The sequence below is a fragment of the Crassostrea angulata genome, chromosome 6 (assembly GCF_025612915.1).
Source record: "Crassostrea angulata isolate pt1a10 chromosome 6, ASM2561291v2, whole genome shotgun sequence".
NCBI classification, from domain to species: domain Eukaryota; kingdom Metazoa; phylum Mollusca; class Bivalvia; order Ostreida; family Ostreidae; genus Magallana; species Magallana angulata.
Window position 1 is genome coordinate 46576090 of NC_069116.1, and position 130000 is coordinate 46706089.

The 130000-nt window shown below is 34.7% G+C and overlaps 5 protein-coding genes, 1 long non-coding RNA gene and 1 other non-coding gene across 18 annotated transcripts in view; 6 read left to right on the forward strand and 1 right to left on the reverse strand.

Annotated features, from left to right (window-relative positions):
* The window catches only part of LOC128187851 (T-box transcription factor TBX2-B-like), a 16341-nt gene extending 5647 nt beyond the window's left edge, over positions 1 to 10694 (forward strand). For 2 of the 3 annotated variants that reach the window (XM_052858484.1, XM_052858482.1), the window contains exons 3-6: positions 2320 to 2466; positions 2786 to 2862; positions 5191 to 5351; positions 8785 to 10694. In XM_052858484.1, the coding sequence (XP_052714444.1) occupies positions 2320 to 2466; positions 2786 to 2862; positions 5191 to 5351; positions 8785 to 9704 (1305 nt within the window). In that variant the 3' untranslated portion in view covers positions 9705 to 10694. The remainder of the gene's footprint in view (positions 1 to 2319; positions 2467 to 2785; positions 2863 to 5190; positions 5352 to 8784) is intronic. The other variant, XM_052858485.1, reaches the window with a different exon arrangement.
* A 31786-nt stretch (positions 10695 to 42480) lies between these two features.
* On the forward strand, positions 42481 to 74368 carry LOC128187071 (Fanconi anemia group J protein homolog). Of its 3 annotated transcripts, none has more exons than XM_052857160.1 (30): positions 42481 to 42608; positions 42993 to 43089; positions 44079 to 44190; positions 44361 to 44399; positions 44492 to 44578; positions 46638 to 46741; positions 47630 to 47760; positions 52806 to 52895; positions 53177 to 53270; positions 53967 to 54092; positions 54498 to 54593; positions 54763 to 54898; positions 55051 to 55097; positions 55301 to 55450; positions 56928 to 57143; positions 57312 to 57348; positions 57457 to 57518; positions 57742 to 57999; positions 58261 to 58332; positions 58578 to 58707; positions 59120 to 59220; positions 59402 to 59437; positions 59532 to 59659; positions 59971 to 60035; positions 60175 to 60286; positions 60610 to 61972; positions 62283 to 62346; positions 62468 to 62596; positions 62968 to 63122; positions 74225 to 74368. In XM_052857160.1, the coding sequence occupies exons 2-30, from the start codon at positions 43000 to 43002 to the stop codon at positions 74264 to 74266; spliced, it is 4272 nt and encodes a 1423-aa protein (XP_052713120.1). In that variant the 5' UTR covers positions 42481 to 42608; positions 42993 to 42999; the 3' UTR covers positions 74267 to 74368. The 3 variants fall into 3 exon arrangements, with proteins under 3 accessions (XP_052713120.1, XP_052713119.1, XP_052713121.1); XM_052857159.1 differs by lacking the exon at positions 74225 to 74368 and adding an exon at positions 72924 to 73809; XM_052857161.1 differs by lacking the exon at positions 74225 to 74368 and adding an exon at positions 72924 to 73809 and having other exon boundaries at positions 44495 to 44578.
* Positions 74369 to 74919: 551 nt separating this feature from the next.
* Positions 74920 to 90622, reverse strand: LOC128187072 (acyl-CoA dehydrogenase family member 10-like). 2 transcript variants are annotated; one of them, XM_052857162.1, is made up of 23 exons: positions 90525 to 90622; positions 89828 to 90013; positions 89282 to 89430; positions 88898 to 89073; positions 88308 to 88482; positions 86646 to 86808; positions 86219 to 86313; positions 85977 to 86092; positions 85297 to 85478; positions 84421 to 84571; positions 84175 to 84320; positions 83878 to 84051; positions 80554 to 80736; positions 80074 to 80243; positions 79521 to 79661; positions 79184 to 79321; positions 78968 to 79058; positions 78549 to 78707; positions 78085 to 78257; positions 77763 to 77906; positions 77594 to 77671; positions 76249 to 76404; positions 75164 to 75300 (listed from the first exon to the last, which is right to left on the reverse strand). In XM_052857162.1, the coding sequence occupies exons 2-22, from the start codon at positions 90003 to 90005 to the stop codon at positions 76252 to 76254; spliced, it is 3135 nt and encodes a 1044-aa protein (XP_052713122.1). In that variant the 5' UTR covers positions 90006 to 90013; positions 90525 to 90622; the 3' UTR covers positions 75164 to 75300; positions 76249 to 76251. The 2 variants fall into 2 exon arrangements, with proteins under 2 accessions (XP_052713124.1, XP_052713122.1); XM_052857164.1 differs by lacking the exon at positions 76249 to 76404 and having other exon boundaries at positions 74920 to 75300.
* A 44-nt stretch (positions 90623 to 90666) lies between these two features.
* LOC128189219 (uncharacterized) lies at positions 90667 to 98268 on the forward strand. Of its 3 annotated transcripts, none has more exons than XM_052860743.1 (5): positions 90667 to 90869; positions 91917 to 91983; positions 92371 to 92934; positions 93715 to 93988; positions 94292 to 98268. In XM_052860743.1, the coding sequence occupies exons 1-5, from the start codon at positions 90845 to 90847 to the stop codon at positions 94466 to 94468; spliced, it is 1107 nt and encodes a 368-aa protein (XP_052716703.1). In that variant the 5' UTR covers positions 90667 to 90844; the 3' UTR covers positions 94469 to 98268. The 3 variants fall into 3 exon arrangements, with proteins under 3 accessions (XP_052716703.1, XP_052716706.1, XP_052716705.1); XM_052860745.1 differs by lacking the exon at positions 90667 to 90869 and adding an exon at positions 90909 to 91646; XM_052860746.1 differs by lacking the exon at positions 91917 to 91983.
* Positions 98269 to 108055: 9787 nt separating this feature from the next.
* On the forward strand, positions 108056 to 111009 carry LOC128186565 (uncharacterized). The gene is made up of 3 exons (XR_008243962.1): positions 108056 to 108343; positions 110631 to 110719; positions 110873 to 111009. It is a non-coding gene; the product is annotated as an uncharacterized LOC128186565 (long non-coding RNA).
* A 13855-nt stretch (positions 111010 to 124864) lies between these two features.
* On the forward strand, positions 124865 to 124937 carry Trnaf-gaa (transfer RNA phenylalanine (anticodon GAA)). The gene has a single exon. It is a non-coding gene; the product is annotated as a tRNA-Phe (tRNA).
* A 4557-nt stretch (positions 124938 to 129494) lies between these two features.
* LOC128189341 (RNA-binding protein Musashi homolog Rbp6-like) overlaps positions 129495 to 130000 on the forward strand; it is a 51309-nt gene continuing 50803 nt past the window's right edge. For 4 of the 5 annotated variants that reach the window (XM_052860909.1, XM_052860911.1, XM_052860912.1 and 1 more), the window contains exons 1-2: positions 129496 to 129668; positions 129819 to 129859. In XM_052860909.1, the coding sequence (XP_052716869.1) occupies positions 129595 to 129668; positions 129819 to 129859 (115 nt within the window). In that variant the 5' untranslated portion in view covers positions 129496 to 129594. Of the gene's footprint in view, positions 129669 to 129818; positions 129860 to 130000 lie in introns of all 5 variants that reach the window. The other variant, XM_052860913.1, reaches the window with a different exon arrangement.

Here is a 130000-nt window from a genome sequence, read left to right on the forward strand (position 1 = left end):
GCATTACGACACAATCGGAGTACAAGCTGGTTTGGTCGAGTATTTTCACACAAAATGTCAAATATTGTACAGGATTTTGAAAGGTTCCTGACACCGATCATCTATAGGTGATCACTTTTTACTAAACCAAATATTCTACCCATTAATTAAAGGATGCAGTTCTTAGCACAATTAAGATTAAACACTGTGCATACAAAGTTTGTCGAAATTAATCATCAAACCCGATATTTCCGTTTTTAAACAAAATAGCGTCATCATTAGAATAATTGTCTATTTTACACCTTTCGTTCTCAGGTTTCAACTCAATTAGGAAACAAAACGGATTATTTTTTTTCTTTACATAAAGAAATCGTTTTGATTAAAATCAATCGTATTTTTAAATCCATTTTTCACTTATTTACTCCATTGATAAATCTGCTTTTTACACCTGTTACATGTACAATGTTTTCGATTTACTGATGTTTCTTTGATATTATTTTTGATGACAGACAAATAATGTTGCATTGAAAGAGAGAAAGCATATTGAAAGCATTCATACGGGAAAATCAATACCAGCCCCCTTCTTTTCATTGGGCTGAGAGAATAGAAAAAAATATGGCTGTACTACATGTGTTCGTCTCATGTGGTTATTTTTTATCTTTCTATTTTACATTAACGCCTTCAGATTTACATGTATGAAGATAATTTGCTAATGTGCATGAAGATTTGAAAACCAAATATCTTTCAGATGGAAAGACTTAATTAATGTCAAAATTTAAATTCACACCTTCGATCGTACAAAATCTAGCAAAATTGAGGTAGGTATATATTTTTTCCCTAGCACGTAGGTGGCCCAAGTTAGCAGTATGATGACTGCTGTCAATTTTTGATATGGTAAATCATCAGGCTTTTAAATCGTTGCGCATTACCCCGGGCACAACTACATAGACCTTGTATTTTTAGTCAAATAAAGTCCTCACTTAACAAATAATGATCGAGGAAGGCGCTGGGTTTTTTTTTTATTTTAAAGATATTTTTTATCATAATAGATTTTTATGGAGGTTGAAGTATAGATAGAGATTCGCGCAATTTCACGTCGACCACGGGGTGATGATTTTAAGAGAGTTTGTATTCATCATAATGTGCCCTGCCTGATCTAAAAACACTTAATCCTTAGTCATACATAATGGAGCTGTTTCAATTTTAATGACGGAAATATTTCGATTGAGAGCTTGATAAATATTGAATATTAATGAAAGTAAACTGGCGCGATAAAATACATGTTTATCAGGACTTCTTCCCTTCCGTTAAAGAAAAAACCGTAGTGTAAATAAAAATAAAATTAAGAAAACTCAAAGTACATGAACTGTTTGCCATTTGGAGTTCAATTATCTTACAAAAAGGTTTTGTTATTTCATTAAACTTTAACATGAAATAAACATTTTTTTAAATGATATATAAAATTGTTACTTTGACAGAAAAGTATAAAGTATAGTTTATATAATTATTCATGTAAAGAAATACGATTGTGGGAATGTTTATATTGAAAAAAAAAATCATTTGATAACAGATTAAGATGAGAATGGTAAATTCAACAGACTTTTCTGCGCAAAATAGCGATTTAATCAATACATGTGTAAAAACACCGTTGTTGTTTCAAATCGAACAAAAGACAATAGATGGCGCTGCCGAGTCTATCTTACTCTCATAATTCCATCTTACGGGCGGCTCTTCACAGAAATTTGTTGTTTTATATGCAGATTTTTAAGCCTATAAACGTGGGTGGCTTATGGATATGACGGGAGCTTTATGTTTCGACAGTTATTACTTGTATTCATACAGTGTTAAGGTGTTGACATCAACGCTATCGTTTTTCTAGAGTTAAATTGTAAACGAATAATAATCAGCCGGTAGATGCGTATGAGGAAAATACATATGAAATTTTGGCGGGAGATTTAAAGTGACGTAACGTCAAAATGACGCTTAAAAAAATCACAAGTTAAACGTGAAACAAAAGAGGGCATGTGTACTTTTCGTTCCAAGATCAGCTTTCATATCTACTAGTAATTGTTAAATTTTATTTCTATGAATTTATTGGTTGGTGCAAATACAAAATTTGATTTTTGTATTATAAACAACAAGTAAATAAATAGATTTACAATTTGATATATTGACATCATTATTTTCGTTTTTTAAAGGGTATCTCTCGTTTCACCTTACAATCACTCAATACAATACAAAAATATACCTTCAAATATTTTTTTTCCAATTTGACATTTACAATTTTCTTAATTTTGAATTTGTTAAAATATTTATAAATCGATTTTATATTTTTTGCAGACGATTCTCAATTCCATGCACAAGTACCAGCCACGTTTTCATCTCGTTCGAGCTAACGACATTCTCAAGCTTCCATATTCAGCGTTCCGGACGTACGTCTTTAAAGAAACGGAATTCATCGCAGTCACTGCTTACCAGAACGAGAAGGTGTGTGTTTGTATGTAGAATCATACATTATCTACTTACGCCAGGCGCCGGGCCATCACGCCTCAGCCAAAATAAAAAGCTCACTTCATAGCCACAGAACTATGGGTGCTCGAAAAATCGTATAATAATACAACTGCTAATAACACCTTTCCCGCAAAATGTTTTATGTTCAGTAATGATATTTTTACTAACAGTGTACATCACTTTTCTCTTTACTTCAAAGAAAACGATTCCGTGAGAGTGGAGTAACAACGTTGTATACACAAATTCTTATTTTTTCCCATCCAATTTTTCATTAATTATTCCTTTTTAATTTTAGATTACACAGCTGAAGATTGACAACAATCCTTTCGCAAAAGGATTTAGAGATTCTGGGAGTGGAAAAAGGGAAAAAAAGTAAGTCAGTTTTTTTCACTGATGTCTCTATCAACCTCTCATCATTGGTCATTAAAGGGCATTTACAGGAGAAATATGAACCCTCTAATCTCAGAATGGCATCAAATCGAGGCCGGATGAACAATGACAATAGATGTCACGTGACCGCAAATGACCAATGATCTGTGCAATACGGACATGGCGCTGAGCGGCTGCTGGTAGACATCGAATTTTTTCTGCCTTGTCGGTCAAATCATCATTATCATTTCGCCTTTGGTCGGAAAGCATCTGAATATTCATTTATCACTAGGGTTCATTTATTGAAACCCCATGATTATAATATTTGTCTTGGTTGGTTGATGGAAGCTGCTGGTCTCGGCTACGTTTAAATCCGATATCAGGACACGCTTTGAATCACTGCGAATACTACACACTGTGATGAATGATATACAAGTCATAATGCAGCGTTAGCTTTATCGTCACCACATCAACTATATTTGTTAATTAATATTGATAATAACGACATATTGTAACCGTGTATTGAAGCAAAATAATAGTAGTAGTTTGAAATATAAACAACGGTATTTAATTTCGATTTTTTAATAACGTATTTACTTATAGGAATTATAAGTCAGTGATTACACTGTAAATTATTTAAAAAAAACAACACCCAATGATTCTTGTAATCACAATTTTTTGAAAAAGAGAAATATGTCTTTTAAAAAATTAAGAAGCTATTTTAAAATAGAAATTTCCGAGGTTGAATGAAATTTTTTTGTGAATATTAGTTTTTAACTAAAATATGAATTATTTTATCGAGTTTTTCCTACTGCTATTGATTATTTATGTACATGTACTTCGTAGGTGTAATTTTTTTTGCAAAAGAAAAAAAAATAGTTTTAATAAATAGAATTGACTCTTCAGAATTCAGTAACAATTAGCAAAGGGTTCTATGACAATGTTTGAGTTGCTTATATATGTATAATTTTTTTAAGAAGAAGGGGGAGGTAAATTTTCTATATTCCATCATTTCCAAGTCGGGTTATCTATAAAACGTGACACCCGAACTTTGCGTGTGAAATTACGGAAACTCGGTTTGTAAGCAATAGGAACGCCTCTTTAACCAAGTTATCACTTTGTTCGTTTGAAGATCTGTCAATACAATCGGAAGGGGATATTAGGTGGAAACATGTAGACTTCTCGCCTTCACACCAAACTCTCTTTGATATCCTCACTGGACGTGTCGCGCCGAGAGACACGGCCACAAACAGTCCGAGACCTTCCGAGTAGATCCAGCCATATACATCACCAAAAGAGACGAGTTCATTTTTATCACCAAGCTCGCGAGACAACCAGCCAGTAATCAAACAATTTCAAACGGGTGAAACTCAAAAGAAAGTTTCAAAATTCTTCCGTACCTAGACGAACTACATGGGTGCTATCTTATCATTTTTTTCAAACAAAACTTTTGACGCCCGGCATCGATATTCGGATATTAAAATTCCCTTTAACAGTCTCATCTATCTGTCAGGTCTCCACTATAATGTCCGCCATGGAGGGAAAATTCCTCCGCATATGTGCTAGCAGAGACAGTTGCCCGGATGACAGCTAGGCGCTCTCCAGGATGAAAATGTTAGGTTTATCTAGACGGATTATTTGGAGCAATTGAAATCTGTGGTCACACTCCTCTCAAGATTTAGCGCCAGTCCGCTTGTGTTTATGAAATTTCCTCCCTCATTTTGATTTTCAAACGTCCCATTCGGTAGCTAGCTGGGTTGCCATCCGCTACAAATGATTTCTCACTCGTTCATCACTCGTCGCGTCAAATGTCTCGGAGAAATTAAATTGCACTTTAAAAACATTAGATTCTTAAGTATCAAGTATGAACTGTTTAACAAAAATGTTTACGGATTTGTTTATCTTTCGGGAATGCATGCCCACCGGAAGTAGTGACTAGGCATGGATTGAACAATTTCTAAAATAATCTGTCAATGTCTGGAGTCGAGACTACTCATTGAACTTCTTTAATTATATTTTAATTTAATTAAGTTTAATCAATCATGACAATTAAGATTTGAAACAGATTGATTGTTAGTTTTTTAATCATGATATGAAATTTCAAATATAAAACATGGCATGACTTAAATTATTTTTATATGAAATCATTTTCATATTTTTCATTCATAATTTTCATATTTGATAATGGGAAAAATATTTTTCAAGCTAAAGAAAATTTAAAAGTTATATTACTTAAATATTGCAATTTTTAATTTCTGAGAAGACAAAATTTTGGGTTTTTTTTTTAGAAAAATATAATTATCAAAGTTATTTATATATTCTACTTAATAGAAGACTTCTAATGAGCTCAATTCACCAATCCAGTACAGCCTATACAGACGAGGGGTCCCGAGTGGACGATCCCCAAAGTGACGAAGATGACGAAATCTGTGTGGACGAAACTGATGACGTCACAGAGGACACAGTCTCCATTCTTTCTCGATTGCATTCAGGTAAAAAACAGTTAATATTTATTAAAAAATAGTAATTAGAAAAACAAAATTCATGGGGTTTTTTTTTTGGGGGGGGGGGGGGTTGTTGTTGGTTTTTTTTTTTTTTTGCAAGTTTGGTCAGGATTAAAATGTTTAGATGGTAAATAGATTCATGCATCCCGCCGTTGTTGTAGTATGGGACTTGCGGGGAAATAAAAACAATAATTGGATAGGAGAATCTCCATGATTAGAGCACGGGACCCAGACATCCTTACTGGCTTTGTCTGTGTGTGTAAAACCTCTCTATGTTGTCTATTCCAGCAGTAAGTGGATAAGCTTTTTCTGTAGACTTTAGGTAAACATTTCTTAGTTTTGTCGTCTTACGATCGGCGCCTACATATTTACAAACTATATCTTCTAAATAAACACACAGACTGTTAAAAGAACTAAGTTTGATCCGGTTTTAAAATCAAATCTAGGTCCATGCGATCTTGTGTTTTAATTTTTTCAAAGTAAGTCCAATTAATTCCACATCAAAGGTATTGTTTTATGCATATTTAAACTTTGAATTTTTTTTTTTTAAAAAACGAAGAGCATTATGATTTTGTGACAACTTTGATGTGGGAAACACTCTTAAAGTGAGCGCAATAAATAAAAATATTTTTAGGAAATTTCCCGTGACAGACCGTTCAGCGGTGTTTACACGTATAAAATGTGAATGGCATAGAGCTCTTCATACAAGAAATGCAGGCGCCGACGTTATATAAAAGTTATGAGGTTTTAAGCCTCTTTATATAACTATCACACTTCAAGCCCAGCTACTTAAAGACTCACGGGGAATACATACGCCTTCCTCTAATACAGAAAATGACATTTGGATTATTTTGTTTTATGGGTTGCCGACTGATGTCAAGAAGTGAGTGTTTATGAAGTGGGGGAATATTTTTTAAGTATGTGTATTGCTTAGAGAAAACACTGAAACATTTGTTATTTCAAAAAATAAGTACAAGAATAAATTGTATGGGGAGAGAATGCCCCCTTGTTTCATCACTTGTATTTTTCTCTTAGAAGTTTTTACTATTAGGTATTAACAACTCACAAAACGAAACTTATTTTTAGGGAAATAAAGATATCCGTTTCATGATTTCGAGATTAATATACTTTTAAAAATTAACAAATCTGTTGCTGAAGCTGGAAAAATGCAAAATGTGATTTTTCGCACACATACTTAACCAAGTAAAAACACAGGTCTCCGACTTCGTTGAAAATGTTAGAAATTCTAGGTTTTTCTTCGTTTCCACCCTGTTGTCACACCTGTGTCACAGGTATTTTATGATTTTATATGACTTTTCACATCCTTTATCGCCAACAGTTGTTGCACAGTGCCTCTAGCAATCTAGGCGGTGCCCCATTATACATATCAGCTGCATATTTTGTAACATCTTGAAAAATCTTTCAAACATATATGCGTAAGTTGTTGTGAAAATCTGCTAAATATTAAAAGTCTAAAATTCATATCGAAATGACTTTTGGTGACAGACATGGGGTCTTTCACCTCTTTGATTGCGAGGAATATAGATAGGTTATCTAACACATCTCGCCCATTTATTTTGTCTTTTCACTTCTTTATAAACAGGGGTCGCATGATAAGAGAAATGTTTCTTCTTGATTTCTTCGCGTCTCCTGATATAAATAAAAATATCTCTAGTTGTTGATACACCATTTGACTGTTATCTTGTATTCCCTTCTGTGTGGCATTGGTTTTTTGCTTGGATCCGGACTTTATCAACAAGATATCGCGCGTTTCATGTCGAGAAATCCACACGTTCTTGTAGGATAGCATCTCGTCTCTCCCCCAATCTTATACGTGTGGTGCCACGGCGAGAATAAGAAACCCTTACGCGTCTGTTTGCCCGGGGTAGAACATCGCCTTAGTGTGCAAAGGAATGTTATTGGCGGAAAAAACACATATATTTTTTGTGATTTTGCGCTGGGGAAATGTGTTTATGCACTTTGGGACACTGGCTATGAGCAAACGAAGTCCTACTGCGCGAAAACGATGGGAAAACGTCCAAAGGAATGAATGACTAAAAGTGTCAGGGGGTTAAGAACGAAATCAGCAGGAATATTTATAGCAAAACAGTGGGTATTTGTAATAATATATCTGATATTCAGCACCGAATTAGAAAAAGACATGACAAGAGACAAGTATTACTTGCGTAATTGCAAATTCCTGGTTTCAAGGGTGACCAAAATAAGCCAGAAGTAAACTGCTATAACGCTGAGCACTAGAATCTCTGAATTCATGATAAGGATGAGGAGAGAAAGTGCAAAATATTACAAAAAAAAACTGTCATGTGGCTATTTTTGTATATCAAGAATGGGGGTTGAGATGTCACAGAAGTCCATTACTTGTGAAAGCCTGTGCTTTTGTCAGTTTGTGCTTAACACTTTGGCACGGTAATAATGTGTGTATGCGATACAGTACTTAGAATTTTATCGGGTTCGCAAGTAAGATAGAGAGAAACATACTCTTTACAATGGTGTACACTGGCTTCTTATCTCGTATTTACACGTTGTATCAAACTACTAATTTGGAGCTTACAACGACAAACTCGCACGTTAAGATAAAATAAGGAGCCTACACAAAAACCGAAATCCGTTAATCGCCGATAATCATTATTCAATCTTTCCGATGTATACATTTGGTGGTTTCAATGACCGGGGTCCGAGTGATTATTAAATTTAATCAACGTACACACAACGACCCAACAAAGCGACTGAAATGTCCCAAACCAACAACAAAGGTGGTACTTTTCACGGTATCTGGCGAGTTTGGTTTGGAATTACGCAAGGTGACTTACACATTCCCATTCCAAAAGACGCACTGTCTGCAGGACCGCGCGAGTTTTACCAAATTCTAGCGTTGTCATAAATAACATTGCTTCCGACATAATTTGCCACCTTTTGAATAGCTTCTGATGAAAGCATTCCAATAGCAGCAAATTTAACACTTGCGCACCCTCACCTCCCTCTTATTCATTTCTCTTTTGTGTGAATCCGCTGTCCTCTACCACTCCCCACTGTTAATCCATAATATGGGCGGGGGAGGTTTTAATGAAATTTAAATGAACAGGCGAATCGTAGCGAAAAATACTTGGACATTCTGTCAATTTGTTCATTTACAGTTGGGCTTTCTTTTTCTGTACTTCAAATTTACAATTAAGAGTTTGCTTTCGTGGAACATTTTCGGGGGCGGAGAATGCGGATTTCTTATTCGTCTCATGTGAAGTGTTTGATCTCACATAGAGCTTTAATGAAAAAAAATTTATTAGTTATGATGTTCCAAGCTTAGAGTTATTCAATGTGAACAAATTTCAAGTCTTTCCAAATACATTTATATGTGATGAAGAGATTTATCCAATTATAATTTTCGGTTTTATCTTTCTTTCAGATTTTAAAGCTTCAAACGCAGAAAAATCTCTTAAAGACGTTTCGGATCAGGAAAGTCCCGCTAAATCTGATACACAGACCAACTCCCAACCCCGCAGTGCTAGTTCCTCGCCGGAACCTCCGCCAAAATCTCCGGAGGTACCTTTTAATGTCGAAGAGAAAAACAAGGAATCAAAACAGCGAGAAACCGGAAGTGATTCTCCAAGATCGAGTGAAAGAAGTTCACCGGAGCGAGAACGATCGCCCGGATGTAGTAGACTTTTTTCAAAAGAACACTCTAGTCCCCCAAATGTGACAGTTGTTCAACCATCTGTGACACATCCTATGTTTCCATATCTGTATCCGTATACGTCATCAGCATCTAGCTTTCCGTATCCCATGAGTCACATGTTGTTTTCCGGAAGTTCCTCTTTGCCACAAGGTTTGCAAATGCCATTTTTGACTACCTCAGGACACTCCGATTTAAGTCATATACCCGCTCACGCTCTATCGTCGTTAAACCAATTCTCACTGCAGAGTCATCTGATGCAGTCAAACTATTCTAGTCTGTCTTCGTCGCTCGGCGGAAGGAACCCGACCTCACCTTCAGCCTCCATTCCAAACTCACCTTTAGGACCCATTTTCCCAAGCAGGTCGAATCAAAGATTTTCACCTTATTCGTATTCTCTTTCTAAATCCCATAGTGACATTTCCCCAAGTTCTAGTGACAGTGGCATCAAATCTTCGTCTCCCCCGAGTTATGGCGGAATTACCCGACCGTCTCCGATTAGACCCCGAAGTCCCCTATCCCATCATATGACACCGATGGCTGCTCACTCCAAACCTCATAGCGAACTCCGAAGCATGGAGCAGATGCTTAATGGACTGGACCGTAAGAAAGCACTACATCATGAATCACCCAGTGTAGCTATGGAGAAATGAAGACTTTATTGTTCATAATTGCTAGGGAAACATATTCGTTTTCATGGTAGCACGGGTTCATGATGACGCTTTAGTTCAATTAAGTGCAACATGCTCCTCAACAATGCCAGAATATGAGGCCTGTCATTAGTAATTGTCATAATGATCTGGGCAGTGCCATAGAACAAAGACAAGGGTTGGTCAGATTTCAGAAATTTGTCACCGCTGCTTGATATTTTCTGAAGAACGTTGTGCAGTCAATAAGGCATTAGGCCTAAAAGGCCTATCCCTAGTGCTCACTGTCTACTGACTAATCAAGCGGCAGGAAACAGACGAACTTTCTGAGTAAGAAGTTCTGTGATTGGTCGGTTTGATTTTATTGGAAAACGTTTCTGAATTTGAAAAATACTTTTCTTAAAACTAAGGTGTATTATATGGGGATTTTTTTCTCTTGTATAATTTGAGCAATGCGGGGAGTGTGCAAAATGACTTTATCTATTGTCTATATGTTTTTGTGTGTGTCAACAATGTCATATGTTCTCAGGTCGAACTGTCTTTCTTTTTTCACGCGTATAACCATTTTAATTATTTTACTACAGACACTATGTTTTACGGTTTGACAGATGTACTGTTATCAAGTGGAAGACTTGCTTCATTAGTTAAGTTATTTTGGCGTGGAGTCATTTTATCTGTAGACACAATCTAAGTTCCGTGCTTCTGTTTATGGTGCTATTTAAACTATTTTCCTTTTGTTATGAATTTGTTTTATTTTAGCAGCAATTAATAAAACAAAATATATTAAAAATTGAAATTTTTTATTTATTATTTTTTTTATTGTTAATTTGTTGATATAAGTTTGCTGTAGGTGTACACAGTTGTCAATGTGGCAGTATTTCTTAGTATTTACAAACTATAAAAGTCAAAGAAATACATGGAACTTTTGTGTTGTAATTCTTGTTTTGGCCATGACAGCTTTTGATTTTGAAAATAAATAGTCAACATTGAAGCTCAGTCACTGGTCTTCTTTTAAAGAACAACTACCAATGAATTAATATGATATTGAAAGACAAATAAATAAATCCGATTAAATCGTAAAGTGAGAAATAATTTTCATGATCCAGTACTAAGTTAAGTATTTCGGTAATGCAGACCCGAAATTAAATGCACATCAATATGAAACGTGTAAAGAATTTTTCATATCAAAAGATTTAAAGTGTTCTACCGCCTTGTGTATTTTTCAAAATTTAAATTTTATATGAATTTTCAAAACGTTAAATGACAACGATTTGTCATGCATAAATTTGAATTACAAATTTCCAAACGAAGATTTCAAACAAATGAATTAAAGGAAAAAGATACGGCAGCATGTATGCAATACAGGTATATTGATTAATAGATAATTTTTAAATTTCGGAAATTTGGGTCGTGTGTTATTATAATTGAAAAGTATGAATTAATTAAAAACACCGGTTAAATATAGTAGAAAAAAAACACCATCCATGTTGCAATAAAAAGATAACCAGTAGCCGTGTCGGATACGGAGGATTTCTCAAATCCGGATACACATCTGTTGTTTTTAAATCGGGTTCGGTCTTTCGGTGACAGTTGTCGCTGGCAGTGTTGACTGTTCGTCACGATTGAGGGGATGACAACCATAAAACGGATTTATTTCAATCACAGATAATCGTGAATGTTTTTCCCGTAATGGAAAATAGAAACAGCGTCACATGTTGTGTGGTGATATGATATTCATATTTACTCTTTAAACGTCCTAACACCAAGTTCATAGCACATTTGTAATCGGAAATCCCTTTTTTAAGCCACTAATTATATTTTCACTACAGCATGTTGCTTTTATTGCGCAAAAATTCAGCAATCTGAGCACGGACGTAACTGCAGAAATAATTTTGAAAATCTAAATTCATTTGAAATCAGATTAAAACTTTTTGTATAAAAGAGAACCCAGTGATGTGTCTTTTATAGCGTCAATATGAAATAAAAGGCCTGGATGAGTTATGAAGAAAACCGTTTACCATTTCGCCGCCATAACGATTTAGGGAGAGATAAAACGCTTTGAAACTCCTCGGGAGGTGCGCGCATAAGATAGCGAAATATCCAGGGACAAAATTTGCCAGGAAATGTATTCTGCAAAGACGATATTGTGCAATAATTCCGTAATCTGAATTTGGGGAAAAGCAAACCCAACACATTATTGGATATTTTGAAAGTAAGGATCCGATTAGTTGCGTCTCTTGGTGTTATATTTTCCCAATTTGACTGATTCTTCAAAGGTCAGCTTTTTACAGCAGACGAGATCTTACCGAAGCTCGCGCGCGGCGCGTTCCCGCTGCGCAGCAGACGATTAACTGATTGTATCAGATTATACTTAATTTCAATCAAATCAAAAAGGTTTATTTTTCATATTACCGTCTTGTTTAAAGGCAAATTGATGCGATGAAATGACAATTGAATTCCTACCCTGCTGGGAACAAGAATCTCTGTATAATTTGGTAAAGACAAACGCATTTTAAGGTAATGGGATAAACTAAAACAACGTTCTGACAGTTATTCTTGTTTAGCCACTGAAATTTACTCACCGAGTGCGCATTTATTTAATCTTTTTTAATTTTTTTCTCATAACTTGAATTTTTCATTCACAAACTTAGTCTTCGGTGGTTTTAATTATACTCACTGACTTTAAACATTATGTATTAAGCCTGGAACCTTTCCAGACGTTGTGAATGCACTCATAATGCAAATTGAGATTGCACATTTACCTCGCGTGTGAGTCCATTGATAGCAATGCACTCCGTACTACCGTTGGATTCAACGGTGTTCTGAAATGATTAATGTTCCTATAATATTATTTGAATCCTTTGAATAGTTTGTAAAAATGTTTGAAATTGTATTGGATTAAAATTAATTCTTAAAAAAAATGTCAAAAAAGAACCTCACAGTAACACAAAAGATGTAAGGCCAACTGCATGACATGTTTTACACATGAAATTGTTCCTTTTGCATTTAATAATGTATAAACATGTACTTGTATATCAACAGACTTCGATTAATTTGAAAGCCTCAATATCAAAAATGTCACTTTTATTTAGGAACAGAGCAATCTCTCTGAAACGTGTTAAAAATTTCACAATGGTTGGACATCTGTGTATAAAAAAAATGATTGCTGGAAATTTCGGGGTTGCGCTTATAAATGTTATGTTATTTAATCATGAGAAACTTTAGTAATCTCGTGGAAGATAATTAGGTTATAATGAAGGCTAATTATCGATGGAGAGAGGGGTCTCTCGTCTTCGTACCAACATCTGTTTTGGAGAAAGGCTTAGGACATCACATAGCTGTAATTGTCAATATCTGTCGAAGCTACTGGTCGATAGCATTGCTAGAGATAATCCGGCCTTAACACTCACATCGTAAACGATTTGGGAGTTTTTTGTCAGATGACATCATCAAAAAGCCCAACACGCTCCTAAAACAATACACGAGTTGAAGCTATCTCGAATTGCAAATATTGATATTTTTTGTAGAAATGGTATCAAATTCAACGCCTTTTCAGGGCTTTACATATTAACAAAATTGCTTTACATGATTGTTGATCTGGCGATATATAAATGTTAATTGTGTCGATAATTCGATAAAAGTTGTGATATTTTGTAAAGCACAATGCAGCAGTTTCGTGACTACCCACAATTATTTCAGGCAGCTTGTAGCTGGAGCAGGCAGGGTTTGTTCTACGCCTGATGATGCATTGATACCTTAATGTGTGAATAACGCGTTATTGGAAACTGGATATACATTCAAACTACCCAGCTATTTTTTAAAACATTTTTTGGGGGGCCACTGATGTTTGTTCCGAATGTTAAGATGCATGCAAGCAACAGCTTTGAAGGGGGAAAGGTCGTCATTTGGAAACAGGAATTCTGGGACAAGAAAAATAGAAGATACTGAAGAATTGTATTGGTATTGCGTCAAGTCAAAATGTTGCATAAACCTTGCAATTATGTACACTTGCATTCATGTTCATGACAAGAAATTAAAATGAATTGGAAGATATATTTTTGGCAAAGCATGATAAGAATTCAATCCACGATTTAAGGGTTCAATTGTACTTCCGTCAGATCCTGTTCAATAATTTTTGTTAATTTCTAAAACCTGTGGCAGGGAAATTGATTTTTCGTATGTCAAATTTCAGTTGTATGAGATGTAATTTAAAAATAACCAATTATTTCAGAAGATACATATTTTTTTTAAAACTTTGTAAGTAAGAATTATTTGAGCCTTTGTGTGTGATATACAATAAATAATACCATGAATAATCATGGTTTATAGACGATAAAAAGCAAAAAACGATCCAAAGAATTTCTTTTTTGAATCATAATTCATCTCAGATCATTAACAAAAATTATGATCAAAATAAAACCAATATTCTGATCAATGTGTAAGAGTTTTTGGATTTAAAACTGGATCTTTGATACGTTTGATGTAACGTTGACACAATGTGCGTGTAATAAATACTCAGAGTGTTAGCTTGTAATTGTGGAAAAATTGTTGGCGATGGCGACTGGGATTCTAAGTCGTGTGTGAGTCCTTGCTCCAGTAATCGAACTTTAAAAATAAGTCAGGGAGCGCAAATTCATTAGCTCATTTCAGTTAAACCAAGTGTGAAATATACTTAATGTGTCTAAGTCTGTAAAAACTCCTATCTGTAATTGAAATCAAAGGAGTGGATGCGACGACACCTTGCCTCGTTCTGACATGTTGATGACCTAGATATTATTTGACCGCTGTCTCATAATTAATTTTATCATTACTGTTTGATGACCACTGACCAAAATCTGATATTAAAAAAAATAGACTGAGGGGTTATTGCAGTCCTCCATATTTGAAGCACATTGGTTTTGTGTGTAATAATTAAAACCGTATTTCAAAATAGGGCACTTGGCGTATTTCGTGATCAAATCGATATTAGTGGAGGGTGGGTGTATAAAGTAATGTTGATATGTTTGAAGTTCTGCCATCCCATCAAAATAGTAATGCATACACTAAATCATAATGGTTTTTGGTGTACAGTGTAAATGTGTGTACTCTTTGGGAGATAAAGGGGCATTGGACCCCTACTAAAACGAAATATGCTGGTTAAAGACTTTTAAACAAATAGGAAAAGGAGGAAATAAGCAATAACATATGATAAATTTGAAAAATGAATTCTTGAAATATCTTAATTTTCAATGTATCATTTTGATTTAAATGTGTTAAATAATTATGTATATACATTAGATATTTATTCAGAAATTAATTTTTCAATAAACATCATACTTGTATACCAGTAAATGAATTGAAAACAAAAACAAACTCTTTTTTTTTGGAGGAAGAACATTTACTAGAACCCCATAGCCCCCTTAAATAAGTAATTCATATACCAGTTTTATCTACTTTAAAATTCCCGACAAATAGGATTTTTTTTAAAAAAATATTTACGTAAAAAAAATTACAATAAAATAATTATATCAGCGTTTTTCATGATACTTTTATTTCCAATGCTTAAAAAATATCTATTTATTCCCTCATTATTTATTATATTCAATTATTTATATTATTGAATTCAAATGCAGGTGGTAAATCTAAAATCTAATCCATGTATCTAAAACGCCTATTTAAAAAAAAAAATTGCAAATACTATCAACGGTGTAATCAGATAAATATGTTATATTGATTTGATACAGGAACAAAATATTAGCTTGTTCAAATTTTATTATGGACATTAAAAAATAATGATAATGATAAAAGGTCACACAATTTTTTTCCCTTGTTAAAGATTAAGAAAACCTCTAATTGATAGCAAGAAAGGGTAATTCGGGCTAATGTGGTTAACGTATTAACACAAATTGAATATACTAAACATATATAAAGCGATATAAGTACATGTACCCGCGTCGAGGCCTGCAGGTGAGGTGTTGTTTGCACACACTGTCGACAATGATCATTTGAAGTTCTTGTGCAAAAAAAAAAAATGTACAATCATCTCACAAAATATAAAGCCGTTAAAATAGAAGTTGTTTTCACGCGTGAAATTGCATTATAACGCCCATTTCACTGATCTCATCATAATATTGAAAAACTTTCACCGGAATATTCCGATCGACGCCACGCGGAATCCTTTATTTTGATAAGAGAGAGACTTGTGTCCGATTTGGTTACAATTCACGCTAAATGCCCGGATCTTGGCGCTTCAAGCGCAGTCTGGTGGCGGCGAATGGCGACACGATGTGTGAAATCTCTTCATTGTTTTCCATGCAAAATATGTAGTAGAACAGACACGGCGCGGATTTATGCAACAGACTTTTCTCACTTAATCTGAAAGGCGTCAAAATTTTCTTAAATCCTTAAAGCACTTTGTAAACGGTCAGTGGGAATTTCTCAGTTTAAAGGGTCTGGTCATTCTCAATTTGTGCTAACTGGTATGAAATGGTGCAAGGCGCGTCTCTGAATGTTATACAAGTTGGTAGAAAATATTATTTTTACAAAGTATTTTCATCTTGGATCACGAAAATAAATTAAATCAGCAGGTCCAAGCATAATTAAATTTCTTCTCGTGGGTTTCCGCGCTTTTCATGCGAAATAATTTTTAATCGTGAGAAAACACAGCGCTCAACATTTTAAGAAATCTTTGACGCCATGTGTATTAATTATTTGTTCAGCAGCTTTCAAGATCCAGGGAATATTCGTCATCATGAAAGTTATAGAATGTCTTGAAACCAAGATTCTGGAATTATTATTAGTAAAAGACACTTGATGATTTGTGTGATGTTTAAATGAAACTTGAACTGTCTGCTACCAAGTCATAAGTCAACTATGCTCTTTTACCAAGTCTTTTGATTTAAATAAGTTTGCCTTTATCTTAGCAACTGCTTACCGCCATTTTGTATCATTACGCGGATCATAATCAGAACTCATCAATTTTCAGGCGTCGGCACCTCCTGGAAGTGTTAGAACCTGAAGTATGATAATTGAAGCGCAGACACTTGATAAATAAGATACATTTGAGCTAAATACATACCAAAAAATAATTCACTTTGAACTGGAGAAAGGTTTGTCTACGCACTTGATTATAATCGAACAAGAAAGATGGCGGGAAAATATCTAGTTCTTGTTAGCGCTGCAGGGGGACAGACTCGAACCGCCAGACCGGGTCTGTGGCGTAATTCCAAAGTTTGATAATTCAATTAAATCACGCAAAATAAAGCCGGAATTGCCTAGATTTAGCGTTAGATAAAAGCGTACAAAAACTCAATAAAAATGTCATTTCTTATTTTGATAGCTATAGCATAGAGTTCACGATTTAAAAGAAATGAGTGAGGGAGAAAAAACAAATAAATGGTATCATTGTTCTCTTAAAACTTTGAATATAGAGAACTTGTTTTTAAAAAAGGTATGACAGCAATTTAAAACTTTTAATTGAAGTGAAAAGAATATAAAATACATGTAGTTTACATCTGTTTTTCTTTCCTTTTTTTAAAGAGGGAAAACATATAGAATGCAAATTTAAACTATTACATCGCGTATTAAATTAAATTTCGTAACAAAATTTAACAATTTGGGACTATAAGTTCTGCAACGCTTTCTAAATAAGAGTTGTAGCCATGTTTTATTCATAGTGTTCTTAAATGTCTTTTTTTAAATTGTGTCATTATTTTATTGTGTAATTTTCTTATATCATCATTCAGTTACTACGATTAGCAAAATGTAGATAAACGAAGATCAAAAAATTAAAGTTCCGACATCGATCGTGTTTTTATATAATTTTATTCCCTTTATAGGGGGTAGGGGATGCGCGGACCTGTTTGTGAAACAAACTTGTGGTTATCTTGTGAAACGTTTCCATTTTTGGTCAATTATTCAAGTTATACTTTCGTTTAATAAACATTGACCCATAAACATTTCGAACTTTGAAAAAGACTTGTATAAATTCTATATATTGATAGTTCTTTTTGATCTGATGTTGGAAAGATAGAATTTCTACAAACATGTACTTCAGTCTTCCGCCGATCTGCGCGGCAGTCATTCTGATATAGAGGACGCTTATGACTGGGGTTTGGCATGTTATAGTCTAGATATGAAAGCGCAAATAAAAAACCTCTTCAATTTGTCTGTTTAAAATTATAAATTCAACATCGTGAAAGGAATTTTAAGTGACAAGTAAGGTTTTAGGACAGGGCAGCCTCGGACGACCGTCGCGGGCTCTCCACTGATGAATCTTTTGTTTGCTCTTGAGTGTAAACCTAATGTAAAAGGCGGCATCACATGTTTGAAATTAACACTTTCAAAAGTTTGTTTTTTCACCTTTAAAGAGGTGTCTGTCTTTTCATCTAAGGTTGGTATTGGTTTGCTTAGACGATAAACTTAGCTATATATCCCAAGTTCGTCACTGCACAAACAGACAGTTCGCCTCTTTCCTAAATAACACTTAAAGATGAATGTAGTCAAGTTTCACGACATGTATATTCTTATATACCCTCTTTGAGGTTCAATTTTCTAAGAGGTTAGTTATATTTCAAATAAATATTTTGAAAAACCATTACATCACAGGCATTTTTATAGCTTTGGAGAATGGCATCTATCAACCTGTAGGCCGATCCCGACATTTCGGAGCTTTCTCATCCGGGGATCAAAGTCGGAGCCTCAGTGATACTTGAAGATAAAACAGCACCCCTTATAACCTGTCTCCTGCATGTCTCCAGCAAAAAACGTACAACAGGTGACTTTTAGTAACCTATTTCATTCATTAGAAAGGCCATTAGTCCAAGCCCTTGTAGGATCCCTTTGGCAGGGGCGTTTGTTTCTACACATACGGTGTTGGACAACCTCAAGCTTTTTGCTGATGTTTAAATAATATTACTCGTGTTTATTTGCCTGATGTTTTTCTGGCTATCGCACAAGAAGCAATAATTCAGAAATAAGGTTTGAAATAGGTCTCAAATTACAGTTTAGTTTCACGCTTTTATCGACTTCTTTTCTAATTCTCGTGTCAAATTCGTTCAAAATTAAGATTTACATTTTTCATCCTCCTCATTTAAATTATCCAGTTTGTTCAAATGAAAATGAGAAGTTTGTTTAAAATTATGTCTCTCTCCCAGGTCCTTCTGTCGAGAGATTGAAATCTAACGCGCCGTTGCACAATACCATGAACGCATTGGAACATTTATATTTCACACTTCTAAAGGATTTATCAAATCTATCACCCAAATCAATCTTAAAGCCAGTCATTTTCGATAACAAAGAAGTTTCTGTGTATACCACCGACGTGACATTGCTATTTTGTCAGAGAAATTTGCCCAATGCGATGCCAAAGTGTTCATCTACCCTCGGAGCCCAAAGAGTCGGCGGCCACATGTTTTGTAAGTATGTTCTTCGAATTCATGCACCCGTCACCCCCAGACGAATGCAACCTTATACAGTTCCAGCCATTCAGAGACCAATGAACCGGTCCCAAAAAGGTGGGAGACAATTACAGCTCGCATCAACGGCACGACAGATGAGCTATTGATACACTTGTAATATCTCAATTAGAGGAAAGTATACCCGGTGTAATGGTTCCATGGCGTCAAAGATGGGGATACATTTATGATATTGTGTTACAAGACAAACTGGAACAAACTGTCTTAATACTGGTACATTACACTAAATAACTATTCGAAATAACACTGTCTGTATGTCAAGACATAATTGCAACTGAGGGGGCTTTGCGAAAGGAAAAGACCCTGTATTCGTATTTCAGTATCAATTAAAAACTGCATATTGCATAAATTTATTAAATCTTATCTGATGGCACCGCGTGATATTAAGAACAACTTTGACTTAGAATGACGGATTGGGGAGACATATTAAATGGGAACGCTAATTAACGCATTTTCCCTTGTAAGAAGCGATACGTTTTCATTTCAATTTTACCTATGATTAAAAGCCAAGGCTAATTTAATACTGTGTTAAAGAAAATATTTTGAAAAGAAATGTGCAGCTAAGTATAAAAGTCCCTTGAACGCGTGTCAAATTTCAGAAACGTAATTCTGTGGAATTAAAAAGAACTTCTCATTTATAGAAATCAAATAAAATTAAAAAAGAAAAAACCACCACGGGAAAGTTGTCTGACAGATATTCTGGAGGTTTTCTTTGTGGATCTGTCACAAAAAATTTTGACCAGTGTTATTGACATCTGAATCTCTCTCTCACATAAGCTGCAACGCCACACGTCGTCACCTATTTAGCCGCACGTCTATCGCTGTATGAAATAAAGATTTTATAGGTATAATAACTGTTGATTAAAGAGGCGTTAAAGTGAGCGCCGATTGTCGGGTCTCCATGCAGGTATCAAACGAGTCTCTCCCGATTGACACCGCTATCTGATGGCCGTCACTCCAAGCTGATCGTTATCATTTACCCCTCCCGGCCCAATCAAACCAAGGTCTTGCCAGAAAAAGACTACTGCACTCACATCACCCTCTTCTATATCAAAGGCGAAAAACGAAATTATAGACTAGAGTTTCCATTTCTTTTTCAGAAAAAGTGCAAATTAATAACACGCGAAAAACTTCTGTTCCAGATAGTACTCAAGGTATACATGTAGACCCCATGCATGTATAAGGATATCAATAGTTGCTGGGTTGAAAACAGGTATAATCAAATTTAGTTGAAAGAAGTTGAACCTGTTTAGAAATGTAAGAAAACATTAAGAAAAAGATGATGCGGCTTAACGACAACATAGAAAACACAACCCACAAACAATAACTTCGAGAAAACGACTATTTTGCAGCAACTTGACAAAAAACACATGGACAGCAACACTTCGAAACACCAATACGGAGAAAACCACATATACATCGCAACACGGAAAAAATAACGCATTATCAGCAACACCGAGAAAAACCCTTAAAGAGCACGGGGAAAAGTATCATGAAGAAAAGACAAAAACAAACTACACAGGTACTTTGAGGAAACAACATATGCAATGACATAGAGAGAAATAACCCGGTAACAGCAGCATGGAGAAACAAACATATACACAGTTACATAGAGAAAACAACCATTACGCAGCAACATTGACCAACAACCCGGGGAAAATAAAACATACATGCATCTACAGAGCAAAACAGTGAAAACAACTAAGAAAGAACAACGGAAAGCGGAAAACAATTCACAGACAGAAACCGAAGAAACAAATTAAAGAGCGACTGCTGAGAAGAAAATCAATTTTAATCATTGCATTTTGTTTTAAGATCAGTTTAAAAATTTTGTTTAATCAACGAGTTTCCATTCTTAAATCTATATGTCCTTCTCAAGTTCTCCGTCTCTCGTCACGGAGTAGTCATTTGACAATTATTACGTTAACTATATCGATTCATCGTCACTTTCAGATATTGAAAAATGAAAGTCGATATGCAATTTCACGACTTCTCAATCAAAAACAATCATCGCGGAGGAAACTGGTGAGAGTTATTATGAAAAATTAAACTCCCAAGCGTAACAAAATCCAACTTTTACAATTAAACTCATATATTGTGCATGAAATATGAATCTCTTATTGCTAAGGTTCTACAACTCATCACCAGTAATCTACCATGACTCGAAGTGACAGCCTTTTTGAAGTAACCCTCTGAGGTTGAATCACGTGACACGTCTACATCGTAGACCTACCGGCAACAAATGTCTTTCTTTGTAGAAGTTCCTTTGAAATCAGAGTCTAGGGGCAGAACCTGCCAAGGCGCCGGCGTTAATATTAACACCCCTGATGACAAAATACGGAGCAAATTATGACTGATTATTGTTGATGACAACACAAGTCACCAGTGGCGCCCCCATCGACCCGGAAGCGAGACATCCATCTATGCGCATAATGGCTGTCACCGAAGAAATCCGAACTCCGTTCGCAAGAGCGATCCTTTGAAGTATTTCCTATTTATTACCCTACGATTTCTGACCTGTACTTTATAGAACTTGCATTGCTTGATCCATAGAATGATATAAGAGGGTTATTTTTAACCTTCGTTATGCTAGACCTTTTATTATATTCATACGTTCAAAAAAGTAGCACAGTAACTTTATATTCACACTATTACAGATAATGCATCGTTTTGAATTCTATGAATTGATGTTAGATTTCATGGATTCTATTGCAATCAATATATTTCGCATATTGTAAAAACAAAAATAAATACAAATCGTTTCAGTTTAACGAGAACATACAACGTGGCGCGTTAGATTTAAAAATCTATCATGTTTCCAAAATTGTCAAAGAACATCTAGCGTCTGTCGTTTAACGAGACTACAGTTCGAGGGATACAAGTTCATCGTTTCAACACCATAGTGTTTTATTTTGATACAGTGTTTGAAGATTATTTTGAGCTTCATCTACTTCACGATGTCTTCACGGCCACTCAGACATATCACTATTTATTGAGTTTGAACGTGATGTTGCTCGCAAGATCTTACACTTGTGAAATGCATCGGGAGTATGAGACATTGTCTGCTCAAAGTATCCGACAAGTACGATATTTTAAAATATTCTAAAAATTTGGACAGGAGTGATATTTTACATCTTCGAGGGCAAGACGAACTTTCATTAACAGCTATGTTACAAGTAGACTCTCGAAAATGTCAACCCGGGGTGTCTCTGGAGCGCTTTACTCTACGTAATTAACAAGCATATGATACAAGCATCAATCTTAACACTGACACCTTTGTCTCTTTTATCTTGAGCTATTGCATTTTCCTTAACACCTTTTCCTATCGTTATCAGTTTTGCATACAGTACTGAATACATAAAAATAAGTCATCGGACGGTATGTTGTGTATTGGGCTTTTTGCATACTCGACCAAATTTATCTCGACGCCAGATTTCTAATCTAAAGACAATTCAACCATTTCCCTTTGATGGTCGCTTTATCGCACCTTTATAGCGGTTTAAAGTCGATACCAAGACGCATCATTATGTGTACATAAATTATATTTTAAGATGTCCTTAAGTCGAGGACAAACTCGCGCTAATCACCCGGGGCTTTGAGCCGTAAATCTCAGACCGCGAGGACCAGAATAGGGTACTTCTCTCTGTCTCTTGTAGCATATTGATGAAAATTAATGTGCGAGGCCGGTCAAACTGACCATAAATCTCACGGGAAAATTGATCAGTCTTTTAATATCCGCTTATTCGCCTATTTTATGACCGAAATATCAGAGATCTGTTTGTTTTTGCTTAACAATTTCAATTCCTTTCAGTGTAAGGTGTTAGGACGGCATTTTGCCGAGTGTTCTGCAAAAAGTACTTGTTCAGATAACGGGTGAAAAGCACAGTTCACAGCCCTAAACTTTCTCTCATTATTCCCGTTTTATGGTCCAGTTACTGAAACAAAATTATAGCAACAACATTAACATGTACTTGTGTATTCTTTCTATTAGTATTTAATTTAGTGCGATACGTCCTTGTAACAGTAATTTTAGCAAGTATTTTAAAAGTGTATAAAAATTTCAAACTATATATGTATTTATGAAAGCCCTCATAAAGAGGACTGGATAATCGTGGCCATTTTTATACATTATTAATCTCCTTGGAATGAAGAGCTTAATGTAATAATATAGGAATATATTTAAATTTATATTTCAAGAGTTTTGGAATGTTTATTTACTAAATGACTGAATATTGCAGGTAGATCTGATGGGAAATTTGTTGACGATCCAGCCTCCTCAAAAACAAGTACATGTTTGAAATTATTTTTTCATGCAAAAAAAAATCAAATAAGCAGTTTTATCAAGAGATATAACGCGAATGTGCCCTTTTGGATTGCCTCTGTCATAAATTGTCCTGATACAGACACGTTTTAACTTTCCCTTTCTTATTATAGATGTGTCAATTACATTCTATAGCAGCAATTATCACGGAAATCATTTCCACAAACAGGTGCTAAAACCAAATCGACAAATATTAAACGCATAAATACTTCACACGTTGCTATTATTTGATTCCGTCTGTGCATGGTCCTCTACAGGTTAATCCAATATTTCAACTTCAGCGTTTCATGAAATGATTATGAAAAAAAATTGGAATTTAATTTCTAGACTAAATACATAAACTTATACATTAAATTGTCTACTATCAAATTGACAGGTTGGATTTCACAGAAGCTACACTAAGTCTTGGATAAGAACAGTTCCGGTGAAAATTAGCTGCGAATTCATAGACGAAAAGCGTTAGTTTTAAGGGAAACAATCTGTGTTAAGACGTGGTCTTGTCGCTCCCATGGCGCTAAAAGCTTGTGTGATAAATGACCCTACCATCGATTATCATTTTTAAAAAAGGGATTATCGATAAAGCTTATATTTTGAAGTTAGATAGGACAGATACACTTAGTGGGATTACGTTTTAGCTAGAAGAGATTAGTCCGCAGTTATACTGGAGTCGGTCGGCTTACTCCAAGGACTCCTTCCCTCCGCCGTGGTGAGAGAATTTAGACTACAAACAGCACTCGTCATTTAGTCCCTATACTTTCCTCTTAAATGTTTATCACGAAAAACCTTTTATCGAAAAAACGTTAAATAGATGTGAAAGTTCACCGACGACGAAAAAAGAATACACGAGCGGCGCTACAGAGATTGGAAACAACTAGGGTATCATGAATAGCGGGTGTACACAAGTTGTTCAGCAATATATCATGTTTGATGAAGGCAAGAAGCGCCAGTAGGCCGGCGGTTAGTGATACGTCTGGCGCTATCAAGTAGTCCGGCACTTCACCATCGCGTAGTAATACCTCCCCATCGCCACGTGTAATAGCCGGTAAATGTTTGACTTGAGTAAGTAAATGTGTGTATAATTATGGGAACAAAACATTAGTCATGTCTAATTTGCGTCTTTGTAAATATCACTTAAATCTACTCCATTTGGGCTGTCAACCTTCCCAAGTATCAATGCGTTTACTTTCCTTTGATAAACTGCGAGGAAGGCGCCTCAGACGGTTGTGAAATGAATGCATTACAAATAACACAAGAATTATCGCACCTTCAATATAATCCAATCTCCCGGTATTAATTATTTATCAACTACTTTATTGACAGGTATACACTGAATCCGGGCCTGTCCGTGATTTAGAGAACCTTGTGTTTTAGTCCCCGCTTGAAAGGGTCACCTTTCCCTATACAGGGAGCAATTTGTCACTGAAGTTAACAACTTTGCAAACAAACTTGCAACATTTGCAATTGTATCTTAATAAGTACATATATACATTTCTTTTACTTTTTATACTCAACCCACAATCGTGGTAAAACTCCACAGCTCATTTTAAAATGTTTTAGACTTGAACAGCATGATACTGGAAAATGTTCAAAATGACAGGGGTTCTTGAAAAGCCTGGAGCTGGGTTGTACTGCAATGTGATGGAATTTGAAACTGTCTTTAAGATTCGCTTGGTTTATAGCTAAGGTAGTTTTAGCATTTCATCTATTGTCAAATTATGAACGTGTATAAAAGAATAGTGAGATACAATTATATTTTGTTTGGGGCAAAATTATGCAACATTTTATGATAATTCTGCAATTGATGAAATCCATCAAGTGGATTGTTTAAGTACATTGTACTTGTTTCTTACAACTTTCGCCACAAATATTTAATTGCTAGAAACTAAAGCGAGGTATTTCTGTCACCTATGTCACTGTCTTGCTATCAAAGCTCTATACAATGGGTAACCTGAAATTTAAACCTATTTATGACAGGCTTGCTGCGCTTTTTTAACTACGATAACAAGATTGAAATGTCTGAGAAAGGTATATCTTGTTTCATTCATATTTTCAAATATCTATTGTGAGTTTTGAGAGTAATTGTCAAAAATTTGTTTGATTGGTATTGCTTTTGAAATATCAATAAACGATTGTGTCACCTTAAAAATTCCTTTGATTTTAGAATTTCAATTCATTCTTTAAAAGGTGATAAATGTCTTCCTAATGATACACAATAGGCTCAAAAATTTTATTTGTCATTTTATATTGTTTTGTGTATGAGTGTGTTTCCTCTAACAATCTGTGTCTAATTATGTTTACAAAACCGTTACTCTTATCTCCGACGGGTCTGAAAACTGAAAACGGCCCAAAACCAAGATGAAGACAAATTAGGGGAAAGAGGGAGACATTTAGATTAACTTTGATGGTAGACAAAACCTTTTGAAAAACATGAAGATTACAACGATTACAGCACTTTCTATCCATCATCAGCAAACAATAGAGACAAGAAAAATAAAACAAATGTTTACTCGTAATCACCGCTTAGATTACTGCGTAAACAAGAAGAACAAGCCCGATCCGTCAACTTGTCACCGAGCCCGACTTTGTTACTAGTACCGCATTGATTAGGGGGAAGCCCAATGCCACCTTCTTTGTTTAATACACCGATAATTACCTAGTAATCGATGAGTTCTTCATCATATTGTTGACCAGTCCTCGCCAATTTGTGTCATTAGGCGCCGTTTTCCTAAAATACCTGTCGATGTTCACAAGATTTTTTTTTCTTCTTTCGCAACACCAAAGCTCACGGCAATCAAATACATATGCATGGATTAGATTTTTTTTTTTCGATAATCAATGAAATCATTTCACACATATCTAACTCTAAAGGTGAAAATTGTAAGACATAGATACATATTCAAATTAAAATTTGATTTAAACGACGTAAATAGGTAGAGAAATGGCAACATTTTGAAGAATCCTATACATAGAAAAATAACAATGATGGTATTGCAATAGGTCTTCTTTTGGGATTTGGAGCTTACCAACCCATGATGTCAAAGACGCTAAAGTTGGTATAGAAATAAATGAGCGAAATCACTATAATTGGGTCGAGGTTCACAATTTAATACAGATTTCATGTTCAGATTGACCACATTACGTAATTTGGAAGGTTTGCCATCAGCGACTTAGATCGTGAAGATGATCTTTGCTTAGCATAGCATGTCAATCTTTATATCAAAATGGCATATGTCCCCATGAAATGAAATTTTACAAAATCTCATATCCGAGGTCCGTAATATCATAACCGATTATGGGACCAAGTCGTAGAAAATCAGGAGCTATTGTCACGAAAAGGTCCGAGTAATCTTTTGTTATCTGGAAAACGAACGGAAATTTTGTTTTGAGTTCTGGTGATAGGAAGATGTTCCCGGGCTAATTCGATTGTCCCTTGTCGTGTTAAGGCCCTCCGTATATGTGAGATTAACCTGTTATTGAATCAGCATGTTGATCAGTCAGCGCGGGAAATCTTAACATGCTTTGTAACGCCAATATCTGGCTGTGATGATAGTTGGCTCCTCTTGAGAAGCAATTTTCCAATACGATAACAGTAACTTCATTGTATATGGTTTTGCAGCACCATCTGCTCGTTCCAGACAGTGCAGTGCCCGTTGCGATACATGCAACTGTAGGATTTAACCATTATATCTTCTGTTTATGTCGCGCTATGGTAGTTTTGACAGTGAAAAGGTTGTGTAAGCATTGTTTTAGACCTAACGGTTTGCACTTCTTCTAACTATAAACGAAGAATAATTGAAAGCTTCAAAGACTTGTAGGAAATTACTAAATGATTATGGAGGAGCCACCAGAGTTGAAATGTTCTGAATTTACAAAGATGCTGCCACTGTTGTTTGCGAACATCAAGTTCGTCAAAAAAATGTGTTTGGTACACACGTAAAGTGAGAGGAAGTGATAAGAGCAGGATCTTGAAATCTGCTTCGGTGAAACTCTTTTTTTGAATTTTTCACTTCTTGTGTTCTAACAAATGAATGCACATATTTTTACGTTTCTAGAGGATTGTGTAAATCTAAGATTCAAATTTGTTGTAGGATTTTTTGTATTTACAACACAGTAATAATTGGTTTTTATTAGTATTTATAACTACATGTACACTAAGCTGGCATCTTAAAGCTTTATCTACATTTGAGCAACATTTTATTTTAACTATATATCAAATATTATTATGTTCTATATTCAGACGTTCCCAATTCCCATAATTATGGTGGAATGAAATATATACATGTATCTAAATTCATAGATAATTCTTAAAATTAACTACATATTTCTTTTAATATTTACTGAGCAACATTAACGTATTTTTTTCTATTCCTTCATACTAGTATATACTGTTTCACCTAGTCTAAAACATGGGTATCAGGGCTAATACACAGTAAGTGAATAATATCGAGTAGAAGATGATACACCTTACAATGTTTTGTAAGAGATTTCAATCATTCAAGGTATCACTTACACGCAACGGACAATGTACTCTCTCAGTCTGTATGATTCGAAAACCTCTTGATCTGCCGAACATTTTAATTACTAATGTACATGTTGTATCAGTTCATTTACTAGTATTAAAACATTTGTAAGTAAAAAAAATTACATGTACATCAATAGAATGTAAACTTTAATAATTAAATAAATAAGAAATAAACGAAAGTCTTTTTAATATATTGCGCAATTTTCCTTTTTCCAGTCATGCAACTTAAGTCTTAATTTCATTTTGATTAAGCGCTTAGATTAAAAATAAATGGTAATCTTTTCACTACTTAAAAGCACGATCACATTTTTTCAAATAGCGATAACGAACTTCTAAGGGACGACAATATTTTCAATTCTTTTGTCTCCGCTGCATGCGTTTACAATCCCGTTCTATATCTGTCAAATGAAGTCCGTTCTATGGGGAGGAAGGTTTTGAGCATATGTTACATTAAAGTTTTAAAATTCAGAGAATTTAAAACTATCTATAACAGTCTATAGATAGTTTTAAATTCTCTGAATTTTAAAACTTTAATGTAACATTAAAGTTTTAAAATTCAGAGAATTTAAAACTATCTATAACAGTCTATAGATAGTTTTAAATTCTCTGAATTTTAAAACTTTAATGTAACACATATCCAAAACTTGAAACGGAACCCACCGTGGGCTAAGATGTCCGCTACACGTACGATAGCAATCCGTTAACAAACGTTTTGTACAGAACGCATGCGCTGCTTTTCCTGTGCTAGACCGGACATCCCTTGGGCTTGAGTCTTCTTGGTCCTTTCCGTCGGACAGAAAACAACATACTACCGGTATATGTGCGTCCTTTTTACTCTTTCTTCGTACACATACAATAATAGTTTTCTGTTATCTGTTGAGCTTAGAGTAAAACTCAAAGTTAAATGCTTCACCGAATGGGCTTAATTAATATTACTTTATAGATTTTCATTTGATCACCAGAAAAAAACCAAATTTTGAGACTTTCCTGTTTTCAGAAACACACTTTATCCGAACTAAAAATCAGAGAAGATTTTTTTTCATGAAGGCCGTAAATTTTTATATCCATATAGAGCATTTTATTAGTAAAGAAAACACCGTCTCTGTACTTTATCGAAAATTGATCAATCTTATTTATTACCTACGATGCAAATAAGAAGTCTGCGGTTAAGATCATTGGTGGCCAATCAATACTGCAATATCAAGCACACTGAAAATTGATCAAACAAAGTATATGAAATTTACATTGCTTCCTAAAAATGAATGAAATTAGTTCAGGAAACGCGTGGCTTCTTGCAGACAATGGCCATTTCGCGATTTGTCTGATGGGTCACTTGCATATCTGATGAAATAGTTGTCGAATTTGTTCCATTTTTCTTAGCAGACAACAAATTTGGTGAGACAGATGAAAGCCGTCGTGAAGATAGCAGCAAATTAAACGTCAAAGACACGTCACATCCTTGAAGCGTTTAATCGACGGGATACTGGTTGTCTGGGTCCGTCAGGCGTTTTAGTGACATCCGTATTACTGTTGCTAAAAATACCACAGTTGTCAATGATCTGCTAAACGCAAACTACTTTTTCTGTAACAATTTGAGCAATCTTGTCATAGCTTATGCCATGTTTGAATAATAACCACTAAATTTGCTTTATGATGCGAATATCTCAGTGTTACCTTTATCTTTTATCATTTCGTCGGAACGAAAGCTCCAACTTGTCCAAACTCGTTTTCTTGACCTTAAGACAGAAAACAGAGAGGATTAAATGTGATAAAGAGTTGAACAGCATACTAAAATACAGAAATATAGATAATACTTGTGACAGAATTATGAAATTATTAAAAATTGTTTTTCTTTTACCTTATTGAAATTTTAGAATGTAGCTGTTATCATTCATATAATAGTGTTGTGTTGTGCATGTACTATGCATAAATAGTAGTCAGGGTTTGATACATGGTGCAGTGAGTGCTTCAGAAATATTAAAGATTAGATATAATTGTAAACCGATTATGCAGAACGAACATTCGTTTTCTGTGAATGTTAATTGATAATATCAACAAAAAACAAATGTTACGTTAAATATCAGTATTCATGTACGTGTCGCTTCGATTTGATGAGAGTCTGCTGTTTCCAATTTCGAAATAAAAATAAAAACCAATATGTCACAACTGCTATAGAATAATTAAAAATTGGGTTACCTTTTACTGAGACTAGAAAACTCGATGTTTTTTTTAAAGTTATACTTTTTCCTATTCGATTATCAATTGATATATTAATTCATATTTATATATTATTTGGTTATAAATATTTTTATGTGATTTTCATGTGACACTGAGTGCCATGCTCTCTATTACAGTAACAGCAAACTTTATCATTTTTAAGCATAAAATATACCAACATATTTCAACGGAACTCTTACTACAAAAAAGGTGACACAAGTTATTTAACAATACTATCATCGTTATTTGTCAGTCAGCTTGATATTCAACCATGACCTAGATCCGGTCCGGCGCACTTCCTCACTGACCACAAGCTACCGCGATGCTGATGCGCGGCGACAGGAAGACATTCAAATTTGGTTTACGAGGATTCTGGGTAATAATTAAAGTAGTCCCGACTTAGCGTCGTCCGTATGGACGGGATACATTCGTATGTCTGTCCAGATGCCATCACGCGCGGATTTGTCAAAACATAAGAAATAATCCCCTGGAAGGTTAATCCATGTTCTTCAATAATTAAGGATCGGTGTTTATTATTGTTTCACGATTGAGAATTGAACTGAATTCTGTTTTAGCATCAACGAAGTTAACCCAATGAGTGATTATGATATCATCTGGATTTTTTAAAAATTTTGGAGAGAGAGAGAGAGAGAGAGATGAATGTAGGGTTAGATGCAAAATATAGATTTAATTTTAATGTTATCATAACGACAATAAACAAGAAAAACAAAATCATAAGCCTTCGAAAAAAAAAATCTCAAGCATTCGACATAAAATTGTCGAAATAATCTCACAGGAAAACCCTTGAAGATTGAACTTGCTAAATGACGGTAGACATTTTTATGTGCTTGAGAAGCATCATTCAATTGTCTTCTACGCTGTTTTAAAAAAGAAAAGTAGATATGACACATTGATGGCATTCAAAACAGACGATTTTAGCAGTAAACAAGTGTGTTGTTTCAGTAACAATAGCAATTTTAACACATCAGTTAAACAAAACATATACCCCGACTAAATGAAATTTTTATGGCTTCATCGTGTGTTTACAATCGAGTCTCTGTATACGACTTGGCGCTCTCTGTTTTATATTCGGCGGTGATAATTCGCGCATCATCTGATAGCATCTTCACTTTGTCACCATATAAGTACGCCATTTAATAAGATCTGTCTGGCCAAGATTGATTGTTGAAGGGCGACACGTGGTCCCCGGACCCTCATCGAAGACGCTTCATACTGATGCCAGGGCTGGGTCCTCGATAACTGTTAAGTGTCGGCCTCTCATTACCTGTGTCACAAAAATCACACCTCGCCATCTTCAGACCTAAATCATTCACGGTTTGCGTTGGATTGCATTATGGGACGGTTTTGATGATGGCGCTTGACTCTCAGTGACATTACTTCAATGATCCATGAGCAACATTGACTATAAGTGGCCAGTTACTGGAATCATTATGGTTAATAAACAACTTACATCGCTTCTGTGAGCATTCAGTATGCAGACGTTTTTAGAACGGTTATAAAGCTTAGAAGATACGTAACAAAACACAAGATACGGAAAACCTACCCTTTATATCTTATTTGTGTATTTTCTGATCAATGCAATAAACTTGTAATGATATATGTACATTTAAGTGTATATATGTAAGGTTGCTTTGGTATGAATATTATGCACCTGTCAGAAACATAAAAAAGTTTCATTTATATAATTAAAATTTTAGAAAATTATTTTCATCTTTTGCATCGTATCAAACAGGAATTTGTCCAGCGACAAAAGTGAGTAAGACATGCGATTGACGTTTAGGGTATAGCTGACGCTGGTTTTATATGGTCAAGCAGACAAACAAAGAGGCGGGAATCAAGAGATGTTATTTTTAACAGCTTAAAGGAATTTCCGACGAGACTTCCGCTAGCGCCGGACAGGGATAGAGCCTAGTACTGTTTGGTCAATAAACAAGAAACCAGGCAGTCTGGACGGTCAGTGGAGATCTGCTAACTCACCGAGGACAGAAAGTCTGCGGTGGGCTTGGCTGCTGTAGGTCGTTCACTCGTCCAGAAGAACAATTCACCGTGACTAATATGGGTTCCGAATGTCTGCCTGACGTCTCGCAGGACTGACGAGACTTAAATACGGAGACCCTCGGGGCTTACCCTTTCAAAATATCATAAATATATAATTTAATAAATTGAGCAATGTGTTTATTTGTTTTAAATTTCTATAAGCTAAATCGGGGGGGGGGGGGGGGGGGGGGGGTGGGGGGGTTATATTTTGTATGAGAATCAGAGAGAACCCTGTTGTTGGCACCCGCGATTTTTAGACGTGGTCAGATCTAAGAGGGAATGATATGTTGCCTTGACATTGCAGATAAGTGTCACCAATAATTAATTAGTATATATAAGTGTCATGTCGGCTCGCCACACTAGCGTTTTACAATCTAAAAGTGTTGGTCGGCAATAAAAACACGATCTGGTGGGAGTTGGTATGGTCAATACATACCGGAGGCGCGAATCGACGGTGAACCGGTGCATGTTGGCTCGCCTGTGTCTCTGGGAGAGCTATAAATGTTGGTTTGAGTGGAACAATCGCTCTAGCTTTATAGAGAAAAGGCACCGCTTGGACTATATACCTTTCTTATACAGTTATAAATGATGATTTTCGTGACATTCGGGATAGTTATGATGGGCAGTAGCGGGACAGCCGACTATAGCACATATTTCATGAATTTACATTTAGAAAATATATATTCAGACCTATACAAATACATAGTTAAAGTACATGAAATATAACAAAGAATTTGCATGGCATCTCTATGATACAATGAGTTCATGGTCAAAATGGGGCGTAAAAATCCCCTAGCTGTCGTGTTAGCTTTATTAAATCCGTCAAGCATGTATCTTGTCGTGTTACAGACATGTTGACAAAAATTTTCAAGAAATTCACAACCATTCTAACACGTAGGAACACTTTGTGCGCTCTGGACTGTCCTCGCTGACCCTAGTTATCCCCCTTGTTCTCGCGAGACTTACAGGCGTGTTTGGCTCCTGAAACGACATGTAAATGCAAAAATGAAACGTCAAATTTAACAATTCCTCAAGAAATGTTTACACACAGACCAGCATGACAAAAATGTGTTCCTCGGGTAAGGTGGCGAAGACTCTATAAAGTCGAGGTTCTCCAGAACTGTTTTAATGGAAGAAATGGCGCCTAGACAGCGGTTTTTGGATTTCTCATTCTTGTAAACGTCTTGCTTTTGGAGAAATGATTAATGGTTCAATGCGTATAATGAGACGGCTAACTTATGAAATGTTATTTCTCTGTAATGTTCAATCTATCATGACATATTACTGCACTGACTTTGTTCACTCACAGACAGATGTGAACTCGTTTCGAAGTTTTAGAATTCTGAAGTGATGGGTAGGAAAATAAAAACAACAGATTTTTTTTTTGGAGGATTTTTTTTAACAATAAATGAAAAAAACATGAACTTGGGAAATAAAAACTGGAAATATTTTTGATTTTGCAATGGCATAACAATAATTTAACTTATTTTATTACAACCAAAAGTGCTAAACCCGATATTTGTACAAATGTTACCGTACTTAATATTAGTTTTTTTTTATTTGCTTTGGGGTTTTTGGGGAGGGGATGTGACATGGTTTTGTTTCGTGGTAGCTTTCCATGTTTATTTATTGATTTAATTTCAGTTTTATTATAATTTTTTATTATTTATTTATTTATTTACTTATTTTTTCATCTATTTATTTATTTTATCTATTTATTTATTTATTGGTAAGCATTTTTTAAGTTCATATTTGCATTCACAGATCTATGTATGCTACACGTGTATCTTTGTTTTTAGTAGGAAAATAAATTTGAAAGATCAGTTTCTTAATTGCAAAAGGCATACGTTTTATAGCAGGATACAAGATTATAACTGAACAAAACAAACAAAAATATTGGGACAGTCCTTAAAAATCTATATCATATACATAAATATAAATCATAAAATATATAATTTTATTATATTTGGTCTCAACAATATCGTTCGTTGTTTTAGTTATTTTCTTGGGTCAATTCTTACATTTGATATCAGTCAATAATGTTCTCGTCTGGATTATTCATATCATATTTCCTTACGTACAAATATTCAAGGACCTTTTAAAAGTTCAAAATTAATTTACGAATAAGTTAGATTTGAAGGTTAATTGTAACTTTATATATTTCATACGTTGGTTTCTACAAAATGTGCGTTTTACCGAGAAAATATCAACAATGTTAAAGGATATAAAGTTTTTCAGAAAATTAATTTCTTTTTAAGAACATTCTCTTCACGCCTTTCTCCATTGTTCGGTAAAAGGAAGAAACGCATCTGAATAATTAATCGAATTTTAATAGTGTATTCACAATCTAGATGGTATGTGTACTTTTTTTTTTTTTACCAGATTTGTTTATTGTTTATATGTCAAACGCAAAATAAATTTGTAGGTTATGCTAATTAATTACTAAATAGCTTAGATAAATAAAATTAAATATTTATATTACATATCAATTACAAGCGTTTTCTCTTATTTCAAAAAAATTTTAATATGCTCGCTAAAGAAGTCTGTAATCGTATTCGAAGAAAAATTCCATCAATCAAATGTTGTGTTACCGGATTAATGAGCATGACCTGTGTGTTTTATTCTTGCAGAAGTTGTACGGAATTAGTTCTTGTGTGGTCGACCAAGCGACATCTTCTTCTTCGGAGTGTACGTAATTCTGACTTCAGTGGTAAACACATCGTCTGATTTACATAGTAACCACAAAATCGGTTTTGACACTTTAAATGTGTCATCACTATGTGTAATGTGTTCAGTTCAACACGAGGCTTGCTGCACACGAATTAAGACGATGTTTTCAATAAATTAACACCTTTCCTAGTTTAAAGAGTGCGTTTAATTGCGCAATTTTTTAACATAGGGCAAAAATTAAACACGCTTTTTTATCTCAACATTGTGAAAATGAGGAGGTACAGAAAAAAATGTAAACATGTGACGGTTTAAGGCCAAGATGTCCCCCTTGCCAACAGTTTTTTACAACTGTGCACTTGGAATTGGTGTGAGAACAGCAATTCTGGTTAGTGGACGCATAGTATACAGGGCGGACATCTTCTAGTGTCCGACATTATTACCAAGAAACTATCCTAGTAGTTAGGACAGATAAATAAACGAGATCTATTTTATTGAACAGGAGGCGACAATAATACCACAAACGATGTCTGGGACTTAATTTTAGCACTTCGATGCAGTTAATCTGACGCCGTCGCCATATTCGACGGTCATTAATGTCCGTTTGTCTTCGTCACCATGCCTACCGCAAAATGACGAAAACTCTCTTATTGAGAAAAAAAAACATTAGACGTAACAAAACATGGAAGTGTATTTTTTCTTTCTCTTAGTTTCAGAAAATAGATATCATATCATTTTAATATGATAAATGATTCTGGATTTATTGTAAGGTTAGATCGCAATACTTTGACGGTTCGTTTCTAGACTGACATTTGAAACCATTTAATTTAAAGATGATTATCAAATTATTTCATTAGAGCGACAAATGTCTATGGTCTGTGGTCTATGTCTGCAAGCTAATCAATGGTGAATGTAGAACACTCTGGGTGATCATGATAGGTTTTCTTCATGGCTAAGGAATATATAGAGAGGACATAACTTTTATGAGTCAACGTCAAAACAAGAGTTCTTTCAAATAACAGATAGATATGATAGATATTTAAAAGCAAACTTCTGATGATCAGACGCAGAGATATGCTTCGAAATTTGATTATCGCAGGCTCGTCACTTATATATTGATGTTAATTTGACAAAAAACACCGCATACGGGAAATAAAGTGTATACCATAACCTAACCCTATATGTATCATTTATCATTGGTGCAATTAATGTGACTTCCTGTTTGACCTCTGCATTGACAACGCATGCGCATAAAACAGTGTAGATACATTGAAATATAGTTCTGTCAAAAATAGATGAAAATGATACAATATATAAAAGATATTTACAGGGTAAAAGTTTATACAAAGCTATGTGTATTTCTTAACAGTGTCCTTGCAATGTTAATTAATCTATTTAAGAATTGTCAAAATTTGGACCAATTAATAAAGGTGTGTCTTTTTTCTAGGAAGAAACGTTGGAATGGCTTTATTTCGTATGCATGAAAAATACTTTTTTCACTCATCATTTATTTTCTTATAAAACTCTTTTTGATAATTTCCCCCACATTACGCAAAAAGTATATAAATTCCATAAAAGACAAATCTATCCTTTTATTCTTCGTACGATTGGCTGACATTAAGAGCTTCCTTGCATTACGGCCGCGCGGTCTGTAGTCTCAAAACTGTAAAGTGTATTATTTATCTGAGTACAGCAACATATTTATATGACAGTCCCTGTTGATGAACATGATAATAATTAACAAGCCATTACGTTAATTAGTACGATTGGCGTTGAGACCGTCACCCAACACGGTTCGTCGATGGTAAACATGGATGTGTTGTGTGTAGTTTCCGTGTAGGGAGAGGAATTGTAGGGCCTAACCCGTCGCCGTGGTTGTTTCTGTCCAAATCTCTGTGTAAAAGGGCGACCCGAATGCGCTCGTAAATAAGAACGCAAAAAGGAACTCTCTCTCTCTCTCTCTCTCTCTCTCTCTCTCTCTCTGAGAGAGTGAAACATAATTATATCATTGATAGATTTAAAAAAAAAACCTCAGTAATGATATACATGGGCATCATGCATATATTTTATCATAACATATCAATGTATCAAAGATTGTTGGTTGCATGCTTACACTTATTGTTCATTTTATTCTGCATGTATGTATCTTATCAGAATAAAAAACTTGCCATCTACCTATGTTGAATTTTTCATTTTAAATTATTACATCTCTTGACAAAATACATTAGGTTGGTTTAAATAATGAATAGAGAATTAAGCGTTATTGCATGAGTGACATATTAAGGTAACAGTTGTGTTGTGGTGTTGGCCGGTTCGAGCTCTTGTAAGACTGGGTGACATCAACCATTTGTCAATTATCTAAAACTTTGCTCCATGCTTTGTTTCAATAAATCTGGCTTCCTTTTACAGGAAAACAGAACTAGAACATTGTGTTCTACAGCAAGTAGCAGCAAGACACTTCAGGGTCGCGCACTAGTTGACAAATGAGCTTGATTAATATAACACGCACGGGCTTTGTTCCATGTTGGCCAATTCCGGAACTGAAGGTTATCTGGATCCAAAGGTCGAGTAGCATCATAGAGGTGTTCTTAAGATAATTCTATATTTATCTGTGGAGTTTGTTTTGAATTAGGCCTCGTCACATTTGCGTTTGACTTCATCAAAAGAGTGAAAGCATTATATCGAAATCAAAATTAAAAAAAACGAAACTATGCGTTAATTTAGATATGCAACTTATATGCACATACAGAACAACTGATTTTACATCTGTATATACCATTCATATAGGTTAATTTGGATGTAATTTGGCACGTAGCATCGTTTTTGAAAGTGGGGGGGGGGGGGGGGGGGGGCCAGACTCATCCAAAAAATCTTGACAAGCAAAAAAAATCACTTTATTCATTATTTCTTAAGAATTTTAAAGAAAGAAGGAAAGAAAAAAAGAAAAACAAAAATATTCTTTTTAAAAAAGACAAATATACACCGGATTAGTTATGCCAATAATCCGATATAAAAATTAAAAGGGCGGATGGTAAAATCTGCAACAGCTACACCTGTTGTATATTGAATAGGACAGTCTCAATATTGGATAAAAATTGGGTGCTAGATATAAATCTTATACAAATATTCATAGAGGGACAATTTACATCCTGTTTTTCGGATTGCAGTGATAAGGAATTGATAAAATGATTTAATTACACGATTGAGAAATCTCTAAGACGTCTGACATACGGACGACCACTGATTTGACAAAAACCCAACTCTGTGGCTAGATATGACATACAGCTGAAAAAAATGAAGACAAAAAATTGAATGTCATACATGAGATTACGATCGCCAATTGTAATATTCACTTCATCTTATGTCAGGTTTGGCAAGGTGTTTTGGTGGCATGAAAACTAACAGTCTGCTAGGGCTAATAGGCCTAATGTATGAGTATCATGTTATGTGATCCCCCAGTTTTTTGAAATCAACCACAAATATCTGGCAATCAAATAACTGCTGGCACATGCCCTATCTCTCTCTCTCTCTCCTCCTTTTCTCTCTCTCCTCCTTTTCTCTCTCTCCTTCTCTCTCTCCTTCTTTCTCTCTCTCCTTCTTTCTCTCTCTCTCCTTCTTTCTCTCCTTCTCTCTCTCTCTCTCTCTCTCTCTCTCTCTCTCTCTCTCTCTCTCTCTCTCTCTCTGACAACTTCTGACAGTTTCCTTAACGAAAGGTGTGAAGATAGTTCCTGATTTATACTCTCTATTGACACAGTACTTTAAAGAACTGTGATATTTCCTTGTGAAATACATCGAGTGAAAAATAATGAAAGTGTAAGATTATGAAGGGTTTCCTTCTTCACATGCATTCTTGATTTTATCGTTTTACCTTCTTTTTTTTTTATTAAAGATAAGCTAAATAGCACTATATAGCTAATGTAGCTAAGTGTTTTATCTTATGTTGCATTTCTTGCAAATACTACATTTTGCATGTATCTATTTATTTTTCAGATACATGGTGTTTATTTTACCTTATGATTACAGATAAGTTTGACTGAAATAAAAAAAAAATACATTGGAATAAATAAAGGAATGAAAAATTGTCGTTCAAATAGAGTCAGTCTGAAAGAGTTTGCAACATTATCGCAAAAACTCGTATAATATAGTTGAAAATATGTGCCGGAATCTTATAACGTGCGCTGTTCTGTTTGCAATAGGAACAATATGGTGGAGGCTTAAAAAACTGAGCAATTCGACCTTCAAGCAACACTTTTTTGAATGAAACTGCTTAGATAATGGGTCTCTTTACTTAACAACTAATGAAACAGCGACAAAAAACCAACACAAGCACTGAAAGCGGCATTCCCGACCTTTGGTACCATTGCCGCAAATCATCACATCTTGAAGTCAACGTGTTAAATCAATGAGAAAAAATCAGCTCCATCTCAAGAAGACTGTGGGTTTTAGCACCCTGGAACTAATGGAGATTTTAAAAGCAGAATTAAAGTCAAGTATTTTTAAGAAATATTACTGTTCCCCCATTGAGCGCCATTATAAAAATTTCAACACTTAAGAATTAGGAGTACGCCATAAGACTGAGTTGGCACTTAGGCTTCAAGATGTCACACGAGAGAGAGAGAGAGAGAGAGAGAGAGAGAGAGAGAGAGAGAGAGAGAGAGAGAGAGAGAGAGAGAGAGAGAGAGAGCAAAAACAAATAGGCCTCTTTGCTTACATCACATTTTGCATGGATTCGTCTACTCGTTACTGGGCCATCAATCATATATTACAAATATATTGTTTTCCTTCCTGCAATCGATACTTTATGAATTGTAAAAAAATTAAGATTGATTTTATTTTTCAATCTGATTGTGGGGGTGGAGCGATCAGGTAAAAACCTGGTTAATCCTTTAATAAGACTCCCAAATTTCATGACTGAAATAGATGCGCCATTTGCGTTCTGTTTTTAATTTATACATATCTCTTTTTTTTCTTATCTCTTCCTCTGTGTAGGGTTCCTTCTTGTACAAGAATCAGAAATAACTACATCTACGCCTAATTTCGTACCAAAGACTGACAATTCTAAACTACTAAATGATTTGAATTTAAACAGAAAACCACATATTTTAATGAAGGACAATAGAACTTGTGTTTTGTGTTTACTGAAAAGCAAGTTCTATTTTATGAACAAACCTACTCACACCTTGCGATAGTGAAAAATCTGTTTGAATGAATGAAAAACGTTGTTCTAAACGTGAAATAGAAACTGTTGATTGATAAGGCGTCCCTTCCTTGTTTACTATTAAATTTCACAGGTACCTGCTTGTCTAAGTCAATCTAACGGGGATAAAATAAACATTTCCATTTGTATCTTAAAACTTCATGTGTGATTATTACATTTTATTATAAACATCAAGGTTGATTAAACTTCATAAGGTACTGACTTAAAAGTAGTTTACATTTTACAATAAAGGATTTCAAAACCCTTGAATTTTGCACAATGATAGTTAAATTATGTTTATATGATGATTTTGTATACGACTCTTTTATTTTTTTTTCTTCTTAAGTCTTGGAATTGACTTTTAAGTAATGAAAGTAATTCAGCTGTTATTTAGGGGGTGATTTTAAATATTAAAATACGAGCATAAGACCCCCAAAATCGATTTCCAAAGTTATATATACAAAGTATATATAGTCAGTATGTCTAAAACATTAATATTTGTTAGATTTACTCTTAATCCTCGAGATGGAATGCGGCATTTATAATACCAATTAATAGCATATTGCATAAAAATCTGAAATATGCATGAGTAATTTTTCTTAATTACGGCAAAAAATTTGTGTAATAATAATTAATAATAATTCTGTAATAATTCTGTAACAATTAAGAAACTTGACCCTTGACTCTCGCTGATGGTGCATGTGTATAAAATGCATGACTCGATGACTATTCAAACTTCCAAGTTAATCATGAACCATCATTACTCCAGAAAATTGTCTCTAGAGTCGAGAGATTTTTTCAAGGAACCTATACTTGAACGTATTTGATATGTTTATCGACTTGAAGAAGATGATTGTGATTTGTAAGAGGCGGTAAGAGGAAACGGGGGAAGTGGTGCGTTCGAGACGCTGGAACGCACAGATTCTAATTAGTCTGAGCATAGAATGCATAGATTTAACAAGCCGTCCAACTGTGGTATTTGGATTATTAATTTTGAAGAAAAATTCACAGTCGAACTCTTATGCTAGATAGATTTGATAGCTTTGATGATTTGAACAAGATATATTGCATGTCTTAAATAGGCTTCATTTTAAGCTAAAATTAATGTACATTTCCTTCCCCAATGAAGACTTGTTGACTGTGTTGTGCATGTTCTTGAAATAAATCGATACTACAATTTACATGTACTGTCTCATGTAATATAGGTCTATATTTATAACACAACACATCTTAAGTATTCACCCTTGTAAACAGTGCATGGAACTTCAAGTATGTTAATAAATTACAATGAAATTAAAAACTAGACTCCTCCTATGTCTTCAATACTCATCACAAACGTTGTATAGGATGTGGAATTCTATAAACGTATTAAGGAAGTCTTCCCCAGTGTTTGTATAGAATCATTCTATTCCGTTTTCCATCGACCAATGCCAGTAAACTGTCTGGCAGTTAGAAGACGACAAACAGAGAACTGGTCCCTCGATCGCGTACAAACGGGTGCGTTCGATTGGCGTTCTCAAGAACTTGGTATGTTTCTGAGAATGAAGTGTTTTCTTTCAACACTTCAGACCAATGAGATAACATTGTGTGGCATTTTCTCTCGTCACTCCGCAGACACCCACCCTCGTGTCCTCGTGGGGAGAATATCGAGCCAGGAATCCCTCTGTCTCCTGCACGCATTCTGCTCTCCATCCTCAGACGACCTGGGTTTAATTTGAGATTTTTATGAGGACTGGAGAGCTTTATGGAAGGCGAAAGTTGACAAAAGTTTACAAACACTACGCCCAATTCTCGCATACAAGGCTCTCGTCTGTGGCCAGAAGAGCCGGTAAACAGCTCGCTAAGTGTCTCGCGAGACGACGGCCCCTAGTCTCGAGAGCTGGGTAAATAGTCCTGACGCGTGCTGCTTCGGCCTGTATCTAAAATGATGTTTTATCTCTTATTTTGTGTGAAAATTAACTTTCTTCACGTTCACAAGGCGTCTATATAAAGACCAGACATGACAAAGTTATTTAAAAATGATTTATTTCTCCCGCATGATAGTGTCGTGAAAGCAGGATCAGGAGCACAATTTTGTGGGGATATACATTACATGCTTCTGCATTTGGGAGGGGAGGGAGTCCAAGTTATTTCAATGATATAAAATTGTACATACTACATGTAATTTTATTTGTACATGTACCATTATTTAAAAAAAAAAACATTACTGGGAAACCAAGGTCCTACATTACATCCCTTTGGGTCCTTTGCTGTTTACTAGGTCGGGACAATTCAGAAAGAAAACTCTTGTTGGATTTTATACAAAAAGTAGTTCTATGAGCGACAACTCAATCTATGAAAGATTTGGCATCGGGCTCGACAATCCAACTTGAACTGACCGGAAATGAAAATAATGGAGGGAAATATAAGAAATGAAACTTCATAAGAAATATTGTTTATATTTTGAGCAGTTAGACTACAATATATGAATAAGGTAAGGTATACACTTACCTTTTTCATTATAGAATGTACTAATAGCATGGTTATTGCACAGTTCACCATACAAATTCCTTCTCATACTTTGCAAGACCTCTTCCATGTCTTTTGGAGTATTGTTGCATTTCTTTGCATGTAAACTCGCCATATATAGTAGCTAAATAAGATTAATTCGGGTATAATGATTATATTGTGAACAAAGCTATTGGTAGGCAATCCATGCTACGCAGCTTTATGTAGTGATTATAACCAGAGACATGTTATTTATGTCGCTGTTATAACAACAGACATGTTCATCTGCAATACTGTACTACAATAGTGTATTTAAATGATAAATAACATTCCGTTTTATTGATTTTTTCCTCTCTTAATTTAATTGCAGAACTGCCATGGCCACAGAAAAGAGGCAAATGATCCATGGGGTGGAGGTAGTGTTCCCCTGTAAGCCGTACCCTTCACAGTTCAGTATGATGGAAAAGGTATATTGGTGTCTCACGTTATCGGAGTACTCAGTGATTCATTTCAAAATCAAAATTAACCATTTTCAAGAACAAAACAATAACAAGCCAGTGATTTTTCTACACTAAATTTAGGTCTGAATATCGGCCCTTTCCCCTAGCAAAAATTATCGAATTTTTCCCAAATTTATCAACATTTTTTCCTAATTCAATCAATAGAATTTTTTTTTCAAATTTTGCACATCGATACTGACGACCTAAATTTTTTTCGTACGACTTGGCAAGCCTCCATTTATTCTTCGTCGGTCAAGCGCTCTAATATATGCCATTATATATATAGACCTTTTAAGCGCTTTTTAAACAATGATGTAAACGTGATTTGTGAGTGGCGTAATGTCGCATAATTCGAAGAAAAAAGGGGCTACCCTTGGAAAAAAAGAAAGCATCATATTTGTATTTGCTTCTGTTCATTTTATTTTAATTTGCATATGATTTTCATCTTGGCTACAATATTTATACTGATACTGTTTTTCCCAATTTGATCAAAATGTCAATGATTTTTCCCAAATCAATAGCCACAGGACCCTTTTAAAAAATGTAGAAAAATCACTGCAAGCCCAAATTTTGTTTCACTGAAAACATTACACAATTTTTAATGTGTTGGTGTAAAAAGGGAACGAAAACAATGCGTAAAACTTTATGAAATTTTTGTATCCATTTGAATGCACATTTCGTCATATCCTGGAGAAGAAAAATAGCCAAAAGTATCCACTATTTCTTGGTTATGCTTAAAGCCATTGCCTTTAAGTTTTGTTTAGCTGATGCATTAGTCACCTTGCAGTTGCACAGAAAGTTCGGTATACTGTGGTTGGCCTATCAGTTTGAAAATCCTTCTTGATAATGATTCCTTGCTTCCACCATTATTGATTTTATTACGTGCAGTGTGATATTTTCTTGACCAGTATTATATTTATTATGCTGATTTTTTATTTTGAGATTTGATTTTGAAGGTGATTAAAGGAATAGAGAGAAGAGAAAACTGCTTACTGGAAAGCCCTACAGGCAGTGGCAAAAGTTTGGCTCTATTGTGCTCTGCTCTAGCATGGCAGACTGCAGAATACAGTCAGTATTCCCTTTTGAATTAATAAGTTTTCAAATTGCCTATGATTATATGTTTTACATGTAATTATAATGAATAGTTTTTTCATCTGCTTAAAACATACATGTACCAGTGGAGATTTTTGTGATTTTTAAAATTGAAGTGATCAAGTACATGTTCGTTTTAATTGTAGACAAAAGGGAAAAAGAACTCTCAGAATCGAGCGAAAAAGGTACGGTACTGGTGTATTTAACCTCAAGGTATGAAAATCTGTCTTTAATATTTTCTCATAAATTAGATGTAAAATTTACAGCTTTGTTTCAGCAGACAGTAAAAAGAATTGTACATGTATGTGTAGTGAAGATGGCAAGGAAACTGCCAGCAAAGCTGCTGAAAAGAAGGCAATATCAAGTATGTACTTTAAAATGTATTGATATTGTAAATGGGTGATAGTGTGGATTAGTGTGTACGATATTTGGCGGAAAATGATTTTTCAACATGTTAGCATGGATTTGAATTAGCATATTTCAGAATGTGCCTATATTGTATATGAATAGTATTACTATTTGAAGATGTACTTGATTTAGCAGAAGTGGTTTACCACCAAAAAAGCAAAACAGAGTGCACAGCCAAATGTAATACATGGTTTTCATTTCAAGGATATTCACTTCCTCATTGGAATAACTGTAGATTGGCAAATAATCACAATGGTTTTAATTTGACTATGTTTGCGATTTATCATTTTTTCTGAAAAATTAAACCCATCAGGAATTCTAAAATTAGTTTTCAAAAACATTCCAATGTTTATACTTTGATCAATTGATTTTCTTGCAAAGTGAAATTTAAACCATTACAATAGGTACATTTAGTGAAATCATGAAATTATAACATTGTGGCATTGAAACGAATTACGGTATTCTATTCAATACTTCTGTATTTGATGAATGTTCAGGTTTCAGCATGAATTTAAATATTCACTTGTCTTTTGGACAGGTTGTTTTTTTTAACTTGTCAAAAAAAACTTGCTTGAAAATCATATGATATGATTTTACCCCCCCCCCCCCCCCCCCCCCCCCCCCCCCCACACACACACACACAGACACACAAAGTTTAGGGGGGATTTTTGGAATCGCCTAGTCTGTCTGTCTGTCCTTCTGCCTGTAGACGCAATGTTTTATCCCGTATAGACTTTTGTACAGATTTAATGATTGTATGACAGTTTTTATTTTCCATATCCTATATATTGTACACTGATGTTGAAAAGTTAAGGAGGTAATCCTTACAAATTTTATCAACTAATTAATAGTAAACACTCCAAAATATATTTATATAAATACATCCAGATGGAGATTTTTTGTCCTTATTTCATAACATATGTTTTATAAGTATTCTAATTTCTATCAATTCACAATGCAGAAGTTTTGCTTGTCAATGATAAATTCTTAGGAGCTGAAAAGAACATCAAAAACAAGTGTGACTGATTCAGTTGTCCCAAGGGGGGCATTTTCTGAGCCATGGTTTAGATGGAGCATGTGTTTAGGGAAAAAAATAATATGAAAAATGGGCAGTGGTTTGTGGGTTATTTCGATACTCTTTCATATAAACCAAAAAACTCTATCATTATTACGAAATAAATTATATCATTAATAATAAAGAAATGAATTATTTTGAGTAATGATACTTTAGTTAGAAGCTGTCTACATTTGGTAGTTAAAAAAAAATGAGGAAATGACCCCCATAGGGCATTCATGTAGATAAAATTCAAAATCATTGATAAGATTGTAGTGTTTTGGAAATTTAAAAATTGTTAGTAATATTAAATTCTCCTTTTTACATTTAAATAATGAAAGTATGCAAATATTGATAATGTTTTGCGAGTTTGTCATAGAAAATCATAGGTCTTATGGGATCAATTTTCCGAGATATGGAGTTGCATTGTACTATAGGAGAAAGTGAGGAAATTTTGAAAAGACTAATTGCATCTGTCAAGACACAGAATAGAAACATCCAAGGTGTTAACCACAGGAGAGTTTTGCATTACTATTTTTATTTACTGCAAAGGAAGGGCTTTTTGTCACTGTGTTTTTACTCTCTATATCAAATGAACAAATATTTGACATTGCATGGATACAGAAATTTTTAAATGCATGTATTACATATATATTCACAGGGAAGTTCTGACAATTTTGATTTTTTCTTTGTTAATTGAATTTTTTTTTTACAACTCTAAAATATTTTTTTAATTTATATATCACAAACCTTTATGACTTTCATTTTATATTTTAGTTACTTTATGAAATACTTTCATTTTTTATTTTAGTTACTTTATGAAATTCATATTTGTCCCATTTGAAATTAGCATTGCTGGGGGTATTAGTCCCATTAGGACAGTTGTATTGGTACATTGTAGTTATGGACAGGATTGCTTTTAAGATCAATTATTGTAAATCAATTTTACATTATTTTGAAGGTGTCTTGAATGCTGTCTCTGCCAGTCCTTCAGCGTTTGATGATGAGGATGATGATGACTTCAAACAGCCAGGGAGCTTTAGAACACCTGGAAACACAAAACAGGTAGATGTCTAGTTAATTAATTAGTGTAATGATGTACACTGTTGAAAACATGGTTGGTGGGTCAACTTTCTTGTCTGTTGTTTAAAATTTGTGTTACTGTGAAAGACATATCAAGCTCTCTATTTGTGATGAATCGGAGTGGTATTGAAAATATTTGAAAGAATTGGACATAATTTGTATCTGATAGTTAAATACAAAGTAGACTTTTGCTGAGACAATAAAGGCAAAATAATGTTATATGAATGATGTTGACATTATTTGTTTATATGTTTAAAAGAAATGCTGAGAAATATTGAGAGACTAGAATTACCTGTAATTGATTGATAGTAGATAGAAGACTTTTTAAATGAAAACTAGTGATGATCCTTTCATTTATGTTGCAGTAAAATTCTGGGAAATTGAACCCATCTGTTGACGGACATTTGTTTTTGAATTGCCAATCATAAATCTTTACTCGTGATTAAAGCAATATGAGCTGTATTTTTTAGAATTTTATTTTGCTGCAAAAACCTGATAGTATGATAAGTCTGCACATAACTGAAACTATTATGATAAATAAGATTTGAAAAAATCATTTATTTTTGTCAAAGGAAATATTTCTCTTCTATTAAAGGAATATATAGCAAATCAATTTTTGTACAGGACGACAATAACTCAATTTTGCTCCAAATAAGGCTTCTTAACGACCTTTTCCACAAAAATGTGGCTAACAGAAATTTAAAAACCATGATATTTTTGTTATTTTAGTAGGAAAAAACATTTTAGTTAAAAAAAATGCAGCTTATATTGCTTTAAGTTCTTCAGTACTGTATAAATGCCATCAGATGTCTTTTAATGTACATGTTATTTCAGGATGAATTGTATACAGATTTGAATTTTTTTTTGTAGAATGCTAGGCCTTACGTGTCTATTTCCTATGAGACTTCCCCACCGGAATGTGAGCAGTCCACCAATAGTGGCTCCCCAGACACTAGCAAACCTTGTACGTGTGGAGCAGACTCAGCACCCAAGGCACGGAAGTAAGTTATTATTTTATTTTAAAATTAAAGCAATATTTTAATAAGAAAGAAACAAAAGAATGGGAGAAGAGGCACTACCTACTGGTGTATATTAAAGTTCTCTCTATAGTTCAAGGTCAAATTCATACATGTACAAGTTATTTAGTTAATATACAAAATTGAAGTACTTTTATTTATAACTAAGTTATTACAGACCAGGCTAGCGAACTGAATATTCGAACCATGGGAAAAAAGATTATTTCTTTGAAGACTGATGTCAAAAATGTTTGGTCATTGCGCATAAGCCTATGTACATAAAAATCATAATTCAGATGCTATCTTGAAATCTTTTACTACATTTTTTATCATAGTAAAAAAAACAACTCTGGACGTTTTTTATGCACCACCATGTATGTGTGGGGCATAAAGTCTTTGACATGTCTGTCTTCCATCTATTCTTCTGTCTATCTGTCCATCACACTAGTTTTAGCTCAGTTTCAAAGGTACCGTATATTCGAGATATTTTTTTTATCAAACATCATACAAAAACATGCATTGGCAAGAACAATTCAACTGTGTTATAATTTTATGACCTTAAGGAGAAAAATATAAAAATAAATGGCTTTAATGTTCTTGTAAATATATAAATTGTATTAATAAATCTACTATGTATTGATATTTGCTTTTTTTTTTTAAATTCCATCTATCATAGATAAATATTGTGAATTATTTGTATTGAATGTGCTATAGCCATCCTCATTTTTAAAGAATTTCTGTATAGATTTTTTAGTCTGATGGGAAATGATTTGGTTTTAAACGCTGCATTTATATGTAAGATGTCTATGTTTGATAAAATCAAAGATGCCAAAATTGATGTTGAGATAGTTTATTAGTTCCATAGGAAAATATATTCATCGAAAAATAAAATTTTTTTCATCAAATTTTCAACGGCCTGTTAATATACCAAATGAAATTACAACGCACTATTTTTTATTATCATCTTTCAAGTGTATTTTCAAAAAGATTGTATAGGAAATTGCATACTCTAGTACATGTATCTTGCACAAATGCCTCGTATTCAAGGTACCCTAGTTTTTTGCAAAGAAGCTTAATTGTCAAAGTACATGTACATGTAGTAGTAAATCAATAAAAAAAATTCCTGGGAAAATTTACTTAATTAATTTAAAAAAAAATAAAACAAATTTGAGTAAAGATGAAAAGTTTACTTTTTCTCTAAAATAAACTTTATGTTCTCTAAAATCTTTAGAACAATGCATTCAATTGTTGATTGTTTTGATGCAATAGAGCTTTGTCAACTGAATCTAATTTCTGAAAAAAATATGAATTACAACTCTATGCATTTTATGAGCAGTCATTTTTTGTATCTGATTAATTGTAATTATTCTAATCCCTTTCAAGATTCATTGGTCATTTATGCAATTTAAATAAGATGGATAAGTGCTGAATGAAATAAAAGTAATGAAATATTTAATTGACTAGCTGGTATGTTGTATATATAATATTATTGCTAGGCAAAAATACTGATCATTTTTAGCATTGAAAACAAACTTGTAAAAGTTAGGATGCAGTTTATTGACAAATTTCTTTCCATGGTTAAGGAAATGCTATTACCAAGATTTATACATGTATGTAATAATAATTATAACCCAAGAAATTGAAAGAATACATTCTGCATTCAAAACAGTCACTGTGGAAAAAGAGGTTTTGACTATTATATTCTTGTTTTTAACATAAATTATGGAGACTATGGACCAATTCACTGCCAGCAGCATAATATTCGGTAAACAATGCTCCCACTAAACTCAGTCAGAGAACAAGTGAGGCATGGTGAAGGTATCTCCGTACCTGTTTTATGAAAAGAATTATCTAATTCGAAACGTCGTCCACAGCTGTAACTTTGACAAAATTTCTGTTTGACTTGCATCCTGAATAATTTGCTCATTAGTAGAACATCCTCTTGTTGCAGATTTGGATATAATTGTCAGAGTACTGTTTATAGCATGACCAATTTGTTGTAAAACAATTGCATATAATACCGTAAGATTTACGACGCAGTGCCACAAAGGGGAAAAGAGCGAGAAATCATCACATGTAAATAAACGCGCGTTGAATTAATTTGATCATGATGAAATAAGTCTGGCGGACCACCCAGCGGTGAGAATTATTTCATTTGTAAACAATCTCTCACACAAAGCCTGAGACACTGGTGACAGATCTAGCAATAAATGTGCTATGATGAATATATGATCACACCTTGCCTGTCAGGTATCAGAGGGATTTTGTCCTCCGAGGTGCCAGGGTCCTGACTGATTGATTGGCCCACCTAGGTGTGATTTCTGGATGGTACATAACGAGACTTACCTGCCTCTCCACAGGGCCCCAGTGTCTTGTCTTTACGGTGGATGATGGTCTACCTGTTACATTATTCATGAACTCTTCTTGGGCTTGATCTGCTTCTTGACAATGTCACCTAACTGTTACGCTGCATGCCTCCCAATTATATATTGATTAACTTCGTTTGGTAGGAATATCTTTCCCGTTCGCCTGTCTGTTGTGGAAATCTTTTATGGGTTGGTGATGCAAAGTTGCCTTTACATGACTTTTAATAGAACCTGTTCGTGTGTGATATTTCTATAAATAAAATATATAGATATTTTGTCCTTTTCCTTTATTTTTGTATTAAAATTTTTTTAATTTAAATTTCAAATTTTTGTTTGTAAAATACCGTAGTACTGTAACAGTACATTTTGTGGTCCAAAAATCTGGTTTTGTCGTCTGTGGTCAAAATTGGATAATTGTTTATTTAGATAATCATGAAGTCCATCTGCATCATGTAATCAATAGCATTAATTTGTGCTCTCTTCTTTGCTAATTTTGTTTATTAGGGAGAAAAACTTTTAGTGATGTGAATTTGGAACAACAAGTAATTTCATTAAGCTAGAATAATAGAAGAAAGTATTTTGGAAAACCAAAGAAAAAAGCCGTTTTTATAGGGATGATTTGATTTTGGGGCCGTAATCTTGAAAATCAGTGTTTGGCCAACCAAATAATCACACAGATTGCTAGACATCGAGAATGAAATTGACAACATTATAGGTTTCAAATCCAATTGCTTTTTGCACAAGGCAGGGCAAGATTGGCTAGATGGGGAAATAGAATTAGGCCAATTGGGGAGTTTAGCGTGGTCATTTTCGCCAATTGTGTAAGAATCTTTGAAGATGCTCTTGTCAGGAAACGGCCAATGGATGTTTAGTGAGGCTTGTTACAAGAATAGTCCGATAAATTGCGGCAAGATCGCTCTCATCGTGGCATAAAGGAAATCACTATGACATTATTTAATTGAGTTGGTGACTCTGAATGGTAGTTTTTTCTTCTGGATAGTTTTGATGGATGCTGATGCGGTATTTAACTTGATCACTGTTGTCAGATGTATGGATAATGAACCTAGAAGAGAGAGTCAGAGAAAATAAAGAAGCCAATGGAAGTGACATCTTCATCTTCCTATCTGATTATATTTATGCGTAGAGCGGAATCGATGGGTAGATAAAATACATTTAAATCTGACAATGTGTCTGCTTTTAAACAGTGTATATCGTTCGCTGTGGGACACGGTGCTACGTAATTTTAAAGTTTTCTCATAAAACTCCATTTTGAACAATGTTGGTGGTTTTAAGTATCTGTTACTTCTCTTCACAAATGATGATTTTGATCAGAATTTATTTCGGAGAGGAGGGGCTATCCTAACACCAAATTCTGCTTGAATGGAGATTTAAAGATTATTCACATTTTAATCCATTTTAGAAAATTGAAAGTTATTAAGCAGATTATATGAATTTATTGTCTGTTTGCCCCACTCAACAAAATTAAAAGGAGGCAATTAAGGAGATGTAACTCACATCATGAAATAACAAGTTCATTAAAAATAGCGAATCAAGCTGCAAATCCAAGCAGATGGTGTGTTATGCAAACAATATATGTACATCTATTTACGATTTTATTTATATGTTTATTCTTGTATAGAATGTGTTGAAATTTTTATTTTTTTTGGGGGGGGGTGCCTTTTAAAAAAATTAATTGATGCTTATTTGTTAAGAAATAAAAAAAATATAAAGAAGAAAAGAATGCTACAGTTAAATTTTATGTTATGTAGCTTTAAATTATTTCTTTTGAATCAGTGTTTTATTTGCAACTCATATGAAAATGTTGATAGTGATGAAATCATATTTTAAAGGGAGATGTTTTAAAGACAATTTAGGCAATGAGATATTAATCTGAAAGAAAGTACATAATATACAAAATCCAATTAAAATTTTTTTCCTTCAAAATTTTAGATATTTGACTGTAAAGTGCATTTTTAAAATGTTTTGAAGGGTAAGAATTGTAAAACACACAGCTAGTCTTGAATGGGTGCAACTTCTGTCATGTGTATACATATATCACCAACTGATTCTTCAACCAAAATAGAATGTTTTGGTTTTTTTTTCAAAATGTGAGATTTTGAACGATAAATTCTGTATATCTGAGATGAATTTCATCATGTATTTTGAAATAATCTGAAAAATGGTCTTTTCCCATTCCTCAAAAATCAGTTACCTAAAAAATTTCAGTTAAGCATTCCTTTTTCAGTAGGCTTGGACAGCAGACATAGTCTGCCCCATCCCTCTTAGGATGTGAAGTACATATTAAATTCATGTACAATACTTAAAATCAAAACAAAAATTAGCTGCCTTCTACATTGATTTTTAATCTGATTTCTGTGAAGTCAGTGGGAGTAATGCATGTAGTTAGTGTACACTACAACAAAAGCTGATGATGATAAATGCAAGGAATTTTATGTATCCCTCTCTCTTATTAACTCCTTTTGAGGTAAATTACAAAAAGTCTATATATATTTCAGAAAGGCATAAATGGTTACCAGTGAGTAAATGAATTGACTTGAGGCTTGTCTGTCCGTCACATATGTTGCTAAACTGTTCTGAGTATGAAACTGAACATTGTATGTAATCTGTAATAATAAGTAATTATTTGTTAATGTTTATTTTCAGGGTCCCCAAGATTTACTTTGGAACAAGAACACACAAACAGATTGCCCAGATCATCCGTGAGCTGAAGAAAACGGCCTACAGGGAAGTCAAGTAAGCTCTGCTGGGGAAAGGGATGCAACTGCTGTAGACTGCTTTTTTGATCTGTTCAATGTTTTGAATTAACTTTTTTTAAAAATTAAATATAAATGTATTTTAATGTGCTTTATTTTCATGTAAAATATTGGTACCAATAATGTACAGTCATGTGAATTTTTGTACTTTATTCAAAGACCTTTCCTCACAATATGAAAACGATTTCAAGTTTTATGTTAAGGGACTAGATACATTGCCATGTTTTGTCATAATTATATGATATATATTTGACTTGACAGAATGACAATTTTAGCCGCCAGGGAACATACCTGTATCCATCCTGCTGTCAGTCAGATGAAGGGCAAGAACGAAGGATGTAAGGAGTTACTTGACGTAAGTATCACAATGTGTACAGGGATGTCCTGGTAAACATCACAGATGTGTACAGGGAGGTAGATGTCACAGATGTGTACAGGTGTAGATATCACATGTGTATAGGGATGTAGATATCACAGATGTGTACAGGAATATAGATGTCACAGATGTGTACAGGGATGTAGATATCACAGATGTACACAGGGAAGTAGATGTCACAGATGTGTACAGGAATATAGATGTCACAGATATGTACAGGGATGTATATGTCACAAATGTGTACAGGGAGGTAGATATCACAGATGTGTAAAGGGAAATAGATGTCACAGATGTGTACAGGGATGTAGATATCACACATGTGTACAGGGATGTGGATGTCACATGTGTACAGAGATATAGGTACCACAGATATATACAGGGATGTAGATATTACAAATTTGTACAGAAATGTAGGTATCACAGATGTGTACAGGGATGTGTATTTCATGATGTAGAACATCTTTATAAATTATTCTGTCTCAAGGTTTGATTTGTCTGCCTGAGAAGTTGGCAAAGCTAGAGGATTATCTATTTACAAGGAACATCCCAGTCTACAGTAGATTTCTAAATGGCATAGATGAAAGTTAATTTTTCTCTGAATCAGATTTAGCCTCAGTATGAATATATTCCCTTGATTAGATTTTATACTATTCTATACATGTACTATGTTCTAAGGGGCCAGGCTGCAAGTTCAATGATCGCCTGAAGAGGATGCCTGCCACACAGGACTACGTGAAGAAGCAAGGACTGACCGAGGCCTGGGACATCGAGGACTTTGTGGGACTCTCCAAGAACATCAAAGTAGCTACAGGGTTTGGTAATAGGGTCTGGAGCTGGCAGGTTGGGGGATAAAAATTGAATGAGACGGACTGACTGAAGACTTGGTCAGTGGGCGAATGACAATGGCCTGTACAATTTAGAGGCCAATTTACATTTGAATAAGTACTGTATCAATGATCAGTATTAAGCATCAGCTGCAAACACATTTATGGCAACATGTTTTATCCTTTCAGGTATTTACATGTACTAGTGTGAGTGACAGGCATTGTAATACTTGTACTTTTAAATTCAAGTAAAAACTATGAAGATGTTACAGTAGTATTGTCAATGAAATATTTGGATTTTGACTAATCTTTTCATTTTAATAAAATGTTTACAGTACTTGCCTTAGTGCTTAACTTATTGTGAAGTATTTTTCACATGCAGGTTTGTCCGTACTTTGCCACCAGGGGGTTGAGGAGTGGAGCAGACATTGTATTTTGTCCCTACAACTACCTCATAGACCCAGTCATCAGGAAATCAGTAAGATCTTTGTACACAGTGGATATTATTCACTCCAATATAGTATGAACTGTGTATTTTATCCATCAATGCGTGAATTATTTTTTACAGAACTTTCCAAAAAAACTTTCCACAAACATTTAACCAAGTTATTTGTGATTGTTCATGTATGTTCCATTTTTTTTTCCAGATGGAGATTAGTCTCAAAGACCAGGTGGTGATCCTGGACGAAGCTCACAACATGGAGGACACATCTCGAGACTCAGCAGGCGAGAAAATCGGGGACGATGCCTTGGAGAAAGCCGTCAATGAACTGGACGAGATGAGTTAGTGATTTCTGTTTTTTCAGAACCATTTTATATCTGTTAATTGCTGTTTGTTGCAGTATCATTACTATCCTTTAGCAGTTAAGTTTTTCTTTGTCAGAAGCAGGCCTTATGTAATCTTGACTTAATATTTTTGATAATATTTTCTACAGTTAAGTACGAGATCCTAACAGCAGAACATCTAAGAGTCAGGCAGTTGGTGAGTGATTAAAATGTAGACAATTATTCAACAAGGCATAAATCCAAAATGACAATAAACTACTGGTTATTTCTCAAGTGTATTCAAGAGATTACTTCTACTTGTTATATGAAGAGGTACTAAGAGAGTATTTTACTAGTTTCATCCTATTATTTTACATTGTATTTTCATTTTATATAATTAATTGTTGGAACTCTCTATAGTGTGCGGGACTCCTAGGTTTGATCAGAGACAACCAGGACAATCTACAGAACATGGACTTTGACCACGAGTACAAGTGCTGGTCCAGCTACGACATTGTGGTCAGACTGGAGAAGATTGGGGCTGGCCCCAAACACTTCCAGGACATGCAGGTATTTTTGGTGTGCTACCTGGCACCGCCATCACAAACATATAGAATTTACTCAAATCAGATTCTGAGAAGAAAAGTGCAGGAAAAAACTTCAGATTTGCGGCTGAGAATTAAGATGAAGAAATTTGGTGATGACTGGACCTGTACTCATGTCATACTACCTATATTCACATTCTAACTACAATCAAACACTTTTGTCTTATGCATAGAAAGTGTTTACAGTCTTCTTTATTGCACATTATTTTAGGAGTCATCATTGTGGCTTAAATTCACTTAAGGTACCTCACTACACCCAGACTTATACTTTTTAAGACACAACATCACAAGATGGCGATTTTAATGTTTTGTTGTCCCCCGCCGCAACGCGGAGCGGGGACATAGAAATGCCGGGCGTCCGTCCATGTGTCCGTCCGTCACACTTTTTTGTTAGCGCTCTCATGCCTACAAATTTTGACGGATTTTCATTAAATTTATACCAAATGTTTATACCACTAATACTTTGGTCAAGTTCGAAAATCAGTGTTGGTCGATTCTTTTTGTTGGAGTGATGGGACTTTGATCACAATAATGACTCCGTTTTATAAAAAAATTGACCTTGTAAGCGCTCTCATGCCTACAAATTTTGACGGATTTTCATTAAATTTATACCAAATGTTTATACCACTATTACCTTGGTCAAGTTCGAAAATTAGCATTGGTCGATACTTTTTGTTGGAGTTATGGGTTTTTCTGACCTTGTAAGCGCTCTCATGCCTACAAATGTTGAAGGATTTTCATTAAATTTATACCAAATGTTTATACCACTAATACTTTGGTCAAGTTCTTTTAGATTGTAGTATTTTGGATATATTTGCAACAGGAAAAATAGAAAAAAAATGGGTGGTGGGGGTAAAAAAATGTTCCTCCCAACCTCCCCACACATTTAATTCTGGAACAGCCCTGAATGTTTGAAAATATTCCAATATACAGTATACTAGTATTCTGCTTGACCGGCGGGGGACCCAGGAATTCTATTCTTGTTAAACTGTTTATATCGTTCATTTCAGTTGTATATTGTCGTAGCTCAGTGGTTAAAGTATTGGGCTTCTGAACCGCAGATCATTACAGGTAGTTCAAATCCACCTGGAGCTTTTGTTCATATTTTCTGAATTAAATTTTCGAAAATGTAATTTTTCATCCTAAATTGCACATTTTATTGCCTATTTGACTTAAATACTTCTTATCCATTATGATATCTATCATAATCAAGTAATTTTCTGCTGATTTGAGAAAATATTTCAAGGTGTAGTGAGCCACCTTAAAGTGTATACTGTTGAGAATATACAGTGTATGTATTTCAAGGATGTATTCTACCAAGGAATATATAAATCTTTCTCTTTACTTAAATGCAACAAGAACATATTTTCACTTCTTGTCCAAATCTAGTCACACAAATGCGAGTACCACCTTTACAAATAACCATCCTTTTTTTTCTGCAGCAACACTTGAAGGCGGTGTTTGAGGAAGCCCTGGATAAAGAAACCGTCGTCAAAGATATGTCGGGTCGCGTGGTCAAGATCAGCAGCGCCACCTTACAGACCCTGGAGCACATCGTTAAGGTGTTGACTTACCTGTACAAGGACAATCTGAAGTATGTCACAGATTACAGAATGGCTGTCGTCAAGGCAACCGTTTACACAAGGAATCCGAACACTGTAAGTAATATCAAGTACATGTACCTGTTATATATTATTTGTGTTCATCAAGTCTTTTGCATAAATTTTACTCATTTACATTTATCTGCGAATTTTATCAACTAATTTTTTTTTCATTAGATTTATGTTTTAAAACGGGTTCACAGCTCTACATTTTTATACTTGCAGGATGATATGTGGTTAAATTCGAAAAGAAGAAGAGGAGGTAATTTCAGTCAAGCATATCTGTTAAGGCTCATGCTGTGTAAATTACAAATTGATTTATAGCTGCTTTGAATTGCACAGTTTAAAGAATTGTCCATGCTTTTAATAGGTCAATCCATGATTCCAACAACTCAGCTAACCTTGAACTTTTGGTGCATGAACCCAGGAGTGGTATTAAAGATTACAATTTTTTTTTTTACAAATGTGAAAAACATAAATTTTAAGATTGATAAAATTTTCCATTTATCTAAATTACCAACTTAACTTGAGACATTAATGGTAGCTTTGTAGTAAAAAGTTTTCAAATCTAATTTATATACTAGTATTCTAAATTCATTTGCTACAAGTATTAAATTTAATCTTAACTCCATCTTGACTGTTTTTGTTTCTCAAGGCTTTCTCTGACCTGTCGGTCTGTAGAAGTGTGGTTCTGACCAGTGGTACCCTGTCACCCATCAACTCCTTCGAGTCGGAGCTGGGCGTGCCCTTCCCCATCAAACTGGAGGCCAACCATGTGATTGAGGACAAACAGGTGTGGGTGGGGGCTGTCGGTCAGGGGCCCCGGGGAGGGACTCTAGAGGCTGTGTACCGGTCCGTGGAGACCCTTCAGTTCCAGGACGAGTTGGGGGATCTGGTCCTCAGAGTGTGCCAGGTGAAGCAACAGTTCTTTTTATTTCTAAATTTATTTTCCACTCAGAATATTTTGAGAATCTGCTTTTCAGTCTCTTGTACTGGTTTAAGATTATCTGTAAGCTTGGTCACAAAAATATATGCCACAAACCAATCCATCACTGGTAAATACAAAATAAAATGACTGGAATAAATAGATTTACAATCTGTTTATAAGTCAAAATATATTGATCACTTACTTGCTGCTGAAATAGAAATAATCAACTTTTTGTGAACATTTCAGCATGTTCCCCATGGAGTGCTATGCTTTGTTCCCTCCTACAGTACCCTAAGTAAACTGAGAAATCGCTGGGAGGTAAGTATGCTCAATCATCTCTCATTGATAGGATAATGATGAATAAACAGGAATTCTGTTGTCAGAACATTTTTTGTCTTGTAGAATAATTTTAATGTTAGATAAATGTACATTTGCAAAAATTGCTTTTGAATTTAATTTGGTCAGTTGTACATGTAACAGAAACTACAGAAAAGAATAATTTAGTGATTACTGACATGTACTATTGATTTTTGTTTATTACATGCGTTACGTTTTCTTTACAGATTACAGGTTTATGGGAGAGGATCAAAGAACATAAGGAGGTGATGGTGGAACCCCGCTCCTCAGAGAGAGTGGACTTTGAGGACATCATGAGGCAGTTCTATGACTCGGTCAACATGTTACAGGATCAGAGTAAGTCTGTTTTGTGTGAGGTTTGAGGACATCATGAAGCAGTTCTATGACTTGGTCAACATGTTGCAAGATTGTAGTACATGTATGTCTGTATCTATTGGCTTACTCATGAGATTTTGTAGTTTGATAATCTTGCACTTATTTTGTCACTCAAACTTAGCTATATCTTCCACCTCAATCTAACCTAGCCTTTCTATGCAATTATTTTCATTATTTGTAAGTGAGTACTTAAATGTGCTGAGAAGATTCTGGAAAATACAATAGAACATGGTTGCCCCCAAATTATGCTTACATGTTCTGTAGTTGAATAATGTTTAAATTAAGTTAATTTAAGTTGTTTTGATTTTTATTTATGACTTAATGTTTTTATGATGAACAATATGTGAATGTTCAGTGTTTGAATGTTTTTCAGCGGAGGGTAAGAAGACAGGAGCCCTGTTTGTGGCCGTGTTCCGGGGGAAAGTCAGTGAGGGGATGGACTTCGCAGACAACTACGCCCGGGCTGTCATCACTGTAAGATATAATGGTCTTAGTTAAACCTAAATTTACAATATTATTGTAAGGGAAAAACCACAAAAACGATATCTAAAATTTTAGAAGATTTAGTGATTATTCTGTCAAGCACAAAATTTCATGCACTGCAAAAACTTCTAAGAAGAGAAGTATGTGTACATTGTACACTTCTTTTCTTCAGGTTGGAATACCCTACCCCAACTCAAAGGATGTTCAGGTATGGTCATTGTTCTATGGATCGATCAAATTATTGGACTGTATGCTTTAAACAAGAGAGGAATATGATAACTTGATATTTTCTTGTCGTGAAGGTGAAGTATAAGCAGGAGTACAACAACATGTACCGGTTATCCCGCGGACTCTTGTCGGGGTCGGAGTGGTACGATATCCAGGCTTTCCGGGCACTGAACCAGGCCCTGGGACGCTGCATCCGACACAGGTGAGTGCTCAGGTTGACTGATAAAATTTACCAATTGCTGAAATTGGCCACAGGTGAGTGCTTTGATAGATTGGTGATTTTTAACCAAGCACCTGGCTTGTTATGGTGCATGTTTGATGTTGGTAATTTATGGTTTCAAATAAAATCTATCTTTTGTTGCTTTTCAAAATAACAAAGGAAGTTGAGAAATTGGTGCGTATCTACTTATACCTACATGTATAAAATATATTATTTTTGATGAAAGAAACAAGAACAATTCAGGGTGTATGAATGAATAAAAGCTATAAAAGAAGAAAACATTACTTTTGTAGGAAAGACTGGGGAGCCATCATCCTTGTGGACAACAGATTTGTCAGGAATCAGAATAAAGTTCAAGGTAACATAAAAGTTGTCTAAAAATCAGACTTTCTCCTTGTACTGGAAAAAGTTAAAAGTAAGAACATGATTAAAATCTTTGTAAAGCCATAACACTTGATACATCCTTATATGTACATGTAATGTCAATTTTTCTATAGGTTTGTCAAAGTGGGTGAGGAGAAAAGTTCATACGTACCAGACCTTTGATTCTGCCATCACTTCCATAGATAAGTTCACAAAGGACAGACAAGAAGACATGCCTGTTGTCAAGTATGGAATCTTATACTGCTTTGTATTATTTGAATTGATATTTAAAAATTTGCCATGTAAAAGTACATCACTTGAAAGCTTAAAACATAATGCCATGGTAGAACTTTCTGCAAACAAGAAACAACAGCAGTTTTATGAACTGCATTGAATTTAGTCTTGTCTGGCTAATAAACATAATACTGGTACCTAAATGGTTTCTCAACTTTCAAATTTTTTAGTGTTTGTATAGCTTCCATGTAAGAATTAAAAGAACTTTAGAAAGAAAACAGAAATTAAAATAACAAGATATTAAAATTATTCGTTGGTTTAATTTGTTACTGTAGCCCTGACACCTCCTTCATCCCTGGGACCCCTGTCACTCCGGGTCAACATCTTGGGTCACAGATGACCTCGCCAATCACTTCCACCCCCTACGGAGGAGGGTCAGAGACACCCGTAGGGAAGGGCTTCCTGTCGGACACTCCACTGAAATCCATTGTGAAGTCTCCTAACACTTTGTTAGGGTCCCCGGAACCAAGCCCACAAAGAACAGATAACTGTGTGCTGATGTCCCCTACTGAGGTTCACAAAAACCATAATTACCAGGACCTGGTTCAAAACAGACAAGTGGTTCAACCACATGTGACCCAGAATAACCAGATGAGCCTTCCTAATACACAACCCCTTGACCACATGTCACAGATAATGAAGGTCATTAACTCGTCCTGTGCTCCCAAAGACAAACCATATTACATCATTATTGGACAAGGGACACCCCAGCAACAGATGTATCTGATTGAACCCCCTACAAAACCAACAGTTAAGTCTAGTGGTAAAGTTGTTGTACCTCAGCTCAACGTAGGTAAGGGTCAGACTCCAAACAAGACCGGAGGTCAAGTGTGTGGAAAGGTCACAGGTCAAACATACAGTACATTGGTAGGTCCAGGTGAAGGAAAAGCTAAGGGTCAAATTCAACAACAGATTTTTTTTGGTCAAACCCCTATGAAGAGTTTACTTCAAACAAGTGCAGCATCAGTTACAAAACCATCAAAAACTGTCTCTACAGGACCTCAAAAGCTGCAGCAAGATTTATCCAGTTCAACAGCTAATGCTGAGTGTGTTATAGATCTTACTGAAAATTCTAAGCTGCCAAAAGGGGACATTGAGAACAAGAAAACATCAGGTCAGAGTGGGCCAGTTTCACAAGCTTGTCAAGGAGATGTTGCAGCAGTTCAGAATGAGACGAGTTCTGCAGAGAAACCGAACCGGTTTTTCAAATTCTGTAGCATAAATGATCCTAGGAACCCAGAACCAATTCTTAAAAGTGAGACCAAACCAGCTGAACCAGTCACTCCTGTGTTGTTTGGTGGAAACTCCCAGGATGAAGACGTTGTAAAATTGGACCCAACACCCAAAAATACAAGTAGGAAACCACTGTTTCGAAAGATGGAGAAGAACATGGACATGTCTAATGAAGCAGTGCATAGTGATGATAGCGAGAGAGAATTTAAAAATTCTAGTCATGTTAGTAAAACGGCTGTGGCAGAAGAGGAAGTAGCAGGAAAAGAAGAGGACTGTACTTTGAGGACAAGAAGGGGTCCTCGAGGAGTGAAAAGGACATCAGCCTCGAAATCCAATCTGAGGTTGTCCAAACGTAAGAAAGGGGTAGAGTTTTTGGATGAGGAAGAGGACAGCAAGGAAAATCAGGTAGCCGTCTTGGGAGCTTTTCAAATCATTATTAACCTAATTTAAACATTTTTATGTAAGTGCAGTGTACTGCATATAACTGCTTAAATTGTAGCAAGTGCAGCTCGAATTGCAATAGACAATTAAATACGGTATTTCATGCATTACTGTGGAATCATTATCCTCAACCAGATATAAAATTTAGTCTCATTTGTACATGTATTAATTATTCCACAAATCCAGGAAAGAATATCGCAAATAAATTGAAATTATATTGATTGCAACTGTATAATTACTCTCATAATTTGTTCTGTGTTTGTGTTTTATCAAGACTCAAAAACAAGCACAACTTACCTGTAAAAAATGTGGCCACAGTCTCATCAGTCCGCTAGGGGGTATGTTTACTAACAGATTTTCCTTATTTTCTTTATTAATATCATGATGTTAAGACCTTTTTTTTTTTAAGTATTAAATATCTTCTCCAAATTGTTATTTAAAATCTGCTTCTTTTCACAGAGCACGAAAAAAGGAAGAGAGTTCCTAAGTTTCTGGAGACAGCTGAGGTCTTTAAGAACAAGGCAGTCATCTTTGTGTCTGACAAAGGAGATAAAATAAGTTTCCAGCCCTATACAGTGGAAAATGGGGGTAAGACCACAGTTCCTGAAAAAGGGCTGAGAATTTAATGTATAGAGACTGAATGTATTACTATACCACCACCAGCTGCATTTTAATTCCATGAATGTGATAGATCCCTTTAATAAAAATGATATTTTTAAAATGCAATTTAATAACTACTGTTAATAATATTTTCTCAAAGAACATCGTAGTGTGAACAGCAATTTATAATTTATATGGATTGAAAATGTTTTATTTCCTTGTACTCATAGAACGTTGTAATAGGATTCAGGATTCAGTACTCAAACTCAACAGCCAGTAAAGCTAAAGGGCTTGCTGTTTGTGTATTGAAGGTTCAGGAATGTACCGATAAATAACAAACAGGAAAATCTGTTTGACAGGTCTTACGATGAACAGTATATGGAGTGAGAAGGAGGGATGCTGTGTCCAGTTTATCGCATGTAAAGGGTGTCACAAACGTGGCAAGCAAGATCAGTTGATTGGAGCAGAGATTGTATGTATGGAGAATCCTTCACAAGGATTTCAGAAAGGACAGGTAAGGCCAAAAAGATGTTTCTATTTTATATTTTCAATTTTAATAAATTCATTCCTTTTAAATAACTCTGTTCACTGAGAGAGTGCAAGAGACCAGTACATTCACTTTTTTTATCTTTTCGCCAAACTCGCTTATTTTTTCTTTATTTTTTTTTTAATATCTGACATATTTTCTATTCAAAGTATTTGACAATTTTATTAGAACAGCTTAGGGTGATAAGGTAGTAAACCAAATTATTTTAAATATTCCTGTAATAACCTTCATGAATTAAAAAACAAACTTAGTTTAATTCTATCATTCACTGTTTTCATAGTTAATCTAATAATTGAACAATTTACAACCTTGAAATACAAGTCTGTGTCCTTCTACTATAGCTCTAGTAATAATTTCCACATGTTTATCTGATCTGTTATCAGTGACACAGTTACTTCAATAAAGTGCATGTTGTGTGTACTGATATGTTGCTACGCTATTTTTTTTCTGTTTATTTCAATATCCATACTTACCTGCATCAACTATTTGCAATGTGCCCGGGCTCCTACGATCATGCTCGAACATTAAAAACATTAGAGTTATCTGCCCCTACTTGGAACTCTCCTTTACTACTTCCGTTCAGTTTATGTTCGGGCACCGCCATATTTGGCGGTTTTTTGTAGCATGGTCAGACAATAAATTTTTTTTAGGTCTTCCGTTTCCAACGGAAGACCTTATTGTTTTTGCTTTGTTTCTTTTTCCCTATTATTAAGGTCTTCCGTTTCCAACGGAAGACCTTATTGTTTTCGTTCTGTTTCTTTTTCTTCGCTATTTTTCTTTTTTTTCCAACAAATTTTGTGCACGCGATTTCTCAAAAATGACTCAACCGATTTTCATCAAACTTTCAGATATGATAGATACGGATCTAAACTTTATACGTAATTTTTTATTTTGATGACGTCATTTCCGTTTTTGATATATTGACGTTTTAGCGATTTTCAGAGGGTCGGCTTGTCCTGGGATCTTCTCCTTAACGATTGAAGATATTGAGTTCAAACTTTCAGGGATTGTAGTCGAAAGATTGTAGATGTGTCTTTAGGTATTCATTTTTGTCTGACTCAAAAGGCGCTGAAGCTCGCCTGGACCCGAAAATTGAGATTAAAAAAACGTCGTTATTTTTTCTGGTTTTCTTTGTTTATCTCTTTTCTGAAAAATATTTTGTTAAGACATGTAATGTAAAAAACGTTTGTATTTACATTACCTTTTCTTTGAAATCAAGAAAAAGGGGCTGGCTCCTCAAATAAGGGGTCAAAAGGGCTCTAAAGTCTTTAATCTGTAGCTCTTTACTGAGAGATATTTTGTTAAATGTTATAGAAGCAGATATGTTTATCTCACAGTTATGTATCCACGCAATGTAATGATTTTGTCATGTATTACATAACTAGGGGTTTTTAGGGGCCAAAAGTATAAAATTTTGATCACCCATATCTCAGAAAGGAAAAATATTTTGTAATGCAATACAGAAGAAAAGTTGTTCAAAATGATGTTCTTAACGATATGCAACCTTCAAAATTTCGTCGAACGGCCCCTATAAGGGAATAAGGGATCGGCCCCTAAAACCTTCTTTCTCATATATCTCCAGAATGCTAACGAATTTCTAAACACTTGTTTAACAAAATATGTATAGAATTAGATGACCTTTCATATGATATCAAGAAAAAGGGGCTGGCCCCTTAAATAAGGGAACCAAAGGGCTCTAAAGTATTTTACCTATATCCTTTAACTCAGGGATATTTTGTGAAATGTTATAGAAGCAAATATGTTTATCTTACATTTATGTATCTAAGTAATGTAAGGATTTTATCATGTGTTATGTAATTAGGGGTTTTTAGGGGCCAAAAGTCCGAAAATTTGATCACCCATATCTCAGAAAGGAAAAATATTTTGAAATGCAGTATAGAAGAAAAGTTGTTCAAAATAATGTTCTTAACGAAATGCAACCTTCAAAATTTCGTCAAACGGCCCACTTTAAGGGGATAAGGGATCGGCCCCTAAAACCTTCTTTCTCATATATCTCCAGAACATTACCGAATTTCTAAACACTTGTTGAATAAAATTGTTTAGAATAAAATGACCTTTCAAATGATATCAAGAAAAAGGGGCTGGCCCCTTAAATAAGGAGACCAAAGGGCTCTAAAGTCTTTTATCTGTAGCCATTTACTGAGAGATATTTTGTGAAATGTTTTAGAAGCAAATATGATTACCTTACAGTTATGTATCCAAGAAATGTAAGGATTTTATCATGTGTTATGAAATTAGGGGTTTTTAGGGGCCAAAGGTCCCAAAATTTGATCAACCAGACCTCAGAAAGGAATTTTTTTTTAAATGCAGTATAGAAGAAAAGTTGTTCAAAATAATGTTCTTAACGAAATGCAACCTTCAAAATTTCGTCAAACGGCCCCTATAAGGGGATAAGGGATCGGCCCCTAAAACCTTCTTTCTCATATATCTCTAGAACGATACCGAATTTCTAAACACTTGTTGAACAAAATGTGTTTAGAATTAGATGACCTTTCAAATGATATCAAGAAAAAGGGGCTGGCCTCTTAAATTAGGGAACCAAAGGGCTCTAAAGTATTTTACCTATATCCTTTTACTCAGAGCCATTTTGTTAAAGGTTATTAAAGCTAGATTAGGTATAATACGTTAATATATCCTAACAACATAATGATTTTCTATAAAAAGAGATACCAAAAAAAAAAAAAACATTAGTACTCCACTCCTTTTTTCATATCATGTTTTCTTGTCGAAAATCAAAGTCAATGACGTCACATATCCTTATAATAATCGTACGGAAGACCTCCTCGTTGCTCGCAACGAGATCGTGTCTAGTTATTTTTCTTTTTTTTCTTACAAATTTTGTCCGCGCGAGTTCTCGGAAATGGCTCAGCCGATTTTCGTGAAACTTTCAGATCTGATAGATATTGATCTGAACCTTATTGGAAATTTTTTATATTGATGACGTCATTTCCGTTTCCGATATTTTAACGTAATAGCGATTTCTGGAGGCTTAGTTTGTCCATGGAATTACTCCTAAACTATAAAAGATATTGAATTCAAATTTTCAGGGATTGTAGACAAAAGATTGTAGATGTGTATGATGTCGATCAAATTTGTCTGTTAAAAAAGGCGTCGAAGCTCGCCTGGACCTGAAAATTGAGTTTAAAAAAACGTCGTAATTTTTCTAGGTTTTCTGTGTTTATCTCTTTTCTGAAAAATATTTTGTTAAAAGATGTAATGTAAAAAAGGTTTATATTTACAAGACCTTTTATTTGATATCAAGAAAAAGGGGCTGGCCCCTCAAATTAGGGGACGAAAGTGCTCTAAAGTCTTTAATATGTAGCCCTTTACTGAGAAATATTTTGTGAAATGTTATAGAAGCAAATATGTTTATCTCACAGTTATGTATCCAAGCAGTGTAAATATTTTGTTATATGTTACGTAATTAAGGGGTTTTAGGGGCCAAAAGTCCAAAATTTTGATCATCCATATCTCAGAAAGGAAAAATATTTTGTATTGCAGTACAGAAGAAAAGTTGTTCAAAATGATGTTCTTAACAATATGCAACTGTCAAAATTTCGTTAAACGGCCCCTAAAAGGAGATAAGGGACCGGCCCCTAAAACCTACTTTCTCATATATCTCTAGATCGGTAACGAATTTTTAAACACTTGTAGAACAAAACGTGTTCAGAATTAAATGACCTTTTATTTGATATCAAGAAAAAGGGGCTGGCCCCTCAAATTAGGGGACGAAAGTGCTCTACCGTCTTTAATATGTAGCCCTTTACTGAGAGATATTTTGTGTAATGTTATAGAAGCAAATATGTTTATCTCACAGTTATGTATCCAAGCAGTGTAAATATTTTGTTATATGTTACGTAATTAAGGGGTTTTAGGGGCCAAAAGTCCAAAATTTTGATCATCCATATCTCAGAAAGGAAATATATTTTTAATGCAGTACAGAAGAAAAGTTGTTCAAAATGATGTTCTTAACAATATGCAACCGTCAAAATTTCGTTAAACGGCCCCTAAAAGGAGATAAGGGACCGGCCCCTAAAACCTACTTTCTCTTATATCTCTAGAACGGTAACGAATTTTTAAACACTTGTAGAACAAAATGTGTTCAGAATTAAATGACCTTTTATTTGATATTAAGAAAAAGGGGCTGGCCCCTCAAATTAGGGGACCAAAGGGCTCTAAAGTCTTTAATTTCCAGCCCTTTACTGAGAGATGTTTTGTGAAAGGTTATTAAAGCTAGATTAGGCATAATACGTTTATATATCCCTAACAATATAATGATTTTCTCTTGCGTTACCCAATTAGGGTTTTTAGGAACCAGAAGTAAACAAGTTTGGTCTTTTCTATCTTAATTGAAAGAAATGCAAGTATTTAAAAAAGCAAGAGAACTTATAAAAAGCGATACAATAAAGCATTAGTACTTAACTCCTTTTTCCAGAACATGTTTTGTTGTCGAAAATCAAAGTCGATGATGTCTTATTTCATTCTAAAAATCGAACGGAAGACCTCCTCGTTGCTCGCAACGAGATCGTGTCTAGTTTATTGTTCTTTTCGTAACCTACGGTCGTGTAAAGTATTAAATATGGATAATTACAAGAAGTGTTCACAGTGTTCGCGGGAAATGAACGTTATAGACGATCACCCAGAGTGTTTTCGTCACAGATTGTGTACCGAAGTATTTACTTGTGAAATTTGTAAGGCCTGGACGCCGGGGCGTTGGACCGCGTATACCAAGATGGTGGATAAGGCCTTAGCGAAGGCAAACAAGCCTGGAGAAACCGCGGCATCTAGCGAGATGAGAGAACAGCCGACGGTTGGTGAGAATATTATGTCGTCGCCGTCTCCGAGCGGCATGGGAGACAGAACTCGGCCAACACCGCCTCCGAGCGGACAAATAAGGGCCTCACAAGTTCAGTCCTTGCCTCCGAGCGGACAATGGAACCCGCACACAGCTTTTGTGTCCATTAATCCTGCACAATTGACGTCTCTGAACGGCCAAGCGCAGATGCCATTCGTTCCGGTAGCACCTCCGAGTGCACAACCGAATTTTATGAATTGGTCAGAGCAAGCATTTAATGCTTTTATTGACAGCAGAATAAAGCTCATGACTCAACAGAACGTTTCTCCTGGCGTGACTTCTACTGGTTCTAAAACCACAGGTGAGTCTGTGAATGCAGATACAAATAGAAATGCAAGTAACAGACGGTTTAACAGATTTGAGAGAGAAACGAGGTCAGTTAGCCCTGACGTTCTAGATCTTGCAGATGCCAGAGACGATCAGTTTGTAGATGATGATGATCAGTCCTTGGATGATTCGAGATCTCAGTCGAATGACAAGTGTGATGAGACCGAATCTACAATTGCATCTGTAGAAGGCTCAGGTTCTTGGAAGAACTTTATAACAAAAATGGCATCAGATCTGAAAGTTCCTTTAGAGGCCGATAAGCCAGAACAGGAGTATGCCTCGTATGTATCGCAACATTTACAGTGCAACAAGGAGTCTTCTAAGATTAGGCCTCTGTTGGAGGGATCTTCTATTCAAGCCTTCATGAATGTAGATAAAGAATGGCAGACTAGAGGCAAAATCCGTGCTTTCAGAGCTAGAGATGACGAAAAATATGCCGTAGCAGCTGATCATTTTGCAAAATTCTGTAAAGTGCCAAGTCTCGACTCTAATATTGAAGAGGGCATTACAGATAGCAAGACTCAGTCGGGTAAGGGTCAGACAGGAAATGCCAAGGGTCGTTTCAGATTTAGCGACAAGCATAATGCTGCTTATAATTCAGAGTTTCGCAAGGTAGATATGAGTGCGAGACTGTTGTTAAGACAAATATCTTACGGATCAATGATTACGTCTTACTTGGATACAGTTCAGTCTGATGAAGATAAGACTGAGGCTTTGCAAGCTCTTGTGCAGTTGTTTAATTCAATGGCTGATGTAACATCGAGAGTTATTGTAACAGCCGTAGGAGCCAGACGAAGTCTGTATTTGCAGGACATGGCCTTCAAGAATAAGGCTACTGAGTCAAAGTTACAGAATTTGTCAACAATTGGCTCTGATCTTTTCCTTGGAAAGTATTTTGATGTATTGCATAACATAAGAGATGCGAAAGAGACCCAACATTTAAGGGGTAAGGATAATTATGCAGCTTCCAAGAAGCGCAAGTTTGATCAGAGAGGAGATGCAAGACTGAATGAAGCAAGTGCATCTAAGGTTCCTAAGAGAACAGGCAGTAAGGCTACTGAAAACAGGAACTTTAAGAAGAGAATTAATTATCATGACAAGTCAGCAGCAGCTCCGAAGAAGTCGGATAATAATCAGTTGGGGTTTCGAGCCCCCAAGTATTAAGTACGGAATCACTGCCAGTAGAACCTTGCAGGCAAACCAGGAAGTTAGCCAGGGTTTCTCCCCAGGTAGGGGCAAGATTACCAAATTTTGTGGACAGTTGGAAAATGATTACCAACGACAAATGGGTATTGAACATTGTCCAGGAAGGACTTCGTCTTCAGTTCAAAGAGTTACCGGCAGAAAGCGGAACAAGAACTACAGTTATAATAGATGCAAAGAAGCAACAATTTATATCAGAAGAGGTTCTAAGCTTATTAGAAAAAAATGCAATAGAACCAGTCCCGTCAGACCAGATAGGCCAGGGATTTTACAGCACTTTCTTCCTAGTCCCAAAGAAGGACGGAGGATTTCGACCTATTCTGAATCTCAGAGTTCTGAATACATACCTAAAAGTACCTCATTTCAAAATGGAGACATTAAGAAGCATAGTGAGAGCCATAGACCCCGGAGATTGGGCACTATCTCTAGATCTAAAGGATGCTTACCTTCACGTAGCCATGTTTCCAGCAGATCGCAAATTTCTGAGATTCTGTTGGCAGGGTCAGCATTACCAATTCAAGGCAATGCCATTCGGGTTGGCAATAGCGCCGAGAATTTTTACAAAACTGATGGCAGTTATTGGGAGTTACCTCAGAAAGAGGCAGATTCAAGTTTTCATGTACTTGGACGATTGGCTGATCAAGAGTCAAGACAGGACATTACTGTTGAGGCAATTAGAAGAGACCCTTCAGTTAATCCAGAATTTGGGTCTTATTGTCAATGTACAGAAGTCGAACATGAACCCGTCACAAGTTGTACTTTATCTGGGGTCAGTGTTCAACACAAGAAGGGGTCTGGTCCTTCCTTCAGAGGAGAGGTTTCAGAAAATAGTAGAGGAGATAGCTACTATTTCAGAAATGAAGTGTGTGGTAGCACAGAAGGTTTTACGACTACTGGGGTTAATGGCATCAGTCATCGATTTGACCCCTTTTGCCAGATTACATATGCGCCCAATACAGTTTTACCTGTTGTCTTTTTGGCGCCCACACAAAGACAGTTTAATGCAGTCTATACCAGTGAAGGATACATTACTGCACCATCTAGAATGGTGGAGACAAGCAGAGAACATTTTTCAGGGAGTGTCCCTACAAGAGAAGCAGCCACACAGTGTGACATTGTGGACAGATGCTTCAACACAAGGCTGGGGAGCTCACCTGGAAGATCATCAGATCTCGGGTGTCTGGAGTACCAGGGAGAGAGATTGCCACATAAACTGGTTAGAAATGCGAGCAGTTCAATTAGCTCTGATTCATTTCGAAAGCATACTACTGAACAAAAGAGTTTTTTTGAGATGCGACAACTCGACAGTCGTGTCATATGTCAACAGGGAAGGGGGAACAAAGTCTTTTCAACTGTGTTGCCTGGTTTGGGAGATATTCAACTGGTGCAAAATCAGGAAGATTGTAATACGAGCTGCTCACATACCAGGGAAAAAGAATGTGTTAGCAGACGATCTGTCAAGGGGTCGACAGGGAGTTCGGATAACAGAGTGGAGTCTGAAACAAGAGTTAGTGAACCAGATTTTTCTGAGGTTCTCCACTCCGAACATAGACCTGTTTGCAACGAGGGAGAACAAGAAGTTGCCAGTGTTCTGCTCCCCCTTTCCGGATCAGTTGGCTTGGGCAGTAGATGCACTCAGTGTACCTTGGAAAGGAATGTTTGCATATGCGTTTCCCCCGCCAGTATTGATACCCCAGGTATTACAGAAAGTGCGGAAGGAGCCATGTTTGCTGGTGTTGGTTGCTCCACACTCTCCAAGACAGTCATGGTATCCAATCTTGTTGGATCTTCTGGTAGACATTCCAAGAAAACTACCAATCACGGAAGACATGCTGACTCAAAAGAAGGGTCAGATAAGGCATGCCGATCCCGAGTCTCTAAATCTGGTGGTATGGAAAATTTCCAGTATTCCTCCAGTAAGAGAAAGTTTTCTTCAAAAGCTAAGGAGTACATTAAACAGGCAAGAAGAGCCTCAACACAGAGGATGTACCAAGCAAGAATTGCAATTTACAGAAGCTGGTGTAATAGACGGCATATTTGTCCATATTCAGCCTCTGTAGAAGAGTTAGCTAATTTTTTCATTTATTTGCATGAAGAGAGAGGTTGCAAGGCAAATACTGTAGCCGGGTATAGAGCAGCCATAGCTACTGTTCATGCAGGATGGAGAGGAAGATCAGTCAGTTCTAACACAGACCTTTCAAGCTTGATAAAAGGCATTTTTAATAGTAACCCATGTGTTAAACCTTTATTACCTAACTGGGACTTGCCGTCCGTCTTGTTAGCTTTATGCGAATCTCCATTCGAGCCATTAGCAGCATGTAATTTGAAATATCTTACCTGGAAAACAGTTTTCTTACTTGCAATGGCAACAGCAGCTAGAGTTAGTGAACTTCAGGCTCTTTCAGTTAATACCAATAATTTGCGAATTGAAAGAGCAGGGATACGTCTCCTTCCAGATTTACAGTTTTTAGCAAAGACTCAGAGGGCAAACAAGGCTTGGAAGCCTATGTTCATTCCTAGATTTAACCGTTTAGCCACAGATGAGAAGGACTTGTTGTTGTGTCCATGCAGATGTTTGGAGGAATATTTAAAGAGGACTAAAGATTTACGTCAGATGACTGAAAATCTCTTTATTACATACCAATCGGATATGCACAAAGTGGCAGCTAAGTCTACACTTTCCAGATGGATTGTGTCCCTGATTCAGCAGGTTTACAATGACTCACCAGATTTGACATTGGGTGATGTTAGGGCTCATGACACTCGACGTCTTGCTACCTCATGGGCCTTGTTTAATGGTGCCTCTCTTCAAGAGATTATTCAAGCAGCACATTGGGCCTCAGAGACAACTTTGACTACCTTTTATCTGAAGGATGTGGGCTCAGAGGACAGCTTCGCCAGAGCATCAGTGTTGGAGACAGCTCATTGGGCGAAGAAAAAGAGGAGGAAATAAGCAGTTGGTGAGTAATTAATTTAATTACTTGTATTACCTTCCCTCCTCCCTTGTCTTGTGTTCTACAAATTCTATTTATTGCAAATAGTTGATGCAGGTAAGTATGGATATTGAAATAAACTGTGGGTTTTTAAATGTAAAACCCCTGTTTATAAGATATCCATACTTACCTGCATCCCCGCCCACCTCCCCTTCTAAGGTTATATGGAGGTGGATAAATTAGGGTGTCGTCCCTCACATAAACTGAACGGAAGTAGTAAAGGAGAGTTCCAAGTAGGGGCAGATAACTCTAATGTTTTTAATGTTCGAGCATGATCGTAGGAGCCCGGGCACATTGCAAATAGTTGATGCAGGTAAGTATGGATATCTTATAAACAGGGGTTTTACATTTAAAAACCCACATTTTCAGGTTTGGCTAATTTCAGCAGCTGTTTCTATAAATGATTGTTAATGTATTGGTCTTGTTAATGTTACTTGTACAATGTATATTACAGTTGTTATTGATATACAATGCATGAGAGAAATAAAATCTTACAGATCTCTAACCCTTTGACAGTTTAGTGGATCAAAATGGTTGTTTTTAGGGACCATCTCAAATTACAGTTACATTTACTTTTGGAATATTTAGAAATTTTCAATTTTCTGCACTTAGAAGCAGAATATAAAAATACTACAATAGGGATTTTTCTTATTGTAGTCTTTGATTAGCAATATCATTTTCTACCTGATATGTAAGAAACATAAGCATTGGTCGATTCTTTTTGTTGGAGTTATGGGACATTGACCACAATAATGACTCTGTTTTATCCAAAAATTGACCTTGTAAGCGCTCTCATGCCTACAAATTTTAATGGATTTTCATTAAATTTATACCAAATGTTTATACCACTAATACTTTGGTCAAGTTCGAAAATCAGCATTGGTCGATACTTTTTGTTGGAGTTATGGGACTTTGACCACAATAATGACTCCGTTTTATCCAAAAATTGACCTTGTAAGCACTCTCATGCCTACAAATTTTGACGGATTTGCATGAAATTGATACCAAATGTTTATACCTCTAATATCTTGGTCAAGTTCCTAAATCAGCCTTGGTCGATACTAGTATACTGCTTGACTGGTGGGGGACCCAGGAATTCTGTTCTTGTTACATAGGAATATATAGAGAAAATCTTTAAAAATATTCTGGGAAAGTTTTTCGGTCCAAAACTCAGTACTTAGTGTGAAAGTACAGGTTATGCAAATTTAAGTTTGATGAAACCATGATATCCTAGAGAAAAGTGGGGCCACAAAATGGGGGGGGGGGGGGGGGGTATATAGGAATAGAGAAAAATCTTCTTACAGGTACAACAACAAAAGGGGCTTGGTATTTACCAAAAGAAAGAGGTGGATAAAAATTGGCAGATTTTCAATTTTTTTTTTTGCAAGATCTACTGTACTTAGTTGTCAAGATATTTTGATACTGTAATGCTAATTTGATCAGAATTAAGGCAATTGTTGCTCGGGTGAGCGATGTGGCCCCTGGGCCTCTTGTTAAAGTGAATCTAATTGAACAATTTACAACCTTGAAATACATGTCCGTGACCTTCCACTGTAGATATAGTGAAAATTTCCACAAGTTTATCTGATCTGTTATCAGTGACACAGTTACTTCAATAAAGTGCATGTTGTGTGTACTGGTATATTGCTAAGCTATTTTTTCTTTTTCAGGTTTGGCTAATTTCAGCTGCTGTTTCTATAAATGATTGTTAATGTATTGGTCTTGTTAATGTTACTTGTACAATGTATATTATAGTTGTTATTGATATACAATGCATGAGAGAAATAAAATCTTATAGATCTCTAACCCTTTGACACTTTAGTAATGGTTGTTTTTAGGGACCATCTCAAATTACAGTTACATTTACTTTTGGAATATTTAGAAATTTTCAATTTTCTGCACTTAGAAGCAGAATATAAAAATACTACAATAGGGATTTTTCTTATTGTAGTCTGTGATTAGCAATATCATTTTCTACCTGATATGTAAGAAACATAAAAGGGATTATCTCAAAATAACAAAATGCACACAATTTTGCTATTGGAGTACATGTATTACAAACATAAATTGGTATAATGGATTCATTAAAAAAGAAAGGTTAGAAGAATAACCCCAATATTTGATAATTTCTGTTAGTAAAATTTCCAAGGCGTACTTTTTTCTTCTTATGCATAATTATCAATTCTCACCTACAGAATGATGAAAAAAAAAATTATTTGTATTTTGCTTATTGTGTTCATTTTCTAAAATGGTAATATCAAAACAATTCCTTGAAAGAAGTAAATACGCAGTATTTTACAGGAATGCAGAAAATTACCAGTATGCTCAATGAAAACTAAATGACACTTTAACCTCCAAACGAGTCATCAGTATACAAAATTTTATTTTTTATAAAACAATTAATATAAAGCAAAAATCAATATACATTTGTATTTGTATAAAAATGCCGTCATTCATGTACATGGTTAATATTCATGTACATGGTTAATATTCATGTACATGGTTAATTTCAGAGTTCATTGCATGATATAACCATCCTTATTGATCACAGTGTATAAAAATCACAGACACGTCATTGTTCAACAGTTTGAGTTTGTATTCATTATAATTTGGCCTTTCTGTACTCAAACTTGGCAATTTGCCCAAGATGAACTTCATCCGGTCCGTCGGCCAAGCGTAACACCCTCGCCTTAGCGTACAAATGAGCTAAACAGAAGTCGGAGGATACACCGCCGCCACCATGGACCTGAAAAACAGAAACGGAAGTCATAGATACAAAACAAAATTATTAAAACTCTAATTCATGCATTAAAACATAGATAAGCATGTGTAAAAGCATGCATATATGATTACTGGGTATACACTAATAAATATAGTAAACTGAGAAGAAGCCTTCATTCTTTTAAATACTGTAACCTTTTTTGCAAAAATATTTTCAAAATTACCAATTTTAAGACTTTGTAGATTTTCCAACAAATAAAAACGACGTCTAACAACTGCTTTGTATTGAGAAACATTCCAAAGCTAGTGAAATTTCCTCCTTTATACTGGGTATGTCAATATAATTGGTCAACTGGAATTTCCTTCTAATTATGAAAACTTATTCACAGTTTATTAGATAAATAAGAAAGCCAATAATTCCAATATATTTTGTGTGGGTATTGACTCATATGAATATTTAAATTTTTTGTGATTCTACATCTAACACACAATTTGGTTGATAGTTTATTTCTGTTACATGTACTTTCTAACCCGAGTATCTCTAAAGTACCAGGTAATACTTGGAAAAAATGAACTTAATTACATACATAAACATATTTATTATGCTTATAAATAGAGATTAAAGATCTCTGCTGTAAACCTCCAATAACTCCTAAATATACTCCACTGCTGCCATTCTGGCAATAAACTTTGCATGTTCATATTGTAAATAAAATCCTGCAAACACATTATATTTGGCTGTATAGCTAGTGTATTCTATTCGTCCATGTTTTTAGCAGAAATCAGATTCCATAAAAACAAGTGCATCACTATAAATGTCCTTTACAAACATAAATGTGTAAGTAAATACAGATATGTCCTACATCAAATCAACAATAACTTGTTGAAAAATCATATTCTGGCAAATAGCATATACATTAAACTGAATATGTTTTACATGTAAGTACTGTCCTGAAAACATAAAAATTTGCACCTTTCAAAGTTTTGCTAAATTATGCTTTCTGTACTCCTGACGAGCGACGCTTCGTAGATGAACTTCATCTGGGCCATCTGCTAGCCGCAGAACTCGAGCCGAGGAAAACATTCCGGCAAGAAGAAAATCGTCGCTCAACCCTGCTCCTCCGTGGGCCTAGAAGGGAACCAGTTAACAATCATACCTCAGTCGCTTGTTCAAGTATTTCAAGGGTATTTATACAATACAATTGATAATTGGATATAATGCAAATCTAGGTGTCATGGCAGAAATGGTTTTTTGTTGTCAATTTCAAAAATTAGAATGTAACGGTGTTTAGATGAGAATATTTTATCATTAGCTTAGCTTGTTCATTCTCTAAAAGATTATCCCATTCTGTACTGTTTTACATATGTAATTTATTTGTATGTGGTTTGTTCATGGTTGACCCAAATACCCTTCTTCAATCAATTCACTTTATACACCATGTATCCTTCCTCTTCAAAATTACATGGAAGTTAAGATGGTAAAAATGTGATGAATAATTAAAAATATATAAAGAACTAGATAGGTCTAAGAAGGACTCAACCTTATTTATAAAAAGGGATCTGACATACATGATGTATTCCCCCCAAAACTTTGTTAGTTGGAGTATTGAGTTATTGACAATTCTATGGCCAAATTTAAACATTAAACTCTTACTTAAATCAGGAATATATGTTATATTCTCTAAGGTAAAATAAATCATAAATTTTCTAATGCTAAAAAATTCTTGAGTATTGAGAGGTAAAACAACAAAATATGAAAAATGTCAAAGTATTGGATGGTTTAACTATAAACATTAAAGCTTAACACTGCTCGTAAATAGTCGCCGTCAACAGATACCTGGTATATAAACCCTTCGATTCCGTTACACCCGATTGCACACCTGAAACTTGTCGCGTGTAGTATTCCTTTTGTGGTCTTTCGATTTTATGCATTTATTTCTTATTCTATGTGCATATTCTGTTTGTAAATAATGCATTGACCAACTTATTTGATGTTAGTATTCTCCTAGCTTGAAAAAAAGTACGTAAAATAAATTCATTGCGACCGAGTAATACGGCGAGTCGAGATGTATGTCCACACAGGTGAGACATCTACAGCAAAGTACTTTGAACTGTTTAGACGTCTGTGCCTTATATAGGGGTGGTAGGGACATCAGTGATGAAAGAGAAATACATGTATGGCAGACGGTGCCTATTTACGAGCAGTGTTCAGCTTTAATGATGCGTATATATTTGAGGATTCGGGAAATACCATTTATCCTGGTGCAATTGTGGTGTATACATGTAAATTCGAGCTATGTACTATTAAAAGTACTGACCTGAATTGCACGATCAATGACCCGCTGTGCCATATTTGGACCTGCTACTTTGATCATGGCTATTTCTGGAGCTGCGACCTTTTAAAAATAAGAAAAGAAAGCACATGCAAGTTATTTCATGATGTACACTTTTTTTATGAGATAAAGTAATAATGAAAACTTAGGTTACCTTGTTGCCATAGTTATCCATCATGTGAGCAGCTTTAAGCACCAATAGACGAGTCTGTTCTATCTCTATCCTGGACTTAGCCACATCCTGTTGTATGGTTCCCTGTGCTGCTAAAGGCTTACCAAACGCAACCCTGTTCTGTGTCTAAATTCAATAAAAAATGGCTGTTAAGTATTTCTTTTACAATGGAATTTTTTCTCACCTCTAAAAAATCTATAATTATTAAAGACATTACAATGGATAAATTTTTTCTCAATGCAGTCCACTTTTAAAAATTTGATTGTGACATAATAATGCATGTTTAATTATAAGTAAGACCTACTCGTTCCAGCATCATCTCTAGAGCTCGCTCAGAATTGCCGATCAGTCTCATGCAGTGATGAATCCTGCCTGGACCCAGGCGACCTTGAGCAATCTCAAACCCACGCCCCTCTCCAAGCAACATGTTGCCAAGGGGAACCTTCACATTCTCAAACAGCACCTCTGCATGTCCAGCTGTCATTTGAAAATGAACAGTTTATACACAATGTACTTATAATTCTATGTCATTTAAAGTTACTTCAAGTGTGGATCCATACATTGTCTGAGAAATAGTTCTGGTGGGTTTTTTTTATGGAATAGGGGTACATGTTCTATTATCAGATATTTTATAATGTGAATTTATTAAGCAAGTCTGAATATTCCTGGGAGGCCTGACCCCCATGACCTCATCTAGATCCATGCATGTACGTTAAATGCAGTTGTTGTGGTTATGAACAAATTTATAATATTTGATGTTTAACTGACCTGGGTAGTCTAGATAACCAAACACAGTGAGGGGTCGGACAATCTTGACCCCCGGGGCATCCATGGGGACCAGGATCATACTCTGTTGTTTGTGGGTGGAGGCTGACTTGTCTGTCTTCCCCATGAACACACAGACTTTGCAGTCCGGGTGTAAAGCACCTGTAGAAATCCGATACATATTTCACATATATACCTGCTCTGAACTATGAACATTCTTGTTTCTGGGAGTTTAATGATTGTCTGTCCAGTATTATTTAATCTGCCTGTTAAACACAATTCAAAAATCTGCATAATCACTTGATAATCAAGTTTTCAATATACATACTGGTACAAAATTTATCACAGCTGCAGAAAATGTACATCAGTATATAACATGGACCGATAATAGCAGATAAAAAGTATACATGACCTTACATTACCTGAAGTCCACCATTTGTGTCCATTGATAACGTAATGGTCCCCCTCCCTGATTATGGAGGCTTCAATGTTTGTGGCATCAGATGAGGCTACCTGTCAACAACAGTAGTCAGTCACTAAAAAAATTACCACAAAATCAGGAAAAATATCTCATTTCTCTCTCTCTCTCTCTCTCTCTCTCTCTCTCTCTCTCCCTCCCTCTCTCTCCTGATAAATACCTTTGGCTCGGTCATCCCAAAGCAAGACTTCATTTCTCCATTCAGCAAGGGAGTTAACCACTGTCGCTTCTGTTCCTCTGTTCCGTACCTGACTATCACCTCCATGTTACCTGTATCTGGGGCCTGACAGTTAAACACCTGGATGAAAGCAAACAAATTTATTATAGTTTGGAAAGAAAATAATACTGCTAATAATTGATGCATGCCAAATATTTATTTTATATCAAAACAAGCACCTTTGTTTTATTACTAATATATAGGCAGATTTATTCAAGAGTCACACCAAAAGTGAACAAAAGAGAAAACTTGATTAATAACAGTAAAGACAGAAGCTAACCTCTGGTGCAATTGGAGATTTGCCCATCTCCTCGCACATAAATGCATACTCCAGATTACTGAGGCCAGCACCGTACTTCATTCCCGGGTCTGATTCTTTGGGAAGAAACAAGTTCCACAAATCAGCTGCTTTGGCTTTTGCCTAGACAGAGACAACAAACTTTGCTTTGATTTCAAACAACAAATCTGGTAATAAATCTAGAGATTAAATAGATATTCATAATTATGTGTATGTATCTTGTAGTTACAAGATTTTACCACTTGCAATTTCTTTACATAAAATGTTAGGGTTTCATATTATCTACTGTAAATTCTTCATTTTATGTGAGTACTTAATTCCACAATTCCGCTGTTTTGCATCAAATCGCGAGAATGTAAAATCATGAGCACCAATTTTTTTTATGATTTCACATTGCTCAAAACTGTCTGAAATATAAGAGCAAGATTTTAAAATCTGCGAGGACTGCTTCTTGTGATTTTACACAGAAAATATGCATCACTTCCCTTTACAAACAGCTTATATTTATCAACTTGTTTATATCATTCATCAATACCTTGAGCTCTGTGATGATTGGGCAGACTTTCCAACGATTCTGCTCCTCCTTATAGAAATCTATCACCTGCTTCTCGGTGGGTTTGACCTCTTTCTCTATGAAGTCCTTGACCCGATCGTAGATGTTCTTAGCCCTTGGAGACAATCCATCGGGGGATACAGCCATATTACCTGTAAAAAAGATCATGCAATGGTAAACCGAGCTTTGATGGACTTCTATAATATTCCAGATAATTTCATCGTATGTTTTTTTTATAGTACATATTATAGAGATTAAAAAGACTTCAAAGCTTTATAAGTGAATATACCTTCACAATAAATTCATAACGATTATGAAGCAAGTAAAACAGTAGAGTATAAAGAATAAGTATAAAGTTTTATCAAACTTGATACAACTATCAACTACCTGTACAGTAAGCATTATACAATCTCATGAGAGTATAAGCAATGTCTGTGTCATTTAATTTTGAAGATTTCTTACTGGTGGTTTCCCCAGGGCCAGTGCTGTAGTTTCTCTTTCCCCCAGCGTTTTGCGGCTGCATCCCCCCACCAGTAGCAGACAGTGTGGGTGGCAGCTTACTGTTAGAGGCAATCTTCCAACCCTCCTCAGCCATCAGCTTGGCAAATTCTCCGACCAACTTGGAATTGGGAGAGCTACCTTGTCCTGTTAATACATGACCAACTCTACACACAGGTATTTCAAGCACATAATGTTAATTAAACCAGAGTTGTCTCTAAGAACCGAGGGGTGGGGAATTCACCTGCCTATAATGCCTTAATTACCCGGCTATTATTGCATTTCAAACATATTGTAGCTATCAGCAAGACCCCTAGACCCCCTTCTACATTTTTATTTCTTCCTTCTACTTCAATTTTTAGAGACAGCCCTGATAAAACATATCATTTTTTTTCAAGAGTCAGCCTCCCACAAAAGGGATGTCTGGTCAATTTTGTTCTTATTTGAAAATATGTGTTTTACCATTTATTTCATAACTTCAATAATCTACACTTATTTCAATCTAACTTAAGGTAATTATTTTCAGCATTTCCTTCTGGTACTGAAGTCTAATCAATGTAGAAAGGATATATAATTCTGACCAATTATATTGATGTGCATATTTATACATGTATTTTGATAACAACTTGTACAGGTCTCTTTTCATCACCAAAGTAAAAGGTCAGACACTAAAACGGTAAATGATCTTTGGAGCTCATCTGTACAGGTTTTAAAAACTTCGGGGAGAAGAAGAAAACTCAAATAACTGACAGAACAGTCTTAGAACTCTGTATAGGCTTTCTCTCTTTGCTGACAGTGTTGCTTGAAGACACTATATACTATAATCAAGCCACTGTACAATATTGGTAGGAAGGATTTTTTCTATTACCATGAGCAATAGGACACTTGCCAATCATCATGGCTGAGTTACTTCTTCTGGCACCTAATTTTAGCAGAGAGAAAGACCAATATAACAGGTGTATGTCTTACCTGAAGAAGGACAGTCTGATTTCTGACATGACCTAGATATTCAACCCAGGTGAAGATTTAGGTACAAGTACAGGTAGATAACAAGATATGGTGTATTGGTTATACAGATACATGCACATAATATTTACTTTAAATTACATAATACTGGAAGTACCTATTTAAATAAACTTATATCTGTTTAATATCCTTTGAATATGTATCTAATTCCAACTACAAAACCTGTTTACCGGCATAACCAGTATATATTACCACAAGGTATAAAGGTGTTGGAGCAGAAAACTTCCACTTTGTCAAAAGTAATACAGATATGATTCATACTTTTTTTCTTGTAGGGAGTGCATGGGTATATAGTGCATCATATCTCTTTTCTTAACTTTGTTCATTAGGTAAAATCTCACTACATGTATATCTTTAATCACTGTCCCAAATACAAATTTTAGATAAAAGACTGTCACCCCATCCCCCACCCCCATCCCCATTTAACTTTCCTCTCTACATCATCTATTCGTTGTAAATAATGCATAAGGTTTCTATATGTACAAATCTGTAGTTGTATAAAATTGAACATAATTCAAGATGGTATGGGACATCTGTGGATATTGATATGGATTAAAATACATCATAAATAAAATGCTTTCACCGATTTAGAATTTTTAAACTTTACAATAATTTACCAAAAAATACGTTTTAAAAACTTTTGAAGGGTAATTTTAAAGACCTGCAGGATTCTAACTCATGACTTTACAGATCCATAGTGAATCGTCTAACCCAAACTGCTAAGCTGTTAAAGCAATTCTGGGAAAGAAACTATTTATAAAATTATACTTATTTTTATTGTTTACTTCTATAATTAATACATCACACAACTTGGAGGTGTCCCACACCACCTTAAAAACACTGGTATATGTACATATTTATTTGCATAACTTATACCAAACTTGTCAGATTCAAGGTAACTGCCTAATGATTAACTCTCCCTACACTTTCCGCCATGATGTAATTAAATTAGTCAACCCTGTTCTTGGTTACCCTGTTCTGGAAAGTTCTTTCCATCAAACTAAAATCACATGTTCAAGAAACGAATTGGCTCATTTTGTTTACTCTACATCTGTCATGTCTTATTTTCTATGTATATCCTAAATAAGTTACCAGTAAATACATGTATAGTCACCCAATACGTAATCAATCAATATTATTACATTGCAAGCATATATTTTCAACGCAAATTCTCCCCGACTTAGATCTGCCAAAGCACGTCAACCACCTTACTCCTATATTTGCTCTTTAAGGCTGGTTTATCGAAAATAAAAATAGGTTTTTAACTTATTTCTCAATAATTACTTATCAGATAAAATTCAATTATAGCTTACATACATCACCTCACATAATGAAATACTAAAAGGTGTAAGCAGTAACTCTAGTGCAGGCATTTCGTAGTTTATTGGCAAAATGTCTTGATTTATAAGTATAGATATATTTTGTTTTCTTTCAACATTTTTGCTGTATTTACTTCCCCTTTCTATTGTATAAAATATTGTGAACGTGTAATTCCTTATCCATATTTTAATTTGTTCTGATTTGTTTGAAGAAGTCCACAATACATCATGAAGTATTTTTAACTGATATTTGGATGTGTGATTGGTTTTTTTTAGCACAGTTTGTGATTATCAAGTCTATCAAAAGAATGCTTGCTAATCTTGTTTTCATCATGTCTAAAGAGATAACTGTTTATTTTATAAAATGCATGAATGCTATTATTAAAAACATGTATCCTACTATTTCATGCATCCTTAAAACTCATGTATCATATCTATCAACTCACATATCATATCAACTCATGCCAATTTAACTCATGTGCCCTATCAACTCATGTATCCTATAAAATCACATATTCCATTAACTCATTTACTCAGTTAACTCTTGTATCCTACCAGAATTCATATCCTATCAACTCATGTACATGTACTTTTATCAACTCATGTATCCTACAACTCTCATATCCTATCAACTCATGTACTTTTATCAACTTGTGTATCCTACCACAATTCATATCCTATCAACTCATGTACTTTTATCAACTTGTGTATCCTACCAACTCACATATCCTATCAACTCATCTACTCTATCGACTTGTGTATTCTACCAGCTCACATATCCTTTAAGACTCATGAAACATACCAAGATATATGTCTTTTAAAATGTTGCTTTCATCCTTATTAACAGTGCATAATGAATGATTCAAGATATCTCTTTGCATCTGAGATTTTTAAGGATTACCTGAGATAGAGAAATAATTCATTTGTAGTTATCCTTATTTACCTGAGATAGCTCGTTTGTAGACACCCTGTAGAATAGCTGCAAACCTGAAGAGTCCAAAGGCAATGTAAAAGTCCCAGGAAGGAACAGAAGGTATCCCCATCTTCTGACAGTAAATAGCATGGAATTCCTCAACACTGGGGATTCCAAGTGAAGGCACATCAAAGTTCTTAAAAGCTGTAAGACAACATAAAATGGTAATAGATATGAATACAAAACGGATATAATAAGATTCCTTGTCCAAATAATCTGTAAATAAACAGAATCATGATTAGAAATGTGTAAAAGTGAAAAACTTACATTTGATCATGATAAAATTGGGTGGCATGTAGAAATTCATGAGGGATGTTGCCAGGTCTGTTATAGGATCTCCTATTGTAGAAAGTTCCCAGTCAAGTACTCCAATCACCTCAGGCTTCGTTGGGTGAAAAATAAGGTTGTCAAGTCTAAATAAAATAAATGAAGGTTAATCTCTCTCTCTCTCTCTCTCTCTCTCTCACACACACACACACACACACACATACACATAAGACAGACTTAATGAACCTGAAATCTCCATGAGCGATTGTAACAGCCTCTTTCTCTGGGATGTGTTTGTTAAGCCAATCTATCAATTTGTTCATGGCCTCTATTTCCTCTGTCTTACTGGCCTCGTACTGCTTGGTCCAGCGGTTGAGGTTGCGCTTCAGATATCCCCCTATTGCAGTAAATGAAACTATTCAATTTATGTACCGGTACATGCAGTAAAACTCGGTTATAACAAAGTCCTAGGGACCAATGGATTGACTTTGTTATGTCCATAATTTGTTATATCAATAGTCTAGAACAATTCGTAATAATAATTTTAGCGAATTCACCATAATCATGTTTTCTTTCACCACACTACAATTTTTGCTAATTGAGGCTTCAAATGAATATACATTCTTTTAATACCCTTAATAATCATATTATAAATTGAAGAATTTATGTGAAAATAAATTCATTCAAACTATTAAGTTAAATGGTAGTGCAAACTTTTAAATTGTAAAGAAATTCATTAAAAGTGTTAAAATTCATGATTGTTTACCTCTGCATGAATCAATTAATCATTCAGTATATCTGTTTTGTTTATATCCGAATTCATGATAACCATAAAATTTTACAAAGATTTGTAAAGAGGACTAAAAAAAACTTCGCTCCTTGCAAGATTTTGCTATATTCGAGTCTGTACTAAACAAGTTTTACTGAACCTTATAATAATGACGTTATAAAACTTGATGTGTAAGACATAATCAGGAATACTCTCCCAATATTTATACATGTAGATTTAGCAACAACAAAAAACCAACAGTTCCTAGTATTATAATTCAGCTTTCTGTACATCTGATTTTCTGAAGATTTGAAATGAAAACCATTATAATCCTGTTAAGTTTTTTCTCCTACCTTTTTTGCCATAATCATCCAGTCCTGCCTTTGATATGTCCACTTTATGAATCTTACAGAGTGTATCGGCCATGGCCATGTAAATGTCTCGTCTCTCCTGCTTCGTCATTCCAGGTAACTCCACTGCTTTAAAGATCCGCCCCTTACAATACTCCATCACATAGAATGGGGTACCAATCACACTGAAATCAGAATTTGAAAATACAACCCAACAGGTTAAATGCCCTACCAGTCTAGAGTCATAGTATAAAGGAAGGATTTTTACTGACACTGGGTTCTACATCATGATCATAAGAACCTACATATGTACATACTTTATGCTGTTATTCAAAATCAGGGGTATATAACTGTAGATTCCTAATTAAACGCTTGAATAAATACCCGCATAAAATCGCATAAACCACATCTCGCGCATTTTAAAATTTCGCTTATTTTTCAGTCATATTCTCACAATATGAAACTACAATACAAATTCGGCATTCGTGATTTTATATTCCTGCGATTCGTTGGAAAATGTTTGAATCGCGGAATTATGTACTCGCATAAAAAATAAGGAATCTACAGTATACTGACCCATTGTCCTGAAAGCCAGTGAAAGGGTCAAAGGCTATCACAGTCAGAAAACAAGGATGGGACTAAACTGACCTACTGTCATCAATAAAAGAAGAAGTTTAACTGACCTACTGTCCTCACAGAGCCCATACATCCTAGGAATGGGAACGCCACACTGTCCCACAGCTTTCATCACGTGGTACTCTCGCTCCACCGCATGAGCTGAGGGAAGGAGTTTCCCAGGCTACAAGTAGATTATCACTGCATTATTCAGCATAAAAAATACAGTGCTATTCCAATAAGTAAAACATCAATTTTTCACAAACATAAAAAAAAAAATGTTAACCAAGGGATATAGGAATTTGCTCACTGGTTTCTTACGAAGAACAAGGTGTTTGTCTGCATAGTATACATAGTATGTCGGATTGGACTGGCCATGTTGGAAACATCGGATGACAGGAGGTTCTGAAAACCAAAGAGATTATTAAAAACATCCTCAGTCAAAGGACTTGCCAATTCATATGATAGCATCAAACATGGGAACTGAGATCACTTCTTTATTTATTAATGTTTGAATAGGGAGAACATGACCAAATCAAATCATAGCACATGGGCATTGGAATTCTACAAATGCATTGGGTGGCTTGAACCTGGTAGTTTTTGCATGTACATGTGTATATGTAATATGGAATGCATTAAAAAATTCTTTACAAATTTTGACTAAGTGTAGCTATGTAATATTGAATGCATTGAATATTCTTTACAAATGTTGACTAAGTGTAGCTACATGTCTGTACCAGAGGAGTGCAGATTGAGCTGTTGGTTGAAGTAAGTCTCCAGTCTGTCAAGAGGAATCCTCAGATGTTCCGGTACAGTGGTGGTATCATCAACAAACCTCCGCAGACAGAGCCCACCAACTTCCTGTTCAAGGTCAAGGACAGCCTTGTCTGGATCTGATACCTGCAAAAGTTTCACCAGTCAGCTTTTTCCTTTCTTTAAAGATAGACATTGATGTAATGAAGTGAAAAAGGACTTTCTTTTATACATAAATTACTGTAACTATTCATAAAAACTAAAAGTTTTAAAATTCTTAAGATGATACCAAATTTGGTAACATAAGAAAATATCATTTACTTTATAATTAATGCAATAGAAGAAAAGAAAAACAAGTTATCTTGACATTACTCATTTATGCACATAAAAAGCAAGCCTAGAATACCATAATTGCCATTACTCAATTGAAATAGCATTGCAGATAGAATACAATCAATACCTCGGTAGTACGAACTTTTAAAACAAGAGCAAATTTTGAAATGTAAAAAGAAATACTTGATATAACACAGCTAATTCAAATATTGGCTCCATTTTTGGCAGTAATTCTAACATAACTAGAGGTACTGTGAGCAAGCTCACAATTGATACCCCCGCTAAGATAAAAATCATAATGCTTGTATTTTTCCAATTATAGAAAATATTGGATGAATCTATTTCACCGTCCATTTTCTATAAATAACAACTGCTCTATTTTTTTAAAACTGTTGGTCATCAGCAATATTTGTGTGAAGTAAGAACATTCAATGCTTCTCCATAAGAAAGATAATGACCGTACACAAATTTTGCACGTTTTCTGCCAGAGACCTTGACCTTGCCCAAATGAAGTTGGGTCAAGGTCATGACACACCCTTTGGTCCTAGGCAATATTTGTGTGAAGTTAGAACATTCAATGCTTCTCCATAAGAAAGAAAATGACCGGACACGAATTTTGCACTATTTTTCCCACTGACCTTGACCTTGCCCAAATGACCTTGGATCAAGGTCATGACACACCCTTAGGTCATAAGCGGTCTTTGTGTGAATTAAGAACTTCCAATGTTTCTCCATAAGAAAGATATGGACCGGACACAAATTTTGCACATATTCTGCCAGTGACCTTGACCTTGCCCAAATGACCTTGGGTCAAGGTCATAACACACCCTTTGGTCATAAGCAATCGTTGTGTGAAGTAAGAACTTCATATAATTCTTTAAAAGAAAGATATGGACCGGACACGAATTTTGTATTTTTTTGGAAGGACCTTGACCTTGCCCAAATGACCTTGTGTTAAGATCATGACACACCCTTAGGTCATAAGCAATCTTTGTGTGAAGTAAGAACTTCCAATGTTTCTCCATAAGAAAGATATGGACCGGACACGAATTCTGTATTTTTTCTGCCAGTGACCTTGATTTTGCCCGAATGACCTAGGGTCAAGGTCATGACACACCCTTAGGTCATAAGCAATCTTTGTGTGAAGTAAAAACTTCCAATGTTTCTCCATAAGAAAGATATGGACCGGACACGATTGCACAGAAAGACGGACAGACAGACGGACAAGGTGATTCCTATATACCCCCCCAAACTTCGTTTTCGGGGGGTATAATTACACTATATAAATGTGTATTTCAATTTTTTTGTGTCACCTTAATGGTTCTGATCCCTAATTGTTTGGCTGCCTTTAGATTTACACCCAGATCATCTAAAAACACAGACTCCTCTGGTTTGACATCCAACTGCTGTAGACAGATTTCATAGATCCTTCGCTCCGGTTTCCTGGAACCCACTTTAGTGGACTCAACAACTACATCAAACAATTCTCTGAAACAATGGACAAGAGTTCAGATATTTTGAGGAAGCTTTATCATCAGAGAATGGGGCCCCGGGTCTATTGCAGATTTTTTATAAGCATTATTCATAATTATAATGATTTTGTACAAAATTATCAAATCTTTCTCTAGCTCCTTTATTCCGAACATCCATTAGACCATCAAAATTAAGAATATATTGGAAGGTTTGTTTTTAACTAAACTGAAAAAATTAGGTTAGGTAGGTAGGGATTTTAATTTATTTTATCATATTTTTTTCTGGATGAAGAAACATGTTTTTAATGGAAATTATATGAAAATCACAATCGGATAAAAACAGACATCTAAAAATGGTAGGATCGGGGCATTTCTGTAGGTAAGGTCTGGTTACCCTAAACGCACAATTTTTTTTTTTAGGCCCAATGTACCTAGGCATATTCCAGTCTGATTCTCGATCCTCCCACTTCCAGTTATTGGTTAATAAGGCCGTTTTCATGCCCTCAATCCTCAGACATTTTATTGCATCTATGATGGACTGGTTTGGTATTGCCAGATTTTGTCCCACAAACTTCAGCAGCCCTGACATATCTGCTTTTTTCCCTGCCTACAATAAAATCAGTTTTATGAACATCTCCTGTTTGGAACATGTATAAATCTTGACATAACAATTTTATTAATTAGATTGATGAAATGTGTTTATAAATGCATGCATATACATTTTGTACAAAAATATATGAGATACCAAATTACATTTGTCGTATCACTTCCACCATAAAATTTGATTATCGATATAGTTGTAGAAATGTTTTTACCCTTTTAGAAACTTCATTGCTGAATTTTTCGGCAAACTCTAAAAGAGTGATCTCTCCACGCTCCAGCTGATTCCACGCCCCATTGTCTCCACTCTCTACCACAGTCCGTGAGATACTGCCTTTAGGGAGATCCAACTTCTTCTCATACTCTTTGTCAAAATAAAATTTGCTTTACTCTCCAGCAGAAAATATTATACATGTACAAAAAAGCCTCTATAGCCATATTCAGAAATGCAACTCTCATTTCAACAACTTTATAATTCAAATGATATGCATTACTTTGTGATAAATACTATCATGCAGAAAGGATTTAAATAGAACAAACAATGCTATATTATGACATTTCGTTAGATTATTGATGTCATAGTCTCTCGATATGCTTTGCAATCAAAGATGTTTAACCTATTGATAACATAAAATCTTAATGTTGGAATGGTGCTGTACATCTTATTTCAGTTAAAGAATGCAAATAGTGTTAAAATTTTCCATTAAAAAACTCATTTAACAAGACAATACATATAATTCGCTGGTGCATATACTGTATACCTATAAATGCTGCCAATGGTGATGGCACAACAACTCCACCTAAGTCAAATATGACTGCTTTTGTCGTCTTCGATCTCTGGTGAGCCATCACTGAAGAAGCTTGAATTCTGTGTGATAAACTACAGACTGACTCCAATAGATGTGGGGCCCTTAGTATGCGTAGAGGGAATCTGTACATCCTTCCATCTATGCAATCAAAAAGATTGTTTTAATTACCGGTATAATGCATCTAAATCTGTTCATTACTTTATTGATGATACACTAAAATGTCAGTTTGTTCCAATGAAATCTATTGATTTTTTAATTTTAATCTGCTATAACATATATTTGAATAAATTGCCCATTGCTGTATCAGATTGGATAATGTTAAATGTTGACCATAGACAGTTATCGATGACCTCTGTACACCTGTATATCTACTGGAGATAACATACAGTTAGCCTACAAATTAAAGTACATGTAGAGATAATCTCCTGTACTATACGTTAGCGTATTTAAAATTTTAAAGAGAATCTGTATATATATATATATATACATTTTTTTTAAAATATAACGTTTACTGCCAACATGCCTATTGTCTGCTTATCAGTGGTTCAAAAAAATTACATGCAATTTTTTTATATATTGATGTCACAAGATTGGCTTCAAATAGTTAATGGAGAAATTCAATATGCACCATAATATCACGGTTTCCTACCTAGCAAAATGTCACGAATGAAAGTACCGCGGAATCTTGAAGCTGAACCTCAAAACAAAAAGTAGGATGTTAGACGGTATTATAGAGTTATCCCCCTTTTCAAGGATATGAATCCCGATTCCGATAAGAATTACAAATTTTGAAATTTTACGTGATGTTTACACAAGAATTCCGCGTGTGAGACAAATAGTCAATGAAATAACCAACAGAAGGGGGTCATGGATAACATGGATAAGCATAGCTTGACTGGATAAGCTGGAGAAAAAGCATTCATCCAACATGTATCCAACATCCCGAATGACACAGTTGTGACATGTTCGATGATTAAAGTCTTTTCGAATGAAGGTATGATTTTGTTAATAAAGTGGAAATAGATTCAAATGATGTCTCAAAAATACACACATTTTACTTCTTTGTTAGATCAACATCATCTAGGATGAGAGATATAGCATATTCTCATACATATTCTCATACATGTGTTCCTAAACACTGACCTAGACACGGACTGTACAATAAAAAAAACTCTATTAAAAAATAGAGTTTAAAAAAGGGCAAAAATCCGTGATGCATTCGGTCGCCAGTGTGCTCCAGATAGCTTGATTGAACAAATTTTATTAATACCATACCAATAGTGAAGTCTAAAGTATATATAATCAAGATCAATACATGTATTACGATTACTGAATCTTGATTTCCTAAATATCTAGAATTGTACAGGACTGAACAAGAATCTCATGCAGTCAAGTAAATTTTTAATTGAGGCAAGGACGGGCACTAACAGGAGCTCATGCTTCTGACTTTATGAAGAATGAAGATTAAAACTGTTGTACATTTTACGGTTTGCTGGTCAAACAAGGAATAAAAGGCAGGGATAACTATAACAACGACAAAAAATATTGCTATAACGTTATGTTGAAACAACAAAAAAATTGTTTCCTCCAGAAATGAAGAGTTTGAGAATTTGAGATAAGATTACTGTGAACCAGCTTTCATTTGCATGTTAGAAATTTTCATGAGGTTTTTAAAATTATCATCATCGCAAATAATTATCGCTGCAAACAAATGTTAATTTTGTGGTTGCAGTTATAACAACATGATTGTGGATAAGGCTTCATTGTGAAAGTAAGTTGCCGCGAAACAGTTTATTTAAGATAAATCGCGAAACAAAGTTGTAGCAAAAAAAGTTGGTTTATGTAGAGTATACATGTTTTTTCATATGTGTGATGTAATTTCATTAGTTTAATATGACTTAATAATAGAAGTATTTATGAGTTAAACATATGGCAATCCTTAGAGCCAAAGAAAATAAAAAAAAAATCAATGAGGCCTTGAAGTTAATACTTTTGCCCTGAATACAAAATTTTAAAAACTGCATGGCTACCGTTTTTTCAGGGTGTGTAACTTTATCTAGCTGTCAGCTCCGGATCTCCAGCTCGTTTTCTGACATGACACTGCATATGTATGTAATGAGGATCAAAAAAATTGTACTGTGCACCATTTTACTGCGTTGGCTATCAAACAGTCATTTCCCCAAATGTCACAACCATTTTTGTTAATTTTATATCTTTGAATTTGAGGGTTTTTTTGATAAATTTTGTGGAGATGCACACATGTAGAGATACATAAATTAAGAATTTCAAGCTCCTGCCTATTTGAATTTGTAAAAATATTGATATTTATGATAAGTAAGCATGATATTGATTCTATAAAGTAAACTACTTTCACACATCTGCTAAATTACAGTAATTGTCCCAATCGTTGTTCCCAGTTTTTAAATCCTGTACAAATGATATACATGTATGATAAAATGATGTATATGTAACAGCCTTCATGGATTTTATTACAGTTCCCATTCATTGACGCCACACTCAGAGGACGCCATGAGAAAGCTGAGCTTTCTGTCTCCTACCCAGTCCCTGAAATGGATCTGTCTCTTCATTCTGGCTTTCCTTGTGCTGGAGTTACTCCTCTTTAACTGTTTCATATTCTATGCTCTGGGTGTACTGCAAAGGACTGTGGGGCCCTTGCTGAACATTGGCGATGTGGACTGGACAGAGGACCTCAAACAGGCCCCCTGGGTCCGGAGAATGGTCTACAGGGGCAAGGCGGGGGGATTTGTGTCCTTGATGCAGGACACAGTGGAGAGATTATACATGATAGAGGAAGAAGGGTCAGAGAAAAAACTGAGAACTTTTGGAGTTGATGTCTCTCATTCGGGTGAATTTCTATACATTTATAGACATATTCTGGCGAGGAGGAACTTTCCCTATGCTCGGTTGGTGATTGACATTGGTGCTAACGATGGCCTCCTCTCCAGTAACTCATTCAACTTCATCCAAATTGGGTGGTCAGGGCTTTTAGTGGAACCCCAGGCCTCTCAGGCAGAAATGGCTGCTAAAAATGTTGTCAGGTACAAAAACATTTGTTGGTGTAGTTTAATGTGCATAATATTGCAATTAATTTGCGATAAAAATCAAATATTTGGGCCCGATAAAATAGGCTGTAAAATGTTATGAACTCAAGTGCATAAACATGCCTACACACCCTTTTAGTAGCAGAGTAGATTGCCTTATCGGTTGTTCGAAATAACTAGACATGTTTATAACTGAGATATCAGTGATATGTACAAAGTAGTTTCTAACATGATCAACCAGATGTTATTTATCAAATTCACATTCACATTTGTTTTTTAAAAGCCAAAAAAAAAAAAAACCTAAATAAATATGATAATATCGGCAAATGTTTACTGTCTGTATGTTTGAATGATAAATCAAATATTGTGTACCAATATTTTTTGCATTTATCTAATGGAACTTTGGAAATAAAGCCTATGATATCATACAAAAATGATTTTTTAAAAGTTATATTTATATATTGCCATTTAGCAAACATGAGATTATGAAATTAAAAGGTGATGACAATTGCCTTAAAAGGGGGGGGGGGGGGGTATGGACATGATACATTGTCATTTCTCTTCACGACTTGAATGGAATGTGTAAGATTTTAAGTAAAAATCAAGGTTTCTTAGATAAAAAAGAGAAACTTCTGCACTTTTTATGACAACAGTTTGATAACTATATTTGTACCACATTCTATACATACCTGCATTTTTGTAGTGATTTTCGTAATACATGTATCATCTTATAAGTACATTCAATGATTTTCAACAAAAACCTTTTTTTTTGACCAGGTATGTGAATCCATATCGTGAAAATAATCAGACAGTCAAGGTCATCAAAAATGTCATCAGCAAGAGATCAGGGATTGTGCCCTTCATGCGAAGGTCGGACATTGCTGACATGGAGGGTCACATTGCAGCCGAGGAGGATTATTATCCAGACGGCCAGATGGACGGAGAAATCATCCAAGTACCCAGTATAACAGTCCGACAATTCACCTCCAAATATAACGTCCCAAAGTACTTCGGAGTCCTGTCTATTGATGCTGAGGGCACCGGCAACCAGGTGTGATATTATTCATTATATATCTATATGTTCTTCCTCAAAAAGGTTTTATTTATTAATTTTGGGGGAAAATATGTTAATATAGTGTACAGGTTGAGGCTTAAAGGTCAGGGGAAAAAAGGCTGCAGGTCTGAAAAAATTTGGATGGATGATCTTGGTATTTTTTCAGACCAGGAGCAGCAGTACTGCCACTTGAAAAAAAGTATCGACATACCTATATATTCTTAAAAACACGGTGCTCTTGTATTATACAATGATCCTGTTTATGTTGATATAATAATGTATTTTCTATTCTCTCTACAGATTTTACATTCTTTCATTGACCTTGGATTTCGGCCGGGGTACATCATTTATGAAGATTTACACGAGAGAGCATTTGAACTTCCTGTTGTCACTGAAAAGTACATGAACGACAGCGGATACGTCCTAATGTCCAGGCGTGGCTGGAACCTCATCTTCTGTCACCGGACTAGGAAGTGACATACACAGTAGTCTTCTCTATATATGTAAACATGTTACTAGTACTTGTAAAATTATTTTTGTAATTAGGCAGAAAAGAGAGAATTATTTGTTGACTATTGTACATACAGTATTTTTTTTTATTCAATTGGTGGGAAATCCAAAATGATAAGTATTCATAAAACTTTAGTGTTAGAATAGGATATAAATTTTTATATACATTATATAACATGTATTTGTATACAAGTAGTTATGTATAGTATGGTTTCTGAAAGTATTGTGAAGTATCAGTGTAGGTAGTTTATTTTAGTGCTGGATTGTAGTATAACACTTAAATTAGATAAATCTGAGCCCTAGACAATGTATGGTGCATATTCTGTAAACCAACTTTTACTGTATTTAGAAATGGGTGTAAGCAAATTTCATGAAGTATGTGAGAGCCTCATTCCTAGGATTATTTCTTGTCTCAAAATAGTTCTGTAGTGTTTTATCCAGTTATTTAAAATAATTAACATTAAAGTAAGTCACACATTCACAAACCAATATATTACACGTAAACCATGAAAAAATGATACAGAATAAAAATTAGTTCACTGATTACAGTAGATGTATTGAAATTTACAGAATAGATATCAAGGAAAAAGTATAAGGCAAGTTTAATTCTCAGTTTCCAATGGGTCAAGCAAACTATATACTGATTAAGCCAGCACTCTAATGGTTAATATTCAAACATTCAAAACCGCTGAGCCAAACCTATATCAGAGTACATTAGCACTTCTATGCATCATACATGTAGGTATAATTAACAAATAGACCACAGTGATAGTGTGAACGCAGAAAGCTTGAAGAGCTTATATCTGATACCGGCCCCCTCCCTTAGTTTTATATCTTATTTACACCAGTAGGTCTCATTTTACAGGAAACATGTACAAGAGATTCTTGTCAATTTCTTTGATATTAAATTAGATTGGTTATGTAATGGTCATAAGACTTTTATCCATTTTATCACGCTGTATATCTATTTTGATCGTTCATATCTGTAGTTTTTTCGTAGAGGAGAACTTTAGAGTGGATTATTAAGACACGGAGAAGAGTGAAAAAAAATATGACAGCATTATGATAGCTTTGCCCTGGATCATTTTCGTCGGAGAAGAGACCCCATTATTTTAAAGCATTTCTGCAATCGTTTAAAGATATACCAGTGCATCAGCATATTAAAAAAACGAGAGTAGATCTGGCTGGGTGTAAAGTAATACTCAAGATAAATGGAGGAAAATCCAACAGTTTCATGCAGGGTTTTTTTTTTTCTTCATGAAAATTATTTGCTGCATCCCGATGAGTGATGCAAGACTTCTTTGCTCCTGGGGTCTCTTTTTTTCATTACCAGGAACTATCAAGTGCCTTTATACATTTTCAGCATTTCAGATTTAACAAAGATTTAGCCAGGATTTTTTTTCTATAGATATAACAAAGATTTATAACCAGGATTTTTGTTTCTATAGGTTTATATTTTGGTTTGTAGTTATGTAGTTAATAGTTTTGTTAGTTTTCAGATTTGGTGCTCTGGAAAAAACTGGTACATGTTGCTTTTATTTCAACCTTTTATAATTTTTCAAATGTGCAATTTTATTAAGTTTACACAGTTATTAGCTAGACAACAATTATTTTTGAATACCTTAGATTGAATTTATTCAATGTGTGTGATTTTGATGATTTAAAAATTTTGATTTTGAGTTGATTTGAATTTAGCTGTTACAAGGTTAGTGAGATTTTTTTTTTTTATAATTTCACATAAATCAAAAATTTGAGAGAAGATATGTAAACTTCAGCATTTGGTGTTTTTAGTTCACAGTGAAATGGATTTATCCCAAACAAAGTGCAATTATTATTTTCCTATACCAAAGGTGGACTTAAATCAAACACAATGAGTTATTTTGTGATAACATTGCCAAAATTAGTGTTTTGTTCAAAGTTGAAATATGTAGGTCATTGTCATGACAACTGAACAGTCCTTGGCAACCTGTATTATTTCATGGGGTTATGACAAGAATAGCTCCTCCCAAAGCAACTGTGTCTGTGTTACATAATCAATTGATTCATTTATCTCCCTTTTTGTCATGGCGTTGCTAAATACAAATTATATAACAAGATTTTTTCAAATGATAAACAAATAAGTTGTACATATGGATCACTGTTTTTCATCAGCTGTGATGTTCGCCTAGGAGGAGTCCAGAAGAACAAGATACTCAGACTTATTATTACTGAACAGACAGACAGTATAAACGCACTCTATTTATCAGCTGAGATTGTATGAAATGACGGTTATCGAGATACCGGTCTGTAATGTCTTCTGTCACAATGTAACTGGATACAGAACAAATCAGACTAAAGGATAATATTTCAATTGATTTCTGTAATGTTCGTACTTTTGATAGCTCCCTTTGAGCATGGCAAGGAGGTATCCCTAAAAAAAAAAGGAGCCATGTTGTTCAAACTTTCCCCAACTGCTACTTGAACATCTTTCATCATGTTTCAATTTTTTTCATGAAATCAAAATTCCTTTATAAATTGTGATGTTCTTTTAATAGCATGGTTCACTGCTGTAATGTCCTGTTATAAAAAAAAAAATAAAGCCTTCATTTTCATTAAATTAAAATTTACATACTTATTTTGACAAAAATGTTACAGGGACAAAGACCTAGGAATTATGTGTATGTGTCAGTACTTCTTATATCTTGAAATCATAAGCAGAATTTAGTTTCTTTGTGAGCCAAGACTATGCCATAGGAATCAATTTTTGATGTGCAATTTTAACAATTTTCATTCTACTAAACAACAAATTTTGATCTTGATATGCAACACTGTACATTGTATTTACGTTTTCCATTGTATTTTTCTGTTATAAATATATATACTACGAATATATTTTGTACAGTATAGTCCAATACATTTCATCAATGACTATTTTGATATTTAATCTATCATAAAGCACTTCGGGCTTTATTGGATATGATCAGCCCCAACCATATTTGATCACCTCATAATACTAAAAGAATGATTCCTTATTCCGTAAACAAATATTTAATTTTCAAATTTGATGATTTTTACGTCCCTTTTTTGCTGAATGATAATTACAATACTCCATTCATGGACCTTTTTACTCAAGGGTTGTCTTTTTGTTTTCATTTTTGTTATTATCTCTTTGTAAATATATAAAACCTGTTATATATGAATATATTTTTTTATTATTTTATGCTGTGATGTCTCTCCTTAATATTTTGTCTTTTACTGTTTGTTTCATATTCCTGTAGAAAACAAGTGCCTAATGTGCTGCTTAGTCATAGACAAACTTTGAATTGTTGTTATTGAAAGAAAAAATAGGACACAAATTAAATCATGTGGCGTTTTTTGCCAATAAGTTTATGAGCCTTGACTGTGCTGTAGTAATCGATCATGTACATTGTATGTTTGATATGCAGTTCTAAAGACACAATTCTAACAATTTAGTTCAACCTTTCAAATTCTTTAACAAGCCCATTTTTCTACCAAAATATTTTGACTGAAGTTTTTTTTTACCATATATCTACAAAAGTGTAAGAGGATATTACATTGTATTGAGAAGGTTGATTTCTTTTTTATAAAAAGGGCGTTGTAATAGTCTTATTGTGATATAGTCAGATATACCTGTATGTATTAATATATGGTTGTTTGTCACATTTCCATGCATTCCTTAAACTACTACAAATGTCATTATAGGCTGATATCACAGATGTATGATATTCAAGATACATGGAATTAAAAGATATAAAAGGATAAATTGTTACAGACTTTCTTTTACTATATTTTTGTATGAAGAATTGTACATGTGCTTTGACTTCCTAGCCCCAGAGGACCCATCATTTGTTTGTAAGTGTTCATGATATATTATTTCCACAGAATATGTTCCAGCTTTGGCAATATTTGGGTTTTTTTTCTTTTAAAAGAAAGACTGCTTAACCACACTGAGACCAGAAGACTCTTTGTTAAGTGGTAGAGTATATTGTAGTGTCCATGACAAGAAGAGAAATTTGCAATGTTGGAAGGCATTATCAACCAAATATTGCGACTTCCCCTGTCATTTCCCTGTTAAGATTTGATTTATTGTGTCGTAAGCTCTGCCGCTATGCCACAGAAATCAGTCAGCAACATGTGGCCCGATGCTGGGTATAGGATTGATCTCCCCTGAGTCAGTGCCCGTAGTATTTTTGACAGTTGATCTATAGGGTTTAATAACCTTGTCTTCCCGTTCTGTGCGCGATATTGGGGCTTCTATTAAACTTTTCATTTTCTCCGCTACTAAGACTGTCTTTGGCATGCATATTGATTGATGTTTTCACAGAAAATGTTTCTTTTCATTTTCGCGGATTAATTTGGAAGTGTAATGTTAGACGGCGGGCTTGCTCTCCGTAATGTAATAATCGGAAAAAGTAAATCGTGCTAGGAGAAGCACTTTCCGAGTTTCTTTATTTCTTTTCTCCTGATATTATCCAGTTATTGGCGAAACAATCTCGGAATCGGCAAAAAAAACTCGGTGGTCGCATAAAATTTAGACGAATAGTTTGTTAAAGTATTAATGTTGTTGAAATTGTCTAGATTTTTTGATTAATGAATAAGTAATTAATCATGTTAATGGTTTTTTTTCAGGATTTTAACATTTTGTTGTTTGCAGTTGTCGTATAATTTAAAAGAATTTTATAGTTGACAATTTCTGACTCTTGAATTCCATGTATGCATTTTTCAGCTTAAAGAATTATTTTTTTCTTCTTTTTTTTTCTCTTGGACATAATTCATTTATTAGACTAATGCAGGAAGACGTTGCAGTACCTTGATTTTTAAAGGAAATTATTTTAGCAATAGTTACGGTATGTAACATCGAGAATGGTCAACCCGTCCTTCTGCTTCTTATCATCTGCATACATGTCTTCATAAAGTTAAAAAATAAAAACAAAGAAAACAACACAGAAAAAAAGACCACAACATTCAGAATGCGCTAAATTAAAGTATTACTATATGAAAGAAATAACAAGATATATATTTAAATTTTGCACGGATATATATATATATACATGTAAATATATATATATATATATATATATATATATATATATATATATATATATATATATATATATATAAACTGAATTATTTATTGTTAAATCATTTTATGTTAGAAAATATAATTTGTTGGAGTTTCTGTTTTTTAAATTCTTTTAATAAGTAATGTTTGGGCTTAAAAATATATGCTAATTACTATCACCTCTCTGCGAAATGAAAAAAAAACTTTGTCCACTGCCCAGGAGGTTGCTGGCACGTACATGTAGCAACAGAATCGGGGAAAGGGGACAGGGATCTTGTCCCTTTCCATTTTTAATGGACATTTTTTTTTAGCCATACGTAAAAATAAATAAAGGAACTGGCCTCTCCACTTTTTGGAGAAAAAATAGAAAGATATGATGTTTGAAATTCGGTATTATTTTGAGGTCCAACATTTTAGTTTATACTGTATTTCACTTTTTTACTTGTTTGCTTGTCAAAATATTTGGGGTAGGTCTGACCCTCCAGATTGGAACAACAACGATGCTACATTCCTGAAGACTTGTCGATGAAAACAAATCTTTGATAAGGTGTTCTTTTCTGTTTGATTTTCAATCGTAATCGTGATATTTCAATAAAACAGAAGGCAATAAACAAATTACCATTTATTGCCCATACTTTGCAAATGTTTCTAACACAGATATATCTCTTAAAAACTTTATTTATCTTCAACGTTTCAAGCAAAACAGTATCGATGTTCGGTCTTGCCAAGAAATCTATATCTTGTACATGCTTTCCTCGTCCTTAATATTTTCGAAAATTAATAAAGCTAATAGCTATGCGCTCGAGTAATCAGATTTAATACACGTTCCTCTCAAGCGAGCGTCCACTGAAAGCGACGTGCTTATATGAATAAAATGCTTGATGAAACTTTCAGAAAAACTAATTACGGAAAACTCTAAATAGGGTTAGAGAAGGGGGAGGTCACGTGATCTTCACACAATTTCTAACGACTGCAATCGGCTGGAATTAGATTGTCTTGTCAGAAATAAGAACTGAAAGGGTCGGGATTGCTTCAAAGGCCGATTTCTAATTAGATAGATGTCGTTCGACGGATTACTTACATTTAATGAAAAAGTGTCGTTAGCGAGCTACTTTCACGTTTTGGCCGGCGATATTGGCTTCATCGACCAATAGGGTTCCGGATAAATCAGTGTCTTTGGAGATAAGGGGTTACTGTCGAGTTTTATGTATTCCCACAGTGTTCTTTGTTTTCTGGCCCATTGATCAGGGCTGTGTTTTATTGGTAACCACAGGTTTACGGACGTTTCATCAATCCCATCAATACCACTATACACCCAGATACAAATATTAATGTATTCACTCTATACGCATTCTATGATTGTACACAAATAAATCAATAACGGTGTTTTACACAATTCAGTCATAAAGTTTTATTTCTCGGCATTCTTTTTTTATTTATCGAGTTTGTTTTGTTGTGATATACAATAGATAAGTTTATCTAATATCATCAACTACATGGAATGTTTCATTTTCTTTTTAAAAAATAAGACAAATCCAATACAATTCATTAAGTACTCTTAGATATATTAATTAGTCATAAATAAAGTGCTGGTTTAACAATTTTCTAGTATGAAAGCGAAAAAGTGCTATATTTATGCAGGAAAGACCAGGTACGGTTGTCTCTCTTTGCGTTGTTCACTAGCAGAACAGTTCGAAGAACGCGGTGAAACATTCGGTGAAATTTTGCCAAGACACTGGAGATGTTTCATCTAAAACCCATCATAAAAACATCTGATGATATTGGTTCATTTTTTTATATTTTGGTTAAAAGTACTTTCCCAATAACTGGATTAAGTTTACATCAAAGAGGAAACTACGGCATCCATAAATCAAAAAGAAGTCTGGGGCTGGTACGGTATCTACAGCAATCTGCCAATGGTCTAAACACGTACCATTTTGTCTAAAATATCTCCACCAAAATAAAGTGAATCAGTGTCCATTAGCAAAAACATAGATCTAAATTGAATTAAAAGAAGAAAAACACAGCCTTCTGCAATCTCAATAATCTTTGGGTGAATTTCTATTGATTCGAAAACAATGTCTACCAAAACATTAAGTGGCGATGTTTCGACCTTCTCCAAGACTTGACGGATTGGGTTTGTAGTGGCCCGTACATGGCCCGAGAATTCTGTCATTTCTTATTAAACCAAGTTCAAACAATCTCATAACTAACCACAGAAAGCCCAAATGAAAAATATAACCTCTGCATTTCCCCATTCCGCGCGATTTGATATACCAGATAATCGATGAAAATGCGATCCTATCTTAGCACTTCGGCATCCCCAGATTTCCCTTTGCCGAAAAAAGTTACAACTTGTATATTCAGTTTTCATGTTCGAAAATGTCGAGACTTGTACGTTCCTTTGATATGTGTAACCAAACATGTTTCTATGTTTAATATAGGTGGATGGTATGTATTTACATTTCGTTTAACCATTTTTTCATGTTTCACTTGGTTTTATACCAACTTTTCTCTCTGCAGTTATAATCTGTGTTTTCACTCATGAAAAGGCTCATCAAATGAAAACTTTGGTTTAAATCATATGTTAATCACATACATGTATACATTTTAGAGGGAATTCTTTCTTACCTTTATTACAATTTACCACAAAATTAAACAAATGAACATCTACCCAAAGAAACCGAATTCAGAAGATGTTAGATCTAACTTTGAATTTGCAGAGGATGGGCTTGTTTTGAGCCCAATTAAAGTCTGTCAAATTGAGTTGAAGTTAGGAAATAACACAAAACGTTTGATCAAAGCACAAAAACATGATGAAAACTTATAAAACGATTGCTTAAATAGCTCCAACCTAATAGTATTATAAAGTATAACAAAATGCGAAAAGAATTAAACAAAATGATAATTCTAGTGAATTCACTTTCTGATGAAACGATATGAATTAACTCTTTGTTTTTTGTTTTATTTTCTTTTGTTTTTGGGGGTTTTTTGTTTGTTTGTTTGTTTTTGTTTTTTTTTGTTTTTGTTTTTTTTAAATCTAGACCCAGTATCACAATGTGGTAAAACTTTACTGCTGTATTAAACAGGGTTAAAAACTCCCAAACCAACCGGTTATTTTGGCATTTGAAATTCAAGGTTATACTAGTTGCATTTGCTTCTCTTTAACACCTTCATATTATTGTAACTATTTTATTCTGTTCTATTCATGACGAAAATCTATTTTGAAATGACGGCTCTAAACTCTAGTTATTGCAATTAATTGTTAAGAAACTATATAGGGATGTCTGCTTCCAAAGTGAAAGTTTAACGACAGTTTATCAATACGATATGTCATTAGCTTTACGAAGGCAGACAGAAACGCACATTATACGAATATAAAACCATGCTTTTTAATTTACAGTTCCCAAAATTGATAAGTTATTAGAAGCGGTAGTCAAAAGTTTCAAAGTAAAGGCATTTCCATGGAGCTAAAAACAGACCTAACGAGCTATTATTGCATATCAAATATTTATATTCTCCTCTCCTGTCGGCTACTTAGAGCAGGCTCGTGTTGTATTGATAGTGCTTATCTGTACATCTTGTTTGCAAAACTTTTTAATTAACAATAACGGTAGAGGGGATCCAAATGTGCAAACGCCTAAAGAAACAGAAGACCTCAATATATCGGAGGAAACTTGTCTTCTGCTACCGGTGTTAACAGAAACAAGCCGCGCGGGCGAGTCTAAATTCCCCGGTCAAATTTGATTAATCTGTTAACTTTTTCTCTGGGTTCAAACTTATCTGTATATATTTTTGCCATCAGTGAGATATCAGCTAGTAATTAGGGGTATACATCCGGACCCCGTGTTTAATAAACTATAGAAGTTAGCTCTCAGGTTTGAAAGCCGAGGCCAGCACCTGAAACACACGCGCCTCGTTTAGGCTTGGATTGGATATTTATTTATTGTTAATGCCAGATAAATGTTGCTGAAATGTCTGAGGGATTTAAGGTAACAATAAAGTCAACATAACTAATCCACAAACATCTTAAACATTCTTGTCAACAATTAAAAAGACTACTGTTATTTTTAACAATAAAAACCTTGGAATGTTTACCACACAAAATGGTTCAGATTGCGATGTTATCAAATTATACACCGATCGTATCGAAGCATTTTTTTTTTCGAACATCGTCTAATCTCTGACATTTTGAGTTTTGGCTGCAGCATAAAAATATTTTGCCGCTAATCAGATAAACGTTTATGATGGTGAACATGCCTTGAAAGATCCAGCATCCCTGTCCAAGACAGGCAGCCCAACAAGATAAAGGCGACATCAACCAGCCTCGTTATCGCTGCGGTGGCAAGGACGATAACTCACTGTTACTCTGCTGCTGCAGCATTTGATATCGTAACTGAATATCTCATGACGTCAGTAATTTGGCTCACATCTGTATATCACCAAAATCTTTCAATGGGCCCCAATAAAAGGACATCATATGGGCTTAACTGGCAATAAAAGAAGTAGCTGGGTAGCGCGGCATTCAGCGGCCTGGTTTGCGTTTGATTTGACCTTGTTGGCACAGCTTTGGCCGAGGAGAAATCGAGCAGTACTGCGCAATATTAAACTTCTTTTCAAAATAAGTTTATCTCGATATTGTGTCAATACGCTGTGATAGATTAGATCGCCATAGAATCTTTATTAATGGCTCATGCACTTCGGATTTTTTAGCAATTGTGTGGATCCCAAGAGCCCTCAATGAGTTAATTTGGAAAGCAAACTATTGATATTTCGAGCAATCTTTAATTAATTAGTTCTTTTTATAGAATATATATTAGATTTACATCAATCAGTCTCCACATTGAATTTCATTCTCTTTTAATATAAAGCTCATGTCAGCTGCGTCACAGGGTTTATGAGCCGATCATGAAAAGGTCACTTAACTTTATAATTTCTTAAGTTTATTAACATTTTTATACACATTATGCTTTGTTATCCAATGATTTGCCCCTTGCGAAATTTTTTTCATGTACAGAGCAAAGTTTTCAGATCACAGGTTATCTCTCTACAAAATTCGGCGCCAGTCTTGACCCCCGAAATCCTCAAGGTCAGATCAGTGACAGCTCAATATATAGACATGAACTGGCAAGCAAAGCGTGGGCACGGGCCTTCCTAAAGATCCACCTATCGCAAAAACCATGACTCTATTCGGTTACCAGAAAGAAGTTAATCGAAAGCGTGCCAATTGACTGTTAATTTAACAGCAAGCAAGTTTTGGTAGCACAGTTAGAAATTGCACGATATCGTGCGGCCACTCTAAGAAGCCAAATTATGACATACAAATCAATCTGTATGGCTTTAAGCGTATTTGGAGTATACGGTGAAAAAATCAAAATAAGAACGTGCCGAAATCGTATGCAGGGACCTAGTTCTGTTTAATTACTCATCTAGGCATGTACCGATTTAACTATTTCAAGAATTGATATTAAATAGACCTTGTGTATTGATTGAATATAACACTATTAAAATAGTATTATCATGTTCAGAAACATAATGAATTGTTGGTACTTGCATTTGGAAATTTTTTATCAAATTGCAGTTTATCTCGATTGATGATTTTTAAGTATCTATAAACTGCAAGTTTTTGTTAAGGATATATAAATACACGTTGAAATCAATGTATTGTCTGTATTGCTTAAATTCTGATATTGTACGAGATTTCGATTTCGAAATTACGGTGCTAAAGAAAAGAAAACCACATGGCATTTATAAGGAAACCATGTATATTCTATGGAATTCTGATGATCTTGGAATTTACAAATAGACAACCGTTAGCGTTGGGTTCTACAGTCGTCGGATGCCTTAATCCTGTAATTTCATGTAAGAGCCAACACTACTCGATATTTAATTGATTGCATAGGCAGATGAGGTGAATATGATGCGACCGAGATGTAATGTTGTTTACTATGTACAGTTTATAAATCCACGTGTAATAGATACACGTCGATTTCCCAAGCAAGCTGTGCAGTCGTCGTGCAAACACCTCTTGTCACGTTACGTGACATTTTCTTCAAAATTCTGAACTCTCTTCAGAGAAAACAATTACTGGCTAACAAGATGGGACATATGTTTATCTACTCCATCAATGGCTGTTGTCGTAAATCAGCGAATGAAGACACAGTCATCAAATCCGTAAGGATGACATCTATACAGATTGTATTGACCAATTCAGAAGTTGACAACGCGGAAGCCTTTAGAAAGCCGACTGTCTGTAATTTAACCACAAGGCCACATTAAACCTGATTTATTTTTTTAATCGAAAATTCTTGAACTTACTTCATCCAGCTGATATCCAAAGTCACAAGATTAACGATGTAAAGAAGGTTAAAATCCGACCTGAAATTTGTGTGTCGATTGCATTTTCAAAATGTATACCAAGATGTTTGTGCTGTTCAAGTTTGCTTTAACTTTTCATGGGTAAATTTAAGAGAACTTGGAATTGAAATGGTACAATTGTTCCTCTAATAAGCGTTAACAAAATAGATAAGATTTTCTACAGATTTTTCTGTCAATGGTCCGGAAGTTCACTTTTTAACATGTCCTTTGCCATTAGAGATCAGACAATTCAATGTCGCTCTGTGTGGCAACGTTACGTATGTTTAACATTCCTTTACGCAATACCAACTTTCCTGATATACTCAATGGAGACAGTTATTCATTGATAATGCGACGTAAATAGAGGCATATACCTTGGTAACTTATATTTGTACATTCTATGTTGTACATAGTGTATCTTCTTTTAATTATGCAGTGATTGTTAAGAACATGTTCATTAAGGCTTAATGAATCGAATACAATAATATTTCTCCTGTCATTTTATGTTTTAAAACTTTGTTTTAAAATGGGGTCCTCTTTGATAACAGAGGACCAAGTTTAGTTGAACAGGTTCCATACTAAAGGGCCATGAACAGTTTTGTATGTTTGAACACAGTAAATATATCTTTTAAGTTTAAGTTTCATTTCTCTTTGTGTTTTCAATGATTAAAGTATGTTCAAATCAAATTTTGTTTAACAAATCGAAAACATGCATAAAGTTAACAGTTTTTGCTGATATCTTGCGCTTCAAATTTGCGTCATTTCTAACCTCCACTGCTTATCGACTTCTGAAATTCGAAGGTTGTAAATTATTATGTTATAAAGTCAGATTGGCAAATTTGTCTTGATCTTCAGAATTTTATCTTTCAACAATATCTAATCAACGTTCCACTTAATGAAGCCGAAATAAGCATTAACATATGTAACCGGAGTCATGATTGAAAACATGCGGTCGGCGCTATTTTGGTATGGAACTTAATCTCGAGATTTCAAAAAAACTAATAAAGTGATAAACCGAGATGTAACATCAGCAAAAAAAAAATGAAGAGTTGCGTCAGAAATTTATTACTTTTGCGGCATTTGACATAACTTTATCCTCACCGCCTCGCTTTCACTGCATGAAGTCTTTGGCGGAAGTGCGAGATTCGGCTAATTTGAGGGACATATTCGACAGCTGCTCAAAACATCAACATTTTCATCGCACTGTTTCGTAAGCGTGCCAACTCCCCCATTTCGAACTTCATGGTATCGCAAGGATACAACTCTTAACACTTCACGTTGTTTGAAATGATCGACGAAGTTCAATCACTTTCAGCATTGATTTTAAACCATTTCTCTCCTCATTCCGGCTTGATATCCCGTCCTGCCAATCTTCCTGTCACCCTTTTTACCTGCATCGCGAACATTTTGATCAAACCAGATCCTACATGGACGGAAGAAGGAAAGGGAATTGATTCAAATTACACAATTGTTTAATATAAATGAACTCAGAAGTGTCGAACTGCAATGTGTTATCTTCTATAAACAAAATTAAACAAGTCATCAAAGAAAAGGAATTCATGGCTTCTGTCTTTCACCCTGGCCTCGTTCAAAAAATAAAAAAAAATAAATGTATTTAGTCTTCTCCAAGCTAATGGGCCTATTTTGCTTTCTTTCATTATCTTTGGTGTTCCTAAAATAATTTTTGCATGCTGTGATGTCGGAGCACCTATCCCAGAATAAAAGAGTCAGAAGTGAAGAGGAGAAACGCCTTAAATCGTTGATCGAAACCCTTCAGATACAAACTTCCACCCAAAAAGTCTCACGTTTTCACAAAGAAGATTACATAACGTTGTTTATACCAGTTTTAACGCAACGAACAGTAAAACCTAAATAAAACAAATAACAAAAAACAAAAACAAAGAAAGAATGCAGAGAGATTCTGAAATAACCCCAATGCATTACATATAAACTATGAAAACACAGTTAGGGTTTATATTGCATGGATGGTAAGTAACTTGAAGCTGGAACTCTTCACAAATGACGAGGGACGATGTAAAATCACTCAGGAAGTGAGAAACAGGAAGAAGTAATTCTACACCGATTAACTTCCTGGTACTGCGCTATCTAATACTAGTAGCTAAACCATCCGACATTCACGACTCTCTCCTTGCTTTTTTCGCTCTCGTTGTATGAAGCTGATAGAGGATTTCTAGGATGAGTTTATTGGAATATCTCTTTAAAAACAACAGTTATAAGAGAGTTTATCGGGCATGCCAATTTTATCAGTTTTAAGACGGATAGAAATACACCAAAAACAAGTGTTTCGTTTCCATCTTATAATGACGAGATAGTGCTATCGTTGCATAATTTTCTCCAGTATCGTGCAAAGATTTTATCAAAAGGCATCAGTTCATCGCGGTATGGGTCTTCTATTTTATCAGGTCAGCTACCTCCATACATTCTCACTATCTGATTCCGAGTGTGTTCGAGTCAGATCACAAGTACACTATTTTTACATTTATATGCCATATAAAATATCGCTTCTTTTCAGGTTCAGTGAGTAAATATTGACTTTCTTTGCTTGCCCATGGGTTAAGAAAAGTCATTTGCAGAATTTTTAAAAAGCTTTTTAATTATTTCATCGACATACATTTATATGTAATGGTTACTTGACTCAAGTTATATGTTTAGTCTGTTCTATACAAACCCAATTGCACTATATCACGAGTTGTACACAAAACAAAACCTTATTATAAGATTTCATTACGTTTAGGCTTTCTTATATGCACCGTATGATGTACTTAAAGAACAGAATCAGTGCATGTTAGCTTAAATCTGCGTCAGATCGTTGACCGATTTGCTCGTTAAAAGTTCGACGTTTATATTACGTCGTAATTAGGCATCTTCATAAACTACAATTTTCTTTGAAATTTTAATGCTGACCTTTCTTCGTAAGGAGTAAAATTCAGCAAATTTAAGACAATCTGGATCGAAATTGCGTAATGATTGTCAAGTGAAAGTGGATAATTCCCTCAGTGTTGTCATTAGTTACGAGAGCAAAAAGGACTCCTAATCACGCTTTTCGACATTTTACTCTCTTTTTTTATCAGACGAGAAGCCAATACTGGAACAATATAATCAGAGGTGAACTGTTCCGAGATTTGGCGAGATTTGGCGAGAAGTGGCATCAATATTTGATGGTGGTCCTGACACATTAGAAGATCTAACCTCCGAAAACATTGCAGTTTAATCACTTCCTTTCCTCAGGCATAGCCCATTATCCTTCTTTGTGCATGTTGTATCAAATATATACTGCACATATCATGATATGATACGGCATGGCAATCAAATGGAAAGTCCTGAATTCCCAAAATGTTACAATCACACATGTATAAGCATGCAATACAGATTGTGGAGTATTGTGGAGTATTCTTTATGACAGATTAGGGTAATTCGGACAGCCTACATGTATGATAATGTTTTGACACGAAAAAATGATTTATTTTGTTTCTTTGTTCTCCTTTAAATGTGTACTTCTGGAACAATATTGATTAGCCATCAATAACGAGATAATCTGTCGAATTTAGACAGTTCTATGAAGCACGAACTGTTTTACTTTTCCTGTGAACATTGGAATTATAAGCAAGGAACCGAAATGATGTTCAGAAAAGACCATGATGCCTGGACAGCGATCTTGTCATTACGGATTTGAAGACTGCCACAAGTGCGGGGAACAACGTCTGAAAATGAGCTCTGCCACCTGCAGACGTTTCTCAGTGCGCGAGATTCCCTCGCACATGGTTAAATAGTCCTAATGGAGTCCATGCGGCCCCTAAATACACGTAAATGTCAGAAGATAGGACAAAACAAGACGAAACAGAGGCATTTGGGTCCCCGCCCCTCTCTGAGTCATCAGAGAAAAGTTACAATATTTATCATCGATTTCAGCCATTATATCATTATAAATCAGTAAACGTCGGACTTCATTCGCTTGATTCAAGTCATTTGGGATCAATTCATCGAGTTATCGAAAACATATTTTACGTTGCGCTGAAAGATTATACTGAATTATAATGATGTCTTAAAGACTAAATACTTGCAAGAAGGACTGAAGGATGTATACATGTACTCAAGTTATGCAAAGCATAACCCTAAATAACGTATTGTTGCAAAAATTTGATTGATGCAAATTTTATTTTGCTGACTTATGCACTAACCTAAATGTATTTTGAATTTAATTGAACATGCGGTTACCAATTAATTTGTTAAAGGTACTTTTATCCAACAAAACACGAGAATAAATACATATGTTATACGACTTTGAATACTTCCTTCTATTATTTATTTTTTCATTTGATTTCTTTTCATTTTTTTTTGGTTGGGGGGGGGGTTACTCATAAAACTTATAGAATGCAAATAAAACCAAAGATATGATCGAAGCAACGTAGTTCCGGTTTGCAACGTTACATATTTGTACTTGTTAGTCAGTACAAGAAAGTGATGAGAGTTTACTCTGGACGTATTACAACCAGACCTTGCGTAGGAATATGTCGATTGTGATGATTGAGAATGTTTTTGATGGGAGAAAACACAATACTACATGTACAAGTATTGGATGAAAGTTTGTGATTCGCAACCTAATGAGATAATGAATTGCCATATCATAAAGGAAACCTTATTTCAATAAACAATCCTCGGATTTGTATAATGATGAATTACTATTTGCAGAATAGAAGATGTTTCGACTGCAATCAAAATGACGCTTGGTTATTGCAACATGACAGATTACAAATTGCATAACGATGGATGGTTTTGTGGTAGGAAGTACTTAACGCATTTACTTTAAACTTTGTGTAAATCTTTGAGTTCTGAGCTCTGTGATTAAGAAACTTGCATTCTGTTCATCTTCTTAGGCACATAAAATATTTCCCCAGTAAATTTGATGTAATATTGTTCTCAATGTCAAGCAGATATGAAGGAGAGGGTGTGATGAATATAACAGCGATGGCGATGAAGGATTAGCCCCAAAAGTCTGCGATGAAAGCAAAAAAACTTTATGTAAAAATGGACCCCTGGAGGACCAGTAAACTTGGCAGAACGGAGTGAGGAAGAATAATTATGATTTTGACAATTTCAGAATAACGAGAATAATTTCACACGTACACTAGTCGCTTTCAGATTCAAAGAATTCTGATTAACCTAAATGAAAAAGAAAACGGAGAGTATACTTCAGATCACAACCAAATCTATTCTAGACTAGTACCGATTTTTCTTTGTAACAGCAAATTGTTACAGTGTTTGTTTTTCCGAAGCTTTTATTGGCGCTTTCTTCTTCCCAATACCTAAAATAGCATGGCGAGTAGCTTAATTTTTACATTCTATTAAGTTTTAAAAAAGAATGTTGGTCGGGGTTACGTGCAGACGCACTTCCTGTCCAATTGGAGCCTCTTTTGAACGGAAAGACAATCTTATCGTTTGAAGGTTAATCCAAAGGATATTACCTGTCTTAATTCCGGCGGTTTTTATGAAAAATAAGATAATATCTACATGTACAATCCATTAAATTGAATTATATGTGTTCAATTCACGGCGTGGCTTGCGTTTGTAACTAGACATCACGTGACCCGTATGAATTATCTTGCTGGTTCCTTTTGAAAATGTTGGGATGTTTCATTTATTGAAACAATATCGACGATTCTTTTCATGATCGCGTGCTTCAAACGTTTTCTTGTTTTTTGGCATCTGATGATGACTAGCATGTGAAAACGCAATTATACTGAAGTACATTTACACGTTGTTTCTCTAATTCACACAAAATCATTACAACACTTTGGTTGCAGAATATGTAGAATTATTTATACATAGCTAATGACCCGCGTCCAGCGGCAATAAAAGAGAAATGAAGATGCAGAAAAGAATATTGAAATGCACGATGAGGGCTCTATATCACAGTTAGCTTTTTTCTCTCGGTAAAATCAATGATCAAATATATAGACAATCATCTCTCTCTCTCTCTCTCTCTCTCTCTCTCTCTCTCTCTCTCTCTCTCTCTCTCTCTCTCTCTCTTATAAACTAATTTTTCTCTTTTTAGATGTCGTATTCAAGTCAATATGGGTTTGTTGGTATTGCACCAATTATTATAAATTTGCTAATGTAATATAAATATCATCAATATGCTTTGATCTACCAACATTTTGGGGGCGTTTCCACAAAAGTATCAATCTTTGTATTAAAAAAAGAGAGAGAGACAACACAAAAGATCGAACTCATGTAGATTTTTGCTATCTTATCCTCCAATTGTTAATACATGCAATGTATATATCAGTATTTAGCATGAATTTCACATGCAATTAAGAAATTTATGCAAAAGATCAGAAATGATAAATATTTATACAGATCCGATTACCCGACGTAAACTAATTCAACCTTTTTGATGCGGAAATGTAGAAAATATGGACAGATTTACCACAGACGTAAACTATTGATCAAATATACCAGTTTATCACTGGAATCAAAGCCCTGGGCACGCGCCATTCAGAGTATATTTATAAACTTATACTACTGCGCGCATGCAACCCAGGTGCGCAAATTATCGCTCCCAGAAAGTTCAAAGCGTAGACTCTAAAGCCTCCCGACCAACAACGACCAACGAGAAAACCATGTGTGAAACATATCGCCAATTTCATGGCAGTTTATCATATTATTATCTCGTTTATATAATTGTTAATAGAGGTTGGAGCATTTATACTATCTCAAAACACAACCGAAACAAAAAGCTTTTTCTGTTTATCTAAACATTTATGGCCATCTTGGATTTGTAGCTTCAAGATCTGCAATGGCTGAAATAGGCATTGTTATCTTTAGAACACAATTGAATTATATTGTTTTTAGATTTTCTCTGCAGATCTTGCACAAACTTTGATAGGAAACATTATTCTGACGGAGCGGATACACTTAAGTCTTGGGGAGTTTTCACGGCATCTGGTGTAGCAAGCAGGCCTTGATTCACAGTCAACAAAATTGTTCAGTTTTTATTATTATTACTTCTTTTAATTCCTTAAAAATCAGGAAGATTTTGAGGGGATTTGCAACAATACCTTTATCATGCCAAAGATCAGTTATATTGATAAACGTCAAAATGAAGGGAAAAAATCGTGATAGAGAAATAAAAACTGTTCCACAAACGTTAAATATAAAACATACTGAAATCTAGATGTAAATCAATTCAAGCCTCTGAGTAAACACAAGTAATTTTTTTTTTTTATCATAAATGATAACTTAAAATAGCAATCGGCCTACGATTCTAAGATTAAGTTTCGATTTGAAAACCGTTTGATATTGATTTATATTTGTTTTTCCTCAACTTCTTAAAAAGTCATACATATAGTCAAATACATTTATAAATTTCATTGTCGGAGTGTAGCCATATCTTATTTACAAAGCTTCTTTGCAAAAACTAAATTTCAAGTATATATTGCAGCTATGTTTTGGATCTATTAAACAATATATCAATGATCTTTCAAGCAGTCCAGCACAATTTACCAATCTTTATCACGATATTTGAACATGTATATATAGTCTCCTCGATCGGAAAGATGCAGCATGGAGATTAATCTCCAACAGACGAAATTGCGCGAAAAAAATGGGGAATTTACTGTACTCTTATTATACTCACTAGGACGAACGTCTCGCTGTAACAAATTGGAAAACGGATTGATTTTTATTCATTAAGCATGGATTGCAGTAGATCGTCTTAAATTACTAGGGACACAGTGTGCTTATTTGTAGCGCCTGGCCGCTAGCCGGTTTGTGAGAATGCGTCCATCACAATTTATCGACCCACCGCTTCAAGACATCGCTGAGTGGTTCAAAGATGTGGAGACCAAATTTTTTTCTTTTACCCTTTCGTTTTTTTGTTTTTTTTATAGATTCAAAGAAAAAGAAAACGACACACCGCAAACTTCTATACAATTATGGTGAAGTCGAAAAACATAAATTCTGTTACTGAATACACCTATTTTGATATGGATTGTTTTCAACCATTTAGTACCTGAAAAACCCGAACTTTATTTATTTTACAACGATTGATAAGCAAGTTCTACAACTTATATTAATATCTCTCGTTGGCACGGATGTTAGCGCGAGGGGGTCATTGGTGTGGGAAGAAGCCGGAGTACCCGGAGAGAACCCACGTGTCCAAGCGGGCGACCGCCATACCATTTAGTATTGCACGCGTAGCAAATATGTGTAATGATAGAGGAGACGTAAGGGACTTTTCTTTACTAGATAATATTTTCTGGTTAGAAATATTATTTCCAAGTTTTTAAGGTAGATCTGATGGTTAATTTGCAACTGTTGATCATTCAGACTCCTTAAACAAATCCGAAAATAAGCTAGATCCACTGCAGATTTAAAAGATTTAACACAGAAAAAAAGAATTGGCTGCTTAAAACACCAAAAGCGAATCTATACACACAAGGATTATAAAGTTATACAGGACAGAAGCAAGTTTGAATAAACATTCAGCATTACAGAAAAACACATAAGCAGTATAATGGGGAGGGGGGGGGTCTTTTCCAGTGACATTATCCAAATCAACAAAATAAGGGATTTTAGATTTTAATTCAAATTATAACATCTTTATCTGAAGTATAAGCAAAACACAAAAAGAGAGACAAAACACAGAAAACCAGAAAAAAATACCCGCTATGATATGTGTCAGACTGTCAGTAGAAAAAATACCCGGTATGGTATGTGTCAGACTGTCAGTAGAAAAAGTACCCGCTATGATATGTGTCAGACTGTCAGTAGAAAAAATACCCGGTATGATATGTGTCAGACTGTCAGTAGAGACATGCTTATGCATACCTGATTATAATTTTATATGAAATATGATAATAAACTTTGTTTCTTTTACGTTCCTGATATACATGCATTGTTTTGAGATATACGTTGGGCTGTGTCGTCCATAAAAAAATGCAATGAGTTCTTTTAGGGCATAAACAGAATCGGAAGGAAACTGGACTCAACTGAAATATAAATATGTTTTCCCCTTTATATATTTATTATTTTAATCTTATATATGCAGTTTTCAAAACAGATAAACGTTTGTAGATCGAAATATCTGGTTTTATAATCGAATATATATTAATACATCAGGCACCTGACGCGATAAACTTATCTTGGATACGATTTTAATGATACATAAAGTCAACATTTAACATTTCTTTAAAAATATGCTGAAAGTACAAAAATCAAGGCATGTCTGTTTATTCAAACAAATCTGATGTTATTCCATTTGTTGAAAGCTAATTTTTTTATGACAGCTGAGCTTGCAGGAATTGATGATTAGAGGTCTTTGGGTGAAGTGCAGGTATGGTGGCTGTTGGTTCGTACTTATACCGTGCTCATTTTGTAACCATAATATAACCCACTCAAATTTTGGTATGGTCCATTGTAATTCATCAAACGCGCATGGACTCAAAATATTTAGCTCATGAATACGGACTTTGACATTCTTTGCCAAATCGCGATCACGTGACTAGCGTTATACATGAACATATAGTTTCAATAGAAGTTATATAATTCAAATGCACTCAAAACACTTTTAAAAGTTTTAAAGCTTGAAAGTTTATTTATTTTTCTCGTAATAAGCCCTCTTTTTGGGTGTTATACAAAATGACAAAATCGAATTACAGCACATATCCTCCCTTAAATCACAATTTTCTACATTATAGAAGATGCAAACATAAAGGTAGGCCAAAAACCCTGATACGCTGGTGACATAACTTTGACACATTGATCAATATTGTTTTATTTATCTCTTAAAATTCGATTTCTATCGCATTAGGGTTCCCGTGCTGTCTATCAGAAATCGAATTTTACTTTGAACTTAATGCCTTCTGGTTTACACGTGTATTACAAATGGTTTAATAACTTAGGCCTCTGCACAGTTTACAATCTTCAGAAGCGTTTTAATTTAGTTGTGTAACATTCTAATGGCACATCAATTCTCCAAATCTTACGTAATTTGAACAACGATTGTCAAAAATCCGCAATGTATCTATTTCCACGCGAAAAATACATCGGTTTGCTCAAAATTAATTGTCTAAAAAGAAGACACCACACTCGAAGTATGTTCTACCTAAACGAGTCTATAATGATGTTATTACTTAAAAGTGAACCTCTTTCAATAATTACGGCGCATATTGTCAAATATCAAACCAGGAACTTCCTCCAATTCTTATCGTCGCAGAGAGCAATTGAATAATGGTGTAATTTGGTTATATATCGTCTGGTGGGGTTCTGAACGCTGTCTAAATATTGCACATAGGTGCTCGTTTCTTCCAAGTTATCCAAATACATAATCAAACAAACGAACGTGACTAACACACCTTACGTTAACTTGCATTAAACAAAGCTCTTGAAATTCTAAAAACACAAAATAGTCTGGCTACAAAAGTCACATATATATACATGTACAACTTAAGTTTTGGACTTTGATTCCAGAAATGAAAAAGTGCCTTGACAAGCAAGTTTTTTTTCTGCAGCTCAGTCTTCTGTTTTTCCATTGTTTTGTCTCTTATAATTCATTTTTGGTTTGGAAGGTTTTTGGAATGGAATTCCAATATAGACAACTGCAAGGTGTCGAGGGCTGTAGTTTATTTAGGCTAATTAAAATATCAAAGTATATTACCAATCTCTGAAACTGTGAAGCACAACATCAATTTTCTTCAGTTTGAATACACCATGCAGAATTGATTCATAATGCCATCAAATCACTGTCATAAAATGATGTATCAACTAAGCATATTTTTTTAAATCATCACCCTCCTAAAACGAATTGTCCAAAAACATATCTATGCACTCGTTATATCAGAATGTTAAAACAAAATGGTTACTTAAAACACTTTTCTTTTCATTCACATTTAAGCACGCGCATCAAACGTGGTGGGGAAAAAACATAAAAATTTTCGTTTGGTCCTTTACACAGATGCCAACAACCTTTGCCCTTTTAGTAATCAGACAGTTTTAACAGAGTTTAATATACACTCAGTGAGTATTCATTACCTATGAATTAATATCCTTATCAGTTATATGTCTTTTCAATTCTATATGGACTCGAAATTGCCAGTGTTTTCTATAAAGGGTCACATAACTCCTTTCTAATGTACCCACTGAAAATCTGAAGAATTCAAAGAGGGTTTTGGAATTGAATTCCAATATAGACTTCATGTCGGGGGCTTTCTTCTAAGGTGGGTTTTATTATGGCTACTTTTAAAATATCAAAGTTTAGTATCAATCTACGAAACAGTAAAGTACAACATTAAATTTACTCAGTTTGAATGCACCCAGAATAAAAACGATTTTATGTGGAATCAAAGTACTGAAGTACTGACGGGAGTTGATTTTATCGATCATTATTTATCTTAAAATCAACGATATGTTATTTTGCTTGGCAAGTAGTTTATAATGTCTATTTGAATTACGCACATTTTTATAATATGGATTCTCGGACTTTTCCGACAAGAATTTTGAGAAAAACCCCGTATGAATCGTGTAGTGTAATGATTAAAGATAGAATTGATTCCATCAAACTATGTATAAGTAATCGAAATATTCAAAAAATTGTATGGATCCAAGCAATAATGAACTCTAGTCTCGTTCAACCAAATGCTCGACTGTCTCCGATAATCTCCAACAAGCAAGTGCATTTGTACACCTGAGGCCTGTTCAACAGAGCGAGCGCTCGCGAGCGCTCGCCCAAATTTCCTATACCCGCAACACAAATTTTGGCGAGCGCTCGCTCTGTTGAACTCGCCTCAGGTCACGTTATAGCTTGATGACGCGACCGCTTAATATAGAATGACTCTCTGATTGTCGGAGATTTACGGAGACAGCCGATGGTTGAACGAGACTTTATTGAACGTGGCGTATGAATACATACGACTGCAAAAATATCTAAATTGTTCGTTCTATTTAACATCTGACTATTTTCAAGGTATTCATAAATAAGTTTCTTAAAAACCAATGCTTCAAGATACATTACATCGAATTTATCGATTATTTTCAAGAACTAGATCTTGTCAGCTGTGATAATCTGTGCTTAGGTCCAAACACTGTTTCACTTTCGGTTTGCCAGAGTGACTGCATAGGAGAGTTGATTAAAAATCAACTCCCAAAAAGACCTTAAAAATGACCTCGCCAATGCGATGCAACGAAATACTAAAAATGGTACACTCAGATTGATGTTTTAATTTAAATGATTATAAAGAGTCTCTTGTGTTTGTATTGTTGGGCCCTTAATAAAACTATTCTGGGACCCCCAAAAATGATTCTAAATGTTTTAGAAAAAAATGAATGCCATTTCATTTCTTTATGAAAATCAAATGAAGCGCAAGTTTATTTCGTGTAAACTGATTTCATGTATGACCTTTTCCGATCTGCAATATACTCGAGAACAATTTCAGCACACGCTCAATTTTAAAAAAGAAAAAACTCTTGGTGCATTTTGCAAAACGATGGTACCGAATAGGACTAGATCAAACAATGTTAATATATTCTTTGTTAATAAATTATATAAAAGCTTTGTTTTGATTGTTTAGTCCTTTTAAATTGGGCATTATCTTTTCATTGCAAAGAGTGGCGAACTTTTTAATAAAAAAAAATTGAAAACACGTAAAAGCATGTGATCGAATTGGATTGATAAAATTTTACTTGTTTTGTATGAATTTTCTTTGATAAACAAAAAAACTCAAGAAGTTATATTTCACACGGATTTTGTTTTACTCAATCTATCATAATTCAAACGTTTGGTAACTTTTCTCACTTTTGGTCAATATTACAAATTTTTTCACGCCCTTTTCTTCTTGCTGTCTTTGCCAACAGGTGCGCGAACTTGCTCCGAGATCTTTGTAAACAATAAAAAGAATGTACTGCACTATTCTATATTTGCAAATTTAGTAAATGTAAACAGGTACTCGTTTTCTCAATATTTTGTACAGAGACTGCTCGTCTGTATGAAATCGAAATATACAAGTATACTGTCAAAATTTGCACTTTCCTATGATCTAAAGGGTATCTTCAACCTTTCTAAATTCTTCGGTTCTCTCGGGGATATAGGGATCTCAGTAGTGAGTATATACAATAGATTATCCAATGACCCCCTCTTTTCACTCACCCCACCCCCTTTGCAATCCTCTCTCTCTCTCTCTCTCTCTCTCTCTCTCTCTCTCTCTCTCTCTCTCTCTCTCTCTCTCTCTCTCTCTCTCTCTCTCATATCAAAAAATTATATCATTAGATCGATAACGATATACAATATCATCAGGCTTATGTCGACATATCTATATCTTAGGCTGCAGTATAATGTGGTAACTTGATATGGAATGTTTTTGATACGATTTACAGTGTAACAATATATAAATAGTGCCTGTTTGGGAGGGTAACAGTTGAAATTGACACCCCGAGAAAACCATTGTCAACCGACGCGAAGCGGAGGTTGACAATGGTTTTCGAGGGGTGTCAATTTCAACTGTTATCCTCCCAAACAGGCACTATTTATTTTGTTATACTGAATGTCTTTTTTAAAATTTTAAGAAAATTTTACTGCTTTTATATAGGAATAACGTGAATTCTACAGCGAACCGTACGCGCATAATTTTCGCGCATGTAACATTTTTTAATGTTACCCGTTGCCAAGTGCGTTGCTAACGCTGAGGGTAATAGTAAATATTATTAACTGCGTCTTAACCAATCAGATTTCAGTATTTAACATGAAAGTATAACAATAGGAAATGTGATTTACAGTGCAACAATGGTTGGTCAGAACATTCACACTTCAAGAGTCCGCGTAAAACTCGCCCATATATCGGTCATGGACGAAATCTTAACATGTGTTGCCTATTTATTACCGCATATGGTCTTTAATAGAAACCTTCTCTATGTTTGACATGAAACAATTAATGAGAAAATCGAAATTTTTGCGTGAAGAGAGCGAGATATCTAAAGAATATTGATCTTCAGAGGCTTAAACTTCTACCGTTAGTAATAGCCCAATAAACACCCCGCTTCAATATCCCAATAATGATATAGAAAATCAAACCGTCTATCAAATATTGGGCCCAGATAAAGGAGAAAGCAAGATTAGCTTTATATGACAGAAACCGGATTCATTTTTTCCACGTGTCTGATTCATTGAATATTTTTATTTGCCATTTCGTTAACTCCAAAAAAACGCTATATTCTCGGTGTCATCGAATAAATTTCGCCGATTTCAAACTTCAAAGACGACGGAGAATGCCTCTAATCGGTCTCTATGTTAATGTCCGTGTCGATCTATGGAATTATTGAGACACTATTGACGCAACGTAGATTTTATTTTCATTGATTGAAATAAAGATTAAATGTAAACAACCGAGTCAGCGCAGGTCTGGATCTGCACGGAAGTTGCCGGCAAATTAACTGTGCATGTTTTATATCCTGGGACGTGTTTATGTATCTGGAATTGTTATTTCAGACTGCTGTTGTTATCTATTTCTATATACTTTCCATAAAGAGAATACGAAGAGTGAAAATATTTTCAACCAAAAGGGATAGAATACAAAATATCAATGATAAAAGAACTTTACATGCAGTTATCAATTTTTTTCTCGAATAGTTACATACCCAATGAATTCAAAATTTAGTACCTGTAAATATGACATATCGATACATGTATGCAGTATATATGCAACATGTACCCAGTGATTCCAACAAAAAAAAAAAAAAAAAGAATGGCATATCTACATGTATGTACAACTGTAAGTCCGTATTTATCCACATCTAAAGGCAAATCGAGTGTTTGAAGTAAAATCGATTTTTTATTTTTATTTTTTCTTCACTTCCTCCTATGATAAACCATCGATTGGCGTGAGTTGCAATCAGTGCTGGAATTCGTGACATCACGGTGTATAGATGCAGTGGCATACTAATACAACACATTTATCCTACTAGATAAACATTTCCCAGAATTATTTATTTATATCTTGTTCGAGGCAGATTTATAATACTTGAACGAAGATTACGCTAGCTATTGCTTGAATAAGTCAGTCGCATACATGATCGATTATATAAGTTCCAGTACCATATTTTTCTACTAACAATGCACGAGCACGGGTGCACAGTTTCATATTTTGCATGAGTACGGGTGCACTCTTTAAATATTGGTTGTGTACTATGATTTAGGAGAATAATTTCAAAGAAAGCGATCGTCGGAAATATCGTGAGGTAGAACCATGAATAGGAAGACGTTGAGATACTTACATGTATCTGAGGGGGTGGGGGTCCGGAAAATTTAAATTACACAGTAAATTACTAGAAATATGCCTCGGAAACCCCTTCCCAAACTAAACTATCCCTCGGACCTCCTGGAAATAAATTCTGGATCCGCACATGCATGTGTTTGAGGAAGCTGTCATTCCTCGATCAGTAAAAGGTCGACGCTATCCCTCACAAGGAATGAGGGATTGTAAAATAAGGTTCGCTGCTGTTACATGTTGTATTTTTGGTACCAAAGACTATATATTGATTCTCTTAAAGAGATTGGGGGATCATTTCTGAAATAATGGTGGCTTATTTCTAAGACTTCGCACTCGTCTATTACGTCATCAAATTGATAAGTGAATTAGTTTCCGAAATTAGAGAAATGGATGTTTAAAAGGGAAAAAACCATTATCACTCTACCCCGCCACTGTCAATTAGGGAAAGACATCTGAAACCCGGAATTGTACGAAACTAGTTTACCCCCGCAGTTGAGTGTAAATTTAGCTTATGACTATACCCAACACAAGCCTAGTGTTGTTTTACCCATACCCCGGTGCTAAGTGCCCGTTTTATTTTGTTTGGCCTCTCCCCCTAGCTAGTGCTATATGTCTGTTTTATTTTGATTACCCTTAGCTCGTTTCTAGTAATTTGATTTCAAACATTGATTTGATTACCAATTAATGCTCTTATGAAAGATACTCGTTGTTAGGGTTTAACTTTTTAAAAAGAAAACAGAGAAGATAATACTGCATGTAAACATGGCAGATTCTGCTCATTTTCTTCTAAAGTGGATACTGCCAATTGTTAGAAATATTCTATTCTATTACCCTAAAATATTCTACATGTATTTTAAGAACCCCAGAAACAAGATTTTTAAATCAAATGTACCTTGAAAAAAAGTTCCACAAATATTATGTGGTAATTTTTGACTTATTGATTAATAATAGATTTTTAAAAAATCAAGAATGTGTATTCATCAATTTTGATTTATGACAAAATAGAGATTTTTTTTGTGATGGCAAAGACTACCTACCTCCGACGATGAACAGAAACCAAACAAAAAACAAAAATAAATTAAAGATTAAAAAAAAAACCCAAATAAATAAACAGTTAGATTATATGAAAACAATATACAATTTTAAGATTAATGATACTGTAACAAAATGAAAAAAAAATATTTTATTTTACTTGGCTTCAACACCTGACTATTGCAAAGACACCTACGTGACGTTATAATTATAATTTTTCTCATGACAAAAAATAGATACCATCTACCTAATAATACACAAGGTGTATCATTAGGTAGAGGGTATATATTTGTATATAATGCGAAAAAATATATAACGTCAGATGCCTGTGGACTATTGGTATATGGTTTATTTCCTTTCAAAGGGTAACAATGTCTGTTAATGTGTTCAATTTTTTTTTTATCAAATATCGCATACACGAAATCACAAGAGCTAACTAGCTAAAAAAAAATAATTAATCGATTTAATAATATTCAATCAGAAAATAAACAAACGGCAGCACTCATGGAATAGATCAATCGTTAAATATACAGGTATAAATTAACATAACTATTTATTCACAGTCACGTCGGATAGAGATCCTGGTTCTTTATAATTTGTAGCGCCGCCCTTTGATAAAGGATCGGTCTTTTTATTTTATCACTTTTGTATTTATAAAAAAAGGATTTAAAATATTGAACCAACAACAAAAAAAGTTGTCAATCCTGTTTTGTTACTAACAACAGTAGTAAAGTATATCTGTGAATGATATTGATTTAAGAGAGAGGAAATGCCCAGTGGATTTAAAAAAAATTTTAGAAAAAAAACCATGAAATATTAATTTTTTTTTTAAAATAAGGTTATTTGTCTTCCAAAAAGCAGAGAGGGAAATACAGAAAGGTTTCGTCCCAATGCGAAAAAAAATGTATACATTCATTACAAAAAAATAATACTAATAATACTTTTTTTTTTTACTTTAAATCAGTAATTCATAATTCATTTTCAATTTTAAGATAATTCATAAGATTTTATTTCCATATATATAATATGGATATATAAATATATTTACAGCAACTGCGTTCATCGTAAACCAGTCTTGACAAGTTCATTGCAGATACCCAGCCTTGTCTCGCATTACAGAATCGATTTTGGACATGATTTGACCGTAATTTTAAATCAACAAAATGTTTAATGACAAATTAACTTTATGTTTGTTTTATGGCAATCTCCTAAGATTTCCTGTCAGACATTCTAAATCAGCGTCGACGCATTTATCATGGCCACTGATCCGCCATCTAAAGCCATGATAGAAAGTCAACAAATTGTGTAAAGAAAGCGTGCCTTTCGCGGATAGCCCTTTCATACTGTAGTAACAGAATAATATTTGTATCTCAATAATGTTCCGTATAAACAAAATGGGTTTATGTTTTCGATACCGACTATTAAATTACATCACCAGGTATTATATGAAAAGAATGGATAAAAACGGCGTTTTACTGCGTTAGTTTGGACATTAGAACCAGTCATCCAGACTAAATTATGGAAGGATAAAAATGTTTTAAAAGATTTTTAAACAATATTGAGTTTTAAAAATTTTCTCATAATTTTAAAGAGAAAAACTTTGGTTCCACATAATTGAATAACATTGCACATCATCAGTTTTATTTAAATCATAGAAGGTAAAAAAAAAGTTATTTGAAATACTTGGAGTAAATCAGGTATGAATTTGCACATCCTTTTGCACATGATTTAACGCCATTAACGTATTAAATTGTAAAAATCATTCTTTTCTGAAAAATGTTTAATTATTCCCGTGTGAACTCGTTCTCCGTCTTTGGTCTGTCCGTCCTCCCCCTTTCCTCCTTTAGACTACACATTTATCTTACCCCCATTTCTTAATAAATCCGATTGTGTATAAAACCGAACATCCTCGGATGAATATTATAAAGTATTTTAGTTCGAATAACTTCACAAACTGCACGGGCCGCCGACACATGCTCGGATGAAGATTATTTCTTTTTTGTGAATTTAACTTCATTTTGAATTTTCCCGAGGAGGAAGGGGGGGGGGGGGGCGGGGTCGGGTCCAAATAAGTTGTGTACAGTAATTTTAAAATCTGTTATATCCGAGAGAAAAAAATTTCACTTAAATGTTATAAACTACTTGACAAATACGATTATTTATATAAATACTTTACTTGCTTCTTCTCCAGCACTTTTAAATTTTGATAGTTGTCTTGAGAATTTATTAAAATACTTGTTCTTGTTCTTAATTAATTCATATGGGCTAAGAAAGCATTTTGTTCTAAGCAAAGTTCGGTCTCTTTGTTAAAGTTTGATTTTTAAATGAACACCATGGCACCCTCGTTAAGAATATGTGATTCGCTTATCACTCGTAACCATAACTTTAAAAACAAATCTTTAAATTCCTTACTGGTCATGGACCATTTTCCGACATTGCAATGAAACGCCACAATTAAAATGAAAGTAGGAATAGATGTGGCGGCAAGAAGATGTAATTGGTGAACGTTAGGCCAGTACAGTGAAACTTGCTTTGGTCGAAGTTAAAAATTCGAATTTTCCGCTTTTTCGAGATAGAGAGGATCATATTTATTGCAAAGAATATGACAAAAATTAATATTGTACATACTTGTCAGCCGGAATAGCTCAGTTGGGAGAGCGTTAGACTGAAGATCTAAAGGCCCCCGGTTCAATCCCGGGTTCCGGCACGGAACAATCCGGCGGCTGACAGCCAGACATTTTTTCTTTTTTTCAACTTCAATGTTATATCCTACCTTAAAACTCATATCTAATGTTTTACAAATAAAAGGAATAATTCCTTTATGATAAGTTTATCAATAAATGGTTTTGTACTACCGCACAACTGGCAGAAATACTAACACCATGTCCTTTATGGTTTTTCTATACATGTAATTATGTTATTGTAATAAAACCTGCAATATTGTCGATTTTAATATCTACAAAAATGATAAAAATAAAACTACATGATAAAGATATCCTGATTGAAATAAATTACTGATTTTCTGTACGTGTTTAACGCTAGTAATATTCTCATTTAATAAATTTAAATGCGTACTTCTATTTTTTGTAGCATTTTACAGAATTAAAATGATTCCCTAATTTGCTTCAAAAGGATTCATAATTTATTCCATAATTCGAGCAAGTGTGGAAAATTATGTTTTATCGAAAACAAGTTACAACTATAAAATCTCCATATCTTCTCTAGTTTTTTTTATGATAGGAAATCTTGATTGGAATTGAAATTGAACTTTTTTTCTCCAAACATTTAGCAGATTTCCAGACAATTAGAATTACTTGTTTTGTTTGTTTTTCTGTTGGGGGGGGGGGGGGGGGGGGGGTCGGGGGTTATACAGAATATTCGGGGTGGGGGAAGGGGTGTTTAATTAATCAGAACAGCCCAACCCCCTGTAAAACTACACAATCATAATGATACAAAATAAAAGTGAAGTGCAAAAAAATAATGAATTTTTAAATACGTTGATTCGACATTGTGCATATCTATATATGCTCAATATTCATGCTGTAGCAATACTTTGATAAGCACTGTGTTTAACTTAAGTCTCGTTAACTAGTTGAAAGGAACATGATATCAAATAAGCAAAGAAAAAAGAGGAACGCTATGTTATAAATACGACACCCTCCCCCACCCCATACTTGTCTCGGCGTTTTTTCGAGGATGGCTAAATCTAAGGCAAACCAATCAGAACATTTTACAAATCTACCATATATTTAGAATGACCGATAAAATGATGCTTTTAAAGGAAATATATATTGGAATACTTGATAATTAGTTTTTACCGGTGAATATGATATTTAAGCATGTAATATGTTTAAAATAAAAAATTTTAACCACCCCCCCTCCCAAAAAAAACCCCCGAGTTTAGCGCGTTGCCTAATTTAGCAAAATGTACTATATACAAGGTCCTACACCTAAGAGACATGGTTGGTTTGCTACAATGTAAATAAATAAGAGCTACATGTATATGAAAAGTTTGTGATGCTGGAAACTGAGGCCGGACTTAGACTGAAGAATGAACGATATCGGTGCCCGGGAATTGCTTCATTCTTCAGTCTAAGCCCAGCCAATCAGTGGCCTCAGTTCCACTAAAAATCTACCACAAATCTACCACAAATTGACCAATGAGATTATGCATGCTTCTAAGAAGAGTAAATACAGGAGATAGAATCCGCCATATTGGATGTGGAATATACATACATTTTAGCGTAATTATAAAAATCTTTGTAACCCCCCAAAAGCTATATTGCTGTCTAGTTTAGCAAATTGATATACTAGGAGGCCCCAAGCCCTTTGTCTACAATGTCCAAAAGAACTGTATAAGAAAATAATACAATTTGTAGAGAGTTTGTGACTTCGAAGAGGAAATGAGGCCACTGATTGCTAAAGATGATATCCCAAGCTATCCAGCGGCGCGGATCTAGAGAGGTATTTGACCCCCCCCCCCCCAACCCCCGAAACAATTAGCAGTAAAACCAAATATCTTGTTCGAATAAATGCATGGAATATATATATATGAATATGAACAGGTCAATAGAAATTGAATAAATTGGCTATTGCACATTGAAAGGGAAACTCTATTTATAAGTATGCTATCGTAAATACTTAATTAAAGTACTCGTATAATGAGCTGCATTACATTTGGGGGTAGTATTTCAATGGAAATACAACTGAAGATGTCATGATAGAAGTTCTAAATGATAGAAGTTTGTCTTTATAATGTATTTCTGGACCATTGTCGGTCTATTTTGATTAACAACTTTGATGTAGATCAATTCCCGTAATGTGATAATTTTGTCTCATTATAAATGGAATAACTTTATGTAAGTTATAATAGCATTTTTATATCATTATAATATACGGAAAATTATACCTTTAGTAACAAGAAATGATTTAAATCTCAAGTTTCTTTCATATGGATTTTTAATAAAGGTTAAAATTACATGATGAAATATCATATCAGTTAACACATTTTACAGTAATTAAAATCAACTGCTCCACACGTTTTCAAACTTTATTTCATTATGCGAGCATGTAAGGAAAATTATGGTTTGTCAGAAACACATTTTAATTGCATCAGAAATAGCCTTTATATTTTTTCTGTAAATTCCTCTATTTTCCAATTCTTTTTTTTTTCTCTCCAAACGTTTAGCATGAAAAGATTAACACACCGGGAATTGCATGGTTTTTCGCGGGGGTGGGGAGAGGGGTGCATTGGTCAGCAGATTCGGAGGGATTCTTAAAAATTAAAACAGGTATCCCCTCCAAAAATTGCCTAACATAAAAAATACACATTTAAGGCAAGAAAATACATACTTTTGAATTAAAAATAATGTTTCTTTGCGTGAATACATTTTCAAGATCCATATACATGAATTCATACATGAATGTACATGCTGTAGTAGAACTTTAAAAAGTGGGAAAGGTAGTGTCTCCTCAAATTATATTGTCAAAAAAATGTAAATCTTTATAACATGCATGCATGTATATACATGACCTCCTCTGTCCACTGCCCCCCCCCCCCCCCCCATATACATGTACTTATGCCCCCCCCCCCCCAAAGCACTCTTAAGGTCTGTTACAGAAATGCACTCGTGCAGTACTATAGTATATAGCAGAGATGCAGGTTTATATCACGGATGGGATATCAGACAACATTGAATTAACATCGTGATAGCGTGCACATTTACTTTATGTTGTTTTGATCAACTGATTAATGATGTTTGATCGATCAAATTTTTAGAATTTTCAAACATGATACATATTTGATTATTTGATAACCGATCGTTGATAGAGTGGTGTTGTTTTTTTTTTTGCTATCGGTGTAAGTGTCTGAATCGATCAATAATGCATGTATTGAAACATGTATCATGTCATTTAATCAATAAATAATACGTTCTCTGAGCATTCAAGTTTTCTTTAAACAATAAAAAATAAAAAAAAATTTTTTATTTCAAACGATACAAATTTCAAAATGTTCATACATGAAACTCGCAGGTTTTTTTGTTTGTTTTTGTTTTTTATTTGGTTGTTGTTGTTCGTTTTGGTACAAAATATGTATACGCAGAGAGAGAGAGAGAGAGAGAGAGAGAGAGAGAGAGAGAGAGAGAGAGAGAGAGAGAGAGAGAGAGAGAGAGAGAGAGAGAATCGATCATGGGATATAATACTCGAATTCCAAATATCTAATAAATACCTTGATCAATTCATCAATCTCCTTATTTCATATTATTCATTTTAAAAATACAGATGTACTTTGAAATCAATACATGTTCGTGAGGAGGCACTTCAAATGCGCCTGATTTTATGGTAGAGTGTAAATGATTGTGTTGATCAAAATTGTTTATGTCTCATCTCTATTATTTTTTCTTTAAATTCCATGAAATAAATAACATGCATGTATATATGATTTCACAAAATCGATTTTGCAAGAGGAAAGGTTATTTGAATATTTTTTTGGAGAAAGACAACGAGAAAACTGTTATCTATTATAAAACTGAAAATGATATGAACACATTTACTCTGCCTTCTCTGTATAAAAAGTAACTGAATCTGCGTTTTATAAAGCTGAATCCCTGGAAAAACGTGTTTCCCCCCTGATATTTCCCCCCATATCATACAAATGATAAGACGGAATTTCACGCGCAATGCCAACTTTTTTATCTGAGAAAAGCTCGCAGAATCAATGGTCAGGCACTGTGTTCTGAAAACGTCACACCCTGAGAGATTTTGGCATTTTGGAAACTTCGTGGCTCGTTGATTAGATAACTGTTACATATGAAAGTCTTTCATGTGTATATCGCGGCGTTTTATCTATTGTTTTCTCTCGGCCTCCACGTGGTATAAACGTGTACCCCTTATCTATTTAATCTAATTAGCTCTTAGACAACTATGGCACGCAAATATTTGTTTACTTCATAGTCTCACAAATATTATATATTTATCATTCTTACAGTCCTACAAAAGCATTTTATAAACACAATGAATATTCCAATCAATACCTAAAAATATAATTTTTCATTCATGCATTACGAGTGTTGTGGTTTATCTTATGGGCGTGTTTGTTTTCATTGTTATCGTTTTTACTCAGAAAGGCGGTACCTTCTATTGACAGGTGCTCTCAACGTCAGAAAACTGATTACCGTTGCTATGGCGACAACGTCTTAACCAATCGATCGAAGCAGTTCTATGTCAATCAATGACACTTCGCGCTTTACCGAGGCGCGGGAATTGCCCACCCACAATGGTTCTAGTAGATCTTTGAGCTATTCCCACGTGCAGGAGTTTCTTTACAGTGTAGTGTTAGATAGGAGTAGTGTACAGTAGACAACATGAAGATGGACCCTACAAACCCTCAATCCCCAACAAATGGCTCGTTGGATGGAGATGTCCCGAATGATCCTGGGTGAGGAGTTTAGAACACATGCAAATTTTTCAGCTGATCTTTGTGTGTCGGTGACGCGCCGTTTCGGAAATTTCTCTCAATATTTCTTTCCGAGTTATCTAGGTCATTCATCACGGCTTTCATGTTAAATTTTCTCTTTGGTTTTTACAGGAAAATGTTTATTGGGGGACTAAGTTGGCAAACTACAGTCGGTAAGTCGTTAATTCTTTCCTCCGTCTGTTTTATTTTGGAATTGTAAAGCGTGGGATACGCTTTGTGAGTTCCCCCTTAATTGATCAATGGTCGACGATCGCGTTGATTCTACAGCTATTTTAAACCCCGCTGTCATGAAG

What these genes read in the sequence shown, in the direction of transcription:
- LOC128187071 (XM_052857160.1), top strand. Translation starts at nt 43,000, where the DNA reads ATGGCCACAGAAAAGAGGCAAATGATCCATGGGGTGGAGGTAGTGTTC. An exon ending in TTCGAAAAGAAGAAGAGGAG is followed by an intron (nt 57,349 to 57,456) that starts GTAATTTCAGTC and finishes TGCTTTTAATAG; the next exon opens with GTCAATCCATGATTCCAACA. An exon ending in AGGACAGCAAGGAAAATCAG is followed by an intron (nt 61,973 to 62,282) that starts GTAGCCGTCTTG and finishes TGTTTTATCAAG; the next exon opens with ACTCAAAAACAAGCACAACT.
- LOC128187072 (XM_052857162.1), bottom strand. Translation starts at nt 90,005, where the DNA reads ATGTACAGATTCCCTCTACGCATACTAAGGGCCCCACATCTATTGGAG. An exon ending in TCAGACTGGAATATGCCTAG is followed by an intron (nt 88,483 to 88,897) that starts GTACATTGGGCC and finishes CCATTGTTTCAG; the next exon opens with AGAATTGTTTGATGTAGTTG. An exon ending in ATCGCTCATGGAGATTTCAG is followed by an intron (nt 84,321 to 84,420) that starts GTTCATTAAGTC and finishes TATTTTATTTAG; the next exon opens with ACTTGACAACCTTATTTTTC.
- LOC128189219 (XM_052860743.1), top strand. Translation starts at nt 90,845, where the DNA reads ATGATTAAAGTCTTTTCGAATGAAG. An exon ending in TCTGACATGACACTGCATAT is followed by an intron (nt 91,984 to 92,370) that starts GTATGTAATGAG and finishes ATTTTATTACAG; the next exon opens with TTCCCATTCATTGACGCCAC. An exon ending in GCTGCTAAAAATGTTGTCAG is followed by an intron (nt 92,935 to 93,714) that starts GTACAAAAACAT and finishes TTTTTTGACCAG; the next exon opens with GTATGTGAATCCATATCGTG.